The sequence below is a fragment of the Panicum virgatum genome, chromosome 1N (genome assembly GCF_016808335.1).
Source record: "Panicum virgatum strain AP13 chromosome 1N, P.virgatum_v5, whole genome shotgun sequence".
In the NCBI taxonomy this organism is placed as follows: domain Eukaryota; kingdom Viridiplantae; phylum Streptophyta; class Magnoliopsida; order Poales; family Poaceae; genus Panicum; species Panicum virgatum.
This window is the reverse complement of record NC_053145.1, coordinates 9,052,244-9,192,488: the sequence shown is the minus strand read 5'-3', so window position 1 is coordinate 9,192,488 and position 140,245 is coordinate 9,052,244. Positions and strand designations below refer to the sequence as shown.

The window sequence follows — 140,245 nt, the reverse complement described above, 5'->3', positions numbered from 1 at the left end:
ACGCACGCCGACTCTTCTCCTGGATCCGAGAGTGATTCAGAGGTAAACTCCACGATCGACCTGCTAGATACAGAGGTTAGGGAGTTGTACACCGCTCTCGACAACCAGAAAAGGCTGCTTAAGGAAGCAGCTAGAGAGCGTAGAAAGCTTAGGGCTGAGCTGGCTTGTGCTAGGGAGAAATCTAGTGAGGATGAGTGCGCTGGCTGCATATCTCGCATGAACGATCTTGTTGCTCTCCGTGCCAAGCATGATGAGAACGTCGCGAACTTAGATGTTGCTAAGACTTCGCTTTCAGACATGTCTCATGAGCTCGCTAAGGCCAAGCATGAAATAGAACTGGTTAAGGATGCTCCTATTGTTAGCGATCTGCTTGAATGTGATGAGTGTCCTATCGTTAAGTCCGATCTAGCTTCATTGCAGTCCAAGTTTGCTACTGTTGTGTGCGAGCTAGAGGAGATGAAGTCTAGGCCAGTTTTGCTTGGTGCTTGTAAGCTTTGTCCCACGCTTAGGTCGGAGCTAGATGAGAAGAACGCTTTGATCAAGTCTTTTGGGAAGACTAAGGTCTTAGAGTCTAGCCCACCTATTGACTACTCTGTTTGCCCTGGTTTGATCGCTGATCTGGATAGTCTTGCGGTAGAGAAAGCCAACTTGGAGAATGAGAATACCTATCTTAGGGCGATTCTGAGTTGGGTTTCTAGCAGTGAGCCGCAGTTGAGCATGATGATTAAGCAGTTCAAGCGTGGTGATGGGTTTGGGGTCGGTTACACATACACGAAGTCAGACTTTGACAGGTTGTATGGTAAGATTGGCAAGGTTGCTAGAAACACTGCTAGCACGAGCACGCAGCCTTTGCTTGTTGACCCTGCGGATGGTGTGCTTAAAGAACCACCGAAAGCACCTCTGCAGAAGCAGGTTTGGGTTCCAAAGCCCAATGAGCTGAGGAATCCCCTCAACACGCTCCCTGCTGCCACAGCCCAGGTTGCCCAGAAGAAGGGGGCTGCTCCTCCCCGTCTGGAGGCTAGGCCTGCACCTCCCAAGCGTGAGGTGAGGTACCACTGCGAGTTCTGTGACAGGAAAGGTCACCTGGAGGAGTTTTGCTTCAGGAGGAAGCGGGCTGTGAGGCGAGAGCAGGAGAGACGGAACGCGGACATGTACTCTGCTCAGGTGCATGGTCCTTCTCGGCATGGTTGTTGGCAAGATGCTAGGGCACGCCGTGTAGGTGGAGGTCAGGGAGACGGTGGTGGTTACCTTGCTCCCGCGGGTGGTCGCTTTGCCGGCCGTGCTCCTAGTCGTTTTCAGTACGGCTATGGACCACGGGACCGAGGCTTTGGAGGAGGTTTTGAGGCTCCACGCTTTCCTCGCGGTGGTGTTCGTCAGTCACGCGGTAGACGGGACGGGGGATACGCTTTGCCTGGTTTTGCTAACCCTTCTGTAGAGCAAATGGCTCATCACTGGTTTGCTTCTCACTTTGCTAACCCCAGTGTCGAGACGTTTGCTCCCCCTATGTCTCGTTGGTGATGCAGGTTGGTGGCTTGGAGAACAAGTGCTCCATGGGTCTTGGTCTTATGCAGGTTTGATCAAGACTTGATGGTTCTCCAAGGCTGATGGATAGCCCATGGTGGTTTTTGTATCCTATGTACATTTGAGTTTGGCCATTGAGTTCTTCGTACATTCTCTGGTTGTGTAGCTTTTGCTCCTTAGTTCTGGTGGCTAGCTCAAGTATCTCCTTCATATCGTCTTGCTACAGTGGTTCATTCTGTTTGAGTGCCTTAGGATTGTTCTAGGGGTATCTTTTGTCTTGGTATCTACCTAGATTTTCTATTGGTATCTCTATGCTTGTGTAGCCTGACTAACGCCTAACCATATGCTTGAGCTTGTTTTCTCTTGGTACTTGGCTTCCTCTTGTTGGTGTATAGCTTTGTCTTATGCTAGGTCCCAGTGTGTTGAGGGGGAGCTCTACCACAAGTTGATGATCCGGAGTTACTGCGCCGGCTGCAGGCTCCGGCCCCTTCTGCTTCGACTACCTCAGCTCAGGAGGACGATCCAGTACCACTACTTCCACTTCGATCGTTCACCTCTACAAGAACCTGTTCGAGCAGAAGGTGGACCCGCTGAGGACGCAGGGGAGGTGACCTCGAGCTTGCTATGCTCTAGGTCCAGCGGGATCTTCATCGAGGTATGTAAGTGTTTGACTTGTACGATTTCTTCCCAGGATAGACTTGTGGTTTTCTGATTGTTACCTTTTCATGGTACTCAGTTGGATCCATTTTGGTCTAGTCCTGTGTGTCTTTGAGCCTATGTATTTGCTGAGTGCTTCATTTGCTTAGCTTTTGGCTTGTCTTTGTCTTTCTCTTAGTTTTAGCTTGGTTAGTTGCATTGTGCATATGCATTGTACATGTTTGCATTTTGCATTGCCTCACTTGCACTAGCATTCTTGTATACACTGCTATGATCTTCTAGTGCCTGCTAGTGTGAGTTGATAAATTTGATCATGTATAGCTTGCTCCACTGTGTATATGACATCATCTGAGTTAAGCTATTTTGATTTGAAAATCTGAAAACATGATCACCCTGTCTTGGCTACTAGCATGTTAGGGCGTGTTGATATGCTTTGCTATCTTATTCATGCTAGTGTAGCTTTTCGTTCAGCAATTCATACTTGAAATGATCTAAATTTGATAAAATTGCTTGAACTGTTCATGAAATGGATTGAAAAGATCCAAGTGGGATTGCTTGTCGCACTGATCGAGCTTTCGGGACGACTCACTTTGCACTTGTGAGAACCCGGGCAAGGCTGTGCATGACTAAAACAAGCGTCTTAAGCTTCTGATTGTCTTTGGCATAGGCTTGGCCTTGTTGCTAAGTAAAGCATGACAAGCTTTCAACCCCTAGCTTTAAGAATTGCTTGATATAATTTGATTGAAAAATAAATGTTGTCAACTTGTCTTGGCTGAGTTTGGATCACCTGTATGAGTATGATTAGCACTGCTTTCCATTCCCTACTTGTTAGTGCTAGATCATGGGTGATGCTTTTATTTCTTCTAAACTGATCTTGCCTAGCTCTAGACTGATTTGATATACCCTGTTGAGCTAGATGCAGGTCTTGTTTATGGATGCACACGTGCTTGTGACTAGATGTTGCTCACATCTTTGTATCCCTGAATGATTTCAGTTACACCTCCTGCATTGCATTCATTGCATAGCATCTGTTCAGGGGGAGTTTCAGCTTCAGGGGGAGCTTTAGATCTTTTTAGACTTGATGTGTGCATGTGCCAACAAGGGGGAGAATTTTGGGAGAAGTGATCGAACAAGGGGGAGACTTGTTTGATTTTTGAAAAACTTGTGCACAGGGCTTTGAGAGTGCATCATTTTGGGAGAGTTACACTGGTGAGAGGGAAAAACTTTGCTTGGGGAGTTTCTGCTTTTGTTTTGGCTCCTGGTTTCCTCGTTTTCCCTTTGTTTCTTAAATGACTGCATCAAGCGTTACCTCTGTCTTTGAGGAGTCATGTGTTGGCTTTTGATTGATTGCGTCGAGCCGTTGCCCTTGTCTTAGGGGATTGATCTCTGCTTGAGTAAGTGACTGTTTCTTCTTTTCTGAGCTTTGTGTCACTTGCTTGAGTTCTTCACTTTCTTGTTTCTCTTTTTATCACTTCTCTGCTTTCAGGTGGTGTGTTGACAATGCACTCATCAAGGGGGAGATTGAGGAATGTTGAGTACTCTATCCTGCTTGTGACGAGTGAATTGTCAACCGTGCGGTGTGATCGTGTGCTTGGTCTTTGGATTGCAGGTACACAGGCGTCGAGTGTCGACGGGGAGCTGCCGTGGAGGTGCTGTGGCCGATGGACCGTGCGGTGGATGGCGGTGAAGGGCAGCCGGGACCGGAGCTCGGAAGGCGACGGAAGGCGGGTTTCTTGGTTTGCGCCACAAAACCAAGGAGGCGGACGGCGGTTGAAGACGCCAAGTCGTGGAGGCACGGGCATCGGTCTCGGGACTGACGGAGGCGACGGGCGTCGACGGCGTCTAGGGCCTCGCTGTGGGCGAGGAGGTGACGGGCGTCGGGCGGCATCTAGGGCCGTCAGAAGGCCGAGGCGGGAACGGCGTCTAGGGCCACGGCGTGGAGGCGGGAATCTTCCCGCGCATGAAGTTTTGGCGGTTTTCTCAAAACCGGCCCCCTACCCGGGTTTTGCGGACCCTCCAAAACCACGGACCGGTTCTTCGTCGACGTGGCGGCATCGCAGCAAAGACTTTGAGTCAAAGAAAGAAGCTCCGCCGTCGATCGAGTCTGTACAGTGGGCTGCTGCAGACCCGACCGGTCTGACCGGTCCCCTGGACCGGTCTGACCGGTCTGGCCGCAGCAGCTGGGTATAAAACCCCCCCACCAGCCCATGGCTGGTTGAGCCTCTTGAGCCTTTTTGTTTTCTCTTCGTTTTTCCTTCTCCCTGCCCCTGCTCTAGGTTAGGGCCAAGGTCTCCAACGCAAAGTGAGGTTAGGTTATAGCTAATCTTCAATTTAGAGGGTGGATGATGGTGTGGTCGGCTCTAGCCTTTGTATAGGTGAATTCCTCCGTGATTTATGTATGAAATTGATTTGAGATTCACCTATGTGTGCTGAGCTTTTCGTCCTCCCTTCCTCTTTTGCGTTTTGGGTTTCAATTCTCCACTTTTGGTGTGTTTTGTGTTCGAAGGAAACAAACCCTTGAATTCGTGGTTTGATGGACTCTTTGTGATGATTCTAATCCTTCTAGCTAAGTGCTAAATCTATTGGAATCGAGAGTTCTCACGAATTGGAGTCTTTGGGTTCTTGAGAAAACCCCAATCCTCCTTGATCTTCCCTCAATTTCTCACGATCTGTTAATCTTTTGGGAAGGATCTCTTGGGGATATGTTCATGGGGTAGATACGAAGCTATCCTCCAAGTTTCATCGAATTTGGACTTCGTTTACTCGAGATTTGACATTTAGAGCTTTGTTGGTGGGCTGTCTGGGAGAGACCAGTCGGACCGGTCTGAGTAACCGGTCTGACCGGTCTAGAATTTGAATTCCCAGCCCGACCGGTCTGACCGGTCTGTGCTACCGGTCTGACCGGTCTCTGCAGTCCAGTTCTGCGTTTCGAATCGGTTTGCTTCCGCGTAGTTCCCTAGGGCGCTGTTGCTTAGAGATAGCTAGTCCATAGCTATTCTCTCATTTCCTAGGTTCGAGGGCTTGTGGTGATTTTGGGATATAGGCCGATGTTTCAAATTTCGAAGAAATTTTGATCGGCTCCCATTCACCCCCCCTCTGGTCGCCAGTTTCGGTCCCACACAATTAAGCCTAATTATAAGTGATCTAGTCACCACAATATGTATTGAACGGTGGGCGGTGACTATGTGTCAGAACCGTGCGAAATATCCTTGCATTACGAGCATCTCCAACAGCTTTCTAAATTATCATTTGGAGAGCCTACATAAAAGTTGTTTTCTATATATTTTCACTCTCCAACAGCTTTTTATATCTTGTGTACACTTTAGAAAGCTATTTTTGTTATCTATTATTCGCTAGCGAGAAATGTGGAATGGAGGATGGCTACATTTGGATAACCACTTAGGGTGTGTTTGGTTCGAGAGCGGACGAGGATGGAGCTGTTCTGTCCCGCGTTTAGTTGAAGAGTGGGTGAAATGGAGCGCCTCCAATGAAGAATATAACCTCGGATACCGGAATGAGCTCGCTCAAAAAAATTGACTGAACGCGCTTGTCCCACTTGGTCGGCGTCAGCTCAATCCCAGGCGCCTTGCCCCTTCCCACGCCTCGTCGTGGCTGCCTCCCAAACAATGCCGATGCTCGGCGAAGCTGCCGCTCGTCCCCAGGCCCCTCAGCGGCATGATACCCCGTCACTACTACATTAATTTTTACAGAGGCGTGCAAAATTGATTTTCTGAGGCGGGCACAAGAAACGCCTCAGACCTAAGGTCACAGAAATTGAGCATTTTCTGAGGCATTTTAGTGCACGCCTCAGTTAATCAAATAAAAATAAAAAAAAGAAAAACACGCGACAGGCCCGCCAAGCCCATCACGGTCCCGGTGAGCCCATCGCGGATCCACGCGGCATCCGCCGTTGGCCAGGCCCTCCGCGCGTCGCCGCCCACCCCCAGCCTGGCCCTCCACGCACCGCCGTTCCTCTGAGGCCTGGCCGGTGGCGGATCTACCAGGGAGACGTGGGGATGGGGCGGATCTGTGCGCCGCCCGCTGCTGGCCTAGCCCTCCCCGGCTCCGCAGGCCTGGCCCGCCACCCCCGCCGGCGCTCCGAGGCTCAGCCTCCACGGCGCTTGGCCTGTTGCTGAGGAAGATCACGCAGGGAGAGAGGGGGTGGCCGCGCGGCCTGTTGCTGAGGAAGATCGGCCAGCTCCTGTATCCCGCCGGCCGGATCACGCGCGCGGCCGTCGGATCCCAGCTGGCGTCGTCGTATCTCGCAGGTGCACGACTGGATCCCGCCAGATCTCGTGCGCGGCCGCCGGATCCCGCCCGTCCCGGCCGCGCGCCGCCGCCTACCATTGCCGGCGCAAGGGAGAGGTGGAGAGGGAGGGGCAGAGAGGAGAGGGAGGGGAGAGGGAAGGGCTGTACTGCTGTAGATAGAGAGAGAGAGAGAGAGAGAGAGAGAGAGAGTGCTCAGGGAGGCGGCGCACGATGGGGAGGAGTGTGGGAGGAGTGGTGGGTTAGGGTTAGCTTCATGTATGGCTGGGCTATTGAGTGAGAGAGGAGTGGTGGGTTAGGGTTAGCTTCATGTATATATACTTGGAGCATCTATCGGGCCGAGATGGACTGGGCTTTTTAACTGAGGTGGTCCTTTATAATGTGACCACCTCTAAAAATACGATAATTAATAGAGGCGGTCACGTTACATTTAACCGCCTCTGTTAATCGATTTTTTGAGGCGGTTATGAAAACCGCCTCAGTTAATAAGAAGTAGCCGCCTATGTTAATGCTGGGAATTAACAGAGGCGGTTATTTTTTGTGCCCGCCTCAGAGGCATTTTTTAAGTGCCTCGCAAAATCAAGAGTTGTAGTAGTGCATGGAGCTCAGAAGTGCGGCCAGAGCGAACGGAGACACGGCCCTTTCCCAACTGCTCGGTGGCGTGGGCCCACATGGTGCTCGGCGGCACTGCCGGAGCGCACAAAGCCACCACCCGTCTCCCTGCCCCTCGGCAGTGCGGCCGGAGCGCACGGAGCCACAGCCCATCCCCCTACCCCTCGGCGGTGCAAGGCTGCATGGAGCTTGATGGCGCGACCGGAGCGCACAGAGCTATACTGTCTGTCCCCAGCCCCTCGCCAGCGCGGTCGCCTGGGCAGTAGTGGCAGGCGGAGATTCATGGCTTGCTGGCGAACCCGAGGCCGAGATCCTAGCAGTGGTGGCGCCGCAAACCAGAAGCGGAGGTCTTGGGCAACGGCGGTGAGGCAGAGGGCGACGGCGGTGCAGCGACCGGGGCTGGAGGGCCTAAGCGACGTACCGGGGCTGCCCACGGCGACGAGGATGACAGGATGACAGGATGGGAGTGGTGGGAGTTGGAGGAGCAGAAGATAGAGGAGGAAGATGACCTGACAAGTAGGACCCACTAATGGAGGATGGCAAATACAAAACTTCTGTCATTCTATCCCTTCAACCAAATCTGAAATGGTATCGTTTTGTGCCTTAAACCAAACACCTCTTATAAGAACCATTCCATCCTAAAAAATAGTGATTGAACCGCTTCATCCTATCTCGCTCTCCAACCAAATGCACCCTTAGAGAAGTTGTTGAAGGGTATTTTTTCCATCAAAATCTCTATTTCTAACAATAAGAAAACACAATAAATGTATTTTTCCATCAAAATCTCTATTCCTAATAATAAGGAAACACAATAGTTGCTCTAAGGAGGAATAATACTTTAAAAGTTTCTTTTTTGCGCAATATTCAGTAAAACGGGAATAAGCTTTTTTCACACGAACTTGGAATTGGGACGTTCTTTTTCGTAAGATAATTTAAGACTAACGTTAAAAAAACTTCCCAAAGGCATCTTGCCTAGTTTGACCCCTTGTGTTTTTCTAAGTTGAATTTGGTTATGAAATGTGTGGGCGGATGTTGGACATGCTTCCCAATCTCTATAGTAAAATTCATAAATTATTTGCAAACTTTTTGGATATAGTACCCTACTGCATCCTCTAAACCATCGATGAAAAATATCTCAACTGCGCGGAGCATGGCGCAGGCATCATGGAAGTTTTCGAGGTAGGCGAGGCCCGGGAGGGGCCGTCGGGGGTCTCGCAGCCCTCAGGGAGTCCGGCCTCGGCGACAGGAAGCGGAGAAGGGTGCGGTTACTATCAGGTGATTTTTTTAAATAAAGGCAGGAGCTTGACTGCTCAATAAAAATGAAAGAAATTAATATGTACAAGAAAACTAGCCAACGGGATGCCAAACAAAGCATCTTGGAGGCTAAACAAAGCATCTTGGATGCCAACCAAAGCATCTTGGAGGCTAACCAACACACGCGACATGATTGAGCACAACACGACACACTACTATGAGTCATTATTGCCGAGCATGGAAGCAATGCTTCCAGCAGCTCTGACTTCTCATAGCAGGCCATCCACGGATCATCCACCAGCTGCCCTAAAGCAAACGCACGCGACCGGTCATTCTTGCCAAGCTCAAGCACCCTGCGAAGAGCAGCTCCGACTTCCAAACACGAACCCACGCCTCGCCGCCAGCTGTTGCCAACCCCCAGCAAAGCCCCAGCCTTTGATGGACAGGAGTCTCACCACGTGTCATCATTGCCAAGCCACATCCCTGCGCAGCAGCTCCGACTTCACGTTGCAAGACTCGCGTCCACGTATCAACCAGGCACCAAGAAGCAAAGCGCAACCGCCGAAGGAGACTTCAAAGCCATGACGAAAATTCAAAATGTGATGCCTTCAGGAAGGGAGCGACGCCGATGGCGCCGCTGTCACAGGGTTTTCACCCTTGGATGAGAGAGCTAGAGGGGAAAATGATGCCCCCAATAGGAAAAGTGGCGCCAACCGGTGTCTCCATCATCAAGGCTTTCGTCCAAAGAAGCCCTCTAGCTGGTTGCCGGCCAAGAAGCTGGGCCTCCACCAACCAGCACCGCCATCGCTGTTGTCCCGCCACTGTACAGGAGCTCCTCAGAAGGGCATCAATGCGCCAGCTGCATCGGCCGTCACCCCCTCCAAGCGGACAACTTGTAGAGCCGGGCCTGACTCCGCCGCACGCGTAACCCCGCCGAACATCGAGTCTGTCGAAGACCAACAATGCCAGCTCCGGCACCCGCCGCCGTGGATGCCAAACCGTCAGCAGCCCACAAGGCCTGTGCCGCAAAACACCCGCAGCCACGCCGTCGCCGGGAGCTGCGCCGACGATGAAGCACCGCCCCAAAGCAAGCGCAGCCGCCGGCTCAGATCTACAACCACTATTGCCGGGTCTAGTCGCGCAGACACCGGAACCGGGTCCGCAGCAGCCCTTCGCACGGCCGCGCCCGCTAGACGAGGAGGAGGAGAAGGGGTGGCCCTGCCGACGCTGACCTCGCGAGCCGCCCAGGCTTCCGGCGGTGGCACGGCGATGGGGCGAGCCCTCAACGCCCCAGAAAGGATGGACGCACCGTGTCGGGAGCCACAGCCGCCGCTCCCCGCTGCTCACTAGCAGCGAACGGCGCCGCCACGACCGGCACCACCGCACCCGCGCCCAGCCGCGCCAGGCTGGAAGCGCCGCCACCCGTACCAATGTCCAGGCTAAATCTTTTTCCGTCCAAACTCCCAATGTCCCGAAATCTTTCCCGGTGATCCGCCGTTCCGACACTCGTACCAATCACCATCGCATCTCGATGTTCTTCCTCTTTCTGTGTGTGTCACTTCTTGTCGAAGCTGCCGCCGCTCGCGACTGTCATCGCGCTCCCGACCGACCGCCGCCGCGAATCCCGCCGGCACCTCTCTCTCTCTCTCTCTCTCTCTCTCTCTCTCTCTTTCTCTCTCTCCCCCCTTTTCTTTTTCTTTTTTCTTTTTTCCCTATTCTTTTTCTCTTTCTCCTTCTTCCTTCCTTCTCTGCGCTGAGCCTCCCCTGCACGCCGCGCCTCCCCTGGACGCCGCCTCCCCCCCCACCAGCGCCCTTGCCCTGTCCCGTCCCATCCCCGCTGCGCAACCGTACCCACTTGCCGCCTCGGCACGCGCGCACCCGCAGCGAGGGCCCCCGTGCTGCGCGGCCAAGCCGAGCACGGCCGCCGCTCGTCGACCCGCCATTGGCCGCCGCCCGTCCACTTGCGCCGCCCCTCTGCATGCCCGTCCCCTCGACGTCGCCTCGCCGGGCACCTCTGCACCACAACACCCCGCTCCGCGATGGCCGGCAAGTGGCCTCGCCAGCCTCCACCTCCATTAAGGCTCTGATGAGCCTGCTGGCCGCCGGCCATCGCGCACCCCCTCCCTCTTGCCTCACCGGCCTATAAATAGACCCCCTCCACGCAATCCCCGGCCGCCGCAACCCCCTCCACCATCGTACGCCTCCTCCCCTTGCCCACAACACCACCGCCGCGCAAGACAAAGCCGGCCGCCGCCCGCCGCCGTGGCCCAGCCCCCTCGCTCCATCTCCGCCCGAGGTGAGCAGGGGGATGGAACCCCCTCGGCCTCCTCTCCGTTTCCCCCCAACTCCCGGCCGCCGCCGTGGCCCAGGGGCCGCCGGCCAGGCGCCGCCGTACGCCCCCCCTTCCTCTGTTTCGGTCACGAGGAAGAAGAAGGGCAATTTGCCCTGAGCCCCCTCCTCCTTTTCCTATTTTCTGTAAAGAACCCCCCTCTCTTTAATCCCTTTTCCAAATAAACCCCCATGTTCTCTCTATTTAGAAAATGAACCCTTCCACTACACAAAATAATTATGGATAAGCCCCTGCCCCTTTTCAGAATATTTCGGATACTTTCCGAAATTCCAACTAAGTCCTTTTCTCTCCCACAGGATTTACAAACAAGCCCCTCCCGGATTCCGTTCCAAGAATTAGCTCGTCCACCATATAAACATAATTTCAAATAGACCCCTGCCCCTTTCCGGAGTAATGCAAATATTTTCAAAAATTATAATTAAGTCCTTCCACTCTCAAAAATAATTACAAAGAAGCCCTTGAACCCCCGTTTAATCCCTAACCACTCCTTCGACTCATTATTTCATGCGCCAAAAATCCTTCGTTTGCCCCTAAACTTTACCACACCATTTCTAACATAATTCCGGCCATGCCATTAAGAAATCTCCCAAAAATATTCTTTCTACCATCGTTTCATAAGTTATTCCTGATTCGAGCTCAACAATAAAAAGTTTATTTCTTTTTTATTTATTGTGTGCTTATTTGTGTGCGCCTTAGATCACGGTGTGAATGAGGGAGAACCCGTCGACGAGCAGTACCATGAGCAGGTGTGCGAGGACCAGTACCGTGAGCCCAAACCCGAAGACAGTACCTCGATCAGGACTTCCCGGATGGCTTTGTGAACGGCAAGTTCAATCTCATCCTTTGATTGCATATTTCGACCCAGTTTTATGAACACAACCTATTGGCCTGTTTTATAAAATTGCATATGTTTTTACTGCTGAAACATGGTTGGATAGCCACCCCTTGATTTGTTATAACCATTCCTTGACCACCTAGATTAACGTCTATATATGATTTATACTTTATGGATGTTAATCATTTCTAAAGCTCCGCTTAGGACCCGGTACTCGTTTTATTACACTCAAAATGGTTACCACATGCTTTATAAAAGGGAAAGTGCGTGAGTGTTGAGAAAAGGGAAGTTGGGTTAGAAAGAATAAAATGTTAAGATGGAATGGATGATTGGCATTCCCAGGGTGGATTGTCATGCGTTGGAGGCTCGTACCGTTTTGGTAGAGCAAAATGGTTGGGAGATATTCATCCTGTCACAATTAAGGACCGAGTTGATGTGTCATCTTGCCTAACTCAACTATCGTGCGAACCACTCGACCGTTGTGTGTGGCAACGGCTTAGCATAAACACCACTAGTTAGTCTGATAGCCATCAGGGGAGCTGAGAGCAACGGGTGACCAAGGAGAAGGGATAAGGTCGTGGTGACTTATGCCCCGGTTAAACCTCGGTGTCAGGTCAATGGCCCCTTAGTGGAGTCCGTGTTGGCTAGTCAGGTCTAGCTAAGGTGGGTAATGGCTTTGATGGGATCTGCGCCGACACTAAGGTGATCGTGCTGTGGTACCCCACTTGTGGGTAAAGTTGCACACCTCTGCAGAGTGTAAAACCTATGCGAATAGCCGTGCTCACGGTATTGAACGGGTTACGGTTTGGTCACATAACTAGCTTCTGGGATGGATGGTTCTATAGTGTGAGTTGTTTTTGGAAGGTGTCTGACAGATGTGCCGCGAGCTACTGCGGATGAGGAGTCCAGTAGCATTTAAAACTTGGATCCCTCGTGTAGGATCGACCCCACTGATTACTCGGTTTCTAATGAATTGCTTTGGGAAAAACTCTTTTCAAAAATAAACCCTTGCATGTGTAAAATCTAGCGTTACTGCAAATAAACCTCAGCCTTATCCTTGATTTATCTTGTGCATATCTGTATTACCCCCCCCCCCCCTCTCCGTGGATGGGGTTGGACTTTTTGAGTACTTTTGTACTCACTCGATATATATTTGTGGTTTTCTTCAGAGGAAGATCTGGACTTCGTTGTTGAAGACGTCGAGTAGAGGTTGCATCCGTACCCAACTTTGCCAATGGTGTTGGCCCTCTGCAAGATGCTTCTGCTGGCACAATACTCTAAGCCCGAGCTGGATCCCATGTGGGTCATGATTTGGTGTATCACCGTAGCCTTTTTACTTCTTATTATTGTTTGTATCGAGTGTCTGCCTCCTCGGAGGTTTGTACGGTGATGTACCATCTGATGTAATAAATGTGTATCAGTCTCCTGGGATCGATATTTGTATCACATTTGAGTCACCTCTCAAGAGGGGATGCTTCAAGTGGTATCAGAGCCGTAAGTTGGCCGTTGGACGTAACCCTAGGATCGAGACCCCTTTTTCGAGTCTTTCCACATTAGAACTTTTCTTGTTTAAGCCTTTTTCCCACACAAACACTCACCACTGACTCTTGCCTGTTCTAGATGGCTGACAACGGATGGAGTAACGAAATCTGCTTCGCAGAGCCTAGCCTCCATAAGTTATTGCTACTCAGCCTGGAACGCATTGGAGTTGTGGACACACCGGAGTACATCTACCGGGAGTACAACTCCAAGGGCACTCTTCGGTGTGACATGATGATCTTCGTGGGAAAAAGCACCCGCTACCCTGACGTGGACCCCTGGTTCATCTCTACCACTGGCTTTCGCTTCCTAGATACCTACCGAAAGGCCGCCCGAAAAGCCTTGCGATGCCTGTGTGTGGTCTACAAGCATCATCTTCAGCGGACTCCTATGGGATTTCTCCCGCCTACTGGAGGAAGAGGACGCTCATGGATTGCCCGGATGAGAGGACTTGGGAAAGAAGAAGAAGACCTAGAAGATACGATCTCCCACCTATCCATCTACCTCACCGGCCTGGATGAGCTCTACCGCGAACAGGTGGCACAACTGAAGCACCAAATCCACAGGGTAGAAAAGGCAACCCAAGAAATGGAGGAACAACGGACAAGAGCCGTACGAGCCGAGTATTCCCTAGCCGCTCTCCAAACCCAATGGCAAGACCACGAGGCTCACAGAGGAGTAGGTGGATGGATAGAGGAAGAACTCGAAGAAACACATTGGGATAAGGGTACCCAGACCGAAGATGAAGAGCACTGCCTTCCACCAAAGAAGCGCCGCACCTGGCTCGAGGAAGCATCCCAGTGAGTAGAGAGTAGTATGACCAGGCTAGAACCACTATCTTAATAGTGTATCCATGAACCATGTACCCAATCCTGTGTTGAAATAAAGACCGTATATCCCCTTTTGTACCCAAGTGCTTATGCAAAGTTTGTTCACCCTACCTTTGTTTTCATATGGCTAAGGAAGAATGGACCCAGGGCATTTGCCAAGCTGCACCTGGCTTCCCCAGCCTTTTGATCAATGCTCTGGAGAGCCTTGGTGTTTCAGAACGCCCAAGGTACTACATTAGGGAGTATGAGCACCATGGTACCCTTCGCTGCATGGTGATCCTGGTCATCGCCAAAAGTGACCGTTACCCCGACATCCAGCCATGGCGAGTGACCACCACCGGGTTTAGGTACCGAGATACCTATCCCTTGGTCGTCAGGAAGGTGCTCCGTTATCTGTGCCGGATTTTCGAGGAACATCTTGTCCCCACCCCAATGAGGATCTTTCCTCCGGCCATCAGAACCCTAGTTTGGGAGGCTCGCATGAGAAGCCTGGAATGGCGCCGCCATGAAGAGGCCCCCCTATACCAAGTGACTACTTACCTAGCCTCCTTGGATCAGCTCTTAGATGAGCAAGCCAGCATGCTGAGGGAGCAGACCCATCGGGCCGAGCAAGCAGAGCTCGCAATAAGGGTGCATCAAATCCGGGTGGCTCAAGCCGAGGCAAGAGCCGCAGCCGCGGTCAGTAGTGAAGCGGTTGCCCAAGAGAGCCTCAGGCAGGCCCGGGACCTGCGTATACAAGAAATGACCAGAAGTGGAACGCCAGTCCCGGCAATTGGAGAAACCCATGTCCTACTTGGTACGCCTATCATGGGATGGGGACCGGTTTTTGGGACCCCACAAGCCCCACCCGAGAACCCTAAAGGGCCTACTGCTGCCGTTGAAGAAGAAGCTGCTGAGCAACCCTTGGAAAATGGAGACCTAGAGAACGGCGAGCAAGGACTGCTCATTCCCCTGGAGGCACACTCCGCCCCAGAAGAAGGCTCGCCCTGCGAGTAGCATGTCCCGAAGTCACCCTAGAGAGAACCCACTCAAGCCAATGAGTCTGCCTAAGTGCTAGTGACCGTCAAGGGATGAAACCGTGTGGTCCGAAGTTAGAGTTGTGCCCCTCTTTTGAAGTTGTGTACCTAGGCGTGTAGTACGCATCTTGGCCTTGCCCCAGTGTTGTACCCCCCTGCAGTAATGAAGTTGTTTGTGCTTGTTGCTTGCTAGTCTGGGTGTTTGTTGTTAGTTGGTGTGCCTTCGGCAGGAGGTGGATTCTGCCTTTTCACAAAATACGAACTAAATAACTTAAACATCACTTAATTCTAATCTCAATCTCACAAAAATTCTATCAAATCTACAGATGGCTTCCCGACGCGGTTCAAGAGCCTCCCATAGTCGGAACTCTGCAGCCCCTGTCGCAGGAGGGCCGCAAAATGGGCACGGACAGGACCCCCTCAGAGAATAGGAAATGAACCAGGACGAAGGAGAAGTGCCACTGCCACCACCACCACCTCTCGGGGACCTGGCACAAATAATACACAACCAGACCCTCGTACTGGAAGCACTGGCCAATGCCCTCGTCAATAAGTGGCCAAGAGAGCAGACTATGAACGACAAGCTGACCGCGTTCCTGAGAACCAAGCCACCCACCTTTGCTGGATCCAGCAACCCCTTGGAGGCAGATGACTGGCTTCGTGTGATCAAAAGGAAGCTCGAGCCATTCGAATGCCAAGACCGAGACAAAGTTCTTCTGGCAGCTCACCAACTCACAGGAACTGCCTTAGCTTGGTGGGAGAATTATTCTGCCGCTGCTGAAGATGCCACCACCATCACTTGGAATGAATTTGTGAAAGAGTTCCGTCGCTACCATATCCCTGCAGCTACCATGAAGCGCAAGGTGGATGAATTCCACGCACTGCAGCAAGGGAGCATGTTTGTGGAAGAATACACCTGCCAGTTCATGGAACTTGCCCGCTATGCACCAGAGGAAGTCGACAAGGATGAAAAGAAGCAGGACATGTTCAAGAAGGGATTAAGCCCAGAACTCCAGACCTTGCTTACCCCTCAGATATACCCGGACTTCAATACTCTGATGAACATGGCCATTCTCACAAAAAGGGCCAAAGCTGAAGAAAGGAAAGAAAACAAGCGTAAGTTCCTGGAAAGCAAGGCCCGCCAGCAGAACTGCTTCAAGCTATACTGCACCAGGATCTCAGGCCCCAATGCAGTATAGGACCCAGTCCCAAGTGACAGGCTCCCAGGCCCCTAACACACAGTTCCGGAGCCAGAACACCATGAAAGCCCCGCAGAACAATGCCAGCCAAGTCACCACCAACAACAACAACGCTAGGGCCTGTTTCAAGTGCCGTGAGACAGGGCATTATATTGCCAACTGCCCATATGCCAAAAACAAGCCGGCTGCATCAGCCTTCTCCAACTCGGTGAATGGACCTAGGCCACCGGTGTCCGGAGCCAACCGTGTCCCCGTCGGCAGCAACAACAAGGGCAACAACAACAACAGCCAGCAGCCTTATAGACGAGCCCGCGTCAACCACACCAACGCGCAGGAGGCTCAGGGTGCACAAGGAGTGGTACTTGGTGAGTTTCTGGTCAGCTCAACTCTGGCAACAGTATTATTTGATTCTGGAGCATCACACTCATTTATATCGTCAAGCTTTGTGGATAAACATAAAATACCTACAGTACTACTAAAAACACCCCTATTAACCCGGACGCCCGGAGGTGACATCAAATGCCAACTGGGTTGTTTACGAGTAAGGATCAATTTAAGTGGGTTAGAATTTCTAGCCGATCTAGTAGTACTTAAGTCTAAAGGAATAGATGTGATCCTTGGAATGGACTGGTTGAGCCTACACAATGGTCTCATAGGATGTGCTGACAAGGTAGTACACCTAACCAACTCAGATGGGATACAAGTAACCTGCCATACTCGGGGGAGTGGACCAGACCCAATGGTTTTCAGTACGGATGGGAAATCCCTAGAAGGAGTTCCAGTTGTGAATGAGTACCCTGACATTTTTCCGGAAGAACTCCCCGGAATGCCACCATATAGAGATATAGATTTTGTCATAGAACTTATCCCCGGAACCTCTCCTATTGCCAAGAGACCCTATAGGATGGCAGCCTCAGAACTAGCAGAGCTGAAGAAGCAACTAGAAGAGTTACAACGAAGTGGTTTTATCAGGCCTAGTTCATCCCCGTGGGGAGCCCCAGTTCTATTTGTCAAGAAGAAGGATGGGAGTATGAGGATGTCTGTGGATTACCGTGCACTGAATGAGGTCACCATCAAGAATAAGTATCCTCTCCCTAGAATTGATGATCTCTTCGATCAGCTAAAATGAGCCAAGTACTTCTCCAAGATTGATCTGAGATCAGGATATCACTAGCTCAAGATTAAGGAAAGTGACATCCCAAAGATAGCTTTTGTCACCCGTTATGGGCAGTTTGAGTTTACTGTGATGTCTTTTGGACTCATCAATGCACCTACTTATTTCATGAACCTCATGAACAAGGTGTTTATGGATGAGTTAGATAAGTTTGTCGTAGTCTTTATTAACGACATACTCATCTACTCCAAAAGTGCTCAAGAGCATGAACAACACCTTAGAGTGGTTCTGAAAAAGCTAAGAGCACATAAGCTATATGCCAAGTTTAGCAAGTGTGAATTTTGGCTTGAGAAAGTAGCCTTCCTTGGTCATATTTTGACTGTAGAAGGAGTAGCAGTCGATTCTGAGAAAGTTGAGGCAGTTTCCAACTGGCAGCAACCGACCAATGTTAGTGAAATCAGAAGCTTTCTTGGATTAGCTGGGTATTATCGGAGAATCATTAAAGGATTTTTCAAGATAGCCCGGCCCATGACAAAACTGCTCAAGAAGGATAAGAAATTCACCTGCACAGAGTCATGTGAAAGAAGTTTTCAAGAATTGAAGAGTAGGTTGACGACCGCCCCAGTGCTGACCCTACTGGATATCCATCGGGACTTTGTCATCTATTGCGATGCATCCCGACAAGGTTTAGGGTGTGTCCTTATGCAAGATGAGAAAGTGGTTGCATATGCTTCCCGCCAACTCAGGCCTCATGAGCAGAATTACCCAAGACATGATTTGGAATTTGCAGCCGTAGTGCATGCCCTCAAAATCTGGAGACATTATCTGATCGGGAATAAGTGTGAGATTTACACTGACCATAAGAGCCTGAAGTACATTTTCACCCAACTAGATTTGAATTTAAGGCAGAAAAGGTGGCTGGGGTTGGTTAAGGATTATAATCTAGAAATCCATTACCACCCCGGCAAAGCTAATGTGGTAGCTGATGCCTTAAGCTGGAAACCTCACAAGTGACTTAGGCCCAAGAATGCCCATTTATAGGAAAAAATGGCACAGCTAAATGTGCATATCATTCCTCAAGGATCTCACCGCAAGTTAAGTGTTCAGCCTACCTTAGAAGAAGAAATCAGAAAGGCCCAAGGTTCAGACCAGGATTTAATAAAAATCCGTAAGCACACGGGAGAAAATAAGGCCCCAGATTTTAGGGTGGATGACAAGGAAACCTTATGGTATAAGAACAGGATTTGTGTGCCTAAGGAAGGAAAATTCCGAAATATTATCATGGACGAAGCCCATAACTCGGCATATTCCATCCACCCCGGAGCTACCAAGATGTATATGGATTTGAGGCAAAAATATTGGTGGAATGGAATGAAGGCAGACATCGCCCAGTTTGTCACGCATTGTGATATTTGCCAAAGGGTCAAAGCTGAGCATCAGAAGCCGGCTGGGTTATTGCAACCATTACCCATTCCGGTTTGGAAATGGGATGAGATTGGCATGGATTTTGTGGTTGGTTTACCCAAGACCCAGAAAGGAAATGACTCTATAAGGGTGATAGTAGATCGACTTACCAAGGTCGCACACTACTTACCCGTATGGACCAATTATGGTGGAGAAAAATTGGCCCGACTCTATATAGACCACATAGTAAAATTACATGGTGTGCCGAGCAAAATCGTTTCAGATAGAGGGACCCTTTTTACCTCTAAGTTTTGGAAAAGCCTGCATAAATCCATGGGCACAAAGTTGGATTTTAGTTCGGCCTATCACCCGCAGACTGATGGACAGACTGAGAGGGTAAACCAAATTATGGAGGATATGTTGATGGCATGTATTCTTACCTATGGTAAAGATTGGGAATAGAGTTTGCCCTATGCGGAGTTCTCATACAACAATAGTTATCAGGCAAGCCTAGGCATGTCGTCATTTGAAGCTCTCTACGGAAGAAAGTGCAGGACCCCTTTGATGTGGTCAGAAGTAGGGGAACGTACTTTAACCGGACCAACTCTCATAAAGGAGGCAGAAGACCGTGTGGCTGAGATTAGGGAGAAGCTAAAAGCAGCTCAATCACGGCAGAAGAGTTATGCAGACAAGTGAAGAAGAGAATTATGTTTTGAGGTTGGAGATTTTGTATACCTTAAGGTCTCTCCGATTCGAGGAACTCGAAGGTTTCAAGTCCAAGGAAAATTAGCCCCTCAGTATATTGGACCTTACCAAGTAGTGAAAAGAGTTGGAGCGGTAGCCTACCGTATTCAACTGTCTGAGGAAATGTCAGATATACATCCAGTATTTCATGTGTCTCAGCTCAGAAAGTGCTTGAGGGTACCTGAAGAAGAAATAGTACCAGTAGAAATCATTGATCTGCAAAAGGATCTTTGGTATCAAGAAGTGACTGTCAAAATTTTGGACACTGTCACAAAAAGAACAAGGAACTCAGAAGTACGGATTTGCAGATTGCAATGGAGCAGACACGGAGTAGGAGAAGCTACATGGGAACGCAAAGATGCGTTAAAGAAAGAATATCTCCATCTGTTCAGAACTCAGTCGAATCTCGAGGACAAGATTCATTTTAAGTGGGGTAGGAGTTCATCTTCAGTAAAAGCTACGGTCGACATGGCAACTGCGCATCGGGAGGCAATTAGGGAAGGAGAAAAGAGAAAGCAAGCACAGGTTTGATTTCTTGCCAAAAATCCCCCATCGATTTGATTTGCTGCCATCGAGGTGGAGAGGCAATTAGCTATATATCGATTTGTGTTTAGGGAAGGGGAGAGGAGGAGGTAGGTGCCGGGAAAGGGCTTATGGACAAGAGCTCAACTGCTGCCACCGCAACTGCACATCTGGACGCAATTAGGAAAAGGGAGAAGAAAAAGCAAGCACATGTAAGGATTCTTGTCAAGAATTCCCCATGGATTTTGTTTGTTGTTGGTACATGTGTTACCTGCTAGTACTAATGCCTAAAGAAATAAATATTATCTATGCGGGCTAACGAGGGAGAAGGGATTTCATCATCAGTGAAGCATAAGGTCCCCAGACCAAGGGCAGCACCTGCAAAGCGGTTCAAGTCACCACTAGCATCGAAGTCAACTGGAGTCAGGATGATGCTATCCCAGAGGGTCATTTCCCCGTCTACAACATTGGCTAGGTCTTCACAAGAATCATCAATATCTCCTTTTATCAAAAAAAGAAGTATGCTTGGTCATGGTAAGTTCAAACCATTCAGGGCTATGAACTGATAGTTACTGCATTATATTTAATTACCTGCTATCATGTAAATGCCTTGGATTTATACTCCAATTAGTGATTTTAAATTGTTCTGTACTATAGTCTTGTCTGAAAATATATTTTCCATGCCAACCACTAGGATCTTCACATAGGAATAAACGACGCAGACTTACTTCACATATATGGAAAGAATTTGATCCAATATATGATAATGGGATTCTAGTAGAGGCTCAATGTATGCATTGCAATCAATTATTCAAAACAACCAGAGACATTGGTACAAGTGCTTGTGGCAGACACTTGAAGACTTTCAAGGGAAAAGCTAGATTGGATGAAATGGTCTCCCAAATGAGTTCTGGTATGTCCAAGGCTGATGTGTCTTTGAAAGATTGGAGGTTTAATCAAGAAGTAGCCTACCTAGAGCTAGTTAAATTTATTGCCATGCATGAATTACCATTTAGCCTAGTTGAATATCCAAAATTCAGATCATTTGTGGATACCATAAACCCATGGTTCAAGCATGTGTCTAGAACCACCATAAGGTCTTATTGCATTGACTCCTATGAGGAAGCAAGAGCAAACTTAAGACAGTTGCTGAACAATCGAAATCTAGAATTTCCCTCACTGCAGACATGTGGACCTCAAACCAGACTCTAGGCTACTTGTGTGTGACTGCTCACTATATTGATGATGAGTGGGAACTTTATAAACGGATCATAAAGTTCACTCTTGTTGAGTCACCCCATGATGGTAGAACTATGTTCAATGCTTTGTTGAGAACACTTCAGGATTGGAACATTGAAAGCAATGTATTTGCAATTACATTGGACAATGCATTTGTAAATGATAACTTTTCAAAAACTTTGCAAGAGAACCTTGTTGATAAGGGTCAATTACCTCACAAAGGAAAATTGTTTCATTGTCGTTGTGCTACACATGTCTTAAATCTGATTGTTCAAGAGGGTTTCAAGTCAATCAGTAGTGCTACCAAGAACATTAGAGACAGTGTAAAGTATGTTAAGAGCTCACAAGCTCGGAAGCAAAGGTTTGAAGAAATCGTAGAGCAAGTTGGTATTTCTCCTGGGAAACGACCTCCTCTTGATGTTGTAACTCAATGGAATTCAACATTCCTAATGCTCGAGACAGCTCTGAAGTACAGGAAGGTATATGAAGCTTTAAAGCAGGGGGACCCACAATACTTACATGAGCCTTCAACCAAGGACTGGAAGGTGGCAAAGAAGCTGTGTAACATGTTACAACCTTTCTATGAAGCAACCAAGATAGTCTCGGGATCAAAATATCCTACTTCAAGTCGTTACTTTCATATGTTGTGGGAAGTGAAGAGAGAGCTGGACAAACAGTCTTCAATTGGTAACCTTGTGATTACAACTATGGTGCATGGGATGAGAGAAAAAATGAACACATATTGGGATCTGTCCTATTTGAAAATCTGCATTCCAGTTATTCTCGATCCTCGATTTAAGATGCGCTTTCTTGAGTTCCGCTTGAACCAATGGTTTGAGGAAGAAGCATTTAGATATAGTTCTAAAGTGGAGAAGACATTTCGAAAGCTATTTGCTGAATATTCCATAGAAATCAGTGACCCATTTCTTGAGAAGGCCCATATGATTGATGAGAAAGTTGATGAGAACAATCCATGGGCAGATTGGGGGCAGCATCAAAGTGCACAGCAAATGAGTAAAACAAATGAGTTAGACAAGTACTTAGAAGAAGAAACAATGTCAGTAGGAGTTGAGCTTGATATCTTGCAGTATTGGAAGATGCACTCAGGCACTTATCCAACACTTGCACGAATGGCACGCGATATTCTAGCAATGCCTGCATCAACAGTGGCCTCAAAATCTGCATTTTCTTCTGCAGAAAGAACTGTGAGTGACTACAGAAGTAGGTCGAAAAGTGAAACAATAGAAGCTCTTATTTGCTTTCAAGACTGGTTGAGATCAGAAGATAGTACACATGATCATATAGCCGGAAACATAGCTGGAGATGAGCTTGATTGCATCTAATTCATATTGCTGTAAGTATTACTAACTGAGATTCTTGCAGTTCTATTCTTTAAAAGTTCTTTGCATATGGGCCAATATTCTGATTGCTTTTGATTTAGTTTTTTTGGAAACTTGGACAGCTAATTTTGTCATTGTTTGGCTGATAGAGTGCAAATATTCTGATTGCTTTTGATTTAGTTTTTTGGAAACTTGGACAGCTAATTTAGTGGTTCTTTCGGTATATAAGGAAATTTGCCAAGGGATCCAGCTAATTACTATTTCTGCAACATTTTTGGGATAAAAGGAACTCCTTTTTTGTGCAAATATTTGGTGCAGCCAAATATGTTGGGCTAAAAGACCTGAAATATGTGAGCATTAATGATATCATGTGCATAAATATGTGACCTGAAATATGTTTAGGATGCTAACTTTTATGTTTAATGAAACCCAGCAAACTATTGCATATTCAGGAATCTGGATCCTGATCACTGTTGCATATTTAGGAATCAGGATCCTTTAATTCACTAATGACTAATGATGTGTTCTTTTTTTTAGAATGCAGGTAGATGTTTCTGGGTTGCCTGATCCCACTATTACATCACAGAAAGGCTTTTTGCTGTGGAATTGCCTGCTCCAATGCCATTCTAGTGACAAGATTGATGGTAGCATTGAATTGCCTGCTCTGTTTTAACCTGGCTACAATTTTCTGTTGCTTTTGACATTTTAGTAGTTTGTTAGACTGGAATCGAAGCTGCAGCAGCAGGATTGCTAAGCCATGTAGAGAAGTGATGGACTAGTGTGGTTCTGTAATGTATAATCCATTTTAATATTTTCAGACACCGATGTCATCATCCCATCCTGGAGTATATTTGGATTTTGATGTATGGTGTTGAAAAATCTGGAGAATATAGTTGTTATAAGCTTCTTATACATGTATGGTGTTGCAAAATCTGGATCATAGGCTTGTCATACTTAGAGCTTAAGCTTTCTAGCATGGGCGCCTGAGCGGTATTTTCTGCTAGCCTGGGTGGTCACGTCAGCAATTGGCGGCGCTATGCGGGCCACCGCAATGCCCGCAAAAACTTGTGGCCTGATGTGGGCTGCCGCAATTGCCCGCATGATAGCTTGCGGCGCATGCGGACGTGGGGAGGGCAGCCCACACCCGCCCCGCTTGCATCGTGATCTATTTGGGCTAAATTTGAGCTCACGAATGGAAATTGTGACTCAATATAGTATGTATATATGTATTACTTGATGTATATACTTATTCTCTTGCAAAAAGATTGGGTATTCCTAGGAATACCTAGAAATCCAGCTGGCTCCGCTCCTGCTGCCGAGCCAGCGTCGAAATGTACTTATGGCGAGCGTGGAGAGCATTGGCTAGCGAGCAGCCGAGGATCCAAAGGAGCGTTGGGTGACAGCGCGCTATTCGCTGTGTTTGTTTAGCTGTGGCTGATGGCTGGTGCTGATTTGTTATGAGATAACAGTACTGCTGATTGGCTGGTAGCTGGTGGCTGGTGCTGATTTTGTATGAGAGAACAGTACTGCTGGTTGGTTGGCTGACAAGCCAAGCGAACACAGCGATTGTGAGCCACTAGTGGCAGCGGCAGGTGCGGTGGCTGCCGTACTGCCAGATGGTTGATCTGCCATTGCTTGTCGATAGCCCTATACTCCTCCATTCAAGAAGTATAATTCTCAATTCACGAGGAGTCGAACAATTTCAGACTTAACACAATTTATATAAAATATTATTAAAATTTATGTTACAAAATAAGTATTATTATATTAATTATATAATATATTTTATACTAAATTTATTTGGTGATATAAATGCTAGTATTTTTTTTGATAACTTAAAATTATTTAACTTCTCGGAAGGTGAGAGTTGCAAATTACATAGGGCGACACTTCTCCATTTCAAATTACAGATCATTTTAATTTTTCTAGATATATAAATATACGTTATATCTAGATACATAAATTTTACTATACATTTAAAAAAACTTAAAATGATCTATAGTTTGGAACAAAGGGAGTATATAGAACCGTAACATGGAAGGGAAAGGAACGAGATATCGAGGGAGAAAATATTTTCTTTCCTATCGAAATTTATATGGAGCCACATCGTAGGGTGCAAGGATTATTAGATACTGGGTGCCTAGTGCTTACAGAGAGCACTCGAATGTTTATAAACATCCTCGGCGAAAGCTAAATGCCTAAATCATCCCGAGAAGATCGGTAGCTAGCTAGACGAGTTAACCTCAAGATCTACCACCAGTGCCTCGTAAAATTTCATAGAGGTAAGGTGTTGCACTAGCAGTAGCGAGTGTGCCGTGTGCAGATGCTTGTGCACGTCATGTGTGATGTGTTAAATAAGACTCTTATCTGAGCATCATGTTCTGACTAGTATTTTGCCCACGATATACTGTATGCAACAAAGGTTTCTAGAAGGATGCCTTTGTTTTAGGTTTATCCTTTTGGACCTTTTCCATCTATGCTCGCTACCCAAATATTGTCCCCCAAACAGGAAAATGCATGCAGTTCCAAAAGAAAAACAACAGGAGAATCTGCAGATACGACGAAGAAAGGTCACTGATAATTCCCGTACCACAGTTGTGCCAGCTTCTAGAAGGATGGCGACAAAGGTTGCTGGCATCAGTGGACGGTGGTCCTGACTCCTGTAGACCTCCTGCCCATGAGAAACGGCCCCGATCGACGTCTCCAACCTAAACACTTCGAGGAATGCACAGTGCATCCTAAAAAAACTTGACCAACGGGGGTGGGGGTTAGACCACCCCCACGGCATTGTATTTTTTTTTGAGCATCCCCACGGTATTGTATTAAGAAGGAGGCCTTCTCACACAGGCCAAAAAAATCTCCGAACCCCTGCCCCCACCCTTACACAGGGACCCGTTGCCTTGTGAGTTAGGCCGGTCCATCACTGTGCTTTGGAAATGGGGGCATGCGAGGGGATTTTTTTGGTGCCAGCCAGGGTCGAACCCCCGAGCTAGTGCTGCCCGCCAGGGCCTTACACCAGCCGGGCTAAGCTGAGCCAGTGCATCCTTGCTTAGTTGGTACTTCTTCCGTCTCAAAATAATTGCAATTATAGAGTTTAAAATTTATTCCAAAAAAATACTACATTTGACCTACCTACCTACCACAAAAATAAGGCAATTTTTGGAACAGTCTTACAAAAAACAACTAACACCCCATCCACTCATCACAAAAGATAGATGTATTTTTGTAATTTTATATACTAGGGAAGATGTACGTGCCACATGCACGTATTTAATTTTTCTTCCATCAAGCAATGATGTTATTTACTACCTCCGTCCCAAAATATAAGTATTTGTTGACTTCTGTTGATCATATTTGACCATTCGTGTTATTCATAAAATTTGAGAAAAATTAAAAATAATTAAGATATACTTGAAATATATGTGGTGATAAAACATGTCATAACAGAATAAATAATATTTTCTCAAATTTTTTGAATAAGACGAATGGTCAAACATGATCAGCAGAAGTCAAGAAATACTTATATTTTGGGACGGAGGGAGTATTTTCTTTCTAAAAATAATACACATCTTTATTTTCCTTCTATAAAATAATGATGTCAATTAATATCATTCCAAAACCATCAAGCAACGATGTCATTTATTTTTCTTCTTACTAATACACGTCTTTCTTTTCCTTCCATAAATAGTGATGGCAATTATTGTCCTTCTAAAAGAAAAAATGACGTGAATTATGGGGCCAATGTATGTGCAAAGGAAAATATGTGTATACTAAATGAAAGTAATACGTGAGTACAAGAGGTGGGTAAAAGAAATTGCTGGTGTAAAAAGTAATAGGATTTTGGTGGGAAATATGGACGAAACCAATCTCCCCTCCCTTTCGTCAAGTTTTTTGGCATGACAAGTGAGGCCTCCGTGAGGGGTGGTGGAACTAATCTTGGTGAGAAATATTTTCAATTGTTTCAACTTTTATAGTATAGATATTGTTGGTTCACGTGCTCGGTTCTAGAATTATATTTATTTTGCGATGAAGGAAGTTTTATTGGTCGCAATCCTGGAATGCCGGGAATTTCGACATGTTACGATCCGTCACTTCTCCGTTTGATGAAAGCTGAAATTGGAATGGCAGCAGTGGAAGAAAAAGGGAAACAGATCGATTCAGATTTCAGTAGCCAGTACTCTCTTGTCTCTTCTGAATGAAAAACGAAAATTCTGCATCTGGCAGGAAACAACCAAACCACTCGATGTGTGCATGCAGGTCTCCACTGCCATCTCGTGAATCTTGCGCGGGCGCTGCGTGGCACGAGCACCGCAACAAAGCGGCAAGCCGTCGGCCACAGCAATCATGCGGGTTGCAGGACAGGGCTAGAAACAGTGCGTCTGCTGCTTGGTCATCATGCAAGTCTCCGGTCCATCCGATGCTAGGTCTTCTAGAAGGACGTCTTTGTTGTTGTTTTCTCCTCCTCCATCTCTGTTCTTCACCATCGAGCTCTATTTTTGTCCCGAAACGCACAGCATTGATACGACGAGGCGAGATCGATGGTGCCAAGATTGCTGGCAGCGACGGCACGGCACATCGTCGACGTCTCCAATTGAAATGCAGGCCATTTTCAGCACCTTCAAATTTTCTTCAATAAATTTTATTGAAATCAAGTGGCGTTACATCGAGACGAATAACTGCAAATGAGCTTACAAAAGTTTTGGGAAAAAATTGCCGAGTTTCAGCTAAAACAGAGCCGCGGCGAGGTTCGTGAGAATAGCTATCCTTCTAGCAAAATTTAAATTTAGACTTTTTCCAACCCTATAAGAAAAATAGAGAGTTTTCTAAATGGTGGGAAACCAACACACTAGGTAAATCTTGAGAGTGTAAAATTCAAATGAGGTCACTAGTTTTTGTACTAAACATCCTACAAAAAACTTTGAGGTTCCAATGTAGTCTCCAGGCATGGCTGCGGTGGTGGGGATGAAATTCCCGGCGATGGAGGGCTTGGTCGGCAACGAGGGTAGCTTGAGAGAGCATCAGGGGCTCACATGTGATCGGTTTGATGCCAGAGCCAGGGCCGAAACTGGTCCGGAGTGGGCTGCCGGCGGTGCAGCAGATCGTGACGGTGGGGACGAGATAGGGGTCTAGGTGGCTTGGGGAGGACGAGGAGCACGCGGAGGAAGGCTGGAGGGGAGGGGTCGACGACTTCTCCCTAAACTAGCACGAGCGGAGGAGCTCCGTAGGCGGGAGGCGAAGGAGCTCCGCAACAGGGCGGTGGTGGGTGGTCGTGGCGGGCGGAGGAGCTCCACGGACGGGTGGCGGCGGGCGGAGGTGAGCTGGAAGGACCGCGTCGCGCACGGGAGGACGAGCGTGCGTAGGGCCGATGGTGAGTTGAGGGCGTTCTGGATTTTTGACGAGGGAAGGAGCAGGGATGACGAACCAGATAGCGAAGCAAGCGGGATGTGGAGGCTGTTGGATTATGTTTTTACGCCGTTTCGCTATATTTGCTGATCCATTTAGTTTTACGGAGGCTTAGTGTTGCTCTGAGCTTGTACTCTATCCAAAACAGCCTTCCCTGGCTATATAAATCTGCTCCTCGATCCTTCTTGCCAGAGGCCAGTCTGTCCCTTGCACCATTCGTGCCGGCCCAAAGGATCTTGCTTGGCACGTCCATGGCGCCCGCGGAGGAGCCCACTGCCGCCACTCTAGCGCCGCCGCCTCACTTCGTTATCGTCCCCCTCGCGGCGCAGGGCCACACTATCCCCATGGTCGACTTCGCCCGCCTCCTCGCCGAGCGCGGCGCGCGCGCGAGCATCGTCACGACGCCGGTGAACGGCGCCCGGCTGCGCGGCGTCGCTGACCAGGCCGCGCGCGCCAAGCTCGCGCTGGAGGTCGTCGAGCTCCCGTTCCCGACGGGCGTCGACGGCCTGCCGCCGGGCATCGAGAACGCGGACCAGGTCACGGACAACAACCACTTCATCCCCTTGTTCGACGCCCTGAAGAGGCTCGCCGGGCCCCTCGAGGCCTACCTGCGAGGGCTGGCGGCGCGCCCGAGCTGCGTCGTCTCCGACTGGTGCTACGGGTGGACGGCCGGCGTGGCCACAAGCCTCGGCATCCCGCGGCTCTTCTTCCACGGGCCGTCCTGCTTCTACTCGCTCTGCGACCTCAACTCCGTCGATCACGGGCTGCCCAAGCAGACCGCGGCGGCGGGCGACCAGGAGAAGTTCGTCGTGCCTGGGATGCCGGTGCACGTGGAGGTGACCAAGAACACGGCGCCGGGCTTCATGAACTCGCCTGGGTGGGAGGCGCTCTGTGCCGAGTGCGTCGAGGCCATGCGCACGGCCGACGGCGCGGTGGTGAACACGTTCCTGGACCTCGAGGACCAGTTCGTGACGTGCTACGAGGCGGCGCTCGGCAAGCCCGTCTGGACGCTCGGGCCGCTCTGCCTCGCCAACAAGGACGACGCCGAGGCCATGGCGTCGCGCGGGAACAAGGCCGACGCCGCCCAGCAGAGCGCGATCACCTCTTGGCTCGACGCCAAGGAAACCGACTCCGTCGTCTACGTCAACTTCGGCAGCCTCGTGCGGAAGCTGCCGAAGCTGCTGTTCGAGGTCGGCCACGGCCTCGAGGACTCCGGCAGGCCGTTCCTCTGGGTGGTGAAGGAGGCCGAGGTGGCCGCGCCGGAGATGCGGGAGTGGCTGGCGGCGCTGGAGGCGCGCACGGCGGGGCGCGGCCTCGTGGTGCGCGGGTGGGTGCCGCAGCTCGCCGTGCTGTCGCACCGCGCCGTCGGCGGGTTCGTCACCCACTGCGGCTGGAACTCGCTGCTGGAGTCCATCGCGCACGGCGTGCCGGTGGCGACGTGGCCGCACTTCGCCGACCAGTTCCTGAACGAGCGGCTGGTGGTGGACGTGCTCGGCGTGGGCGTGCCGATCGGCGTGACGGCGCCGGTGATGATATTCGACGACGAGAGCGTGCCGGTGGGCCGCGAGGACGTCGTGCGGGCGGTGTCGGCGTTGATGGGCGGAGGGGCGGAGGCCGACGAGAGGAGGAGGAAGGCCAAGGAGTACGGGGAGAAAGCTCACAGGGCCATGGAGAGAGGGTCCTCGTACGAGAACCTGACGCAGCTCATTGAAAGCTTCAGGCAACGTGGTGGCAAACAAGGCTAAGCTGGAACTGTGCAATGGCAGTACGGATGCCGAAGCTTCTATTGTTATTTGAACCACGTGGTGCTTCCATAATGTTGAAAATTTTGTTTCCCGTAGAGTAGAAAAAATGTCTAGCTCTTGCAGGCTAAAATTTGTACGGGATATTGTAACTAGCCTGTCTGGTTTGGTTTTTTAAGTTGTTGTCCCATTGAATGTTCGGATGTAAATTCGAAAGTTTAGATATCAATTTAATGTAAAAATAATTGCATAAGTTGCAAGCTTAACTCTAGATAAATCTATTAAATATAATTAATGCATGATTAGTGGATGGTTATTGTAGCAATTAGTAGTGGTTAAATTATGGACTAATTAGGCTGAATAGATTCGTCTCGTCAAAATTTATGAAGTCAAATTTATAATAAGTCTATGTTTAATATTTCTAATTAATATTTAAACATGGGATGTGATGGGACAAGTGAGTTAAACTTAAAAAACCAAACACACCCGCTGGAAGGCATGGACACTGAACTTGTTTCAGGCCATCAGTTCCCATTTGCGCCGGCCAGAGTGTCCTGCATTTCTCTGGGCGCCAGTCTTTTTCTTTTGTGGGGGCTGAGCACGCATGGCGGCTGTCCACTGACCACTGCTCGCCGCGCGATCACTTGGCATCGCTGATCGCTCACCAGCCACCACATCTCGTAGCCTGAAACCCTACTCGAAACAAGTGCACAGTGGCGATCCAACAAACTCATTTGGGACAAGAGCAAGCCCAGTCATTCAGTCAAACAATCAATGCAATCATGTAAGCTTTTCTGCAGCTTCATTCGCATGATGAGAATCTACCCAGAGGAAATCGACGGGCCAATAGTTTAACCTTGGAGATACCCAACTGGAGGCACATCTCTATGTGTCACTCTTTGAGTTTTTGTAGATCTTGCTCTCGTCGTTTCTCTTCTCCGGTTGGAAGAAAGAGGACGTGCAGCGACCGGCGTGATTTGGTCGTGAAGGGCAATACGGCATGTGCTTACTGGTTGAATAGTCTTGAATGGAGCTAGTAAGATCCAGTCACACTCACAGGACTTAGCAGCGACACCTCGCATCCTCAGATCTCGGCGACAAAGTGCGGCTACGCTTTCAGTTGCTGTCCGGTACGTGTGGCTGGAAAGAAAAGGCGATTGGTTGCTCTTCAGACTTTCAGTCTTCACCATTTCAAAAAAAAAACTTTCATTCGCGTACCCTTTCGCTCTTCTATATGAGTAATATGAGAACGGCACTTGAGAACTAGGTCTAACAAACTCTTTTAACCATTAGGCTCTCGGACCAAATGCAATTAATTCCGGTGGGAGATCCCCACCCCCACCTTAAAAAAATATAAGGGCAGTCCCAACGCGTCGCTTCCATAGCATTAATGACCAGGCCACGTATGTAAAAGAGCTGAGCTGGCATGAAATTAAATGAGGGAATTGAGAGAATCGAGAGAAATCATTTCTCATATGAGAAACAAAGTCGGCTCCAGCTCCAATGCACTGTGAAACGATTGATTTTGCGTTGGGGGCGAGGAGTAGTTTCCTCGGGCGGACCCTGGGCACCTTGCCAGCCCCTGCTGCTGGTGTGATTGGTTGAAGGAGCTGAGCAAATTGTGATTGGTTGAAGGAGCTGAGCAAATTGACTGATTGAACAGGATGGACCTATGTGAATAGTTTCAGGGTTGGAGAGTGCAGTTTCTTTGCACGGTTTCATGGGCTATGTGGGATCTATGGAAACTACTGGGTTGGGACTGCCCTAAGAACGCCAAAACTCTTGCCAGTTTCTTATAAAAAAGTTCCTTATTAAAAAATGTGTATACCCTTCAAATTGCAACACTACTTTATTTCAGGTGTTTATATAGATTCCTGTATCACCTCTAATACTTTTGCTTTCTAGATCTCATTTTTAGATGTTCGCCAGTGCGTTTCCACAAGAACGGCAGCTCAGGTACAATAATGGATATATAGCCAAAATTTTGCTGATATGGAAGAAGAGGAAAAAAAGAAGAGGGAGGATATAGCTTAGCTCCTATGCAAGCAATGAGCTCAGCACGAGCTCCTAGGTAGAGGTGGGTCCAAGTAGGTGTAGATGTGAGGATGAATAGAAAAGAGAAGATAAAATTATAAATTAGATAATATCTTATTGACAAATAAAAAAATATTAGTGTACAACTTAGCTCTTGCTCCAAGGATCATTTTTGCCTGTCCAGATAATTCGAGTTGATTAGGACATGTACAATAGCAATAAATACCTCGTCTATGTCCGGTTTATTGTGATAATCGAAGTGCATTTATCGCTCAACTGGGCCTTGCCGTCGTCGGCTTGGGCTCGTGGCCCGAGCAGAAATCATCCGCTCGTCGCCCGTTTTATGGGCCATCGGCGACTCAACGATGAGGAAGCTCGATCTGCTGCTCCCGGCCCGATTTGGCGGGCAAGCGCGCGCAAATCCGCCTCCCGCAGCCTGGAGACCGACGAGTCCAGCAGCGTGTTCGCCCCCTTCACCGGCGGCGACTGCTTCGGCGGCGAGTTCCCGCCCCTCTACATCGACTTCGACCTCCTTGTCAATTTCTCGGAGCCGTCGTTGGACTTCCTCGCCGACATCCCCAAGGAGTCCCTGTCCCTGCCTTGGACGGGGCGTAGCTGCCACCTCCCACCGAGGAGGAAGAAGATGCCTTGGACGGGGCGAGTTGCGAGAGAGATGTAGATGTGTGGTGGTGGGATGGGAATGGGATCTTCTGCCACGGATGGTCCTGTGTCCTGCGACTGTGACCATCATCAAGCTATCATCAGTAATTAGAGAGAAATTAAGCTATGAGTAATTAACAATTCATTTTATACTTTGATGCCATGTCGTGATTAGGTATTGTATTCACAAATGATTTTTTCATGTATGCCACAAACCAAAACACAAAGATCTATTTCACATATTTGATCACCACATTTTATGTGCATGGGTACGTATTAAATAACTTGCAAACAGTCACATAGACACAATATTGTACATGTGAGTATTCTATCGTCTACGTACGCTATTCTAGACACATACAAACGGCGGCCGTCTAACCATTGTACATGCCCTTAGTGGTTACAGCCTACGTCTGTGAGTCTGGGACCTGCACGTGTTTCAGGCACTGTCCATAGCATTGTTTCCTTGAACACGCCATGGTCCGATCCCACGCCGCACGTTTCAGTGAACGATGGCAGCTCAGGAGGAGCGGCGGCCGGCGCCGGGGACGTGGCCTCGCGCGCGTGCTCGCTCGACGTGCGCCTGGCGGCGGATGAATCCATGGCAAGTTCGGATCACATAGCAAGCAGACGACAGGGGAGGGAGACGACGAGGCGAAGGCTTGCCGTGTAAGAGTGGCGCTTCGTGTGGCACGCGGTTCGTTATGTGTTTGTCCCGGAGAAGCGAGCGGCAATGATCAGGGAGAAGCGTGCCGGCTTGGTTTCGGTTCCCTTCGACCGGAGGCAAGCCACGCGCTTCGGATCGGTTGCCGCAGCGGCGAGGAGGCGGCCTGGCCCATTTCTCTTTTTTTTTGGGTGCGTCCTGGCCCATTTCTGCCACGGGACGAAATTGTGACTATTTCATTGATAGAGAAGGAGAGTACAATCGGCTAGCCGGAAAATAAAAGAAAAAGTTTACACACGCCGTATGAGAGACTCTAGTGCCTTTGCACCCGCTGAAACCCAAGCAGCCGCCTCACTTTTTATTTTTGCAAGAAGCCCCAAAACCGAAGTCTCATGTTTTCTGAAAACTCTTGCATTTCGCTCTCGCCAGATCTCCCAAATTACAAGTAGTGATAGCGAGCGAATCGCATTCCGAGGCACGTGTTCGCTGGAAGTGATGTTGGTCCACTAGTGCCAGATATTGCCACTTGGTCGCCACAGTTGAGGGCTTAGGGTGGGCTGCGCCGTCCAGGAGGCAATGAGATTCCACAGTTGAGGGCTTAGGGTGGGCTGCGCCGTCCAAGAGGCAATGAGATTCCACACTCTTCTTGTATATCGGCACTCAGCAAGAAGGTGAATCACCGTCTCAGGGGTGTTTCTACAGAGGGGGCAGGACAGGCTGTGCGGCCATCCTCGACGCTGTAGTGTGTCCGAAGTCCACAACCAGTTTTGAGCCACAAGCCATGCAAAAAATTTGTATTTTAGTGGCGCCCAAGCTTTCCGAATCATTTGGGCTTTCGGCGCTTTTACACAACCAAGAAATTGCGCACGATAAGCTGAGGCCGCCTTGTATTCTCGGATTCTGTGAACTTCCATCTTATCCGGTCTTCAAGGTTGTGGTTATTCTTGAGCTGCTTGTGAAAACTATTTCCATTCCACATGCGCTGAAAGACAATACTGACGCGCCGCCGTGAGGCTATTTGCCCATGAAGCTGCTGCTCTCGACGGCAAGTCATACTGACGGCAACGCTGGCAGTGACCCGTGATCACTTTCTTCAGAGTCGTGCCCGTCACTGTCATTCAGATCAGTTCAGAAAGATATGACAACAGCACTAGTTGCTAATTGAAGCTGAGCATCGTCTGTGACTCTGCGACTCGTCAAATATTACAACAACCATTTCTTGTGTTAGCATCTCACGATCTGTGACTGATTAGTTGTTCGGTGATTCGGTCGCCTTCCTCTGCTCCAGTAAGTGTTGCACGAGACGCGCGACGTCAACGTTCCAGTCCGATGAGCCGCCGCGCGCCTAGCTAGCTTCCTGCCGAGCTCGGCGGCCCTCGCCCGCCGCACGGAACCCTCCTCCCCGCTACCCATCACCGCCGCCACGGCCCTCGCCACGTCCTCCCACGTCGCCACCACGGATGCCTCCGCATCCACGCCCCACGGCGCCGCGCCAGTGATGCCCGCTGGCGCCCCGACCCGCATGACGACTGACGCCTCCAGTGCGTCACGAAGTCGGCCGCCGCCAGGTGCGACAGGATCGCCCTCTGCGGCGCCCAGCCCGTAACCTGTGACCACGAGGTCCCGGACGCGGAACTCGCAGTCGACGGACAACCACCACTCGAACTCCGGGACGGTCGTGAAAAAGGAAAATATGCATAAGTCAATCACTCTGCTCGGCAGGGGCGTCCCGGCCAAATAAGAGGCCTAGTGCGAAATATTAAGATGGGCTCATACTATCATAATAAAATTAAATAATAATAATTGTTTTACTCGGCTCGATGTCTTGGCGCTGTACAGGTGCACAATAAGGACGGAGATCGGAGGACTCTGTGCGGTCGCACAGCTTGCACGCCCCTAGGGACGCCCTACAGCCGCTGCTATCTCCCACTCACACCCGTCCTTTTGCGAGCGCTGACCAAACCGATGCGCTTCAGATTCTGCCTCGCGCACTTCTCTAACCTATTCTGCTAGCCAAGCCAATGGAAGACGGGGGCTGGTTGTGTAGCTATATACGTATGGTTGGAGTGCTTGTTGAGGTTGCAGGGGATGAACAGGGGACAACAGGCAATGCATCTACCTAGAGTGGAGCCAGCTCCCGGCTTTACGATTTTGAGGGCCCTCCAACGAATTAGACGAATTAGAAATTAGGACCATTTAGACTAAATATTTTTTATTTATTATTTTATTATTTGGGCAACAAACGGAGCATCCACGTTCGCTCTCAAGGTCTAAAAATTTCCATGTTAATTCAAGAAAAATAAAAAAAATTAACCACCACTGTCATTATAATAAAAATTAGCCTAAAATATCCCTGTGCCTAACTAAAAATCACCCGCCAATGCCATTATAAAAAATTAAATATAAAATATCATTTAGCTATGTATTAGTTACAAACATATACTATTAATAAAAACTAAAGCTAACAATATCAATGAAAATAAAATGAAAATAAGAATAATTATAGGCATAATATTATTAAATCTCAATAAATCAAATTGTTATTATAGGTATATCATATTTGAATTATTTTAACAAACAATAAGATATAATTTACAATAATAAACATGGTGATGTATGGTAAAAAATAGTATAATCTTTAAGTAAGGATACAACAACATGTAAATTTTTGAATTTTCAATACTAGGCGCGCAAATGCGCGGGCTATACACCTAGTTTATAATATGATAAAAGAGAGTAGTGCTAATAATATATCCAAGAAAAATATTGATAGTACAAACTAAACGCCCGTGCCGCGAGGCCAAGCCGAGCACGGCCGCCACTCGTTGACCCGCCATTGGCCGCCACCCGTCCACTTGCGCCGCCCCACTGCACGCCCGTCCCCTCGACGTCGCCTCGCCGGGCACCTCCGCACCACAGCACCCCGCTCCGCGACGGCCGGCAAGTGTCCTCGCCCGCCACCACCTCCATTAAGGCTCTGACGAGCCTGCCGGCCGCCGGCCATCGCGCACCCCCTCCCTCTCGCCTCGCAGGCCTATAAATAGACACCCTCCGCGCACTCCCCGGCAGCCGCAACCCCCTCCACCACCGCACGCCTCCTTCCCTTGCCCACAGTGCCACCACCGCGCAAGGCAAAGCCGGCCGCCACCCGCCGCCATGGCCCGGCCCCCTCGCTCCATCTCCGCCCGAGGTGAGCAGGGGGATGGATCCCCCTCGGCCTCCTCTCCGTTTCCCCCCAACTCCCAGCCGCCGCCGTGGCCCAGGGGCCTCCGTACGCCCCCCCTCCCCCTTCCTCTGTTTCGGTCACGAGGAAGAAGAAGGGCAATTTTCCCTGAGCTCCCTCCTCCTTTTCCTATTTTCTGTAAAGAACCCGCCTCTCTTTAATCCCTTTTCCAAATAAACCCCCATGTTCTCTCTATTTAGAAAATGAACCCTTCCACTACACAAAATAATTCTGGATAAGCCCCTGCCCCTTTTCAGAATATTTCGGATATTTTCCGAAATTCCAACTAAGTTCTTTTCTCTCCTAGAGGATTTACAAAGAAGCCCCTCCCGGATTCCGTTCCAAGAATTAGCCCGTCCACCATATAAACATAATTTCAAATAGACCCCTGCCTCTTTCCGGAGTAACACAAATATTTTTAGAAATTATAATCAAGTTCTTCCACTCTCAAAAATAATTACAAAGAAGCCCATGAACCCCCTGTTATCGCCATAAATTAACAGAATTAATTTATGGGCCGAAAGCAAGATGAGCTTGAAGAAGAAGATTAAGAAGACTTATAAATCGGCTCCTGCATGAGCATCTGGGCCACATGGGCCATGTATCCTTAGATTTAGTTTAAGAATAGAGATAGAGTCCGATCGGGACAAGATTAGTTTAGATTGTTTCCCAAGTCTCCGGACTATAAATATGTATCCTTTGTTATTCGTAAAGGAGAGCGTCATCACGTCTCGCAAACAACAACTCTCGGTGCATCGCCACCCCTAATCCTAGGGTTTCATCCAAGTAAGCGCCATGCTGCCCTGATCACTTCTTGCGATCAGGGCAGCGTTGTTCTTACTTTTACCTTGGTATTACTCGTACTGAAGCGTTTTTGATGGCGAATAATGCTAGTTATCTTGATGTTCGTAGCATGGCTTTTAGTAGATCTTTTGTGCTTCGTTGCTTATCATCTACGAACATCATGTTGTCTCTGTGCAGTCACGTTTCAATCTCATACTAGTTCTTGTCGCATAGAATTAGTTGCACAGAGGCAACACCCTGCTTCTTTTGAGTTTAATAGATCTGATCTGTTATGATTTGCTCTTATCTTAAGAGTTTGCGTAATATCTGCTAGGTTAGGCCTTGCAAACGGGTTGGACGATCTGGTGGAGTAGTAGATGCTTTACCTTAGCCTTGATAGGGATTGTTCCGGGAATCGGCTCTTGCTAGTTCTTAGGCCTCTGTTTTGGGTTATGGTTTAGTTGTCTATTATGTTCATTAGGCCTAGTCACGTGTAGGATGTTCCGATCTAGCAGTGAGGCTTTTTGTCATCGTGGATTAGATTAATTAGATTTAATTGAAGCAGCTTTATAGTTATTTGCTTTATTCAACAATATCTGGATGCAACAGATCCCATCTGACACCGGGACTCGATCGGCTCTTTAAAGCCGATGCAAGAGTCGTCCCGGGGAGCCGACCACGGCTCGGACTTATGTTTACACGTGTCTTTTTATGCAGAAAACTGTTTGGAGCATGTTCGCACCCTCCAGATCGGGTATAGGTCAGGTGGCACGCCCGGCTTTCCATACATTCTCCGGGCGCGTGACGGAATTGCCGGCCGTCGACGAGGGAGCAGTGCCTGCCAGCGCCCCGGTGACCTCCCGGCTCTTCGTGTTGCCTGTCGCTGCTCGCCGGTGGGTTTCGACCGACAACACATTCTGGCACGCCCAGTGGGACGCATTCTCCGCAACAACGTCCACTGCAACAATGACTGGAGCTCAAAATCAAGAACCCGCTCCCAAGCCCATCACGTATGAAGAGCTCCCTCCTGAACACAAGAAGAAGTATGATGAGATCAAAGCTCTGCTGGAAGCCGATCTCATCAGCTCTTTTGAGTGGACCCGCAATCATGGCATCAGGTGGAAGGGGTTCTCACCAGAAGGCGCTCTCGACAATATAGATCTGTCTGTGCCATCGGAAGAGCGCAACAGAGCCCTGCGTCAGGAGATGAACTACATGGTGGCCCATGCGCTTCATCGGCACTCTCAGAGCCTGATGAACGAACTCGAGCGCATGGCGCATCGCGTCATCCAGGACATAATCAAGAACCAGTACTCTCCATCGGGGCCAACCCTGAGGAGTCACACAGAGGAAGCTGCACTGCATTCTAGACCGGTATTGCCATTCTCATTTGCGGCTCCAAAACCACAAAATTCGCCGATCTACGTCGTCCACAAGATCGGCGGCAATCCTGGAGAAGGCCAATTCCTCACCGAGCCACCCAAGGAGATTCCGCACGGCTACACGTGCGCCTACATCCCTGACAGCGTCAATCCAACACGCTCGGTGCAGATGGTAAACCCAGGAACTTCTGGAGCAGACGCGGAGAAACAAGCGTGGCTGGCAAAGTACGCTACTGGGCCGAGTGCTGAGCCATCGGCCCCAGGAGTTCTTAGTGTGGAGCAGGTCAGTGCAATACTGAGAGACCAGTTCGGCATCCTACCCAAGAGGAAAGCGATCGGCTATTCCAAACCGTATCCAAGTGACTATGACTTGATCCCAGTGCCACCCAAATATCGGCTTCCTGAGTTCACCAAGTTCAACGGGTCAGAAGGAGCTAGCTCCATCGAGCACGTGAGCCGATACTTGACGCAGCTTGGGATGATCTCAGTGTCGGATCCGTTGAGGGTCCGGTTCTTCGGCCAATCTCTTACAGGCCCAGCTTTTGGATGGTATGCATCACTGGCTCCGGATTCAATCTGAACTTGGAGGCAGCTTGAAGATCAATTCCATACCCAGTACCACTCGGAGGCTGCTGAAGCTGGAATTGCCGACCTCGCCCAAGTCAGGCAGAAGCGAGGAGAGACTGTGTCGGAATACATACAACGCTTTAGGGAAGTCAAGAACCGATGCTACTCGTCGCGCATCACAGAGAAGGAGGCAGTCGATCTGGCTGTCCTGGGACTCGCTAAGCCGATCAAGGATGCGGCTTTTCAGTTAGAGTTCACATCTTTGGCGCACCTGGTGCAAAAGCTTACAGCATACGAACGTTACTATCCTGAGCTGTACCAGGACAAGTTCAAGTGCCATGTAAACATGGCCCAGGCGGAAGAATCTGATGACTCTGGCGAGGAGCAAGAAGTAGCCGTGGCAGAGTGGACCCGGGGGGCAAACCCTGTCCCGTGCAAGTGGGTCAAACAGCAGGGACTTGTGAAGGGCTTCGACTTCGACGTGACCAAGGCAGAGCAGATATTTGATCTGCTCCTCAAAGAAAAACAGCTGAAGCTCCCAGAGAATCACAAGTTACCGACGGCACAAGAGCTGCAGGGAAGACTGTATTGCAAATGGCACCACTCGTTCACTCATTCCACGGGTGAATGCAAGGAGCTACGTTGTCAGATTCAATTGGCTATCGAGCAAGGCCGATTAATCCTGGCTCAACACACGATGAAGGTTGACACCAAGCCCTTCTCACAAGCTAATGTGGTGGAGCTGTCAGATTTCGGATTCAAGGGCCAGGATTTGGCGTTCCAGGTCAACATGGTGGGACCCATGCGCCGCCATGACAAGCAGAGGAAAGAGGCCACTTCTGTCAAACGGCCGCAGGATGAACGTGAGCTGGAACAGCGGCATGTGACTGAAGAGCAGGTGCGTCACATCCGCAATCAGCTTCCAGCTTCTAATCGGCTTCTGGAAAAGTACCAGTACCAGTAGAAGTTGCGCCGCCGATATGAATCGGAAGAAGACGAGTACGAGCACCGCTCAGGAAGGACATTAGGGAGACGCCAGGCTATACGCGACCACTGGCATTGCCCATTCTTCAGGTACTGTTGGAATTTTGGCATGAGCCGATTGCCTACTATAGATGATTGCTTGGAGTGCAGGCTCGAGGACACCAGCAGGACAAGACATCAGTGTTCCGGTGCTTAGGGCCCGGAACATGTCATGATGACTGTATGAAGAGGCCAACCAGGGGTGATTCCGAGCAAGAAGAAGAAGAAGACAGGTACCATCGCCCACGGTGGTGTCCTGATGGGCTTAATCGGTCGCAGAAGCGCAGAGTGCAGCGCTTGCGTAATCTGGAAGAGGCAGAAGCAAAGTACCTCAACGTGCTGAGGAAGGCGCGTCCGGATCTCGTGGAGCAAGTCAGGGGACCACGAAGGAAGGAAAGGCGCCCTCCCAGAAAAGAGTGGCACCCCAAGCAGACAAAAGCCGATGAGAAGCCATCGGCTGATATGAACATGGTGTTCGTGCTCCCATCGGAGTTTCGGGCACCCCAACCGGAAGAATTGGCCATCGCACAGCTGGATCTGGGCCCACGGCCGATCATCTTCAAGAAGCCCAAGGAGAAGAGCTACAAGGACCTAAAGGGATTGTATCTCAAGGGCTTCATCAATGGCAAGCCTGTGAACAGGATGTTGGTCAACACTGGTGCCGCGGTCAACCTGATGCCATACTCTGTACTGCGCCGATTGGGTCGTTCTTCTGCCGATCTGATCAAGACCAATGTGATGCTTAATGACTTCAATGGACAGCCATCAGAGGCTATGGGGGTCCTAAATGTGGAGCTGAAAGTGGGTCGCAAGACTGTGCCAACATCGTTCTTCATCGTCAACAGCAAGAGTACATACACAGTACTGCTTGGAAGGGATTGGATTCATGCCAACTATTGTATCCCTTCCACAATGCATCAGTATCTGGTCCAATAGGATGGCGATGAAGTAGAAGTGGTCCCTGCAGACGATTCCAGCGAAGTCTCGCTTGCAGATATGAATGCCTGGGACGTAGATGGACAAGAGCCGATCTCAGGGATCGCCCTGGAAGACTGTGATCGGATCGAGGCGACAAAAAATGGGCTGAGGCTGGTCTTATCCACTAGCCTCACAGAGTAGACGCATCCTGGCATGCCACGGGATGTAATAGAGATAGAGAGGCCGGTCCCAGCGACCGGCCCCAAAAAATAGAAGAATCCTGTTTGGGTTCGGAACTGTTACATCATGTACACACGATGGCCTGCTCTAGCAGTTGGCCACTCATCGACTATTTGGTTCCGAATGATAATGGAAGTGTAGAAGCGGCCAGCCCATGTGATTGGTCAAATAATTTTTCTTGTCATCTCCCTGTGTTTGCTGCTGATCTTGTGGATAACGAAGACTCGCTTGCATTCGCAGCTGGTTTCTTAGATGACAGCAAAATCGGATACGGGTTCACGTCGGCTGATGATTTGGAAGAGGTTGACATCGGTCCTGGGGATAAGCCACGGCCGACATTTATCAGCAAGAAGTTGGATTCGGTCTTGCGAGAGGAGATGATTGCACTGCTGAAAGAGTACCGGGACTGTTTTGCATGGGATTACACCGAGGTGCCCGGTCTGGATAGAAGTATCGTCGAGCATCGGCTCCCGCTTAAGAGAGGGTTTCGGCCCTTTCAGCAACGAGCACGTCAGATGAAGGCCGAAGTCCTAGAAGAAGTCAAGAAAGAGGTGGAGAAGATGTTGGATGCTGGGTTCATCAGGCCATGTCGGTATGCAGAATGGATCTCCAGTGTGGTACCGGTGCAAAAGAAGGATGGCCGATGGCGTGTCTGCGTCGATTTTAGAGATCTCAACAAAGCGACGCCAAAAGACGAATACTCAATGCCTGTTGCAGAAACATTGATCAACGCAGCTGCCGGCCACAAGATGATGAGTTTTATGGACGGTAATGCTGGTTACAACCAGATCTTCATGGCCCCAGAAGACGTGAACAAGACCGCGTTCAGAGTACCAAGCGTGGTCGGCTTGTTCGAATATTTGGTGATGACCTTTGGACTGAAAAATGCCGGTGCAACATATCAACGTGCCATGAATTACATTTTTCATGATCTCATCGGCAAATTGGTGGAGATCTATATTGATGATGTCATGGTCAAGTCCAAATCAGCTGGGGGGCATCTAGAAGATCTGCGCCAAGTTTTGGAACGGACTCGAAGGTTTGGGCTCAAAATGAACCCAAAGAAATGTGCCTTTGGAGTATCAGCCGGTCAATTTTTGGGATTCCTGGTGCATGAACAGGGAATCGAGATCGGCCTGAAAAGTCAAGAAGCTGTGAAGACGATGAAGCCACCAACTACGAAGAAAGAGTTGCAGAAGCTCATCGGTAAAATTAACTTTGTCAGGCAATTTATTTCTAATCTGTCTGGACGCATTGAGTCGTTCATGGGTTTAGTGAAGATCAAATCCGATGATGAGTTTCGCTGGGGGGCAGAACAGCAGCAAGCTTTCGATGAAATCAAGGAATATTTGTCAAAGCCTCCAGTGTTGGTTCCTCCTCAGCAAGATAGGCCGTTCCACGTGTACCTATCCGTGGGTGACACTTCCATTGCTTCGGTGTTAGTCCAGAAGCACGACGGCCAGGAGAGGGTGGTTTTCTACCTCAGCAGGCGCATGTTAGACGCCGAGACCAGGTATCCTGAAATCGAGAAGCTTTGTCTTTGCTTATACTTCACATGTACAAAGCTTCGCCATATTTTGCTCTCGTCGGAAACAATTATCATATGCAAATCGGATGTCATAAAGCACATGCTGTCGGCTCCTATCCTAAAAGGCCGGCTGGGAAAATGGATGTTTGCATTGTCAGAGTTCGATATTCGGTATCAGCCTGCGAAAGCGGTCAAAGGACAAGCACTGGCAGATCTTATTGCAGACAGGATCAGCACTGATATTGCTGCATTATTTATTCGTGCTTGGGCTATGTTTTTTGACGGATCGGCTTGTGATGATGGGTGCGGTGTGGGAATTCTGTTGGTCTTGCCGCGTGGGGCGACTTACTCCTTTTCCATCAGAATGACTGCCCCATGCACTAATAATTTGGTGGAATATGAAGCTGTTCGCAAAGGGATGGAACTGCTCCTCGAAGCTGGTGCAGAGGCAGTGGAAATTTTTGGAGATTCAAAGTTGGTGATTTCCCAGCTCACGGAGGAATATAGATGTGAGAGCGAGGCTCTATTTCCGATATGGATGCAGTGGCGTGAGTTGATGTCACAATTCAGTTACATTAATTTCCACTGGATTCGCAGAACTCTGAACAATGAACCCAATGTTTGGCACAGATGGCTTCCGGGTACAGGGAAGCAGCCGATGGAGTTGACGTGGAGGTTCAGTTTCTAGAACCCGGAGACTGGAGAGTCGATATCTTCAATTACTTGAAGGATTCGGCTCGGGGGGCACCCAAAAGGATAAGACTCAAGGCCATGAAGTATGTTCTGATAGGGGATGACATGTTCTACAGGACCTTGGAAGGACTACTACTTAAATGTCTGGGACCTTCAGAGTCAAATCGGCTCTAGCATGAGGTGCATGAAGGAGCTTGCGGTACTCATCAATCGGCTCATAAGATGAAGTGGCTGATTAGGCGATCGGGTTATTACTGGCCCACTATGCTTGAAGATTGCTTCAAGTATTACAAAAGATGTCGGGCATGTCAGAGGTTTGGCAAAATTCAGATAGTGCCAGCATCAGTGACGAATCCTATCATCAAACCGTGGCCATTCAGAGGTTGGGCCATGGACATGATTGGTCAAATCAACCCGTCGTCTAGCAAGGGTCACCAATGGGTCTTAGCTGCCACATATTATTTCACAAAGTGGGTGGAGGCAGTACCCACGAGGTCAGTAGCGTCGAAAGATGTGATCGGCTTTGTCAAAGAGCATATCATTCACAGATTTGGGATTCCTCAAACCATTACGACCGATGGAGGGTCGGTTTTTATATCAGAGGAATTCAAGAAGTTTGCCGATGACATGGGAATTAAGCTGATCAGATCATCTCCATATTATGCCCAAGCTAATGGACAGGCTGAAGCATCCAACCAGAGCCTCATCAAGCTCATAAAGAGAAAGATCGATGAATATCCTAGGCGCTGGCATGAGGTGTTATCAGAAGCTTTGTGGGCATATCGTATTTCATGTCATGGGTCCACCAAAACATCGCCGTACCATCTAGTCTACGGCCAAGATGCTGTGTTACCATGGGAGATCACGGCCGGATCAAGGCGTGTCGAATTTCAGAATGATCTATCCGCTGAACAGTATGTAGCCTTGATGAACGATAATGTGGAAGACCTGACAGAACTAAGGCTTTGGTCGCTGGAGAAGATCAAAGAAAATAAGGCTAAAGTTGCTCGTGCGTACAACAAGAAGGTCAGGCCTAAGGATTTCCAGGTTGGAGACTTGGTTTGGGAGGCAGTATTGCCATTGGGAACTAAAGATAAAAAGTTTGGTAAATGGTCTCCAACTTGGCATGGTCCGTACAAGGTTGATCAGGTCTTGCCTGGGAATGCATACATGCTCGAGGAATTGGACGGTGTCAAGTTTCCTGTTGCTGTAAATGGCCAACATCTCAAGAAGTTTTTCCCGAGCATGTGGGAAGGCGAGCAACGAAAAGCCGATGAGATCCATCAGGCTGCAGTGTAATAGGCCAACACGTTGAGTTGGCCGGTAAAAAAAATCATGATAGGCCAACACGTTGAGTTGGCCAGTAAAAAAATGAAATGATGACAGGCCAACACGTTGAATTGGACAGTAAAAAAAAGAAAAAAAGAAAGTAGCAGCCGGTGTTTAACCATCGACTTAAGGTGTTTTTAAAACAGTTACAAGTTTCAGGTTAACAGGCAGTACTAATTGTATCTTGAGCCTATCTACTGGTTCAGGAAATCTTCTATAACATGGATGGCTTCTATACGGACGGCGTCTGCTCATGCTATGATTGCTTCGTCATCCTTGTCATCGCCTGTTACTATCTGCCGACTCAAGGTGCTTATCTCTGCAAACTCTGTTTGTATCTGCTCGGTTATTTCCTGGGTCTCTTGTTCGGAGTTTGCGATGGAAGTTTCTTCGGCCTGGATGAGCTTCTTGGTGGTACGGACCTTTTCTTCGAGTTCTGCCAGTTCTTTCTTCAGGAGGTCGAGTCGCTTCTTGTTGACAGACACGTCAGCTTTGGTATCTAGAGTTGCCTTCTTCTGGTTGAGGGCCTTGCACTTTTGGGTAATGTCAGCTTTCAGAGAAGCTTGAGAGCGACATGCTTCCATCCATTGTTGTGCTTTATTCACTTCTATCCGGAAGAATGGAAGGTTGCTGGCTGGCCAGAGCTTGATTTGCAACGGCTCCGGGAGTTGGGTTTCTATTTGCTCGAAGATGTTCTTTATCTTGCTGGAATCATCAACCAGAGCAATGATCGGAGCGGATAGTAGATCCTTGATGAGTTGAAGCTGATGTGCCAAGTTAGCTGATTGCTGTAAAGATGATGTTTCTGCTCCAGGGAGAGTCAGACCCATTGATGCCGGGTCAAAGGAAAGTAAACCTGAAATGTCAAAATCCTATTGACATATCTGGAGTTAGAGCAGGATGCATCTATGAAGCTATCGGCTGATTCAGAATTGGTTTTGTAATGTTACCTGTTCTGAAGAAGTGTTGGGCGATTCAGGAGCAATCGTCCTGTTAGAGCTGGTGTTGACGTCAAGAACATCAACCGTATCGGCTTGTTCCTCGTTTACATCCATCAGTGCATCAGGAGTTGCAGCCATCTCATGTTTATCCAGGCTTTCTGCATTGGGGATTTCTTTAGCTGCGTCCTGGAAATAGAATTTCAGTCAACCAGAGTACACATGTATGAGATAAGGAAGAAGTTTCAGAGAAATGAGTTACCTGGTTGGTGTTAGACTCTGATGGGCTCGGGGAAGCTGGTGCAGGTTTCTTGATCACTCGCCTTGTGATCATCTTCCTTTTCTTGGTCAAGACTCGGGGGGCAACGCTTGCAGGAGTTTGTCTTCGTTTGGAAGCCGACTGAAGTAAGTCTGGCTGAACAGTCATTATCACTTTCTTCATTGTTGGTGATCCCTGGCAGAAGAGTACATCAGGGGCAGTTGGAAGAAAGTGGAATGGCTCCCCGTTGCTGGTTATAGGTTCTGGACCATCTTGTTGCTGCAAGTAGAGTGAGTTAGAATTAGACAAATGGAAGGATGGGTGATCTGGAAAGAGCAAAAATGTATAAATTCAATACCTCTGCTTAGGGGATTGCATATTCAGGATCAATCTGCTGCAGTCGAGGACCTAGAGCTTTCCTGAATGCATGTGTTTTCCACATGTTCCACCAAGTATCAAAGCCGATTGATGAAGAGGTAAATGACAGATCGGCTGGTATTGGGATGTGGAGGTCATCAAACATGCTGTAGCATCTTGAACTGGTGAGACCGTCAGGCAGATCGGCTCTGCTCTCCACCAAGTGGTGAATATGGAAGTGGGGAGGGACCTGTCCTAGGCCAAATTGCCGAGCTGCTATGGCTGGTTGGTAAGATTCATAACCTGGCTTGATAATTCTATTAGAGGTGCTGATGCCAACAGGGAGGAAGCCAGGTCGAATCATCAAAGAATATAGATGCCGAGTGCTGTCGTCATTGGCAAAGTTATCTAATCTGAAGGCAGTTGGGTTCTCAAAGGATTCAGATTCAGTAAATGGGAAATAGAGTGGATTATCTAGTCCTTTGTAGAAGGTTCTGAACCAATTTGCTGCATCTGCTGAATTCAGCTTGCTGCCAGGAAGACTAAATAAAGCTTGACCATAGCTGGTACATCTGATTGGTTTGCCACTTTCGTCAGGGAAAGAGTTCTTGGTCAGGCCTTGGAAGTTTGGGATATGGTGCTGAAAGTACAGTTGTGCCCACAACTGAATAAACCACCAAGGGCCTCCAGTTCTCAGTTTCTTTTGGTTAAGCAAGTTAGATGTCATCAAATGGAGATATCTGTAGGTTTCTCCAAGGAAAAGTTTACCTAGGCCGGTGCGATTGCCATGGGCCAGGTAATAGGCCAAGGGAAGATAGTTCTTGGTTGGAGCTAAAGAAGGACCACAGAAGATGAAGTGTTCTAGCCAAAGATTTAAGAAGGCTGTGTGTTCCTTCTCAGTCACTAGACCTTTTGTTTTCATGTGCTGATTCATGTAAGTACCCCAGTTTGTGCAGTTAACTTTGGAGGAAAGTTAGAAGGGGACTTCTGTCATTTTGTGAGCAGCAGTATTAGGAGAACTAATGTCTAGGCCAGTGATCATGGTGATATCCAGCAGAGTAGGAGTCATGGGTCCGTGACCAAAGAGAAAGCAGTTCAGAGCATCAGACCAGAAATAGCCGATGGTTTTTAGAAGATTTTCATCTTTGTCAAGTGGAGACAATGATAAGCTAAGTGCATCGGCTATGTTCAAATCCTGCCATAAGGCCATGTGAGCTTTTGCTACTCTGTTGTACCATGTAATCCAGCTCTCAGGGGGATTAGGCCAGGCTCTTAAGCAGTCGGCCCTGAGGTTCAGATCAATGTTTTGACTCACAAAAGGGATCCTATTTGCTTCCCAAGAGATCAGATCTATGAGATTTTCGTGGGTTCATGGGCCAAGACAGAAAGATTTTGGGTTAGAAGGATGCGGCAGAAGGATGTCTGACACCTGGAGTTCAGAAATTCAGAAGTATGCGTATGGTGTCATGTTTCAAAGTTTCAATTTCAGAAGCTTAGTAAGCTGAAGAAAACTAAAGGATTGGGCCGAATATTACCTTCAGGCCGCAGATTGCCGCATCATTGATTGCAGAGTTCGTCGTCTGAACTGCAGAATCTGCCATGATTCAGATCCGTTGACTTAGGGTTTGATTGTTGTAGGCTCTGATTCGAATTCCGGCTGTTTGGAGAGTTCTTGCTCGGATTTGTAGAGCTTGGTTTTCGAATTATGCTCGGATTCAAGAGTTCGGTTCAAGCCGGAAGTGATGTTCTACTCTTGTGCAGGTTGCTTCTAGTTTGAATTTCGTCGGCTCTTGGATATTTATGGAAGCCTGATGCGTTGCCATCGGCTTTGTTGGAAGGTAATCGAACACACAAAATTAAAGGGAATTTGATTTCATTAAAAGAAAGTTCATTATAAGGAAAGCCGATTTTACAAAGGAATCGATCATTCAGCTTTGTGATTCTACCCCTACAATGCTACCTACATCTACCAGTCGTAGGTGTCTGAATTCCTACGGCGCTTTGGGCTTCGCGACGGTGTGTCTCCGCCGTCGTCATCGTCATCATCGCCGTCGTCGCCGCTGCTGCTGCCGTCATCCTCGCCGCTGCTGCTGCTTCGCCCGCCGCAGCTGCTGCTTCCCTCTTCGCTTCCCTCCATGGGGGCTTTGAGGAACTGGTGGGGGTTTCCTCCTGCCGCCGTGTCGTCGCTGGAAGAAGAGCCGATCTCTTCGATGGAGTCGGCTCCTTCCCAGGAGAAGGCGTCGTCTTCACTACTCTCCAGTTCCTCTTGAAAGAGGAACTGGAGGTCTTCCTCTCCCTTAGTTGTGGGTTCGTCTTCCTCGGAGGCGACCCCGAAGTCGAACTCCTTTGCATCCCAGTGCAGAGGAGCCAGCGCATCGTAGGCTGCTGTTGGGTCCCATTCGGGGGTCAGCTCTCGGCTCTCTGAGATAGGATCAACGGAGGAGGCGGAAAGGGAAGAAGAGGAAGAGGGAGAAGAGGAAGAAGAGGAATCTCCAAAGGAGTTGGAGCCGGAGGAAGAAGAGATGGCCATGGCTGGTGAAGGATTGGGGTTTTCTGCGCTACTGGCTCTGGGAGGAAGAAGGAGTTTGCTGTGAAGAAGAGCCGATTCGGGTAAGATTAAATAGTGAAAAAATGGGAGTCGGATCGGCAGTTTTCACGTTCTACGAGAAGTCAGTTGCAGAGACGTTGCGTCTTCCTTGGTGGTTGCAGTATGTTTAATGAGTATTAACGGGAAGATGTAGCGACGGATTGGTTTTGGAACTATCATTGCCAAAACCAGGGGGGCATGTGTTATCGCCATAAATTAACATGATTAATTTATGGGCCGAAAGCAAGATGGGCTTGAACAAGAAGATTAAGAAGACTTGTAAATCGGCTCCTGCGTGAGCATCTGGGCCACATGGGCTATGTATCCTTAGATTTAGTTTAAGAATAGAGATAGAGTCCGATCGGGACAAGATTAGTTTAGATTGTTTCCCAAGTCTCCGGACTATAAATATGTATCCTTTGTTATTCGTAAAGGAGAGCGTCATCACGTCTCGCAAACAACAACTCTCGGCGCATCGCCACCCCTAATCCTAGGGTTTCATCCAAGTAAGCGACATGCTGCCCTGATCGCTTCTCGCGATCAGGGCAGCGTTGTTCTTGCTTTTACCTTGGTATTACTCGTACTGAAGTATTTTTGATGGAGAGTAATGCTAGTTATCTTGATGTTCGTAGCATGACTTTTAGTAGATCTTTTGTGCTTCGTTGCTTATCATCTACGAACATCATGTTGTCTCTGTGCAGTCACGTTTCAATCTCATACTAGTTCTTGTCACATAGAATTAGTTGCACAGTGGCAACACCTCTTTTGAGTTTAATAGATCTGATCTGTTATGATTTGCTCTTATCTTAAGAGTTTGCGTAATATCTGCTAGGTTAGGCCTTGCAAACGGGTTGGACGATCCGGTAGAGTAGTAGATGCTTTACCTTAGCCTTGATAGGGATTGTTCCGGGAATCGGCTCTTGCTAGTTCTTAGGCCTCTGTTTTGGGTTATGGTTTAGTTGTCTGTTATATTCATTAGGTCTAGTCACGTGTAGGATGTTCCGATCTAGCAGTGAGGCTTTTATCATCGTGGATTAGATTAATTAGATTTAATTGAAGCAGCTTTATAGTTATTTGCTTTATTCAACAATATCTGGATGCAACAGATCTCATCTGACACCGAGACTCGATCGGCTCTTTAAAGCCGATGCAAGAGTCGTCCCGGGGAGCCGACCACGGCTCGGACTTATGTTTACACGTGTCTTTTTATGCAGGAAACTGTTTGGAGCACGTTCGCACCCTCTTGATCGGGTATAGGTCAGGTGGCACGCCCGGCTTTCCATACATTCTCCGGGCGCGTGATGGAATTATGGGCCGTCGATGAGGGAGCAGTGCCTGCCAGCGCCCCGGCGACCTCCTGGCTCTTCGTGTTGCCTGTCGCTGCTCGCCGGTGGGTTTCGACCGACAACACCCCCCTTTAACCCCTAACCACTCCTTCGACTCATTATTTCATGCGCCAAAAATCCTCCGTTTGCCCCGAAACTTTACCACACTATTTCTAACATAATTCTAACCATGCCAATAAGAAATCTCCCAAAAATATTCTTTCTACCCTCGTTTCCTAAGTTATTCTTGATTTGAGGTCAACAATAAAATGTTTATGTCTTTTTATTTATTGTGTGTTTATTTGTATGCGCCGTAGATCACAGTGTGAATGAGGGAGAACCCGTCTACGAGCAGTACCACGAGCAGGTGTGCGAGAACCAGTACCGTGAGCCCGAACCCGAAGGACAGTACCTCGATCAGGACTTCCCGGAAGGCTTTGTGAACGGCAAGTTCAATCTCATCCTTTGATTGCATATTTCGACCCAGTTTTATAAACACAACCTATTGGCCTCTTTTATAAAATTCCATATGTTTTTACTGCTGAAACATGGTTGGATAGCCACCCCTTGATTTGTTATAACCATTCCTTGACCACCTAGATTAACGTCTATATATGATTTATTCTTTATGGAGTTTAATCGCTGCTAAAGCGCAGCTTAGGACCTGGTACTCGTTTTATTACACTCAAAATGGTTACAACATGCTTTATAAAAGGGAAAATGCGTGTGTTGAGAAAAGGGAAGTTGGGTTATAAAGAATAAAATGTTAAGATGGGATGGATGATTGGCATTCCCTGGGTGGATTGTCATGCGTTGGAGGCTCGTACCGTTGTGGTAGAGCAAGAAGGTTGGGAGATATTCATCCTGTCACAATTAAGGACCGAGTTGATGTGTCATCTTGCCTAACTCAACTATCGTGCGAACCACTCGACCGTTGTGTGTGGCAACGGCTTAGCATAAATCCCACTAGTTAGTCTGATTGCCATCAGGGGAGCTGAGAGCAACGGGTGACCAAGGAGAAGGGATAAGGTCGTGGTGACTTATGCCCCGGTTAAACCTTGGTGTCAGGTCAATGGCCACTTGGTGGAGTCCGTGTTGGCTAGTCAGGTCTAGCTAAGGTGGGTAATGGCTTTGATGGAATCTGCGCTGACACTAAGGTGATCGTGCTGTGGTACCCCACTTGTGGGTAAAATTGCACACCTCTGCAGAGTGTAAAACCTATTAGAATAGCCATGCTCACGGTATTGAGCGGGTTACGGTTTGGTCACATAACTAGCTTCTGGGATGGATGGTTCCATGGTGTGAGTTTTTTTTGGAAGGTGTCCGGCAGATGTGCCGTGAGCTACTGCGGATGAGGAGTCCGGTAGCATTTAAAACTTGGATCCTTCGTGTAGGATCGACCCCACTGATTACTCGGTTACTAAAGAATTGCTTTGGGAAAAACTCTTTTCAAAAATAAACCCTTGCATGTGTAAAATCTAGTTTTACTGCAAATAAACCTCAGCCTTATGCTTGATTTATCCTATGCATATCTGTGTTATCCCCCCTCCGTGGATGGGGTTGGGCTTGTTGAGTACTTTTGTACTCACCCGATATATATATATATGTGGGTTTCTTCAGAGGAAGATCCGGACTTCGTTGTTGAAGACGTCGAGTAGAGGTTGCGTCCGCACCCAACTTTGCCAGTGGTGTTGGCCCTCTGCAAGATGCTTCTGCTTGCACGATACTATGAGCCCGAGCTGGATCCCATGTGGGTCGTGTTTTGGTGTATCACCGTAGTCTTTTTACTTCTTATTATCATTTGTATCGAGTGTCCGCCTCCTCGGAGGTTTGTACGGTGATGTACCATCTGATGTAATAAATGTGTATCAGCCTCCTGTGAATGATATTTGTATCACATTTGAGTCACCTCTCATGTGGAGACGCTTCACGGCGGCACCCGAGTACGAAGACCTACTAAAATTTTAGTTGTCCTCAGGTGATGGTTTTCGAGGCGGTCTATTACTGTTTGGTGTAATGCGTGTTACTACCTGAATACATGCATGTATAATTAGACGAAAATACTGATGTCATTCACTGCATTCAAATATCGAAATTGAAAAAGCTATAACTATTAAACTAAGCATCTAGATTAAATTTAAATTGCACCATAATCTTTCTTATGATAAGATCTTCAAAACTTTGGATGATATTTTTAAAATATTTTTCTAATACTAAATAATTAATTTCAACTACTGAGCATAAATATTTTATAACATGAACAATAATTATTCTCTACAAACATAAATATTAAACATAACGAACAAATAATAATATGCAACAAACAAAATATTAGATGCAGCAATTTTACAATTATAAAATAAATAATAAAAAATGGATATCGTAAACAAAATAGATCAACATCACGGAACAATTTAATCTATAAAGTGAACAAATAATTTAGTGTTGCGAACAAATTAATAAAAAAGAAATATCTACAGGAGCATTGTAAATAAACAGTCAAAAATGGTATGAAAGAAATCAGTATAAAAGAGAAAAACCAAACAAAAAACAAACAAAAAGAAAGGTGTGTTTGTTGCATGCATGTGCATGAGCACGCAGGTGCTTACTTAAATAGATTTGTATGCTAATGGAATGAGAAAGCGTGTGATTGAAAGTAAGAAACAACATTATAAAAGAGACACTTTGTCCAAAGGGACAACCCCGAATAGCTGGTAGGCCTAATAAGAAAACAGACAGCCCAAGAGAGGGGGTGGATCATTCAGGCGATGGATCGGACATTTGCAGCCGACGTGATGCATTGTCTTGGCGAGCGGAGAAGGAGGAAGCAGATGGCGAGCGCGTCCTAGGGTATATTACTACGAAAAATGTTTGTAGGAGTGGATAAAAATCTTTTTTTAGGGCGCCGATACCGCACCTGCTCTTGTTTTTCGCCACAGCCTCACGCCACTGCCGCCGCCGTGTGTTCGCGCCCTCCGTGCGCGACAGCTCCTCGCTCTGCCGCGCGTTCGCACCCTGCCATCCCCATGCACCGTGGGGACTGAGAGAGAGAGCGTCGTAGACTGAGAGAGACGGGGGAGCTAGGAAGAAGATAAGGAAATGCTGTGAATATTTAAGAAATAGAGAGAGGGCTAGTGGGCCTGGGGATTCGGGAGCACTTGATTGAGCCAATGGCCTTGCAGTTTTGCTCATCACGCAGATTACTACCTCCGATCATGTTTTAGCTCTATTTCTAGAGGCGAATGAGGCCCCATCCACACCTGCAAATGACTTTTAGAGGTAGGTGAGCTCCACCACACTTATAAATAATTTTTTATTCTGAATTTTTGTTAATTAAAAATATATAGCAAAACACATAAAAATGAAATTTTACCATAAGGTTATTGTGACATTTAAAAATTATAAAAAATATCAAAACAACATTTCCGTGTATATAATTATTAAGAGTGTGAAACCATAATGTATAACTCATTCACTCTACTCTCTCATACAACTGAATGCTCACTTTGTGGTTTCCACACATAAATATTATATACACTAGAATATGCTTTAAATATTTTTTCTAGTTCTATAGATCACAATAGTCTCATGGTACAAATTTTTCTTTTTTTATATATTTTGCTATTTTTTGAATTAAATGAATTTCTAGAACAAATTTAAAAATTATTTGTGTCTCTCACTCGCCTCTAAAAATGGGTTCATTTTTTCGGACAGATTGGTTGCTACAATAACCTTACTCTTTTTTAGTAACGGATTACATTTTATTCGCTTCTAAAAAATTTAAACCTTCCTACGAATCGTTTGTGCAGTAATGGTAGGTTCAGCGGCGTAGGCACCTCGGGCTGCCAGGGCGCGGGACATGTCGACCATCCGGAAGGGTGGCCCGACGCCATCATCGGCACCAGCACGATGAAGTGCGGGTGCGGCGCCGAGTCGGTTCTGGGGACGGCCGCGCCAGTGCTCGGCTACTTTTTTTTTTTGAACTCAGTGCCCGGCTACTTGCCGGACCCGGGGCAGCAGAATCTTGCTTCGGAGCTGACATGGAAATTGGAACGTCGAGGTTGGATGGATATGCTGGTGTCGTGGAATCTCGACTGCCTGGGCTAGGAATTTGTACTTGCAACTTGGAGATTTGGAACTAGACCTCGGACCAATTATCTTGGGATGGCGGATGCCATGGTGATTGGCCATGGGAGCGAAGTTTCGGCCAAAAAATAAAAGACAAGAAAAGGAATAGAGTGCATCCAGCCTGAACGAGAAGCTTCTTCGTTTAGTTTTGAACTTAGGACAAGTACAACGATGAGACGACCTGGTAAACACGGCTAGTTTTTTTTTTGCGATAAAGTCTCTTGCGGGAAGCAATTAGTGAAGAGAGAGAACGGTGTTGTCGTCTCATTCGACGCCGGCTCCCTCACGTGCTCCGAGGAGAATCAACTATGTCTGCTACTGCTGTACGCAGGGCCGGCTCTAAAATTTCAAGGGCCCTAGGGCGAAGGAGCACTATGAGCCCTTTTGGCAAAATATTTTTTCCATTTTATAATGGGATAGACGATACGATTGATTAATAATATGTACTTAATTATTTTTTGAAAAAAAACAGTGTTGATCTCTCAAACTAAAAGAGCAGCAATATGAAATTAGTACAATTACCTCAAATAAGAACTAAACTCGGACAACTCCATTGACAAAATGTTTCAGTGCTTAAAGCATTTCTTTGAGTGTATCTTGCGAATCAATAAACTTATGCTCTCATGTTTAACACCTAGTAAATCATAAAAGGAAAATACTAGAATTTTATAATACTAACAAATAATGAAATTAGCAATCCCACAACTCACTATCGTGACTTGGGATGCCTGGTGCGGTGGTGCCCGAGGCGCCGAACGGTTGGTAGCATCAGCTGGGGAGTGCGTACGAGAAGCGAATGACTGTATGAGCGAAGATGTGTTGATTCTTTTCTACGAGGCAGTGAGGGCCGATCGAGGTCGACTAAGTAGCAGGCACCAGAGACGAGTTACGGACTTGTTGTGGCTAGCTCGCTCGATCGAGTGTTCGACGGACACACCGCCGCCGCTGCGTTCTTCAGTTTCCTAGCATTACGGATTTGCTGTGGGCCACCAAGATCAACACATACGAAGAGGCACATAAAAAATTGTGGGCCCCTTTCCAGCGTGGGCCCTAGGCGGTCGCCCCTCCCGCCTAGGGGTCAGAGCCGGGCCTGGCTGTACGACTCGCTGCGGCTCGTCGATGGAGTGGAGGATCCACTACGCGTGGAGGAATCATTTTGACGCTGCTGTGAGGCACAATAAATAGAGGATAGCACTGCTGTGGAGGTGCAAGAAGCACTGAGAGAAAGGCTATTAATATAGCTAACAAGCCGGCTGTAAATCTTTGCAGCCTTCTCTCAGCCCAACTATATAATAGTTAGTTTTTCACAATTAATATATGGCTCATTTGTCTCTCTCACAGATTTTTTTGGTTCTTGTGCCCAAATCAGCTGTAAGTTTACAGCCCACTTCTCCTCTCTTCTATCCTCCACCTCATTATTTAGCCAGCTTATAGCCAGCTATAATACTTGCTTTGATGATGGTGCTGCTGTGGCTGCACATGCTAATGATGGTGCTGCTATCTCAAGGTCGCTGGGTCAAGGAGAGCCAGGTGATGAAGAGGTGCTGGTGCTCTGGGGGATGAGCCAAGTGATGCAGGAACTGTGTATATGTTGATGATGGTGACTTTATTATTATATCATATCTTGTATTTTTAAAATTATTGTATATGAATATATATACATATTTATTTTAAGAATCATACGAATTGTTTGAATGTATAGCGTGTTATTTTATATATGTAACAAAATAGGTACAAAGATCAATTATGTATTAAATCACCATGAGTTTGTGTGTCAAATAATGAATTAATCACCCTGCAGACAACTAAACAGATAATTTATTATATAAGCTATCTATTCAACTATCCATTGTACTTGCCCTTAAAATGCTGCACGTCCTTATTTTTACTACATGGACCTGAGATTAGACGAGTAGAGAACAGAGCAGGCCGGTGGGTGACTCGTGGGCCATGATTTGTGGGCCGAAGCTGGCCTGGTGGGAGGAGGATTTCATTTGTGGGTTGGATCGTCTATTTGTAGGGATGCAAGCGGCGCAGGTCACGCCGCCAGCCCGCTGGGCCAACCTGCGCCGCTGGCTCCCACAAACCCACATATCAGCCCACATAACGTAAGAGGGCCAAAGCGGGTAAACCCAATTAGCCCACAAGGCACACATATGCGCCCACATCTTCTCCCCTCGAGTCTGCTCCGCCTCGCGATGTCTCGTAGTTGCGCCACCGCCTCCATGAAGAGACCTAGCTCCGCCCCGCCCCCTGCCCCGCCAGGGCTGCCCCTTGCCCCGCCGGGGCTGCCTCCTGACCCTCCCTCCGTTGCAGCACCTCGTTCTGCATCAAAAAGGACTGGTTCCAGTGGTTCATCGCCCGCACCGGTGCGTGTCCTCGTGCCCGCGCTCGCGACGAGGACATCGCCACCACCATCGCCGGCCGGTTGTCCCCCCCCCCCCCCCCGCTGAGATCTGGGCTCATGGAGAGGAGTTCATCTTCAGTAAAAGCTACGGTCGACATGGCAACTGCGCATCGGGAGGCAATTAGGGAAGGAGAAAAGAGAAAGCAAGCACAGGTTTGATTTCTTGCCAAAAATCCCCCATCGATTTGATTTGCTGCCATCGAGGTGGAGAGGCAATTAGCTATATATCGATTTGTGTTTAGGGAAGGGGAGAGGAGGAGGTAGGTGCCGGGAAAGGGCTTATGGACAAGAGCTCAACTGCTGCCACCGCAACTGCACATCTGGACGCAATTAGGAAAAGGGAGAAGAAAAAGCAAGCACATGTAAGGATTCTTGTCAAGAATTCCCCATGGATTTTGTTTGTTGTTGGTACATGTGTTACCTGCTAGTACTAATGCCTAAAGAAATAAATATTATCTATGCGGGCTAACGAGGGAGAAGGGATTTCATCATCAGTGAAGCATAAGGTCCCCAGACCAAGGGCAGCACCTGCAAAGCGGTTCAAGTCACCACTAGCATCGAAGTCAACTGGAGTCAGGATGATGCTATCCCAGAGGGTCATTTCCCCGTCTACAACATTGGCTAGGTCTTCACAAGAATCATCAATATCTCCTTTTATCAAAAAAAGAAGTATGCTTGGTCATGGTAAGTTCAAACCATTCAGGGCTATGAACTGATAGTTACTGCATTATATTTAATTACCTGCTATCATGTAAATGCCTTGGATTTATACTCCAATTAGTGATTTTAAATTGTTCTGTACTATAGTCTTGTCTGAAAATATATTTTCCATGCCAACCACTAGGATCTTCACATAGGAATAAACGACGCAGACTTACTTCACATATATGGAAAGAATTTGATCCAATATATGATAATGGGATTCTAGTAGAGGCTCAATGTATGCATTGCAATCAATTATTCAAAACAACCAGAGACATTGGTACAAGTGCTTGTGGCAGACACTTGAAGACTTTCAAGGGAAAAGCTAGATTGGATGAAATGGTCTCCCAAATGAGTTCTGGTATGTCCAAGGCTGATGTGTCTTTGAAAGATTGGAGGTTTAATCAAGAAGTAGCCTACCTAGAGCTAGTTAAATTTATTGCCATGCATGAATTACCATTTAGCCTAGTTGAATATCCAAAATTCAGATCATTTGTGGATACCATAAACCCATGGTTCAAGCATGTGTCTAGAACCACCATAAGGTCTTATTGCATTGACTCCTATGAGGAAGCAAGAGCAAACTTAAGACAGTTGCTGAACAAGTCGAAATCTAGAATTTCCCTCACTGCAGACATGTGGACCTCAAACCAGACTCTAGGCTACTTGTGTGTGACTGCTCACTATATTGATGATGAGTGGGAACTTTATAAACGGATCATAAAGTTCACTCTTGTTGAGTCACCCCATGATGGTAGAACTATGTTCAATGCTTTGTTGAGAACACTTCAGGATTGGAACATTGAAAGCAATGTATTTGCAATTACATTGGACAATGCATTTGTAAATGATAACTTTTCAAAAACTTTGCAAGAGAACCTTGTTGATAAGGGTCAATTACCTCACAAAGGAAAATTGTTTCATTGTCGTTGTGCTACACATGTCTTAAATCTGATTGTTCAAGAGGGTTTCAAGTCAATCAGTAGTGCTACCAAGAACATTAGAGACAGTGTAAAGTATGTTAAGAGCTCACAAGCTCGGAAGCAAAGGTTTGAAGAAATCGTAGAGCAAGTTGGTATTTCTCCTGGGAAACGACCTCCTCTTGATGTTGTAACTCAATGGAATTCAACATTCCTAATGCTCGAGACAGCTCTGAAGTACAGGAAGGTATATGAAGCTTTAAAGCAGGGGGACCCACAATACTTACATGAGCCTTCAACCAAGGACTGGAAGGTGGCAAAGAAGCTGTGTAACATGTTACAACCTTTCTATGAAGCAACCAAGATAGTCTCGGGATCAAAATATCCTACTTCAAGTCGTTACTTTCATATGTTGTGGGAAGTGAAGAGAGAGCTGGACAAACAGTCTTCAATTGGTAACCTTGTGATTACAACTATGGTGCATGGGATGAGAGAAAAAATGAACACATATTGGGATCTGTCCTATTTGAAAATCTGCATTCCAGTTATTCTCGATCCTCGATTTAAGATGCGCTTTCTTGAGTTCCGCTTGAACCAATGGTTTGAGGAAGAAGCATTTAGATATAGTTCTAAAGTGGAGAAGACATTTCGAAAGCTATTTGCTGAATATTCCATAGAAATCAGTGACCCATTTCTTGAGAAGGCCCATATGATTGATGAGAAAGTTGATGAGAACAATCCATGGGCAGATTGGGGGCAGCATCAAAGTGCACAGCAAATGAGTAAAACAAATGAGTTAGACAAGTACTTAGAAGAAGAAACAATGTCAGTAGGAGTTGAGCTTGATATCTTGCAGTATTGGAAGATGCACTCAGGCACTTATCCAACACTTGCACGAATGGCACGCGATATTCTAGCAATGCCTGCATCAACAGTGGCCTCAAAATCTGCATTTTCTTCTGCAGAAAGAACTGTGAGTGACTACAGAAGTAGGTCGAAAAGTGAAACAATAGAAGCTCTTATTTGCTTTCAAGACTGGTTGAGATCAGAAGATAGTACACATGATCATATAGCCGGAAACATAGCTGGAGATGAGCTTGATTGCATCTAATTCATATTGCTGTAAGTATTACTAACTGAGATTCTTGCAGTTCTATTCTTTAAAAGTTCTTTGCATATGGGCCAATATTCTGATTGCTTTTGATTTAGTTTTTTTGGAAACTTGGACAGCTAATTTTGTCATTGTTTGGCTGATAGAGTGCAAATATTCTGATTGCTTTTGATTTAGTTTTTTGGAAACTTGGACAGCTAATTTAGTGGTTCTTTCGGTATATAAGGAAATTTGCCAAGGGATCCAGCTAATTACTATTTCTGCAACATTTTTGGGATAAAAGGAACTCCTTTTTTGTGCAAATATTTGGTGCAGCCAAATATGTTGGGCTAAAAGACCTGAAATATGTGAGCATTAATGATATCATGTGCATAAATATGTGACCTGAAATATGTTTAGGATGCTAACTTTTATGTTTAATGAAACCCAGCAAACTATTGCATATTCAGGAATCTGGATCCTGATCACTGTTGCATATTTAGGAATCAGGATCCTTTAATTCACTAATGACTAATGATGTGTTCTTTTTTTTAGAATGCAGGTAGATGTTTCTGGGTTGCCTGATCCCACTATTACATCACAGAAAGGCTTTTTGCTGTGGAATTGCCTGCTCCAATGCCATTCTAGTGACAAGATTGATGGTAGCATTGAATTGCCTGCTCTGTTTTAACCTGGCTACAATTTTCTGTTGCTTTTGACATTTTAGTAGTTTGTTAGACTGGAATCGAAGCTGCAGCAGCAGGATTGCTAAGCCATGTAGAGAAGTGATGGACTAGTGTGGTTCTGTAATGTATAATCCATTTTAATATTTTCAGACACCGATGTCATCATCCCATCCTGGAGTATATTTGGATTTTGATGTATGGTGTTGAAAAATCTGGAGAATATAGTTGTTATAAGCTTCTTATACATGTATGGTGTTGCAAAATCTGGATCATAGGCTTGTCATACTTAGAGCTTAAGCTTTCTAGCATGGGCGCCTGAGCGGTATTTTCTGCTAGCCTGCTAGCCTGGGTGGTCACGTCAGCAATTGGCGGCGCTATGCGGGCCACCGCAATGCCCGCAAAAACTTGTGGCCTGATGTGGGCTGCCGCAATTGCCCGCATGATAGCTTGCGGCGCATGCGGACGTGGGGAGGGCAGCCCACACCCGCCCCGCTTGCATCGTGATCTATTTGGGCTAAATTTGAGCTCACGAATGGAAATTGTGACTCAATATAGTATGTATATATGTATTACTTGATGTATATACTTATTCTCTTGCAAAAAGATTGGGTATTCCTAGGAATACCTAGAAATCCAGCTGGCTCCGCTCCTGCTACCGAGCCAGCGTCGAAATGTACTTATGGCGAGCGTGGAGAGCATTGGCTAGCGAGCAGCCGAGGATCCAAAGGAGCGTTGGGTGACAGCGCGCTATTCGCTGTGTTTGTTTAGCTGTGGCTGATGGCTGGTGCTGATTTGTTATGAGATAACAGTACTGCTGATTGGCTGGTAGCTGGTGGCTGGTGCTGATTTTGTATGAGAGAACAGTACTGCTGGTTGGTTGGCTGACAAGCCAAGCGAACACAGCGATTGTGAGCCACTAGTGGCAGCGGCAGGTGCGGTGGCTGCCGTACTGCCAGATGGTTGATCTGCCATTGCTTGTCGATAGCCCTATACTCCTCCATTCAAGAAGTATAATTCTCAATTCACGAGGAGTCGAACAATTTCAGACTTAACACAATTTATATAAAATATTATTAAAATTTATGTTACAAAATAAGTATTATTATATTAATTATATAATATATTTTATACTAAATTTATTTGGTGATATAAATGCTAGTATTTTTTTTGATAACTTAAAATTATTTAACTTCTCGGAAGGTGAGAGTTGCAAATTACATAGGGCGACACTTCTCCATTTCAAATTACAGATCATTTTAATTTTTCTAGATATATAAATATACGTTATATCTAGATACATAAATTTTACTATACATTTAAAAAAACTTAAAATGATCTATAGTTTGGAACAAAGGGAGTATATAGAACCGTAACATGGAAGGGAAAGGAACGAGATATCGAGGGAGAAAATATTTTCTTTCCTATCGAAATTTATATGGAGCCACATCGTAGGGTGCAAGGATTATTAGATACTGGGTGCCTAGTGCTTACAGAGAGCACTCGAATGTTTATAAACATCCTCGGCGAAAGCTAAATGCCTAAATCATCCCGAGAAGATCGGTAGCTAGCTAGACGAGTTAACCTCAAGATCTACCACCAGTGCCTCGTAAAATTTCATAGAGGTAAGGTGTTGCACTAGCAGTAGCGAGTGTGCCGTGTGCAGATGCTTGTGCACGTCATGTGTGATGTGTTAAATAAGACTCTTATCTGAGCATCATGTTCTGACTAGTATTTTGCCCACGATATACTGTATGCAACAAAGGTTTCTAGAAGGATGCCTTTGTTTTAGGTTTATCCTTTTGGACCTTTTCCATCTATGCTCGCTACCCAAATATTGTCCCCCAAACAGGAAAATGCATGCAGTTCCAAAAGAAAAACAACAGGAGAATCTGCAGATACGACGAAGAAAGGTCACTGATAATTCCCGTACCACAGTTGTGCCAGCTTCTAGAAGGATGGCGACAAAGGTTGCTGGCATCAGTGGACGGTGGTCCTGACTCCTGTAGACCTCCTGCCCATGAGAAACGGCCCCGATCGACGTCTCCAACCTAAACACTTCGAGGAATGCACAGTGCATCCTAAAAAAACTTGACCAACGGGGGTGGGGGTTAGACCACCCCCACGGCATTGTATTTTTTTTTGAGCATCCCCACGGTATTGTATTAAGAAGGAGGCCTTCTCACACAGGCCAAAAAAATCTCCGAACCCCTGCCCCCACCCTTACACAGGGACCCGTTGCCTTGTGAGTTAGGCCGGTCCATCACTGTGCTTTGGAAATGGGGGCATGCGAGGGGATTTTTTTGGTGCCAGCCAGGGTCGAACCCCCGAGCTAGTGCTGCCCGCCAGGGCCTTACACCAGCCGGGCTAAGCTGAGCCAGTGCATCCTTGCTTAGTTGGTACTTCTTCCGTCTCAAAATAATTGCAATTATAGAGTTTAAAATTTATTCCAAAAAAATACTACATTTGACCTACCTACCTACCACAAAAATAAGGCAATTTTTGGAACAGTCTTACAAAAAACAACTAACACCCCATCCACTCATCACAAAAGATAGATGTATTTTTGTAATTTTATATACTAGGGAAGATGTACGTGCCACATGCACGTATTTAATTTTTCTTCCATCAAGCAATGATGTTATTTACTACCTCCGTCCCAAAATATAAGTATTTGTTGACTTCTGTTGATCATATTTGACCATTCGTGTTATTCATAAAATTTGAGAAAAATTAAAAATAATTAAGATATACTTGAAATATATGTGGTGATAAAACATGTCATAACAGAATAAATAATATTTTCTCAAATTTTTTGAATAAGACGAATGGTCAAACATGATCAGCAGAAGTCAAGAAATACTTATATTTTGGGACGGAGGGAGTATTTTCTTTCTAAAAATAATACACATCTTTATTTTCCTTCTATAAAATAATGATGTCAATTAATATCATTCCAAAACCATCAAGCAACGATGTCATTTATTTTTCTTCTTACTAATACACGTCTTTCTTTTCCTTCCATAAATAGTGATGGCAATTATTGTCCTTCTAAAAGAAAAAATGACGTGAATTATGGGGCCAATGTATGTGCAAAGGAAAATATGTGTATACTAAATGAAAGTAATACGTGAGTACAAGAGGTGGGTAAAAGAAATTGCTGGTGTAAAAAGTAATAGGATTTTGGTGGGAAATATGGACGAAACCAATCTCCCCTCCCTTTCGTCAAGTTTTTTGGCATGACAAGTGAGGCCTCCGTGAGGGGTGGTGGAACTAATCTTGGTGAGAAATATTTTCAATTGTTTCAACTTTTATAGTATAGATATTGTTGGTTCACGTGCTCGGTTCTAGAATTATATTTATTTTGCGATGAAGGAAGTTTTATTGGTCGCAATCCTGGAATGCCGGGAATTTCGACATGTTACGATCCGTCACTTCTCCGTTTGATGAAAGCTGAAATTGGAATGGCAGCAGTGGAAGAAAAAGGGAAACAGATCGATTCAGATTTCAGTAGCCAGTACTCTCTTGTCTCTTCTGAATGAAAAACGAAAATTCTGCATCTGGCAGGAAACAACCAAACCACTCGATGTGTGCATGCAGGTCTCCACTGCCATCTCGTGAATCTTGCGCGGGCGCTGCGTGGCACGAGCACCGCAACAAAGCGGCAAGCCGTCGGCCACAGCAATCATGCGGGTTGCAGGACAGGGCTAGAAACAGTGCGTCTGCTGCTTGGTCATCATGCAAGTCTCCGGTCCATCCGATGCTAGGTCTTCTAGAAGGACGTCTTTGTTGTTGTTTTCTCCTCCTCCATCTCTGTTCTTCACCATCGAGCTCTATTTTTGTCCCGAAACGCACAGCATTGATACGACGAGGCGATATCGATGGTGCCAAGATTGCTGGCAGCGACGGCACGGCACATCGTCGACGTCTCCAATTGAAATGCAGGCCATTTTCAGCACCTTCAAATTTTCTTCAATAAATTTTATTGAAATCAAGTGGCGTTACATCGAGACGAATAACTGCAAATGAGCTTACAAAAGTTTTGGGAAAAAATTGCCGAGTTTCAGCTAAAACAGAGCCGCGGCGAGGTTCGTGAGAATAGCTATCCTTCTAGCAAAATTTAAATTTAGACTTTTTCCAACCCTATAAGAAAAATAGAGAGTTTTCTAAATGGTGGGAAACCAACACACTAGGTAAATCTTGAGAGTGTAAAATTCAAATGAGGTCACTAGTTTTTGTACTAAACATCCTACAAAAAACTTTGAGGTTCCAATGTAGTCTCCAGGCATGGCTGCGGTGGTGGGGATGAAATTCCCGGCGATGGAGGGCTTGGTCGGCAACGAGGGTAGCTTGAGAGAGCATCAGGGGCTCACATGTGATCGGTTTGATGCCAGAGCCAGGGCCGAAACTGGTCCGGAGTGGGCTGCCGGCGGTGCAGCAGATCGTGACGGTGGGGACGAGATAGGGGTCTAGGTGGCTTGGGGAGGACGAGGAGCACGCGGAGGAAGGCTGGAGGGGAGGGGTCGACGACTTCTCCCTAAACTAGCACGAGCGGAGGAGCTCCGTAGGCGGGAGGCGAAGGAGCTCCGCAACAGGGCGGTGGTGGGTGGTCGTGGCGGGCGGAGGAGCTCCACGGACGGGTGGCGGCGGGCGGAGGTGAGCTGGAAGGACCGCGTCGCGCACGGGAGGACGAGCGTGCGTAGGGCCGATGGTGAGTTGAGGGCGTTCTGGATTTTTGACGAGGGAAGGAGCAGGGATGACGAACCAGATAGCGAAGCAAGCGGGATGTGGAGGCTGTTGGATTATGTTTTTACGCCGTTTCGCTATATTTGCTGATCCATTTAGTTTTACGGAGGCTTAGTGTTGCTCTGAGCTTGTACTCTATCCAAAACAGCCTTCCCTGGCTATATAAATCTGCTCCTCGATCCTTCTTGCCAGAGGCCAGTCTGTCCCTTGCACCATTCGTGCCGGCCCAAAGGATCTTGCTTGGCACGTCCATGGCGCCCGCGGAGGAGCCCACTGCCGCCACTCTAGCGCCGCCGCCTCACTTCGTTATCGTCCCCCTCGCGGCGCAGGGCCACACTATCCCCATGGTCGACTTCGCCCGCCTCCTCGCCGAGCGCGGCGCGCGCGCGAGCATCGTCACGACGCCGGTGAACGGCGCCCGGCTGCGCGGCGTCGCTGACCAGGCCGCGCGCGCCAAGCTCGCGCTGGAGGTCGTCGAGCTCCCGTTCCCGACGGGCGTCGACGGCCTGCCGCCGGGCATCGAGAACGCGGACCAGGTCACGGACAACAACCACTTCATCCCCTTGTTCGACGCCCTGAAGAGGCTCGCCGGGCCCCTCGAGGCCTACCTGCGAGGGCTGGCGGCGCGCCCGAGCTGCGTCGTCTCCGACTGGTGCTACGGGTGGACGGCCGGCGTGGCCACAAGCCTCGGCATCCCGCGGCTCTTCTTCCACGGGCCGTCCTGCTTCTACTCGCTCTGCGACCTCAACTCCGTCGATCACGGGCTGCCCAAGCAGACCGCGGCGGCGGGCGACCAGGAGAAGTTCGTCGTGCCTGGGATGCCGGTGCACGTGGAGGTGACCAAGAACACGGCGCCGGGCTTCATGAACTCGCCTGGGTGGGAGGCGCTCTGTGCCGAGTGCGTCGAGGCCATGCGCACGGCCGACGGCGCGGTGGTGAACACGTTCCTGGACCTCGAGGACCAGTTCGTGACGTGCTACGAGGCGGCGCTCGGCAAGCCCGTCTGGACGCTCGGGCCGCTCTGCCTCGCCAACAAGGACGACGCCGAGGCCATGGCGTCGCGCGGGAACAAGGCCGACGCCGCCCAGCAGAGCGCGATCACCTCTTGGCTCGACGCCAAGGAAACCGACTCCGTCGTCTACGTCAACTTCGGCAGCCTCGTGCGGAAGCTGCCGAAGCTGCTGTTCGAGGTCGGCCACGGCCTCGAGGACTCCGGCAGGCCGTTCCTCTGGGTGGTGAAGGAGGCCGAGGTGGCCGCGCCGGAGATGCGGGAGTGGCTGGCGGCGCTGGAGGCGCGCACGGCGGGGCGCGGCCTCGTGGTGCGCGGGTGGGTGCCGCAGCTCGCCGTGCTGTCGCACCGCGCCGTCGGCGGGTTCGTCACCCACTGCGGCTGGAACTCGCTGCTGGAGTCCATCGCGCACGGCGTGCCGGTGGCGACGTGGCCGCACTTCGCCGACCAGTTCCTGAACGAGCGGCTGGTGGTGGACGTGCTCGGCGTGGGCGTGCCGATCGGCGTGACGGCGCCGGTGATGATATTCGACGACGAGAGCGTGCCGGTGGGCCGCGAGGACGTCGTGCGGGCGGTGTCGGCGCTGATGGGCGGAGGGGCGGAGGCCGACGAGAGGAGGAGGAAGGCCAAGGAGTACGGGGAGAAAGCTCACAGGGCCATGGAGAGAGGGTCCTCGTACGAGAACCTGACGCAGCTCATTGAAAGCTTCAGGCAACGTGGTGGCAAACAAGGCTAAGCTGGAACTGTGCAATGGCAGTACGGATGCCGAAGCTTCTATTGTTATTTGAACCACGTGGTGCTTCCATAATGTTGAAAATTTTGTTTCCCGTAGAGTAGAAAAAATGTCTAGCTCTTGCAGGCTAAAATTTGTACGGGATATTGTAACTAGCCTGTCTGGTTTGGTTTTTTAAGTTGTTGTCCCATTGAATGTTCGGATGTAAATTCGAAAGTTTAGATATCAATTTAATGTAAAAATAATTGCATAAGTTGCAAGCTTAACTCTAGATAAATCTATTAAATATAATTAATGCATGATTAGTGGATGGTTATTGTAGCAATTAGTAGTGGTTAAATTATGGACTAATTAGGCTGAATAGATTCGTCTCGTCAAAATTTATGAAGTCAAATTTATAATAAGTCTATGTTTAATATTTCTAATTAATATTTAAACATGGGATGTGATGGGACAAGTGAGTTAAACTTAAAAAACCAAACACACCCGCTGGAAGGCATGGACACTGAACTTGTTTCAGGCCATCAGTTCCCATTTGCGCCGGCCAGAGTGTCCTGCATTTCTCTGGGCGCCAGTCTTTTTCTTTTGTGGGGGCTGAGCACGCATGGCGGCTGTCCACTGACCACTGCTCGCCGCGCGATCACTTGGCATCGCTGATCGCTCACCAGCCACCACATCTCGTAGCCTGAAACCCTACTCGAAACAAGTGCACAGTGGCGATCCAACAAACTCATTTGGGACAAGAGCAAGCCCAGTCATTCAGTCAAACAATCAATGCAATCATGTAAGCTTTTCTGCAGCTTCATTCGCATGATGAGAATCTACCCAGAGGAAATCGACGGGCCAATAGTTTAACCTTGGATATACCCAACTGGAGGCACATCTCTATGTGTCACTCTTTGAGTTTTTGTAGATCTTGCTCTCGTCGTTTCTCTTCTCCGGTTGGAAGAAAGAGGACGTGCAGCGACCGGCGTGATTTGGTCGTGAAGGGCAATACGGCATGTGCTTACTGGTTGAATAGTCTTGAATGGAGCTAGTAAGATCCAGTCACACTCACAGGACTTAGCAGCGACACCTCGCATCCTCAGATCTCGGCGACAAAGTGCGGCTACGCTTTCAGTTGCTGTCCGGTACGTGTGGCTGGAAAGAAAAGGCGATTGGTTGCTCTTCAGACTTTCAGTCTTCACCATTTCAAAAAAAAAAAACTTTCATTCGCGTACCCTTTCGCTCTTCTATATGAGTAATATGAGAACGGCACTTGAGAACTAGGTCTAACAAACTCTTTTAACCATTAGGCTCTCGGACCAAATGCAATTAATTCCGGTGGGAGATCCCCACCCCCACCTTAAAAAAATATAAGGGCAGTCCCAACGCGTCGCTTCCATAGCATTAATGACCAGGCCACGTATGTAAAAGAGCTGAGCTGGCATGAAATTAAATGAGGGAATTGAGAGAATCGAGAGAAATCATTTCTCATATGAGAAACAAAGCCGGCTCCAGCTCCAATGCACTGTGAAACGATTGATTTTGCGTTGGGGGCGAGGAGTAGTTTCCTCGGGCGGACCCTGGGCACCTTGCCAGCCCCTGCTGCTGGTGTGATTGGTTGAAGGAGCTGAGCAAATTGTGATTGGTTGAAGGAGCTGAGCAAATTGACTGATTGAACAGGATGGACCTATGTGAATAGTTTCAGGGTTGGAGAGTGCAGTTTCTTTGCACGGTTTCATGGGCTATGTGGGATCTATGGAAACTACTGGGTTGGGACTGCCCTAAGAACGCCAAAACTCTTGCCAGTTTCTTATAAAAAAGTTCCTTATTACAAAATGTGTATACCCTTCAAATTGCAACACTACTTTATTTCAGGTGTTTATATAGATTCCTGTATCACCTCTAATACTTTTGCTTTCTAGATCTCATTTTTAGATGTTCGCCAGTGCGTTTCCACAAGAACGGCAGCTCAGGTACAATAATGGATATATAGCCAAAATTTTGCTGATATGGAAGAAGAGGAAAAAAAGAAGAGGGAGGATATAGCTTAGCTCCTATGCAAGCAATGAGCTCAGCACGAGCTCCTAGGTAGAGGTGGGTCCAAGTAGGTGTAGATGTGAGGATGAATAGAAAAGAGAAGATAAAATTATAAATTAGATAATATCTTATTGACAAATAAAAAAATATTAGTGTACAACTTAGCTCTTGCTCCAAGGATCATTTTTGCCTGTCCAGATAATTCGAGTTGATTAGGACATGTACAATAGCAATAAATACCTCGTCTATGTCCGGTTTATTGTGATAATCGAAGTGCATTTATCGCTCAACTGGGCCTTGCCGTCGTCGGCTTGGGCTCGTGGCCCGAGCAGAAATCATCCGCTCGTCGCCCGTTTTATGGGCCATCGGCGACTCAACGATGAGGAAGCTCGATCTGCTGCTCCCGGCCCGATTTGGCGGGCAAGCGCGCGCAAATCCGCCTCCCGCAGCCTGGAGACCGACGAGTCCAGCAGCGTGTTCGCCCCCTTCACCGGCGGCGACTGCTTCGGCGGCGAGTTCCCGCCCCTCTACATCGACTTCGACCTCCTTGTCAATTTCTCGGAGCCGTCGTTGGACTTCCTCGCCGACATCCCCAAGGAGTCCCTGTCCCTGCCTTGGACGGGGCGTAGCTGCCACCTCCCACCGAGGAGGAAGAAGATGCCTTGGACGGGGCGAGTTGCGAGAGAGATGGAGATGTGTGGTGGTGGGATGGGAATGGGATCTTCTGCCACGGATGGTCCTGTGTCCTGCGACTGTGACCATCATCAAGCTATCATCAGTAATTAGAGAGAAATTAAGCTATGAGTAATTAACAATTCATTTTATACTTTGATGCCATGTCGTGCTTAGGTATTGGATTCACAAATGATTTTTTCATGTATGCCACAAACCAATACACAAAGATCTATTTCACATGTTTGATCACCACATTTTATGTGTATAGGTACATATTAAATAGCTTGCAGACAGTCACATAGACACAATATTGTACATGTGAGTATTCTATCATCTACGTACGCTATTCTAGACACATACAGACGGCGGCCGTCTAACCATTGTACATGCTCTTAGTGGTTACAGCCTGCGTCTGTGAGTCTGGGACCTGCACGTGTTTCAGGCACTGTCCATAGCATTGTTTCCTTGAACACGCCATGGTCTGATCCCACGCCGCACGTTTCAGTGAACGATGGCAGCTCAGGAGGAGCGGCGGCCGGCGCCGGGGACGTGGCCTCGCGCGCGTGCTCGCTTGACGTGCGCCTGGCGGCGGATGAATCCATGGCAAGTTCGGATCACATAGCAGGCAGACGACAGGGGAGGGAGACGACGAGGCGAAGGCCTGCCGTGTAAGAGTGGCGCTTCGTGTGGCACGCGGTTCGTTATGCGTTTGTCACGGAGAAGCGAGCGGCAATGATCAGGGAGAAGCGTGCCGGCTTGGTTTCGGTTCCCTTCGACCGGAGGCAAGCCACGCGCTTCGGATCGGTTGCCGCGGCGGCGAGGAGGCGGCCTGGCCCATTTCTCTCTTTTTTTTGGGTGCGTCCTGGCCCATTTCTCTCTTTTTTTTTGGGGGGGTGCGTCCTGGCCCATTTCTGCCACGGGACGAAATTGTGCCTATTTCATTGATAGAGAAGGAGAGTACAATCGGCTAGCCGGAAAATAAAAGAAAAAAGTTTACGCATGCCGTATGAGAGACTCTAGTGCCTTTGCACCTGCTGAAACCCAAGCAGCCGCCTCACTTTTTATTTTTGCAAGAAGCCTCAAAACCGAAGTCTCATGTTTTCTGAAAACTCTTGCATTTCGCTCTCGCCAGATCTCCCAAATTACAAGTAGTGATAGCGAGCGAATCGCATTCCGATGCACGTGTTCGCTGGAAGTGATGTTGGTCCACCAGTGCCAGATATTGTCACTTGGTCGCCACTGTTGAGGGCTTAGGGTGGGCTGCGCCGTCCAGGAGGCAATGAGATTCCACACTCTTCTTGTATATCGGCACTCAGCAAGAAGGTGAATCGCCGTCTCAGGGGTGTTTCTACAGAGGGGACAGGAGGGGCTGTGCGGCCATCCTCGACGCTGTAGTCTGTCCGAAGTCCACACCCAGTTTTGAGCCACAAGCCATGTAAAAAATTTGTATTTTAGTGGCGCCCAAGCTTTCCAAATCATTTGGGCTTTCGTCGCTTTTACACAACCAAGAAATTGCGCACGATAAGCTGAGCCCGCCTTGTATTCTCCGCATTCTGTGAACTTCCATCTTATCCGGTCTTCAAGGTTGTGGTTGAGCTGGATGTCGCGCAACATCCTCCATGCGATCTCATGCTAGTACGCATGGTAGGGGAGCTCCTGCGACAAAACAGAGCGCAGCCATAGTAACAGATCCCATTTCTCTCTCCAATACAATATCTAAATCTAATTTTGTAGTGTTTTATGCTACTCTTGGAGATGCTCATAGAATCTCGAGTGGCCAAGGGTCAGTACGCAGTACCTTTTTTCCATTAAACAATCCTCAGATGTTGAATTCAAGTTCCTAATTGTAAATTGTGTTAAATTCAAACAAATTTTATGAAAAATCCGAAATGTTCCACTGGATGCCCGACCTGCCGCTGAGGTGTTGATTGTTGACTAGGAGAAAAAAAATGGTCCGATCACGCATGGAGAAATGAACGTCTAGAAGTTTGGCTCAGAACTGCCCATTTGGAACACAAGGACCTGGGGTCTAGTCAAAGTCCTGCATCGTACTTCGAAAGGGATTGCACTGCGCTGTCGCTTTGTTTATTTCCCTGTTTTTGATAACGTATAGGAGACGGGCAAAAGTGATCAAAAGGAACAGTACGTTGGTTAAAATTTAGAACTTTGAGTTGTGAGAAAAAGAAGTGAATGTGTGGTAAACATTTTGTATCAGTGGTTCTTGTTTTTTTAGGGTAGTGAAGCAAAATTTGTGGACAGGCCACTGGTCTGCCCTCTGGAGCCGGTCTCCGTTGGAACATGTCGTTGCGATCCCCGTCCAGCCACCCGGTCTGAACTTGCCGTCCGCTTCCATCCGCTTGTCGGCACGGTTGGAGCTTGCTACCTACTTGCTAGAGTCGCTGGCCGAGGTCGTCGCTGCGAAGGGTTGCCTGTTTCCACTCCCATTTATTAAACCCGGTCACGACTTGTGATCTCTGCACCCCCCCCCCCCCCCCCCCCCTTCTCCGTGTTTTCTGCGAGGATCGCTAACAAGCTCCCCACCCCGGTGTTTGTGGAATAGCTAGCTTGTGCCGTTTCACCGGTAAGGATGCATGCCTTCTAACTTTGGTCAACATAAGACGTGTATTGTAGTCGTACGTAAGAGAAAAGTCTTGCGAAGTGCACACTGTCCTTTCATTCCTTTTTACAATGAATTTATCATTGGTACAAAAGTGAGACTATTGATGAAGTGGTACTCTCATCTTCTCCACCACTTGAGAAAACACGTGTTGATCCTTGTAATTGTTAGAGTTAATCTAGTTGTTTATCCTTTTGAGTCATTGGTCGTGTCGTGTTAGTGTGTTAGTAGGTGCATGCGTGCGTTAGTTTGATTAGAGAAGCCACGATCTTCATGTTAGTGACTCCATGCTGGTGCATGGTGCCTTGGAGGTGCGGCCAAGTCAACTGAGCATGCAAGTCGTGAGGCCGGACATGGTGCGTGTGTGTTCTATTTAACCAGTGTAATCAGTGATTTGTTGTGAGGTGTGTGTGGTGAAGTGAAAAAGAAATACGGTGCTGGTGTGCAGTGCCACAAAAACTCTCGTGTGTATCTGTGATTGTTAGTGTGTTAGCTTGTGTCTTTTGTCTTTTCCATCCACACCGGCCGACTGAAGCTTGATCAATTCCATCAGTAATGGCCTCTCTCTTCTACGACGAATCAAAGTTTCCATGGACATCTGATGAATGCTCCTTCCTTCCCTTCTAATTTCTAGATCGCCGAAGGTAGCAATGAATCCCGGCAAGCTGACGCATAAGGCCGACGAGGCGCTCTCGGCGGCGTACGAGATGGCGTCCGAGGCCAGCCACCAGCAGTTCGGCCCGCTGCTTCTCGCCGCGGCGCTGGCGGCGGACAGGTCCGGCATCCTCCGCCAGGCCATCGCCGACGCATCCGGCGGCAACGAGGACGCCGCCGACTCCTTCGAGCGCGTCGTGACCGCCGCCATGGAGGGGCTGCCGTCGCAGCCGGAGCGGACGGACACCGTCCCGCTGTCCCCCGCGCTCGCCAGGGTCCTCCGCCACGCCCAGTCCGCGCAGAAGGCCCGCCGGGACTTCTACCTTTCCGCCGACGTGCTGCTCGTCTGACTCCTCGAGGAGCCCTAGATCTCCGACGCGCTCACGGAGGCCGGCCTGGCGGCGTCGCGGGTGAAGGCCGAGGTCGAGAAGCTACGCGGCGGCGGCGGCCGGCGGGTGGAGTCCGCCTCCCGGGACACCAACTTCCAGCCCCTCCAGGCGTACGGCCGCGACCTCGTCGCAGTGGCGGGCAAGCTGGACCCCGTGATCGGCCGCGACGACATCCGGCGCGTGGAGGTGATCCTGTCGCGGCGCACCAAGAACAGCCCCGTCCTCATCGGCGAGCCCGGGGTGGGGAAGACGGCCATCGTGGAGGGCCTCGCGCAGCGCGTCCTCCGCGGCGACGTCCCAGGCGGCCTCCGCGACGTGCGCCTCGTGGAGCTCGACATGGGCGCGCTCGTGGCCGGCGCCACGTACCACGGCCAGTTCGAGGAGCGGCTCAAGGCCGTGCTCAGGGAGGTGGAGGAGGCCGACGGGAAGGTGATACTGTTCATCGACGAGATACACCTCGTGCTCGGCGCCGGGAGGACGCAGGGCTCCATGGACGCGGCCAACCTGCTGAAGCCGGACGCAGGGCTCCATGGACGCGGACAACCTGCTGAAGCCGATGCTGGCGAGGGGCCAGCTCCGGTGCATCGGCGCGACGGCGCTGGACGAGTACAGGAGGTACGTCGAGAAGGATGCGGCGTTCGAGAGGCGGTTCCACCAGGTGTACGTGGCCGAGCCCAGCGTCAAGGACACGGTCAGCATACTGAGAGGGCTCAAGGAGAAGCACGAGGGCCCCCACGGCGTGATGATCCAGGACCGTGCTCTTGTGGTGGCCGCCGAGCTCTCATCTAGGTACATCACAGGTAATTAAGCAAACTAGTCTGTCTCGCACGGGCTAATTAGAATCTATTATTTTATTATTTGGTCAACAAACAGAGCCTTCACGTTCGTTCTCAAAATCTAGAAATTCTCACGTTAATCCAACAAACGGAGCCTCCACGTTCACTCTCAAGGCCTAGAAATTCCCACGTTAATCGGAGAAAAATAGAAAAATAAAAATTACTCATCACTGCCATTATGATAAAAATTAGTCTAAAAATAATCATGTACCTAACACTACCGGAAACTCGCAAATTGCCGTGTGCCAGAACTTTTGCCGTGTGCTGAAACACGGCCACACGGCAAACCGGACCTTTGCCGTGTGCCGGAAGAAACAACACACGGCAAAGGTTCAACTCACGGCAATAATTTTATTTGCCGTGTGTCCACCCAAAAAACACACGGCAAAGGCACAACACACGGCAAACATGTGCGTTTGCCGTGTCCTGAAAAAGGATGCACACGGCAAACCTTTAGCACACGGCAAAGAGCCCCTGTTTGCCGTGTGCCTGCTATATTGCACACGGCAAACCTCTGGCACACGGCAAAATTGTGCAAAAAAAAAGTAGACACAACACTCCCAATTTTTTCTTCTATGCATATACAGTGTATTGTACTCTTTGTTAAAATCTGTTATATTTTTAGTTATTTTAGCTATATTTAGTCATTTAATTTTGTTAATTGAATTTTTGGGGTTTAATTTGAAGTGTTTTGAATAGTGGAGTATAATGGATAGAAAAATGATCTTCATATTATGGAGTTTAATTTGATGATGTAAGCACGAAATAGAAGTAGATTTCGAACATCTTGCTCGCGGACCATGCTTAGAACAGTTTGAATGAATTGTTTGAAAATTCTATTAATAGCAAACGAATTCAGAAAATCATGAAATTTGTCATGGTATCATGATTTCATGCATGGAGATGGTGGTAAAATTTTGGGAACGTTTGGAAAAGTTTTGATGTACGCATGTTACAAATCGAAACATGTCCAGATAAGACTCGTAGAGTTGAGAAGGAGTCATTTACATTTGAACAGAAGGTTACGAACGAATTAGCCATTGACTTTAGAACTTTTTGTGTTTGCCGAAAACAACATAAGTTCTTTAATGCCAAATTTTGGTTAATTTTCGAGTAACTGGTATATTTATTAATTTTTTTGCAATCAAATATTTGTTTCAAACACATGAAATAATAACAATATTAAAATAAAACATGAATTGTTTAATCATTTTACCAATGTAATGAGAAAATGTGATAAAGTTTGAAACATGAAATAGAATACCAAAGCGATTGAAGGAAAAAATTGAAAAGAAAATGTTTCTAAAATTGAATTCAAAAATTTGAAATTGTTTGTCGTGTGCACAGTGCAGAACACATGGCAAACGGGACCTTTGCCGTGGGCCGGATCGAGGCACACGGCAAAGTGGTCCGTCCCTACCGAGCCGCCGCTCGGGCGCCGTGGTGTGCCGCCGCCGCTCCCCACCGCGCCGTGCCGTACCGCCACCCCCACCGACCGCCGTGCTGGGCCACCGCCGCCCGCTCCGGCCCTTTGCCGTGGGCCGGATCGGGTGGCACACGGCAAAAGGGGAAACACCCCACTTAGCCGTTTTGGCCACCCGTTCCGACACACCCCGCTTAGCTCGTGTCCCCGCCCAACCCGCCGCCACCCCGCTCCCCCGCTTGCCACCAGCGCCGCCGCGCCCGCTGCGCCCCGGTCGCCGCGCCACTTGCCACGAGCCGCCGCGCCCGCTGCACCCTCCCCGCCGCCACGCCACTCCCCGCCGCATGGTCCCCGCTCCCCCGCCGCATCTTCCCCGCCACCCCGGTCCCGGCCGCCACGCCGGCGCCCCGGCCACCCGCGCCATGGCCCGGCCCGCGCGTAGGTGTGCTCAGCAGGGCCCGCTCGGCGCGCCTGCCACGTGGGTGTCCCGACCACCCGGCTCTGACCCGGTCGGCGCGCCCTCCCCGCCACCCCGCCTTCGCACCTGTCTTGGCCGCCACGCCGGCGCCCCGGCCACCCCCGCCACGCCCCGGCCCGCACGTAGGCGGGCCCGGCAGGCCCCGGTCGGCGCGCCTAGTGCGCCGGCGTCCCGGCCACCCCCGCCTCCTCTCCCTTCCCGACCGGCTCTCGTCGACACGCCCGCCGGGGCTCTGCAGGCCGACGGCGCCGGCCTCCCCCGCCCCGGCCCGTGCAGCAGGGCCGTCCACCCCGCCTCCGTACCGCTCTCTGTCGGCCCCCGTCGACGCGGCCGCCCTCCACCGGCGCTCGTCGCCCATGCCCTCCACTGGGTTGCACTACACGAGCCACCGGCGCGGCACGCCCACGCCACTGGGCTCGGCACGGCCATGGTGCCGGCCACGCCCGCCCCATCCAACGCGCCAGACATACCCTCTGCGCTCTCCACGCCTCCATGCCGGCGCATTCGGCATGCTCGCTCGCCACGCAGCCACGCTCGCCGCTGCCGGCTGGGCTTTCCACGTGGGCGCGCTCACCACGATCGCCATCGAGTCCTAGGTGAATTTGCTTAGTGGAACTTGCATGCTCAACTAATTTTTGCCATGACAATGGCAAAAATGCATTAAATCAATATAATTGACACATGTTTTTTGGCAGGAGAGGCTATTGCACCATCCTCGAGTCATTCATTGCACGTCTCTGCCTAGCTAGCTCGCCATCGAGCCCTAGGTGAGCATGTGAAAAAGGCCTTCGCTCCTTGTCATGTTCGTAATATATTACATAATTTAGTTGCCCGTGATGATATAAATTGATACCTAGATTTGTTCTGGGTAACATATGATGATCTTGAGCTTGTGGCTGTATTCAGTGTGTCATGTAGTTATATGTTTGTCATGATTGCCATCAAACCATGTGACACATCCATCCCAAAGCAACTCTCGTTTGTGATGATATAATGGTTGGGATGGATGTGTCACATGGTTCCATGTCTATCATGAACTCTTTTTGTTGAGAAGATTTCTCCTGCTGCAAGTTCAAGATCAAATGAAACGAAACATATCTGAGGCAAAACACTAGTTCAATGTTTTCTATTGAGTTGATCAAAAGTAACATGACGCTGACTATAATCTAACAAATGCTTTTTTGCAGGAGCTGAGCACCGACTCCTAGTTCCCGTCGCGGGCCTCCGCCACCGGGCCACTTGTGTCACCCACCTCAGTTTGCAGGACGTATAGCAAGGTGAGGCATACAATACTCCCCTTTTCGTACCGCATGTTTGTATATCACGTAACCTAGTTAGGCGTCTCCCGTTCGAAATAGATACGGATGGAAATATGCAGAACTTTGCATATGTACGACCGTATCTATTTCGAACTGTCCACGTTTTTTGGACAGCCCGAGGATGCGTAGATGGGGTTAGTTTCCACGGTCTACTCCCATTCGCGACAGAGTATCGGCATCATTTTCTCGTTGTTCTCCGGATACACAATCTCCCTTCCGGGACGTGTATTTGGAGAACAGCGGGGAAATGCTGCCGAAATTTTGTCCCGGATCGGAGTGGTGCATGAAAATCGACTCCAGCTATGCATCTTCGGGTGGGATTAGGACCTATCTTAACCTAGTAGAAAGTTTAGACAACGTGTAGATGCAAAAATTATCTTTTATATTATATTACTTGTTGATATGATAGAGTATGGACGACTGTGCTTTGATGTACTCTGGTTGGAAACAAAGGGGGGACTTGACCTTGGAATGGATTCAGAAGGCCGAGGCTTTCTTGGATCGAGCATTTTCAAAGGTTAAAGAAGGCTCATGCACTTGGTGTCCCTGCGCCAAATGTGGAAACACATGTCGACAGACACGGGAAGACATGACACAACATCTTTGCAATTATGGATTTACGAGAGATTATACCCGGTGGATCTACCATGGTGAAGCCAATCATATGAGAAACAAGGTCGTTAGGCAATGCATTGAAGATCATGATGCCGATGCCGACGTAGGAGATATGTTAGATGACTTCCATGAAGCACATTTTGAGGGAAAACGTAGGGAGGAGGAGCCAGAGTCAACCGCGAAGGCATACTATGACATGTTGGCTGCAGCACAAGAACCACTTCTTGGGCATACTAAGATTTCACAACTAGATGCCATTGCCCGCCTGATGGCCGTGAAGTCCCAGTTTACCCTGAGTCGAGATGCTTTTGATGTTATGTTGACCGTTATTGGCACTCTGCTTCCGGAAGGTCACATTCTTCCAAAGAGCATGTATGAGGCACAGAAATTCCTTCGTGCATTGAAGATGTCGTACGAGCAGATACATGCATGTCCCAAGGGATGCATCTTGTTTAGGAAAGAGCATGCGGAAGCAAAGTACTATCCAAAGTGTGAATCCTCTAGGTTCGTAGAGGTAGAGACTAGTGATGGTCAGAAGAGACAGCTCACGGTCCCCGTGAAAGTCCTACGATACCTTCCGTCCATACCGAGGATCCAACGGCTATTCATGACCGAGGAGTCCGCGAAACAGATGATATGGCACAAAATGGGAACTCGATACAATCCTGATAAGCTTTTACATCCATCCGATGCTGAATCATGGACCTACTTTGACGGGATTCATCAAGTCAAAGCAGATGAAGCTCGTAATGTGCGTGTTGCCCTAGCAACTGATGGCTTCAATCCATATGGAATGTCGGTTGCACCTTACACTTGTTGGCCTGTGTTCGTTATTCCCCTCAATCTCCCTCCAGGCGTGATTTTCCAACGACAGAACATATTCTTGTCGCTGATCATTCCTGGACATCCGGGAAATAATATGAGTGTCTACATGGAGCCCCTGATTGATGATTTGCTCAGTGCTTGGGAGGAAGGGGTTTGGACATACGATCGAGCTACAAAGAGAAACTTTAGAATATATGTTTGGTACTATTATTCCCTCCATGATTTGCCGGCGTATGGGATATTCTGCGGCTGGTGTGTTCACGGAAAGTTCCCTTGCCCAGTATGCAAGGCAGCTCTAATGTTCATATGGTTGCGGAAGGGTGGGAAATATTCTTCATTCGACAAACATCGACAATTTCTCCTTCTTGACCATCCATTCAGACGCGATAAGAAGAACTTTATGAAAGGTGTCGAAGTTCTGGACCCTCCGCCTCATATTATGACAGGTGCTGGTGTTCGTGCTCAGTTAGATAGTCTTGTGGCCAATGCAAAAAGTGGTTTTGTGGGATATCGTGAGCAACATGTCTGGGCGCAGAAGTCGAGATTGTGGAGGCTTCCCTACATGCAAGATCTCCTCCTTCCACATAACATTGATATGATGCACTCTGAAGTCGCCGAGGCACTGTTCGGAACTATCATGGACATTGCAGAGAAGACAAAGGATAACGTTAAGGCCAGAGTGGATCAAGCAATATTATGCGATAGACCGAAGCTAGACATGAGGCCTCCTGGGTCAGGCAAGGCATGGAAAAAGCCTAAGGCCGATTTTGTCCTGACGAGGCCCCAGAGGAGGGAAGTGCTAGAATGGTTTCAAACCTTAATGTTCCCTGATGGGTATGCAGCGAATCTGAGGAGGGGAGTCAACTTGTCTACTATGCGAATCAACGGTCTCAAGAGTCGTGACTACCACATATGGATAGAGAGGCTTCTTCCGGTGATGGTTTGAGGATACCTCCCTAATCACGTCTGGCAAGTGCTGGCAGAGTTGAGCTTTTTTTCGCCAGCTTTGTGCTAAGGAGTTATCTCTGACCGTTATTGAAGAAATGAAAAGAATGGCGCATGTGTTGCTCTGTAAGTTGGAGAAGATATTTCCACCAGGTTTCTTCAACCCGATGCAGCATATGATTTTGGGGGGGCCGGTGCAAGGTTGTTGGTGCTACTCAATTGAAAGATGTCAAAAAGTCCTTCGAACTAAATGTAAAAATAAATGCAAAAATTGAAGGTGACTTCTTTCAAGAAGATGGGCTAGAAGGGACTTTTCAGATAGACTTAACCGAAGCGATGGGAATGGAACTGGACAATGAAAGAATTGATAACGACGATGCAGGGGATGAGGTTCACAATATCAAGGACTTAGAATTACTAGAGCGATTATGCTTAGGCAATGACAGTGATGATGACAGCGTTCCTCCTATGGAGATCGACGGTGATTATATCGACACACGTAATAGCGATGATGAGACATATGATCCGGCTAATCCGGATCATAATGACTATTTCTAATACATGTAAGAACTGTACTAATTTATTTTGTTGTACTATTTTTGTTCATTTTAGTAATTGTACTTACTTTAAATGCTATTTGTGCTACTTTTTAATGACATCTACTGATTGATTTACTTATTTTAATTTCAGGAAATTGCTCGGCGATGGCGGGGCGCGGCAGAGGTCTGATGAGGTCACTCATAGACCTGTTGGGCGGCAGATCTACCGACGCAGGTGAGTCCTCCCAGAGGACTCAACGGACAGGCAGGAGAAGTCGGAGGAGTGGAGCTGGTTCGTCGACGCGCGACGCCGCTGAGGGCTCCAGCACGGTTGCAGGGAGGAGGGCTGGGAGGAGGAGCAGGAGAGGGGCTCCTCTTGTGGAGGAGGAGGCGGAGGAGGAGGAGCGGGAGGCCGGTGCTGAGGAGGAGGAGGAGGACCAGGACCAGGACCAGGACCAGGAGCAGGAGCACGAGCAGGAGGAGGAGGAGGACTTGGGCATACCTGCCGTCTGGCAGCGAGGTCCCTCGAGGCTTCCGGATTGTCCGATACCTCTAGAGCACCGACCTGTCCTCCGACCTGACGGAAACCGGTAAGTAAGTTTAGAAGATTTCAATACGTTTCCTTTTGATACATTCAAAATCACAATTGACACTAATATTATCTCTCAATAACTTGCGCAGGAACTTTGTGATAGTTGTTCCAGGTGTTGCTCACAACCGCATGGCCAATGGCATCCTGGGACTGCTATGCAAGCGACACTACCCAGGCGCCATGGATATTGCTGGGGTACGTCAGCCGGCGTCTTCGTGGGAGCACTACATTGCCAAACCGGATGCACCAGATGAGGAAGGCAGGGTACTCGACAACAAGGCGCACCGGGTGTTGAGCGAACTATGGCTAAGTCTTCATGGCACTACATTTACGAATAAATCATATTCATTAGATATTTTTGAAATAATGACTTTGTTCACTTTTTTTGCAGTATTTCTACAGATGCGAGGAGGGAATGATGCCCACGGCGATACAGGTGGCGAGCAAAGCATGTTACAAGCTGGTGGCGGATATACTTTACAAGGCGCGCATCCAGGCCGTCATCGACTACAAGGCTAAGATCAAAAGGGTGAGGATCTACAAAGGACCTGCGAGAGACCTTAGACTCACCCGGGAACAGTACTTGCGGGTAAATACTCAATCTTACTTAAATCAACTATACTCCATTTGTTCTTCTTACATGTCATAACTTGATCATGTGCAGGTGCCTCCGTGGTGGATTGCCAATGATTATCTGTGCTGGGAAATGATAGTGGACCGGTGGTGCTCGCAAAAGTGGCTGGAGATGCACGAGGCTGCCCGGCAGCAGCGTTTGATGATGCCAGGTGCATCGCACCATCAGGGCAATCGTAACCTCAAGGCGTACGCGGCTAGATATGTAAGTGAATTAATTTCTTTATTCTTATGCTCAATTCTGCATAATTTCTAATCATCTTCCTTTTTTCACAGTCGGCGTCACATGGTGGTGTGCCTTGCTCCCAAGTCCAGGCATACTATTTGGCTCACAAAGGGAAGGCGACGTCCGATGTCACCTTCAACCCGCAGGATCCGCCCGAAGCGTACAGCAACGCAAGCGTCCACAGCCGCCTCAGTGGGTACACCTCGATGGCATAAGAAGTTCATGGGCCGGAGTTTGATGCGATCAATGAGCCCATTGATGGAGAAGTCGTCATGAGGGCGGGAGGAGACAAGAAGCATGGACGGTACTGGTTTGGCGACAACTTAGTCGACACGGCGACTACTCCCACTCTCGCAGATTCGAGCCAGGAGTACCAGCTCAAGCCCTGCCATACGCCCACGGCCAGACACTACACAGGCTTAGATTGAGGCTGTCAAGGTTATTTATATTTCAACCGTCGTTCCTCCATTTTTACATATGTTTGCTTTGAATTCTAACCCTGGGATCAAATCCTTTAGGCCCAGATGGAAGAAGCCTTTCAAGCACGGTAGGAGGCGGCAGAGGAGAGGTGGCAGGCCGAGCGGGACGACATCCAGGCAAAATTGGATCAAGCTCTAACATTTACGCAAAGCCTGGACTCGGCGATGGGTGTTTCGCCTCCACAATTCCCTCCGCCCCCACTTGTTCGTCGGGCAGAAACTCCTCCTACCATAAGTGGCTTTGACTCCTATTAAGTTTCATTCGTCTTAGTGACTTAGCATTAATCTAGAATGTCTTGGAAATAATGCCTTATGTCTTAGTGCCTATTGAGTTTCATTCGTCTTATGTAACTCAATTGTTATGTCTAAGTTTGAATGCCCGTAACTTAATTCTTATGTAACACATGCAATATATATATTCGTTTATGTGCAGAATCAATCGGCGGCATCCAATGATGGGCCAGTGAATCCTGACTTCTCGCCTCCGGTGCAGCCGCCTCAGCAGTTTGTGTGGCCACTGCCTCAATGGGTGGCTTGGATTCAGCAGCAGCAACCGTCACCACCGCAGCAAGCTTGGTCGCAGACGCCTACATGGCCGCCCCCGCCGATGTGGCCGCAGCACCCGCCACCGCTGCCGCCGCCATCAGCCCCGTGAGTTACATTGTATGGACTTATTTTGTACCAACTTGTATGGATTTGTATGGACTTGATTTGTATGAACTTGTATGGACTCGACTTGTACTTGTGGTTGTCGATGAACGAAACAAGACTTTATTGGTATATGTGTATCAAATGCCTGTGATGCTCATTCGGATACATGAAATAATCATTGTGATATATATGAAATGATTGGGGTACCATATACGTAATCAACAAACAAAAAAATTGAATCTGGGACCTTTGCCGTATGCAAAAACCAGGGCACACGACAAAGGAACCATTCTTTGCCGTGTGCAAAATCTTCAGCACACGGCAAAGGTTGGGTCTTTGCCGTGTGCCACGTCGGCAGGGCACACGGCAAACCCACTTCCACGTCACCTTTGCTGGAGGCCACTTTTTTTTGCCGTGGGCCGAGATTTGCACACGGCAAAAGGTTTGCCGTGTGCCCGATATGTGGCACATGGCAAAGACCGCCTTTGCCGACGCCTGAATGCCATGTGTCGTTTGCCGTGTGCGGCACACGGCAAAGGCTTTACCGTGTGCATATCAGCCTTTGCCGTGTGCTTTGGCACATGGCAAACCAACGGTTTCCCGTAGTGTAATTAAAAAGCACCCACCAATGCCATTATGAAAAATTAAATATAAAATACCATTTAACTATGTATCAGTTACAAACATATATTATTAATAAAAACTAAAGCTAACAACAATCAATCAAAATAAAACGAAAATAAGAATAATTATATGCACAATATTATTAAAGCTTAACAAATCAAATTATTATTATAGGTAGATTGTATTTTAATTGTTTTAACTAACAATAAGATATAATTTACGATAATGAACAGGATGATGTATGGTAAAAAATAATATAATCTTTAAGTAAGAATACAATGGCATGCGAATTTTTGAATTTTTAATACTAGCCGCGCAAATGCGCGGGCTATACGCCTAGTTAATATAAAAATAAGATCAATAATTATAATTATCCATCTCACGCCTTTTCCATCTATTAAATATTTTAACACATACTCTAAAATATATATCTTCATTATTTAGTTACAATTGATTTCATTTTGTGCACCTCCATATGTATTCAATATATGTTTAGTTGAACTATTTGTTTGTGAATTGGTGTTCTTATCTCTTCTATCATACATGAATTAATGAATATATGGTGACATATATCGTGGGTAGTATTTTTATATAAATAATATATTAATAATGATAGAAATAGTAATTTTAGAATTTTATATTGGTGCACTTTAATATATTATTGTAATTATATAATTTAGATTCAGATTTATGAGTAATTTAACTTGTAATAATAATGACATAATTGGATAATTTATATGCAAATTTAGAGGGGTATTTGTATTATTTTTATAATAGCATAGGTGGGTAATTTACACAAAGATTAGCGGTTACTTTAGATTTTTTATAATGGCAGAGGTGGGTAATTTAGATACATGTTTAGGGGTTACTTTAGTCTATTTTCATAATGATAGATGTGGGTAATTTATTAGGAAAGATAACATATCCGATGGTTATTATAATTAGAGTTGTTGGATTGATGGCTGGATGTTTCTAATTTTTGTGAGAATTTATAGAATTTCTCTATTTTTTCAGAGTGTCCACCTAGGATCCTAGGTGGCTTCGCGTGAAGGCTCCAAAGGAGGCTCCAATTAGTAATAGTAAGATTCAGTTCTTCTTCTTCTTGTAGTATTTTTGGAGTTTTTATTGTGGCACAAATAGTGCCGGAACGTTCCATTATAATTGTTTCATCGAACAGTCCGTTGCAACATTGATAAATAATAGCTACAAACTCAAAAATCAACGCTTGCAACATAAAAAAATATGTATACGATTCTGATATCCGATTTGCGGATGAAAAATTCTCACCGTAACATCAACATGAACGTCCTAGTTCTAGCATTACTGTTTTTATTTCCTGCTATTGCAATGATCGTAGTCGTGTTCACGTTTCATTATTTTTACTTTGTTGCCTAACAATTTAAATTGTCACATGTTTTGTTTTTGGATTTTTTGCTTACCTCAATACATTAGGTCGCCATCTGCCTGACAAAGCAATCGACTTGGTCGACGAGGCCTGCGCAAACGTGCGGGTGCAGCTTGACAGCCAGCCGGAAGAGATCGACAAGCTCGTGAGGAAGAGAATCGAGCTTCAAGTCCACCTCCACGCGCTCGAGAAGGAGACGGACAAACAAAGGAAAGCTCAGCTAGTCAAGGTGCATGCGAGACTCTCCTGGCTGGCCCTGATCCAACTCCTTGGTCCATCTACCTTAGTTATGCAGATGCAGCACACCTGCTCTGCGCTTTCTCAGCACACCGTGTGCTTAGCAATCGCTTCGTTTCAGGTCAGGAAAGAATTGGACGATCTGAGACCCGAGCTGCAGCCGCTGCAGACGAAGTATCGCAAGGAGAAACAAAGGATAGACGAGATCAGGAAGCTAAAGCAGCGTCGAGAGGAGATGCTGTCGAACCTAGAGGAGGCCGAGCGCCGGCAGCGTCTAGACCGTGCGGCCGACATCAGATACGGTGCCCTCCCGGAGGTCGAGACCGCCATCGCCAAGCTAGAGGCTGAGGCTGGGGACAACATGATGTTAGTTGAGGCCGTCAGCCCCGAGCAAATTGCTGAGGTATGCTGGTCAGAGGCTACCGTGTCTCTGTTTTCGTTCTCTTTCATTAAAAAAAAATTCGATGACTATTCCAATGTCTTTTCTATTGCTGTGACTGTGTATACAGGTTGTGAGCCGGTGGACCGGGATTCCGGTGACTAGCCTTGGACAGAATGAAAAGGAGAGGCTGATTGGTTTGGCTGATAGTCTGCACAAGAGAGTTATTGGACAGGAAGAATCTGTCAACGCAGTTGCAGATGCTGTTTTAAGGTCCAGGGCTGGTCTTGGACGGCCACAGCAGCCTATTGGTTCATTCCTTTTCCTCGGACCCACCGGTGTAGGCAAAACCGAACTCGCCAAGGCCCTTGCTGAGCAGCTATTTTACGATGAGAAACACCTTGTCCGCATGGACATGTCTGAATACGCGGAGCAGCATTCAGTTGCCCGGCTCATTGGAGCACCACCTGGGTAAGTCGATCATGATGATGTGCCCTTTTTTCTTCTTCTTTTTTAGTGCGAAAACTGCGCGTCACTGGCTATGGATTCGGATATTTGTTTGGGCCTCTGGGATGGATGCCAACTATGCAGCTATGTTGGCCATGAGGAGGGAGGGCAACTAACTGAACTGGTGAGGAAGAGGCCGTACAGGGTTATCCTCCTTGATGAGGTCGAGAAGGCACACGTAGCAGTGTTCAACACTCTGCTCCAGGTCTTGGATGATGGGAGATTGACCGATGGTCAAGGCAGGACCGTGGACTTCAAGAATACAGTGATCATCATGACATCAAACCTTGGCGCCGAGCATCTCCAAAGCTGGATGAAGGGTAACATCTCCATGAAGGTTGCTCATGATCAGGTCATGGTGAAGGTGTGTACGACAATTTTACAGCTGCTTTATTGATTGAGGCCTATGTATACATTGTAATTCTGAAAGCCCTTTACTGATTGGGGTGGTTCCATTCATCCGCAGGTGAAAGAGCATTTCCAGCCTGAGCTACTGAACCGTCTGGATGAGATTGTTGTCTTCAATCCTCTCAAGCATGAGCAGCTGAGGAAGGTTTGCCGGCTGCAGATGGACGATGTTGAACGCCTCCTTGAAAAGCATGGTGTTGCTTTGACAGTGGATGCTGCTACCTTGGACAAGATCGTGTCCCTATCTTATGATCCGGTACGGGAAAGCATCAATTGGTTCTGATGATCTTTACCACCGCTACTGGACCATCACCATCTCACTTTTCGGTGTTTCGGTTTATTCGAGGATTTAAATAATGTAATTCTTCTGTTGTGGTTTAACAGGTATACAATGCCAGGCCAATCAGGAGATGGATTCAAAAGAGTGTAGCCACCCAACTGTCCAAGATGCTGGTCCAGGGAGAAATAGGTGAGAATTCCAGGGTGTACATAGATGCCACGGCCGACAGAGAAGACCTGACTTACAGGGTCGAGAAGAATGGAGGATTGGTGAATGGGCACAGGGGCGAAGCCAGATAAAAATGTTGTTGGAGTCTTTCCTATTTCCTGCCAGGGTCTTTACTTTTAAGAAGTAGTACAGAACAGTGATTAGCACTGATTTTGTAGAAATCCATCGGAGTCGGCCGACCCCAACGCAACCACGCAGCTCCGCCCCTGAATGGGCAGACGGGACACAACTCTGGCATCCTGGTACAGGTTTCAGGTGGAGCAACTGGTAGCCGGAAGCAACTGCAGTGAAACGATGGCGATCATGCATGGAAGACAACCAAGATGTTTATAAAGTTGAAGGATACTCATAACTATACAGCATGCTACGAGACACGGTTGATGACCTTCTCCTTTTGTTTTACTTCCCTGCACTCCATCGTGATATGATACGTGGATATGGAACAAACAACTTTGCCCATCTCGTTGATGCAAAACGCCGGATTGCCGGAACATGTAGTAGATTACAGGCGTCCAAAGGAATGCAGTGATCTTTGTCATTTCTTTCTCCGATCGAGATGATCTTTTGGCCGTCCGCTGCCCGCCCGTCTCGGGAAAATCCAAATCTCGTGCCGTCGATTGCGACCTCTGCCTCCAGATTTCCAACGAACTCTGCCTCGCTTGATCCAATCCAGACGGAACCATCGTCAGAAGGAGTAGAGACGCAGTACGCTTGATCCCAATGCGGCAGGCGGCAGCGGCGAAGCATAGCCACGTAGCCATGAATCTGCCACAGAAACCAAGTGCCAATTTGTATGGCGGAATGGCCGATGGGGACATCCGGACATGGGATCAGTCGCCTGAATGTCTCTGCCACGGAAAACCCAAAGTGAAATGCTAGCTCCTCGACAAGCAAGAAAACAAGATCAAGCCATTTTTCAGTGGCTGCAACGAGCGGCCAACATTCAGTAACACCCCAGGTGCTAATTCTCTATAATTAAATTAATCACGGTCATTAGTTTCAAACCCACGTGAGAAAATCACTAAACCAAAGTTTGTTTTTTTGTCAGCTTGCCGGACCGGTCTGACCGGTCGGAACAACCGGTCTGACCGGTCGAACCTGTATGACATGTGTGACCCACAAACATTATAACCATCTATTTCTTTCTCCCTCACGCTCACCCTCACTCTCTCACGTCACTCTCTCCCTCTCTCACGTCCACTCTCTCCCTCAAGTGCTCTCCATCTCCCTAGAGCCCTAAACCCCAAATCCTCCACCCCAACTTGAGCTCAAGGCCAAGAAGGCTTCAAGATGGCGAGGAGCACATTCTTCTCCACATGTTCCTCCCCGGGAAGCCTTGGGTTTCAAGTTCTTCGAGCAGGGAAAAGCTCGTTCAAGGTACTCCAACTTGTGCTGGCCCGATCTATCTTTCTTGGAGGTTCTAAGTGATTTCTTTTGGTCAATCATCTCCTTATGCATCCTTGAACTAGAATTCAAGAGGGTTTCAATTTTGGTGGGCTAGTTTTTCCACCATGAGAATTTCTGTTCTTGGTAGAAAAAAATACTGTCGGGCCCGGAGACTCCGGGTATAAGCCCGGATACTCCGGATTTTTAACATTCCGGGGACAACTCCGGGTATAGACCCGGAAACTCCGGACTTGGGAGTCCGGATACTCCGAGTAGGTGTCCGGATACTCCGGGTTTTTGGGTATTTTTTGGTGGACAAGAGCAATTGGGGTAGATCCTTAGTAGTTGTACTCGGTCGAGGGTTAATTGTAATTTTAAAATCGTATTTTCATTAACTCATATCATATGCATACGTGTAGCAGCCGCGGCAGAGGAGGTGGTATACGAAGTGGTTGCGGAGCCACAGGAGCCCCAGGGGCAAGCCCCGCAGCAGGAGGTTCGCGAGGAGTCGGCCCAAGGCTCAACTCACCCTAGTGCTGAGCAGCAGCCCGAAGGCAAGCCCTGGTGCATGTCCTACTATTTCAATTTATGAATCACTATGTATGCTTATTACTCGTTCATTACGTTTCAGGAGTTGTTTGAAACCTTAGTTGCATGATCCCTAGGTTTTCCTGGGCCTTATACTAGTATGTGTAGGTCGGTAGCACTGCTATGCTTAATAGGTCTCGGTAGAAGTCGAGTGATATCCTATTACTCACGAGATATAGGATATTTTAGAGTCGAGAAATTTTCTGTTACTCGCGAGATATAGGATGTCTCTATAAATTGAATATATAGAATATTTGAAGATGCAGGAAAAGAAAGGAATTGGAGACCGGGCGGGGAATGTTTAGCCCCGTCTGTGTCGGTTAAGGACCGTACCGTTGTCTGGCCCTGCTGATAAAATTTGATATTGTCCTAACCGCATGCTCGGAGTAGGAGGTAGTCGAAACCGGTAAGCCTAGTACTGCCTCGCTTCGAAAGTACAGAACTTCATCACCACCGCTTAGGGCGAGTCGAGTAGTCGCGGAGAAACGGGATGCATATGTTTACTTTTGATGGTCTCACATTGAGCTCGGCTGACTATATGTAGGTGGGGCGGTTCTGTAGTTCGAGGCGGGGAGGGGAAGGGTTGGCGTGTGGGGTCCGACGGGGCTTTTGCGTGCCGTGTTGGTTAGGTCCACCTTGCAAGGTTAAATCGAATCGATTCGCCGTCAGTCGCTCTCGGATATGAGCACCTTGATCGCAGCACCGAATCGTAGTGATACAATATGGAATATGGATTATACATTTATGATGATGGTTACATTGAATTATAGTATATTTGCTCTACCATGTGTGCTTTAGTTGGTTTAGGCAAATATTAGATTATAGTTAATCTATATAGAACCTGGAGCTAAAATATTGAAAATAAGGTTCCATCTTTTAGATGTTTTTTCTGCAAAATAAACCACCAGCCAAATACCTTGCATGTCTAGATATATGGGCTAAGTATACACAATAGTCGGGTAAGTCTTGCTGAGTATTAGTTGCTCAGGGTTTGTTGTTTACCTTATTTCAGGTCTAGGAGCTAACTAGGTGTCACATCGGTGGGCTCGATGTAGCGTCTTATTTTCACGTCTCGGTAGTTCTCGAATTATTTAGTTTGTTTTATTTGTTCTCTAGTAAAAATGCTCTGTAATTTAGATTCTCTTCTATGCTGTCAATTCTTTTGTAAATTTTAAATTTAAAGCTATTTTGTAAAAGTCTTAGTTTTAATTACTTTTTTTGTAAGATTTTATCATGCTGGTACCTTCTGCGCTCGCCTTGTGTGAGACTTCTGGTGTGTTTCGATCGTCCTATGGGTTGGAAACAGCTTATCAAGTTACACTTAATTAAGCTAATGCGTCTGATGTGTTCAAATAATGGCGGTTACGCTTAATTAAGTGCTTTAACTCGGCGGGTCTGTCACAGCTGGTATCAGAACTGAAATGCACCAGGGGGTACCAGCATTATTATTTTGGTGTTTTCAAAAACTAAAAATGAGTTTCAAGAAATGCGTTTCCTTGCACTTAAGGGACTAGGAGAGATTTGACCGTAAGCTCTATATAGAGTAGGTTATGTCGGGTGGCTAGATATATATAATAGCAACTAACTTTCTGGCAATTATCATTCTTGAATGTAAATATATATAATGACATTCTTCTGCAGGTACACTAACTCCGCTGACGTAGGGAAAAGTTAGTAGTACACGGCTAGTATATAGGGAGAGTATATATTGTGCCACCGAAGGATATCCGTATATTGCCATAGTGTGATTGGCAAAAATTTTATTTTTTGTGAGGACGTATAGGTCATGCATACATCATATCATACGCACTATTTTTGCTTTAAATGTTTATTAGCATTTCATCATAGTGATCATATTGTTTTGCTTCGGGTGTTTATTAGTAGTTTTTGTACAAAATTCCTTCACGCCATGCTTATCTCGTTTTCAGTAATTTCGAACCCCACGTGGTTAGGAAGACCTAAAAACCATTGCGTTGTATTTGAACAAAATTTATTTACGGAATTAAACAATTGAAATGCGAAGTTACGAATCTTGTAGTGATTAGTACTTCACGTTTCTGTGGATAAAAGTTCCCTAGACGGTTCAACTCTCCTAGAGAGTCAAAATAAGGATGTTACCCTTAGATGAGACCGTTAGTTGTTTATTCTGATGTATATTTCCCATCACGATTAGCTAATCTTATGATATCCATGGTTCTATGACCATTCTGTTTCATCCAAACGTGGGTGTTTTCTACTATAGGTCAAAGTTAGTTTGACATCATATATTTATACTTGTCTCTAGGCCATTCGTTCAATGCTTAAGGCTAATCTATCACGGCCATCTTGAATGAGAATAATCCTGTGGTTCTAGCGTTGTTCTTTGCTTATTTCTAATCACCTTGATTTGTTTACCTAAAATAGACCCGCTTGCATTCTTGCTCAAATAAAAATAAATAAATCAAGAACTTGATCATAGAAATTATAGTCATCTTGCATGAATAAGGTCGCACGTTTGTTGCATGGGAATCACACTATTACATTACATCGCATTGCATTGTTGGGTCATGCAGGGTTAGGGAAAGATTTGGTGGTAGTTTGGCTGACCGTGAGAATTTCATGCCTTTGAACGTATTTTCTGGCTGCTTTTTGCCTCTTTAATCTCTTTGTATTCGATCGTGTTATTCGGATTGCTATTATTGGTTCTTATATGGTGGAGATTTGTCCCACGCCCTATAGTGCCGCGACGGGACCTAGGGCCTCGTGTGTGCGGCCGCCACGCGATTGTTCTCCTGGGAGCGCGCCGGTGCTTAATTGCGTGTGGATGAAACTACACCATCATTCCTTTTGGTGCAATATTTGAAATCGATTTCTCCAGCGTTTATTCTTTAAGGGGGTAGATTCTCGGAGAGTATGATAATGGGTTGTTTGACGTTTGAGTTTCTGGGGATCATGGCCACTAACCTGCATAGCAACATATGCATTTTGCATCATGTTACTTAATTAATAAATAAAGTTGAGCAAGAATGTTCTTGATGCAAAAACGTGCCTTGATGTCCTTTCTTTAGGGATTCCAGTAGTTCCTTGAAACTCCCCATGTACAAGTAGTAGTTTTCGTTTCCACCCGAAGTCAGAAATTCCTTGAATTCTCCTTCTTCTCAGTGTTTCCTTGACTTCATTTGGATGTCTAGCACGGAGCTAGAGTAAATGTGCAAAATTTTGTGGCCAACTCTCGTTAGTCATGTATAGTTCTTAGAAGTTCATTTTCGGCCTTTTTCGTTCCCTTTTAAATCTCGGGGTGAGATTTCTTTAAGGGGTAGGATTGTAACACCCCAGGTGCTAATTCTCTGTAATTAAATTAATCATGGCCATTAGTTTCAAACCCACACGACAAAATCACTAAACCAAGGTTTGTTTTTTTTTTGTGAGCTTGGGCCGGACCGGTCTGACCAGTCGGAACAACTGGTCTGACCGGTCGAACCTGTATGACATGTGTGACCCACAAATATTATAACCACTCTATTATTCTCTCCCTCACGCTCACCCTCACTCTCTCACGTCACTCTCTCCCTCTCTCACGTCCACTCCCTCCCTCACTCTCTCCCTCAAGTGCTCTCCCTCTCCCTAGAGCCCTAAACCCCAAATCCTGCACCCAACTTGAGCTCAAGGCCAAGAAGGCTTCAAGATGGCGAGGAGCACCTTCTTCTCCACATGTTCCTCCCCTGGAAGCCTTGGGTTTCAAGTTCTTCACGCAGGGAAAGCTCGTTCAAGGTACTCCAACTTGTGCCGGCCCGATCTATCTTTCTTGGAGGTTCTAAGTGATTTCTTTTAGTCAATCATCTCCTTATGCATCCTTAAACTAGGATTCAAGCGGGTTTCAATTTTGGTGGGCTAGTTTTTCCACCATGAGAATTTCTGTTCTTGGTAGAAAAAAATGCTGTTGGGCCCGGAGACTCCGGGTATAAACCCAGATACTCCGGATTTTTAACATTCCGGGGACAACTCCGGGTATAAACCCGGAAACTCCGGACTTGAGAGTCCGGATACTCCGAGTAGGTGTCCGGATACTCCGGGTTTTTGGGTATTTTTGGGTGGACAAGAGCAATTGGGGTAGATCCTTAGTAGTTGTACTCGGTCGAAGGTTAATTGTAATTTTAAAATCGTATTTGCATTAACTCATATCATATGCATACGTGTAGCAGCCGCGGCAGAGGAGGTGGTATACGAAGTGGTTGCGGAGCCACAGGAGCCCCAGGGGCAAGCCCCGCAGCAGGAGGTTAGCGAGGAGTCGGCCCAAGGCCCAACTCATCCTAGTGCTGAGCAGCAATCCGAAGGCAAGCCCCGGTGCATGTCCTACTATTTCAATTTATGAATCACTATGTATGCTTATTACTTGTGCATTACATTTCAGGAGTTGTTTGAAACCTTAGTTGCATGATCCCTAGGTTTTCCTGGGCCTTATACTAGTATGTGTAGGTCGGTAGCACTGCTATGCTTAATAGGTCTCGGTAGAAGTCGAGTGATTTCCTGTTACTCGCGAGATATAGGATATTTTAGAGTCGAGAAATTTTCTGTTACTCGCGAGATATAGGATGTCTCTATAAATTGAATATATAGAATATTGGAAGATGCAGGAAAGGAAAGGAATTGGAGACCGGGTGGGGAATGTTTAGCCCCGTCTGTGTCGGTTAAGGACCGTACCGTTGTCTGGCCCTGCTGATAAAATTTGATATTGTCCTAACCGCATGCCGGGAGTAGGAGGTAGTCGAAACAGGTAAGCCTAGTACTGCATCGCTTCGAAAGTACAGAACTTCATCACCACCCCTTAGGGCGCGTCGAGTAGTCGCGGAGAAACGGGATACATATGTTTACTTTTGGTGGTCTCACGTTGAGCTCGACTGACTATATGTAGGTGGGGCGGTTCTGTAGTTCGAGACGGGGAGGGGAAGGGTTGGCGCGTGGGGTCCGATGGGGCTTTTGCGTGCCTTGTTGGTTAGGTCCACATTGCAAGGTTAAATCGAATTGATTCGCCGTCAGTCGCTCTCGAAAATGAGCACCTTGATCGCAGCACCGCATCGTAGTGATACAATATGGAATATGGATTATACATTTATGATGATGGTTACATTGAATTATAGTATATTTGCTCTACCAAGTGTGCTCTAGTTGGTTTAGGTAAATATTAGATTATAGTTAATCTATATAGAACCTGGAGTTAAAATATTGAAAATAAGGATCCACCTTTTAGATATTTTTTCTGCAAAATAAACCACCAGCCAAATGTCTTACATGTCTAGATATGTGGGCTAAGTATACCCAATAGACAAGTAAGTCTTCCTGAGTATTAGTAGCTCAGGATTTGTTGTTTACCCTATTTCAGGTTTAGGAGCTAACTAGGTGTCACATCGGTGGGCTCGATGTGGCGCCTTATCTTCACGTCTCGGTAGTTCTCGAATTATTTAGTTTGTTTTATTTATTTTCTAGTAAAAATGGTCTATAAGTTAGATTCTCTTCTGTGCTGTCATTTCTTTTGTAAATTTTAAATTTAAAGCTATTTTGTAAAAGTCTTAGTTTTAATTACTTTTTTTGTAAGATTTTATCATGCTGGTACCTTCTGCGCTCGCCTTGTGTGAGATTTCTGGTGTGTTTCGATCGTCCTGTGGGTTGGAAACAACCTGTCAAGTTAAACTTAATTAAGCTAATGCGCCTGATGTGTTCAAATGATGGCGTTTACGCTTAATTAAGCACTTTAACTCAGCGGGTCTGTCACACATTCTCTATCCTTCCGGCTGCTCCTGGCCTTCGTTGCCACTTGCTTGTACGGGGCACGCCGGCAATGGCGCCCGCAGCTGCTACGACCAAGGCAGCAACGATTCCGCCGCGCACTTCGTCCTCGTCCCCTTCGTGGCGCAGGGCCACATCATCCCACTGGTTGACCTCGCGCGCCTTCTCGCCGAGCGAGGCACGCGCGCGAGCGTCGTGACCACGCCGCTCAACGTCACGCGGCTGCGCGGCGACGCCGACCAGGCCGCGCGCGCCGGGCTGCCCCTCGAGCTTGTGGAGCTGCCCTTCACGCCGCCGGGCTCCGGTCTGCCCGACGACTGCTAGGACGCCGACATGGTCGCCGACAACTACCAGTTCCTCTCCTTCTTCTTCGCGCTCCCCGAGTTCGCCGGCCCGTTCGAGGCCTACGTGTGCGCGCTGTCGCCGCGCCCGAGCTGCATCATCGCCGACTGGATGAATCCGTGGACGGCCGGCGTGGCCAAGAGTCTCGGCATCCCGCGGCTGTTCTTCCACGGGACGTCGTGCTTCTTCTCCCTCTGCGACCTCCAGGCCGCCAACCACGGGCTCCACGAGCGGATAGCCGCGGGAGGTGACGACGACAAGCCCGCCGTGCCGGGAGTGCCCGTGCCGGTTACGGTGATGAAAGCCTCCGCCCCTGGTTTCTTCACCCACCCAGCGACGGAGGTGCTGCGCGACGCGGCCATGGAGGCCATGCGCACGGCCGATGGCGTCGTCGTGAACACATTCCTGGACCTCGAGGCCCAGTTCGTGGCGTGCTACGAGGTGGCACTGGGCAAGCCGGTGTGGGTGGTCTGCCCGCTCAGCCTCTGCAACAGGGACGTGGAGTCCACGGCATGGTGCGGCAGGACGGCCGCCGCTGGTTGCCAGCAGGCGATCACGGCGTGGCTGGACGGGCAGGCCCCCGGCTCCGTCGTGTTCGTCAGCTTCGGCAGCATCGCGCGCAAGCTCCCGAGGCAGCTGGTCGAGGTCGGCCACGGCCTGGAGGACTCCAGCAGGCCATTCCTCTGGGTGGTGAAGGAGACCGAGGCGTCGGCACCGGGGGTGCAGGAGTGGCTGGAGGTCCTGGAGGCGCGCACGGCGGGCCGCGGCCTCGTGGTGCGCGGGTGGGTGCCGCAGCTCGCCGTGCTTGTCGCACCGCGCTGTCGGCGGGTTCGTGACCCACTATGGGTGGAACTCGCTGCTAGAGTCCATCGCGCACGGCGTGCCAGTGGTGACGTGGCCGCACTTCACCGACCAGTTCCTGAACGAGCAGCTGGCCGTGGGCGTGCTCGGCGTGGGCGTGTCAGTCGGCGCGACAGCGGCGCCCGCGATGATATTCGAGGACGCAACCGTGGCGGTGTCTCGGGAGGGCGTCGTGCGGGCGGTGTCGGCGCTGATGGGCGGAGGGGAGGAGGCCGACGAGAGGCGGCGAAAGGCCAGGGAGTACGGGGAGAAAGCTCGCAGGGCCATGGAGGAAGGAGGGTCCTCGTACGAGAACCCGACGCAGTTGATAGAAAGCTTCATGCAAAGTGAAGTCAAAGGACACAAGGAGTGACCATTGTCCATTGGGGTGTTGCCAGCTGCCGTGCTCTCCTACATTTCCTGAATCCTTCGGCACCCATCTCTGTACGGACAGTCACAACCCTCCAACTCAGCTGGTTTCCATAGCATTAAATATGGTGCCATATAAGCAAAAAGTTGAATTGGCAGGAGAGTTAATGCGGAGAGAAGAAAAAATATGAAGAAACCAGGTCTCATGCAAGAAACCATGTCTACGCGAAAACCAAGACAAAAGAAGAGGTGATTGGAGGGAGAAAAGAGGGATGAAATATGATTGGATAGCAATTTATTTTAAAGAAACCATCCATTGAGGATGTAGTTTCTATGAGTAGTGTCTATATGACATGGTAAGTATAGAAACTACTACTAGTGTCTTGGGTTGGGATTGCCCTACTGCCAGCGAGCCCAGCTATATCATCCAACGTGGGCTATCATAACTACTGGGAAACACGATATCGGGGCCGGTTAGAGGGATAAATGTCATGACCCAAAATTTATAAATATGCTTAACAATTAATCAAGAGCATCATAAACATCATTAGTGCATAACGAAGCATCGTGTGCACATATTTGTATAAGTTTGTTTAATTGTTTTGCCTTGTTTGAAGATATGCTTGTGAAGAAAGTTCAACTTTTTCTGCGCAACTTGGCCTCCAAAAATTTTATTTAAATACTAGATTTCAAATGAGGAATTTAAAATATTTTTAGGGAATTTTAGGACCTTTTACCTGAGCCATAAAATTCTTGGAAGATTCAAAAACCCGCTGATTTGTTCTTTTTGCTGCAACCAAACTACAAAAGCTTTTTGAGTGATTCTTCTTAGAAAGTTACTTTGGAGATTTTATCTAGCTTCATTAAAAATTTCATGAATTTTTTAGCCCGGAAAGAACTTGATTTCGATTTTTGAACTTCCACCCTTCCCTTCCACCCCGGGCCCACCTGTAATCCCCTCCACCGCCCTTCTTCCTGTGCCTGCTCGCCCCTGGTTGGGCAGCAGGGGCGGCGGTGCCACGCCGGCGCCCGCTGGCTCGGCCAGCGTGGCCACACCCCAGGTCGGCCGCCGAGTCCCTCGCCTCCCTCCTCGTCCTATAAATGAGACGGCCTCCGAAACCCGGCCGCCGAGTCCCTCGCCTCCCTCCTCGTCCTATAAATGAGCCGGCCTCCAAAACCCTAGCCCCCTTCCCCATCCACCATTGCCCAGCTGCTGCCACCTCCATTGCCGCCGCCGGCCGTCGTCGATTCTCCACCCTCGATCAGCCTCCCTTCAATTCCTCGCGCAGGGAGCATCTAATTCCTCTCCTCTACTGATTCCCGAGCTCACCCGGCCGATTCCCCTCCACAGGACCTCCTCCGGCGGGCCTCTTTCGCCGGCGCAGCCCCAGCTCGCCGCGCCGCCCGTTCGCCGCCTCTCCTCGCTGTACGCCTCTGGGGTGTGCTTCTCCTCACCGTGGAACACGCCGTGCGCAAGTTGGCCCAACCCCTCCGGCCTTGCTTCGCCCGTTCCCTCGGCCGCCGTCGCCGCCGTCGCGCCATGGGCGCGCCCCTACCGTGGTCAAGGCACCCTGGCTCGCCTTGACTCAGGCCTGGTCCGCCTGGCTCCTGGGGCCCACTTGTCAGCGCCTAGGAGTGGTGGGTATGGGTGCATCTAGCCTTTTGGATAGCTTTTATTTGTGTAGCGATTTTGTAAAATGCATGTAAATTCATATATATCTCCAAAAACTATGAAACTTGTTTTGCTTGATTCTTGTGCCTCAGATCTACCATGGAAAAATATTGGTTTGCATGTTACTATGTTGTTGATTTATTTATGCTTTAATGTTGTAAAAGTGAGTAAAATGCTTAGTTAATTCTATACTACTCTAAAAATGTCAAACTAAATTTTGTTAGAATCCTTATGAAATGTTCTTTTCAGTAGTACAACTTTCTTGCTTCAGTCTCATATGTTTGTTAGGGTTTTATCTTGATTTCATACTTGCTTTCTGAAAGGTTGTTTATTACATGACTCTTTGTAGAAAAATGATCAAATGGTGAAACCAGATTTCTTAGTTTTGTATTCATGCCTAGTATCTGTGATAATTTTCTTAGATTTGTTCAGTTAAGTTTGCATGCCTTTTCTAAATTAACTTGTATAGGATAGCTGAAACTTGTAGTATTCATAAATAATACTACAAAAATATTTTCTCTTCAAATCCAACTCTCATGAGTTTGTTTAGATGTTCTCTGTGTGCTAAATTTATTTCATGATTTAATCTTGCTGTTAGAATTCGTTTGTCAATTCTTGCTTACGGTGTTCTTGTTAAGTGCTAGATGTGCATGATTGGTGTTGTTTATGTTTGTGTTGTGCATCATCACATGTGGTACTATTCTTTATTCATGACATTTCATTTCATGCATGATCATGGCATCATTCTAATACATACATTCATTCATGCATTATAGTGACTAATCGTCGGAGAACGAGCCCATTGAGCCCACCGAGTCTGTTGAGCCCGAGCCCGGTGTCGAGTTTGTGGTTGAGCCCGAAGTTAACCAAGGCAAGCAGCTATGCATGATTCCTTGTGCCTATTTAAATTGATGCAATTTAAATATCTCACTTGGGTATTATTGGGTTATCTATATTATGTTATTTATTGCATTCCTGTACCTACTTTATGCATTTATCTTCCTTGCCTTGTTATATCCATGTCCTTGCCACTTGTAGCTAGTAACTAATTAATTGCTTAAATGCTTAGCCATGCTTAGAATGGGTCTATGACTTGGAAAAACTCTTGGAATAGGATCACACTATACTCACTTGATTACCCTTGATCGCACGTGTTCGGTTTAGGCTATGTTGGAAAGGTTGGGTTGGTTACGTTGGAAAGTTGGTTTCGTGGTTTGGGCGGAATGTTAGGGCCTAGAGAAAGGAGTCTCAGAGGCATAGTCTGCTTGAACTGATTAAGGACCGTCCATGGATGACGTTGGTTTTGAGCAACTTTCCGTGCTACCAGATATCCTAAATAATGGTATGGATGAGCCAATTACCTTCTTTCACTTGGTCTTTGATGCACGGTCTTAGATACGTGGCCAAGGGGCTATGCAGGGAGGCTTAGAGGTGTCCCCAGTAGATCTATGTGTAGGGAAGTTTAGAGGTGTCCCCGGTGGACCTAAGTTACTCCACGCGTAAGCTAGGCGTGATGTTCATCGATTGAGCCTTGTTGGGAACGGTTGATGCGAGTACCCCCCTTATCCAACTTTGGCCGGTTGGGTGAGTCGCATGGTCCTTGCGTCGTGTGGGTAAAGTAGTACACCCTTGCAAGGTTTAAATCAATTCGAATTGCCGCGCTCTTGGACATGAGCACGCTCACTATCCCATGAACTCTTCGTAGAAAGTTCCGTTTATGTTGCGAATGGTTTATGACATCTCTATGTTGAATTATTTTATTCTTGTCATAATCAACTAAAATTTGTGGTGGATTGGGCAAGATTAATTAATTTTGCTAGAGAGCTAGATGTTGGTTAGAGAGCTCATGCTTGCACAATAATAACTTAACCTTAAAGCCTCTTTGAGCCTCTTGCATGATCCTTGATTATATAATTGCATAAGTCTTGCGAGTATCTTTTGTACTCATCTTGCTTTTCTATTTAAACTAAGTTGCAGGTGAGCCGGAATTTGTTCGATTGATGTGGCTACAATGGTGCCCTTGAGCAAGACGCCATTGCTTTGTTACGCTTTTATCGATTTATCCGCTGCGTAGTTTCTCTTTCGTGAGAGCATGTTGAAACACCAAATTTTAATTTCATATATTTTTTATGTCATTCGTGAGCCCAAGGCTGTAATGGAAGCTTGGAACCTTTAATTTCATATTTGAACTATCCTTGTCATGAACTTGTAATCCCAAATGTTGAATTCTTGTAATGACTAAAATTACTCTTTATGGTTCATTGGTGATGTATTTTTTATATAATGTTATGTGTGCTTAATCCTGTGCATGTGGCAAACACGTACCGGGACTACCGGATTTGATATTATTTTGGACAAATGATGTGTCAGTTATTTGTATCTTTAGATGTGAGTTAACACGTGGCATGCTCTCAGGCGAGCGCGTGTTAGCCCTCATCTTTATGATAATGACCGACGATTTGCCTAAAATAGTGTCAAATTGGGCGGTTCTTACAATAAACACCGGTTTTCCGACCGGGACTACCAAATCAACATTTGTGGGATTGTCTTGACCATACCAGTTGAAAGGACCAACCGAGGCTACCACGCTGACACAAACAGGCGAATTATTTTTCTCATTTCTTTCAAATTCAGTTTTATTTATTTTGTTTTTTTACTATTTATTTTTCAAAATAGCTATGCGTACCTGAGCTCTACACTACTATACGTCCATTGGTCTCATTCGAGTTCAAAGAATATTCGATAAAGGGTTGGAGGGGCACCTTCAGAAGAGGACTCTAGATGCTGATGTGCAGGGGTGGTAGGGGTGTTAATTAGTGATTTAGGTGCCCCTCCAATCTTTTTTAGTTCAAAATTTTATACTATTTTTTTAAATAAAATCTTATTTTACAGAATTACTATAAAATTTTAAACTAAAGAGGGTTGGAGGGGCACCCAAAGGTTACCAATTTGCACGCCCTAAGGGGCGGAGACAACCTCTGAGGTGCAGCCAGCGCTATGGGTGCAGCAAGCAGGGGTGGAGACGATATACGGCTGCGCGGCATGGCCGGCGCTCGGCGCTCGGGGGCGGCGAGAAGGCCGCCGAGGTGAGAGCGATGGAGAGCATGAGCTCCAGGTGTCCGGGTGTGCTGTGGCAGTGCGGTGGCAGTGGGTCGCGGCCGACGTTAGCGATTGGGTTTGCGATGCTTTGCGGATTCTTGTGGAATTCTCCTCTTATCCTATGGGCTTCGCGATGCGGAAAACAATGGCCCGCAAATGATTTGCAGCTCGCTGCATGTGTCGCGACCAGCGATTTTGCGGCCCGAATTTGCGGGTTCGTATAAGAACTCGCCCCGCCTGCAAGTTGATATGTGATATGATATACGCTGCAGTACGAACTTTTTGAGCTAATATGCATGCATACACTGTAATTTTTTCTGAACTTTTTTGTAGGCAGTATTTGTTTGTGCTCAATAAGGGCTATGCTACAGCAATGAGCAGACCGGAGCATGTGATTACACGCGTCCAAATGCAGTATTGTTTGTGGAGACGTCAATTAGTGATTCTTAGGTACACTCCGACCCTGTTTAGTTCAATATTTTGTATCTCGTTTTAAAAAATTAGTATAAAACTTTGAACTAAAAAAGGTTGGAGGTGCACCCTAGTTTGCCATTCCTTTGATTGGTAAAAGAACACGGAACCGCCGTGATTTGCTCCAAAGATATATGCGGAAGGTTACGACCTGCGTGTCCTGTTTCCGTAATGTTGAGCAAGACCTCTAGGAGACTAGGATTCAGCGATCCAGCTGCGTCCGGGCACCAGGAACAGGAGTCACGGAAGAACTTAGCAGCCACACTTCGCATCATCAGATTAGAAGACAAATAAAGTTGTTCTGGGCTCTCCGATCCTCTTGTCCTGTCCATTCATGCACCAATAAACACTTGAAGCATCCACGTCACCGTCCGGTCTGCACCAATAAAATTCTAGCAAGCAGCTGGCACTTGGACCTTTTGCATTGTTCTTAGCTAGTAGACATCAGCTGCCTAAACAAGGATCTTATTCAGGCGACAAAAGATTGATGACTGTTATGCCCAGAACGCTAGCCAATAATCGTAACAACTCCGGGCAAAATCATGGTACTTGGACAGCTTGAACGAGCGAGCAGGCCGGCGATCGGCGGTGACGAGCTCCCCGTCGCCGCCGTACTCAACGCGGAACGTCGTCAGGCGGAGCACGCACTTGTCCCCGTCGCCGACGCACTCCTCCCTGTCCACCCCCGGCCTCGTCAGGATCCCCACGAGGCAGAACCTGCCGCCGCCGCCCATGTCGACGAGCTTGGCGTCGACGTGCCGCCGGGGGTCCTCGAGGAACAGCTTCTCCTTGCTGAGCTTCCGGCCCGGCGCGGTCACCCCGTCGAGGCGCGGGACATCGCACGCGCAGATGTGCCCGTCCGACTCCGGCGTGAACTCCCCATGCCCGTCGCTCTGGGCGTGGAGGCCGACCCACGCGTGTAGCCCGCGGTCGTAGTGCGCTCGCCCTATGAACGGCAGCTCCCAGTCGCCATGGCGACTCCAACAGCCGCGCTCCGTGTCGTAGGAGAAGGTGCCCCGGCCGCGGTGGTCGTCGACGTAGTGGCAGTGGACTGACACGAAGAAAGCGCGGCCCGCCGGGTAAAGCGCGTGAGCCACAATGCCCTCCGGTGACAGGGGAAGCATGTAGGGGTCGTCGCCGCTCCAGAACCACCGCGTCGAAGTGTAGCCGTAGGGGCCGTAGAAGTTGAGGTCGCGCCAAGACCAAAGGTCCTCGCCCGACCGGCTCGGCTTCTTCTCGTCCTCCGGGCAGCCGTCTGCGGCGGCGTCGTCCTCCAGCTTGAGGCAGTGCAGGCCTCCCCAGCAGAACTGGTCCTCATAGTCCGTGAGCACGTAAAGCCTGTTCCCGACGGCGACGGCGAGCCGGACGCAACCCCCGATCAGACCTTTGGGGAGATCCGGGAGGACTGCAAGCTCCGCCGTCTTCGTGTCGAAGGTCAGGGTGTCACCGTTGCTGCGCCTGTCGTTGGAGCCCCTGAGCCCGGATCCGATGCCGATGACGTTGCTGCCCAGGACGGCGAACCTCTCAACGTACTGATCCTCTATCCGCACTACCGGTGGCTTGGGGAGGCGCGGGAGAGCCCCGAACTCCAAGCTGTCAGGGGCGTCGCCGTCAGGGTCGCCGGCGTCGGCGTCGTCTATGTCCACCTTGTGGATGCCGAACCCGAACTTGGCGTCGTCCATGACCAGGTACAGATGCTTCTTCTCCCCCTCCCCCGTGCCCGCCGTGGGACGGCCATTGCGGCGGCGGTCGTCCTCCAGTGCCGGTGCCTTCCGGCTCGTGTCCGACGCTTCGGTTTCTCCGCCGCCGCCGCACCTCGCGCCGGTGACCGCGGCCTGATCCTTGCCGTCGTCCGGACATCGATCTCCATCGCTTGTATCCGAGACGAGGCCCCGTTAATCGACGGCAGGAAAAACTAGCGGCAGCTCGGTGACACGCCGGCGGCGGATGGAGTTGAGGAGGCTTCTAGGCCCTCTCAGAAACGACCGGCACGCCCACATCGTGTGCCGTGCTCGGCGCGCCCCCTCTGGAAACCTGCGGCGGCGGCGAACCAAGTGCTAGATGAAGCAGCAGATCCGTGTTTTTCGTGCAGATTGATGATGATGATGATCGAATCGATGGTATATATCCATAGTGCCTGGTTTGTTAGGGTCATCTTGATTTCTTGCGCCAAGAAAGGAAGGACAGGTACACGCTGGGCTCGAATCTGCCCAAATCCAATGGTCAGGCACAAAAACGATTTCAGAGATGAACATTACGAGATCATGGCATCAACACATCATGCAGCAAAGCCGATGGATTCAAGAAATGTAGGACAACAGCAACAGCCCAATGATCACTCCTTGGGTCCTTTGACTTCACTTTGCGCGAAGCTTTGTACCAGCCGCGTCAGGTTCTCGTACGAGGACCCTCCTTCCTCCATGGCCCTGCGAGCTTTCTCCCCGTACTCCCTGGCCTTCCGCCTCCTCTCGTCGGCCTCCTCCCCTCCGCCCATCAGCGCCGACACCGCCCGCACGACGCCCTCCCGCGGCAACGCCACGGTGTCGTCGTCGAATACCATCACGGACGCCGTCGTCACGCCGACAGGCACGCCCACGCCGAGCATGTCCACCACCAGCCGCTCGTTCAGGTACTGGTCGGCGAAGTGCGGCCACGTCGCCACAGGCACGCCGTGCGCGATGGACTCCAGCAGCGAGTTCCACCCGCAGTGGGTCACGAACCCGCCGACGGCGCGGTGCGACAGCACGGCGAGCTGCGGCGCCCACCCGCGCACCACGAGGCCGCGCCCCGCCGTGCGCGCCTCCAGGGCCTCCAGCCACTCCCGCACCCCCGGCGCCGCCGCCTCGGTCTCCTTCACCACCCAGAGGAACGGCCTGCCGGAGTCCTCCAGGCCGTGGCCGACCTCGACCAGCTGCCTCGGGAGCTTGCGCGCGATGCTGCCGAAGCTGACGAACACGACGGAGCCGGGGGCCTGCCCGTCCAGCCACGCCGTGATTGCCTGCTGGCAGCCAGCGGCGGCCGTCCTGCCGCGCGACGCCGTGGACTCCACGTCCCGGTTGCAGAGGCTGAGCGGGCCGACCACCCACACCGGCTTGCCTAGCGCCGCCTCGTAGCACGCCACGAACTGGGCCTCGAGGTCCAGGAACGTGTTCACGACGAAGCCATCCGCCGTGCGCATGGCCTCCATGGCCGCGTCGCGTAGCACCTCCGTCGCGGGGTGGTTCAAGAAACCAGGGGCGGTGGCTCTCGTCACCGTTACCGGCACGGGCACACCCGGCACGGCGTGTTTGTCTTCGTCGCCGCCCGCGGCTATCCGCTCGTGGAGCCCGTGGTTGGCGGCCTGGAGGTCGCAGAGGGAGTAGAAGCACGACGGCCCGTGGAAGAACAGCCGCGGGATGCCGAGCAGTGGCGGAGGGCAGCCAAAAAATTAGGTATGGCGGGATAGATAAACGCTAAGAAATTGAGAGAGAAACGCTATAAATATGACTTTGTTTAGATTGAAAACAAGTTCGTATCCATTGAATTATTTTGGCCAAGGTATGGCAGCTGCCACTCCTTACCACATGGGGTCCTCCGCCACTGCCCTGACGCCTACCTTGTCATCACCATAGCCTGCCGGACGGCCCGGACGCCATGCTCGCCGCTGTCTCCCTCTGACATGTGGTCCCTGCTTGTCCGCTATTGCTTCACTTGCGTCTCAGTAAGGATGGCAGCGGATCGGTTTCGGGGCGGGTATCCGCGGTTTTCGGGTTTTCGGGTTTCGGGTTCGGTTTCTAGTTTTTACCCGCGGATTTGCGGTTTCGGGTACCCGAAATATTTCGGGTTTAGGGCGGATCTGTAAATAAATCCGCGGAGCTCCATCGGGCCCCCGAAAATTTGAGTCCACAGCCCACTAGCAGCCCATTTAGAACCCTAGCTATATAAACTGAGTCAGTGAGTCGTCATCCCGACCCGAACCCCCACCCCCACCCCGCCTCGGCGCCTCCGCCTGGAGTCGTCATCCGGTCATCCCTCCCCCCATCCCCAACGGCCCAACCCCTCCCGACCCGACCCCCCCCCCCCCCCCGCCTCGGCGCCTCCGCCTGGGCGCCTGGCCGCCTCGGCCTCCCCCCGACGGCCCGACCGCCCGATCCGGCGATCCCGAAGCCCCGAACCGGCGAACTCCAGCCCCCCACGCCGCCGAGATCCGGCCCTCCATGCCGCCCAGCTTCGGCCTCCCACGCCGCCGAGCTCCGGCCCTCCAACGCCGCCAAGATCCGGCCCTCCACGCCGCCCAGCTTCGGCCTCCCACGCCGCCGAGCTCCGGCCCTCCAACGTCGCCGAGCTCCGGCCCCCCACGCCGCCGAGCTTCTCAAGCTCTCCATGCACCGGAAGGCGAGCTCCAGCAGCATCTCGAGCGCGCGCTCCGCGGCGGGCGTGCGCGCGAGGTGCGGGTCGAGCACGTCGGCGGCGGCGCCGCCGATGAACCTGGCCATGGCCCAGCGCGCGGTGAGGCGCTCCTTCATCTCGCGCTTGGTCTCGATGGGGCGGCGCGCGGAGGCGAGCTCGACGAGGAGGACGCCGAAGGAGTAGACGTCGCTGCGGTCGGTGAGCTGGCGCCGCACCGCAGCCCTGCACTCATCCGGATCCGGTGGACCGGCGCCGCACCGCAGCCCTGTCGGAGTCGGACTCGCCCATCCCCTAGAGCCTAGACCCCTACCCCGCGCCGCACGCCCTGTCGCCCATCCCCTACCCCGCGCCGCGGCATGGACCTCCTGGAGAGCTCTCGGAGGAGGCAGCCGCGACCGGATTCCAGGAAGGACATGGCGCCACGAGCGGTGCCGCTTCGGGCCGCTCGCTCGCTCGCCGCAGGCTGCCGGGGGCCTGGCCACGCCGCCGGCCGCCGCCTCGCCTAGGATTCGGCGGCTGGAGCTGGGCCCTGGGGAATTGGGAGCGGGAGGGCAGAGAGCGCTCGGCTCGGCCGGTCGGATTATCCGTTCGGTTTTGGGTATCCGCGGTTTTCGGTTTTGGGTTTGAATTTGTACCCGAATAGGAGTTCGGGTCGGGTTCGGGTTTCAAGTTCGGGTTTCGGTTTTGGGTGCCCAGATACTCCACCCGAACCGAACCCGACCCGTTGCCATCCTTACGTCTCAGATGTCGAGATGGAAAGTTTAATTGCTGTTGTGCAGGTCGGTACAAGTTTTTAAATGGAATTCATTCAACTAGAAATTGAAATAGATAAGTACAGAAAACACTACTTGTGGAGAGGTTACGACATAAATGCCAAGAAACCACCCAAAGCTGCATGGGAATTGGTTTGTCTACCCAAAACAGAAGGAGGTTTAGGTGTGCTGAATCTGCAAACTCAAAATGTTCTCTCCTTTTGAAAAATCTACATAAATTTTTCAATAGACAGAATATTCCTTGGGTTGACTTGATTTGGGAATCATATTATGGCAATGGATCACTGCCCTCTCAACAAAGGAAAGGGTCTTTCTGGTGGAAAGACAATCTTAAGCCCTTGGACTCCTATAAAGGCATGGCACATGTTAATATACAAGATGGGGTTAATTGTTTACTGGGAAGATCTGTGGAATAATCATGTCCCTAAACATCACTTTTCTGAGTTATACTCATTTGCAATTTGCAAAGGACACTAGCATTTCTCTGAAAAATGCTAGAGAAGCTGTGGATCCTGCAACCCTTCTCCACTTGCCCATTTCTCAGATAGCACTGCAACAGCTGAATGAGCTAGCTCAGCTTTTAGAGTCATTGCCTAACACTGCTGAAAGTGACTCTTTGTCCTATATTTGGGGAAACCACTTTTTCTCTGCATCCAAAGCATATACACATCTTACTGGGCACAAACATACACACCCAGCTTTCAAATGGCTCTGGAAATCGGCATGTCAGAATAAACATAAAGTCTTTTTTTGGCTTTGGCTGCAAGATAGACTAAGTACCAGAGGTTTACTTCGAAGAAGAAATATGAATTTGCCTTCCTACCTATGTGTGTGCTGTAATCAGAGCATAGAAGAAAGCTTGATGCATCTTTTCCTAGAATGTCCTTTTGCAATGATTTGCTGGTCAAAATTGCAAGTTCAGATTGGGAACTCACATCCTTTCACAGAGTTGGAATCTATCAGAAATCAACTTAATGTCGCTTTTTTATGGATATTATCATCATGTTCAACTGGTGCATTTGGATGCAGCGCAATGATCTTATTTTTAAAGGGCTTCAACCACATCCAGATAATTGTTATGCTCACTTCAAGTGTGAATTTGCCTTAGTTATTCTAAGAGCAAAATCAAGACTTAAACAACCTATGACAGAATGGCTAGAAGCCTTATTGTAATCTGCCTTATTTTTTCGCCTCCTTTTTTGTTTCTTGAACATTTTATGTATGTTTCCGACTGTTTTTATTTTAATTAATATATAATCAGTAGAGGATTCATCCCCTCCTGTTTCATAAAAAAACTAGAAATTGAAATAACTTTTTTTTAGAATAGAAATCAAAATAGCTTGAATCCTGTAGACCTCTTCCGGGCTGAAACGGGGGCACCTATCTATATTCCGGAAGATGCATAAGGTATATGTCTCACGGCCTGCTTACGGCCCACTACGTCATTGCCGGCCTGCTATTTTTCCTTTAAGTGAGGAAGACACGTTGCCGGCCTGCTATTTTTCTTTACGTGTGGAAGTGGAAACCAGAAGCAGCTACCACGGACCTAGCAGGACATACAATAGCAATAGCAGCAGCGGCAAAGTAATGAAAGTATATTATGCTTGTTTTTTTGTTATTTCTTTGAATATGTGATTGTAATGTGTTATTTTGCTAAAGAATTTACGATCAGTTTGTTTAAAATATTAAAGTAATATAGTCAACATTTAAAAATACTGAATTCAACATCTAGGTAGACTTAGTTCAACATTTTAAATATACTAATTCAACATTTTATGTGAAATGTTGATGCAGTATGTCAAGAATGTTGAACACATAAACACAATTTGTTGAAATAATACATTTTGAATGTTAATTTTTGAAAAGTATTTAAAACATTTAAATATATTCATAATGGACCTTGATTTGTTGTATAAATTCTAACAAACATCATGGTTCAAACAGAATTTGAAACGTATTTATGGTTTGAAGAAAAAATGAATCTGAAATTTTGAAGTCAAAAGAAAGTTCGTCAACCACTAACCTGCTACAGCTTGATACAGCCAGCCATGCGCCACCACGTGTCCCGCTTTATGCAACCATGTGCGCTCAACTAGCCCTCTTCCATCAGCTTTTGATCTGATCCGTTCATCATATTCTGCACGGATCTCAAACAGTAGAAGATGAGTAGAATAATTTCTTGCGGAAGATATATAGGATTTCCGGGCTGAAACCACCCTTTCCAAAACACCTAACCCAACTCGGCCCACCTTCTCATCAACAAGATACAAGCCCATATATATATATAACACGAACTTATGAAGTGCTGCCGTTGCACTTGTTCTGGTTTACAGAAACCGACAGCCTTATTTTTCATATCACTAACCTTCAGGGACTCAACTGCAACCATCTAGCCTACTTTTAGGTAAAAGCGAAGCTTGAATCTGCCTATCCCTTGCAAATACCCCATTAGTGTCATCGCCATCAAAAGCGACCAGCAACCATCGACAAGAGCGGAGGAGAAACCACGGCAAAAGATGCTGAGGGTGCCACCACTGCTGCCTCCGACACTGCTGCACAAGCTTCCACTCATAAACCTAACAACAGCATAGGAGTGGAGGCAGTGGGAAGACAGTTCAGAAAATGACATAGGGCGGAGTTCTACGATAAAATTTTTGCATGACAGCTGAAGCGAGGCGCCAAGGCATCATGCTTGGCTGCAGACGCCCGCGATAGCGGCGCACAGGATCCACTGCGCGGGTGCCGAGGCAGGGCTGCAGGACAGCGATGCGCCGGCTTGAGCGCCTGAGCGAGATTGTAGGCGGGTGAACTGCCGAAGACGGCAGCGGTATTTGGTGACAAGAAGACGCAGTGCTGGGCTGAGGCATTACCCTGAATTGCTTAAGTGGCCGCAGCCCACTTGATCGGGAAGCCTATGAGGCCACGAAGTCCTATAGGCCACGCCCCAATGGTCCAATATGAGTCTCACGATTCTCAATAGCAGAGGATCATCGTCCTCGCGTTTGGAGGGCGCCGCCGCGCCGTCATGACCTCCTGCCGAAGTTGAAAATGGGGGATATTGTCAGCACCTATGAAACGGAGGAAGCATCTACTACTATAAGCCGCCGCACCAAAAAGCCTAGTGAACATTTTAGCGGCAGCAAATGGGTTCGCTAGATGTAAACACAAGAAAGTCGCTGATTAAATACTGAGTGCGTGCGAGGAGAAAGGGTATCAAATAACTTGTATGAACTTTTACTTCTCTAGAAGCCAATTCTTTGATCTTCTCTATTCTTCCTATATTCCTCAGATGTTAGATCCATCTTTCTTCTTCTTTCTTACTAACTTTGTTGTTAACATATATGCTCTGGAGCTCACCTAGAGGCAGTTAGGGTAGCTGCACTAGCTCGCCCTTGTGGCTCCGCTCCTGAGTGGAGGGGAGGGAGGGTGCTGACGGCAGAGATGATCGAGCGTGTCGTCCATGTTTCATAAGAAATGGAGGGTAATTTCCTAATTATAAATATTGAAAAATATAAAAATAAAGGTAAGATAAAACGATAAAGCCCCACAAAACAAAGAAGACGAGTAAAAGATCAAAGAATTTATAAAATGGGTGCTTTTCCATTGCCGTTCGTATTGCGCAACGAGGCGATTCGGCGACTGACTCACCGACTCTATTGACCTAGGAGAATTGGCAAAAAAAAAATTCATGCGCATTTTGAAACTTAGGCTCTGTTTAGTTCTCAAAAATTTTTGCACAATTTCCATCGCATCGAATTTTCGGACACATACATAGATCATTAAATGTAGTTGAAAAAATAACTAATTACACATCTAACTGATTAGCACGAGCTGAATCTTTTAAGCATAATTAGTCTATAATTGGACATTATTTGTCAAATAACAACGAAATATAATACAGTATCAAAATCCAAACTTTTCACCAACTAAACACACCCTTAGAACTAAAATTCAACTTTAGAGAAAGATAAATCGAAAATGATTGAACTCGTGGAGATGCTCCAACGAGGGGGACGGGCTCCTCCCGAATCTGGGTGATGCTAGATTTCTAGCACGCACAAATCCCGAAAAAAGAATTTTGCATGCATGAAGCACTAAATGAAGTCAATTTGCAAAATTTTTTTAGGGATGTGTGTAATTTTTCACGACGAAACTAATGACGGTAATTAATCGATAATTAGCTACAGTGATGTTACAGTAACCATCCTCTAATCGCGCGGTCAAAGACCTCATTAGATTCTTCAGGGTCACTAGCGCGAGAGTTTCGAAGTTGGTTTTGTAAACTGATTTTGTTTGACACCATAATTAATAGTCAAAATTTGTTACTATTCACTAGCGCTACAAACCTACAATTCTGAACCAAACCAAACAAGGCCGTAGTCGGATGTTCGGCCCCCAGCGCGTTCCCCCGCAGGCCCCGCTGCCCTCCTTTTCTCCCCTCTCCCCTCTCCCCGTCGGTCACGCTCACGCAGCCCCCACCCGCACCGGACCTGGAATCGCCGCCGAATATTCACGCCCCCCCCCCCCCCTATTTGTGTCCGTCCCTATTCACCCACCCCCACCCGTCAGACCCTCACTGGTCACGCTCCCGCCCCCGCCCCCGCCTGCCGTGCGGGAATAAGCGAGGGAAGATTCGCCTCCGACGCGACGCCCCGACCCCGATTCCATTCCATTCCCCACTCTGCCCTCTGTCCTCTCCTCTTCCTCCCTCCGACCCTCCCCCACGGCGAGCCGATCGAGCCAGCACGGCGCGGGAGGCCGGGATGGACCCGCCGCCGCGCTCGGAGCGCCGCCGCCGACGCGAGTACCTGCTCGCGCTCGAGGAGGAGCGGCGCAAGATCCAGGTGTTCCAGCGGGAGCTGCCCCTCTGCCTCGAGCTCGTCACGCAGAGTACGTCGCGTCGCGTGCCTCCCTGCCTCGGCCTCGCGGGGCGGCGGCTCAGCTCGAGCTCGCCGTCCTCCCGTTCCATGCGGCGGTTGGTCGGTCGGTCGGTCGGTCTCAGCATCGCTCAAATGTGTTTCGTTTCGTGCAGCTATTGAGGGGATGAGGAGCCAGGTGGACGGCGGCGGCGGCGGCGGCAGCGAGGAGACGGTCAGCGACCACGGCCCCGTGCTCGAGGAGCTCATGCCGCTCAAGCCCAGCCTCTCCCTCTCCTCCGAGGAGCACGAGAGCGGCGCCGGCGCCGGGAAGGGAGAGGAGGCGGCCGAGACGCCGCCGCCGCCGGAGGCCAGGAAGCAGCAGGCGACGCCGGACTGGCTCCGCTCCGTGCAGCTCTGGAGCCAGGAGCCGGAGCAGCGGCCATCGTCCCCGTCGTCCCCGCGCAAGGTATGTCACAAGCCGTGTGGTATGGTTCCTCCTTGTCTGGCACTCGAAACCGTCGTGCATCATCTCAATCCCCCCACAGGAGCCGCTGTGCAAGCCGGTGGCGCTGAGCGCCCGGAAGGCCGGCGGCGCGTTCCAGCCGTTCGAGAGGCAGAAGCGCGCCGAGGCGCCGGCCTCGTCGGCGACCACGGCGGCGGCGAGTTCGGCGGCGGCGGTCGTCGGGGACAGCAGCGACGGTGCGCCCGCCGACACGGACGCGGCGGAGAGGCGGCCGCGCAGCGACGACAAGGAGACGAGCGGAGACGCCAAGGACAAGGGGAGCGGTAAGAAGGGCAGCAAGGGCGGCGAAGAGGGCCAGTCGCAGGCGCAGGCGCCCGCCCGGAAGCCGCGCCGGTGCTGGGCGCCGGAGCTCCACCGCCGGTTCCTGCAGGCGCTTCGGCAGCTCGGCGGATCCCACGGTCGGTGTTCCACAAGAACCGAGGGATCAAATCGCATTAGCTCGCCCAAGCAGCTGAAAATGTATTGAAACTGAAGATTAATCTCGTGCCGTGCTAATGCGTGCAGTGGCGACGCCGAAGCAGATCCGGGAGCTCATGAAGGTCGACGGCCTCACCAACGACGAGGTCAAGAGCCATCTGCAGGTCAGCCGTCTTATCATCTCTGATGATCATCATGCCTTGTTAACCTTAACATCAGCTTCTGTTCTCACAAAAACGTTTGATGATGGTTCAGAAGTATCGACTGCACACGAGGCGGCCGAACGCGACGGCGACGGTCCAGAGCACCGGCATCAGCGCCAGCGCCGCGCCGGCGCCGCCCGTGCCGCAGTTCATCGTGGTGGGAGGCATCTGGGTGCCGCCGCCGGAGTACGCGGCGGCGGCGGCGGCACAGCCAGCCGGCGGCGACGCGTCAGGAATGACGACGACGACGACCGCCGGCACGGTGTACGCTCCGGTGGCGACGCTGCCGTCCGGAGTGCAGCGGGCGCCGCAGGGCCCGCCGAGGAAGTCGAGCGGGTGCTCCGACGGCCGGCGCAGCGGCGACGCCAGCTCGGGCTCGCCGGCCGTGTCGTCGTCGTCGCACACCACCTCCGCCTGAGCATGCCTCGCCGCCACCTTCCCCTTCTGATCGTGGCAAGTGTAGATCGATCGGACCTGACGGTACATACAACAGAGAGTGAGAGAGAGACGTAGTAAATCTGAGAGTGCTTTGATTTCATGGTGCTAGCTTAGCTTACTGCGGCTGCCTAGCTTGGATCGCGATCCATGCAGGCCGCACAGCTAGAGGTTTGCTGTCTCGTGTTCTAGTTATCTTGATTTGATGCAAGGCAGTGTACAGTGTTTGGAACTTCGGGTCAGTGTGAATTCAATCATCTATTGATGGCGAGCAAACGAATGAGCATGCGCGGGCGTGGATCGAGACGAAGACGACGGGGGCACATGCAGCAGGCAGGGTTCGGTTCGGCGCGCGGTGATCCTCCCGGTGAACGGGAATGTTCCCTCGGCGCCTCGAATATCCCGTGCCGCATCTCCGGCGGAAGGGGGGAGAATCTCGGGCGGCCACCTTGCTTTTGGACCCGGTGATGCTGGTGGTGATCCTGATCCAACGGATCTTTCGCCGATGGTCCGTCCCTTTCGTCGCCGAGGGGTCGTCCATTCGTCGCGGGCCGGCGGGATATTCCTCGGTCCTGCGGCTTTTCGCCGCGCCGAGGGGTCGTTTGATCCGGCCGGCCGGGCCGCGCCACGCCGGCGCCACCTGCCATGGCCCCGGCCGCTTCTGCCCACCGTACTTCCTCCAGTGAGGTCACATCCGTACTCCCTCCGGGCGGCCACCTCCGTACTGCTCCAGGCAGGCGAGGCGAGGTCGGATTCTCTTCCTCTCCCTCTCCCTAATATCTACATGCGCGTGTGCATGCATGTTCACGAAAAAAATTGGAATGGAAAACGGACTGGTCACGTATCTACTCGACTACTCCCACTATCCTAAGTTATTAGTTGTTTTGATTTTCTAGATATATAATTGTTATATCTAAGTGTATAGTAAAACTAATATATTTAAAAAGTAAAATGATTAAAATTTGAGATGGAGGGAATACATTTTTTGCAAATAATATTTATTTAATGACAGCAAAATTGATGATGTGACATTGAATTTAATGCCATGAAACTCTTTATAAAGCTTTTATTAAGATTGGCCTTAGAATGATCAATGTGTCTGAAATTCTCTAAAACAATATTTATTTTAGAACGGAGGAGGTATGTTGGTTCATTTGTTCCATTCCCCAACCCGTTAACTTTTTCATAAAATGTCAGTGTACCTTGCTTGTTGAAATGTCAATGTATCATATGCCACATCAATGGTGATAATGGGCGAGGTGGTTGTCGATGCAAGCTCCACAAAATGCCTGCCCTAAATTTTGGATCCCCAGTTAGGACGTGTTTAGTTCGCGAATTTTTTTGGGTTTGCCTACTGTAGCACTTTCGTTTTTATTTGATAATTAGTGTCCAATCATGGACTAATTAGGCTCAAAAGATTTATCTCATCATTTACAGCTAAACTGTGCAATTGGATTTTTTTTAAACTATATTTAATGCTCCATACATGTGTCTAAAAATTCGATATGACGGAGAATCTTTAAAATTTTTGAAAACTAAATATGGCCTTAGTATGCGGTCACATCTGATGACCATGTTTGTGGTTTTATTGTCTCTTAGATCTGGTCATGGGCCACCCAATCCAACACAACCAGCTTGACCTCACATCGGATGGGCTTGGGCCAAGATTATTGTCTTGCATTCACCGAGCTGGCGACGGGCCTAAACTTTCGGACAGAAAGCTGAAAAATACTATAGGCCCGATCCGACTTGAATGATTATCGGGCTAGGGTATTGTTTGGACTAATACTTCTTTTTAGGACTCAATAGAAAATCTTAAGAGTGCCATAGTTTCTTCTCTCATGATATAATATTCTAAAACTTTCTTTCCCTCTTAATTGAAAAGGTAGAGTTTCTGCCACTTAAGTTAAAGCATATTCCTTCCATCCTATTAAGAGTGCAATTCTATATTTTTTTTCAAACAGATTAGTGGTGGTGTGAAAAGACTCTCATACCCTCATTTGCTTGCTACATATAATTAGTTTTGGCATGTGATTCAAATATGACTACTTAATTAGACAAGTACACCCTTCGTCCCAAAATAATTGTAAGTATAGAGTTCAAAATTTGTCCTATAAAAAATAGTAACTTTGACCTACCTACAAAAGAAAAGATAATATCCGGAACATTCTCAAAAAAACAACTAACACCTCATCCACTCGTCACAAAGACAAATGATATTTTGGTAATTTTACATCTAGCATTAGTTTGTGTGCTTGATCCTAGAATTACATTTTGGGACGGAGGGAGTAGTTCAGATCCAATCTCTAAAATTGTAATTTTTATAGAATTTTTTCAAACTCAGGATGCACTTTCATAGGACGCAGGAAGTACGTGTATGCATGCAATTGTGCTTGTGCAAACTTAACGCGTGCTATGGGACGTCGGAGAAAAAATAACCCGCTCTGTGTTCACATCTCCAAACTCCTCCAAATTTTCCAAACTTTCCATCACATCGAAATCACATCAAAACATTAAAAATAACAAATGACTCATGCATGGAGTACTAAATGTATGTAAATAAAAAAACTAATTGTATAGTTTTGATGTACGTTGCGAGACGAATTTTTTGAGCCTAGTTAGCCTATAATAAGACAATATTTATTACAAACAAACAAAAAATGTTACAATATATTACAGTGTCCAATGTGACTTTTTCTACCAGATTTTCACGGATCTAAACACACCCCGTTATTAGACAGCTTGGTACTGTACCACCGGAACCGGATACCACACATGTGTCAAGTGTCTACTCCGCGCGCGGTCCCCGCCTGACGACGCGTCTGCCGCCGGCGACAGCTCGCCGGTCAAAGGTTCCAGTTCCAAGTACTGCACCCACTACCTGCTGCTTCTAGAACGGCGGCGACGCGGCTCCACGTGCGGCAACCGTACACTCGCCCCTCATGTACCACGGGTCGCCGAGCGCTGACTGGACGGACGTGTGGAAGCTTCCGTGGACGCGGGCCGTCCCGTCCCCGAAGGAAACGGATTAACGGACAGACAGACACCGGCCGGGCCCCCCGTGACCCCGTCACTCCCGTCACGTTTTGCTCCGCACACAGCTGTGGCTGACAGCTGGCCCCCACCCATCGCAACGGAATGAGCAGCACCGCAACGGTCACCCGCCCGCCAGCCCGCGTTCGGATGGAACGGAACGTGCCGGGAAGTAACGGGTGCACACGCACGGGGCCGCGGCGTCGGGCCACATCCGGCCGCCCGCCACCCCGATCCGGCCGTCCATCGGTCGACGCCTAGCGCACGGCTGGCGTGCGCCCGGCCGACGCTGGCGGGTGGGCCCACGAGCCGGGCGCCCCTTCCCCCCGCTCCCCCCTTCGTCTCCTCTATTAAACCCCGGCTCCGGCAGGCGGCGGCGGGGAACGGGCGGTGGCTCCTCTCCTCTCCTCTGCTCTGCGGTTCGGAACACGGGAACAGCCTGCTCCTCCCTGACTCCTCCATCTTCCTTCGCGCGAGGCCTGGTCGACCGGTTGGCTGGTTCCATATCCGGCGGGGCTTGGTGCTCGAGGCGATCGCATCGTCATCCGCCGCTCGCGCCGTTCGATTGGTACGCGTCGAGATGCCTTTCCCTCTGCTTCTGCAGTCGCGCGGCGAGTTGATCCGTCCTGCCCCTGCTGTTTTCTCTTCTCCTCTCCCTCGGGATGCCCGTGCCCGTAGCTGCGCTCGTGATTTGGTCTGGGCTCCCTAGATTCGCTGTCTTGATTGGACACAGTTCCTTGTTAATTCCCCTGCTCTTTCTCCATTTCTTCTCTGAATTGCTGCTGTTTTACCCAGAAAAGGCGGAAATTACGGCAAATTTAGTCCAGGCCTGAACCTATGAGTTTTTTGTTTCACAATTTTTGTTGAATTCTTGGCTTCTGGTAAAAAATTTAGGAGGATAGATTGCGTTTCAGTCACCCAGATTTCTGCGTTGCAAATTATTTTTGGCGTTTTTCTGACCGAAATCTGCTTCACAGGGCCATGGACAACCCAGCGCCGCCAACGAATGCCGCGGCCGGTGCGCCAGAGCCGTCGCCGTCGCCGTCGCGGCGGCTGCCGGACTTCCAGCAGTCGGTGCGGCTCAAGTACGTGAAGCTGGGGTACCACTACCTCATCTCCCACGGCATGTACCTGCTGCTCACCCCGCTGATGGTGCTCGTGGCCGTGCACCTCTCCACGCTCTCCCCGCGCGACGTCGCCGACCTGTGGGCGCACCTCCGCCTCAACCTCGTCTCCGTGCTCGCCTGCTCCGCGCTCCTCGTCTTCCTCGCCACCGCCTACTTCCTCACGCGGCCGCGGCCCGTGTACCTGGTCGACTTCGCCTGCTACAAGCCGGGGCCCGAGCGCCGGTGCTCGCGCGACACCTTCATGCGATGCTCGCGCCTCACGGGCTCCTTCACCGACGCCAGCCTCGAGTTCCAGCGCAAGATCCTGGAGCGCTCGGGGCTCGGCGAGGACACGTACCTGCCTCCCGCCGTGACGCGGGTGCCGCCCAACCCGTCCATGGACGCGGCGCGCGCCGAGGCGCGGGAGGTCATGTTCGGCGCCGTGGACGAGCTGCTCGCCAAGACGGGCGTGAGGCCCAAGGACATCGGCGTCCTGGTCGTCAACTGCAGCCTCTTCAACCCGACGCCGTCGCTGTCCGCCATGGTCGTCAACCACTACAAGCTCCGGGGCAACATCGTGAGCTACAACCTCGGCGGCATGGGCTGCAGCGCGGGGCTCATCTCCGTCGACCTCGCCAGGGACCTGCTGCAGACGCACCCGGGGTCGTACGCGCTGGTGATCAGCACGGAGAACATCACGCTCAACTGGTACCCGGGCAACGACCGCTCCAAGCTCGTGTCCAACTGCCTGTTCCGGATGGGCGGCGCGGCGGTGCTGCTCTCGAACCGGCGCGCCGACCGGCGGCGGGCCAAGTACGAGCTGGTGCACACCGTGCGCACGCACAAGGGCGCCGACGACCGGTGCTTCGGCTGCGTGACGCAGGAGGAGGACGGCGAGGGCCGGGTCGGCGTGTCGCTGTCGCGGGACCTGATGGCCGTGGCCGGGGACGCGCTCAAGACCAACATCACGACGCTGGGCCCGCTGGTGCTGCCGCTGTCGGAGCAGCTGCTGTTCATGGCGTCGCTGGCCGCCAAGAAGCTGCTCAGGGTGAAGGGGGTGCGGCCCTACATCCCGGACTTCAAGCTGGCGTTCGAGCACTTCTGCATCCACGCCGGCGGCCGCGCCGTGCTGGACGAGCTGGAGAGCAACCTGGCGCTCACGGACTGGCACATGGAGCCGTCGCGGATGACGCTGCACCGCTTCGGGAACACGTCCAGCAGCTCGCTCTGGTACGAGCTCGCCTACAGCGAGGCCAAGGGCAGGATCCGGCGGCGCGACCGGGTGTGGCAGATCGCCTTCGGCTCGGGGTTCAAGTGCAACAGCGCCGTGTGGCGGGCGCTCCGGTCGGTGAACCCGGCGGAGGAGACCAACCCGTGGATGGACGAGATCCACAGGTTCCCCGTGGATGTTCCCAAGGTCTCCAAGGTTTCCAGCGCCTGAAATGTTCTTGCCCTGCTGCCATGCCATTCCTTCAGTTCAGAGTTGGCAATTCTTTGGACCAAATTCAGGGGTCTGCAGGTGGGAATTCGTCATAGATCATCATCAGCTCTCTCTGACTCTGAGCTCGGGTTATACATACTACGTACGTGACATTTGTTGTTGTTTCTGTTCTGTATGCCACTCGTTTTATATATAGCTAGCTGATTGACAATTGTCCCCTTCTACCGTCTCTCGCGTAGATCTTGCGCTGAGCCTTTCGGCTCTTCAGTGAAAAATCTTCTGAAGGGCCTGTTTAGTTTCCAAAATTTTTTCTATAGTATCTATCATATCAAATCTTCGAATGCATGCGGAACATTAAATGCAGTTGGAAAAAAATAACTAATTACACAATTCAATTGTAAATGATAAAATAAATATTTTAAACCTAATTAGTTTATAATTAAACATTAATTGCTAAATAATAATGGAAATGTTACAGTATTCAAACTCAAAAAATTTCACAAAAACACAGCCGCTTCATTCCATCTCATTTCACCGGAACCAAAACAGTAAGGACATGCGCTTTGCCAGATGTCCCCAACTCGCCATCAAAAGGGCAGAACCAGTTACTGGCACTGTCACTGTCAGATTTCCATTCGATCGCCCGGCCAGGTTAACAATCATTGACCCTTCTGCGGTTTTGCCCTTAGGTGATGTTTAGTTCCAAAAAAAAATTTATACAGTATCCGTCACTTCGAATCTTCGAACACATGCATGGAACATTAAATACAATTAAAGAAAATAAATAATTATACAATCTAACTAATTAGCACAAGCTGAATCTTTTAAACCTAATTAGTTTATAATGGATATTATTTGTTAAGTAACAACGAAATGTGTTACAGTAACAAAATCCAAACTTTTTCACCAACTAAACACACCATCCGTTCGCACACTGCGTTGACGAGGTAAAAATGGTCAATGTCACCCTCAGGGAGGAAAAAATGGAAAAAATGGTCAATTTCAACATGCTTATATTTCAACATAATTTGTCCAGCTCTTTCAGTGGAAACTATCCAGTCTGTAGTACTGCAACTGCAGTTAGGATTCCACCATCTCGTCCCGGTGCTGTTACCAATCAAACTGGCACCGATTGAAGAAAAAAGAGAGAGAAAAAGAGAGAGAACCAGAACAAATAAACAAGAGGATGGGCTCCAAGCAGCATTACTACATTCCTAATTAAAGAGAATAGTGGACAAAAGAACTAAAGGTTTGTCATGTTGTGAAACATTAAGCATGATTCATTGCAGGTGACGATCTTATGTTGTCAAAACATGAGGCTGGAAAAAGAAAAACTCTGACAGGGTTAATGTTTTTATGCGCCATTCAAAGTCCTCTGTAACTTGAATTTGCACACCTTCTCTTAACAAAAACCACCTAGTTTCTCATAGATTGGATCTCGGACTTTTTCTCATTAGAAGCAGAATACATGGAAAATTAATAAACAATTAAATGAACAAGGCACACAATAAGAACTGTTTTACGTAGTTGAGAAATATTGGATGACCGCATGAAGATATTAACCTAGGGCTCTAAAGTATGGCACTGACTACAAGCCCCCGAACATCAAACTTCACAGTAGAGGGAACTTTTGCCACGATGTATTTTTGGATAGCTATAATGTTGGGAAGGAGACTCCACCAGGCAGCAGAGAGAGGGATAGGGCACAACTCAAGAGAGCAAAAATGCTTATGAGGGAGGAAGAGTCCCCATTTGACCCCTTGGGCCAGCTATATATATAGGAGGGGAGGGCGGCGGCAATTTAGCTCCGGCCTCCTAGTGGGTACAATATTTACAAATAGGTCCCTGTACCGCTACATGAGGCCCATCAACATTATGGGCTGGGCTATTTTCCCCAACAGTAGCCCCTCAGCTACTTTGTTTTGACCGGCACGACAAAGCATAGTAGTGAATACATAGGAAGTGGCCCAGCTCTATCTATGACCTTGGCCGTGAGGACTGTCCTCGTGACCGCCCGCTCGTCCTCCTCGCTAAAAACTCCATCCAAAAATCCAGTGGGACAAAACAGATGGAGAAAAAAGCACGCACGCCTAGCAGGCCCACATATACATGACGATACACTGCAGCTGATCATTGACTTCGGTCTCAACGATGACGGCGGGGATGAAGGTCTTCGGTGGTGGGGAAAGCGGAATCTTCGTCACTTGACTTTGGTTGGATCTCGTTGTCTCCACGAATCACTCTTTGTCACAGTCGATGCAGACGAAGTAGAGGATGCAGTGTCTTCGGCTCTCTGCCTTCGATCATCGATCAAGACTAGACGCGCAAAGCGATGCCAGTCTGCCCTGTCCCCAGCCCCTCTTGGCCGGAGTTCGTAGCGGGGGGAGCAAAGGTTCTTCAGGAGGCGAAGCCGAAACAGCCGATGTCGAGGGTCGAAGTAGTCGTCGCCGAAGTAGAAAGCGAGCCCCTCGAGCCGACCTGTGTCGGTGAGGGCGAAGGTCGAAGTAGTCACCACCGAAGTGGAGGGCGAGACCCTCAAGCTGAGCGGTGTCGGCGAGGGCGAAAGCTGAAGGAGTCACCGTCGAAGCGGAGGGCGAGCCCCTCGAGCCGAGCTGTGTCGGCGAGGGCAAAGGTTGAAGTAGTCACCGCCGAAGTGGAGGGCTCGTAGTCACCGCCGAAGTGGAGGGCGAGCCCCTCTAGCCGAGTTGTGTCGGCGCGGGCGAAGGTCGAAGTAGTCGCCGTCGAAGTGGAGGGCGAGCCCCTCGAGCCGAGTTGTGCTGTCGAGGGCGAAGGCTGTAGCAGTCGTCGCCGAAATAGAAGGCGAGCCCCTCGGGTCGAACAGTGTCGACGTGGGCAAAGGCCGAAGCCGAAGTCGTCGTCGCCGAAGTGGAGGGCGAACCCCTCTAGCTGAGCTTTGTCGGCGAGGGCGAAGGTCGTAGCAGTCGTCGCCAAAGTATAAGGCGAGGGCGAAGGCCCTAACAGTCGTCGCCGAAGTAGAAATCGAGCCCCTCGAGCCGAGCTGTGTCGGCGAGGGCAAAGACCGGAGCAGTTGTCGCCGAAGTAGAAGGCGAGCCCCTCGAGTCGAGCTGTGTCGGCGAGGGCGAGGGCCGTAGAAGTCGCCGCCGAAGTGAAGGGCGAGGCCCTCGAGCCGAGTTGTGTCAGCGAGGGCGAAGGCCGTAGTAGTCGCCGCCGAAGTGGAGGGCGAGCCCCCTCGAGCCGAGCTGTGTCGGCGAGGGCGAAGGGCGTAGGAGTCGTCGCCGAAGTCGAAGGCGAGCCCCTCGAGCCGAGCTGTGTCAGCGAGGGCGAAGGCCGTAGTCAGAGGGGCACGCTGATGCATGCCGAAGACCCCTCCAAAGTCGACTTGCGACGAAGGTCGTTGGTGTTGATAACTTATTTTTTCAATAATAATTCAAAGACCCAAGAGAGAATTTTGCTATTCCGAAGATGCCAAATTATACACATGCAATACCTGCATCATTTTTATTTGAGAGAGAAATATTTTTTAAATATACTAGGATGCCTTCGGCTTTTCACACGAAAGGACTTAACTTAGGGGACCTTCGGCTCTTTAGCTCGCATAGGTAAGCCCTAGCCTTTGGATTTCGCACGAAAGGACTTTCTATGCCTTCGGCATTTCGCTCGGAAGGACTTTCCATGCCTTCGGCATTCCACACGATAGGACTTTGAATACATTCAGCACTCTGGGCAGAAGGTCTTTTTCGATTGTGAAAAATTAAGAACTGAGACCAAAGAGTGTTGCGGGCCGTTCAGCTTCGCGAGCCCTGTACTCATTTCTCCAAGTGGTATTCACTTGCAACGCACCGATGACTCCCATCTTCGCTTGACGAAGAGGGATAGACGCTTCGGTGCACCCTTGGCAAGCACACCCATAACCGAAGGCCAAATATAATTCCGTAAGACCGAGGCATAGTCATTTCCATATATAACCGTTCTTTACTTCGAGGTGAAGACCAATAATCCGAAGAATTATCTTCCATAAAATATGGATTGATGAAGGTCCACATATCGGGAGTTATTCGCTTCGGGGTGAAAACCAATAGCCCGAAGGAGAATCTTGCACAGACTCGGATAACCGAAGCCCCATATAAAAGTTTTTTCGGGGTGAAAAACCAATAGCCCGAAGGAGAATCTTGCATCGAACTCTGATAATCGAAGCTCTATATATAATTCTCTTCGAGGTGAAAACCAATAGCCCGAAGGAGAATCTCGTATCGAACTTGGATAACCGAAGCCCCATATTTTTTTTCGGGGTGAAAACCAATAGTCCGAGCCTAATAAACGTGGAAATGCTGAAATCCAATTTTTGAAATTCCAAAGCTAAGTCAGCGACGGCTAAGAAGCTCATAGATGCTGCAGCCAAGAGTTTCACTCTGCATGGTTAGCTTTTATGTATGATAAACTTTGTTTAAGAGCAACAACACAAATTATAACTTAGCCATCTTGACCGCATGGTCAGGTACTGGTTTTTCACAACCTGAATGGCCGAAGCCTGTTTTTTATTTTGTGACTGGAGACTTGGACCAAAAGTAACTTTGATGCTGGTGTTTAATAGTAATCGTACAAGAGGGAGTAACGAAGCTCTGAAATCCCAAATTTGTAGTCTGAGCCCCTTCGGGTACATTTTTTTCTGCAATAAACAAAGACTGCAGTTTGAAATAGCAGAAACACTACCTTTGAGATGTGTCGACATCCAGTTTCTTATAACGGAAACAAAAATACAACCACACTTCGGTGGGTGTTACGAAACTTGCGCCAGCTAGCTAGTTTAAACTTGCGTTGTGGACAGATTTTCAGATTCAAAGTAATAGGATTCAAAACGATATACGCCAACAAAACGAAGTGGCAGAGATGGCAGCGCTGTACCTCCCGTAGGCTGGCGTCCAGGGATCTATCCCTCTCTGCGCGTTATGTTTTTGCAGAAATAAGTTTACCTTTGGGCCTCGCGCAACATGGGCCGGCCGCGAGCACTGGGCCGAAGATGACCCGCGCTGGACTGAAGCTAGACCAGGCAGGCCGAAGACCCGAAGCGCCTGGTGGCAGCACGTGCGCGGCTTCGCGGGCCTTGACGAAGACCGGCGGTTGCCGGCCGACGGCAGCCCTTCGTTGGCCCGACCGAAAACTTGAGGAGCCGGGCCGAAGCTGGCTGTACATCACGGGCCGATGTGCTCTTCGCCGCGGGCCGCCTAAGTGGGGGGCTATTCGTGCTGAGGCCATGGCGAATTTTCTTTTTTTTGGAGACCGAAAAGGCCCTTGGGAAGCTGTAGGAAACGAAACCCAATAATCAATGAAGGCAAAGAAACCTCATAATAGCGGAAATGCCGGAGCCCAATAATTTGAGAGATGCCGAAGCCCACAGTCAGCGAAGAGACACCAAAAAATTTTCATCTACATGATTAGTCAAATAGTAAAATATTTATCACAGATCGAAGCCAAAAATGAATCCGCACTGAAGCGAAGACCATAACTCGTCCATTTTGACGAATAAATAATGATTAGAGAATCTTTATATCACCGAACGGGGAGGTGCAGGGATCGAGTTCCCACTCCGCCGCCCTGCGCTTCGGCACTTTTTGTCGATCTTGAATTGCTCGTGCTTGTCTCGCCGCGAGCTGAAACAGAAACTGGGCCTTCGCTGTCGTGCGTGGCCTCTCTGCGGGCTGAAACCGCGACCTGGGCCTTCGTCGCGGGCTGAAACCGCGACCTGCTGGGCCGGCCGAATTTCATACTTTTTTCTTTTTTATATTTTTAAAAAATAAAAATTTCAAAAATATATGTCCGATTTGAAATATTTCAAAAATACCCCCGGTCGCCCCCCATAGAGCGACAGGCCTTAAGTGTAACTTTTTTCTTCAAATTCGCAACGAGGTCCCTGAAAAAAAAGGCATGTCGCCCCCAACGGGCGACAGGGGCGACAGGGTCTCCTCCCTCTATATAAGCCCTGGCCGCCATATGTCGCCATTCTCTTTGTCATTTGAGCCAAAAAAATCAGAAAAAAAGAGAGGGGTGAGGAGAAGAAAAACGGCGAAGCTCTACCGAATTGCGTACTTGTGATCTACCGGTAATTTCCGTATGAATCCATTGATATTGTATAACAATTAAATTTAATTAGCGGATTAGCTGAATTAGATTTGGTGCTTTAGAACACTCGTTTAGTATTACAATTTCAGTACTATTACATACTTGTTTTTAAATTAATTATGAATTAGAATAGAATTATAAAAGTACCTTATTGATATTGCAGCATAAGGCAATGGCTGCCTCCAATTGTGGAGGATTTTCATGGACCGAAGAAAAATCTAGTATAATACTTGATATCATTACCCATCTTGTTATCAGTAAGAAGTTGGATCCGTTAGCGGATGGTAAGATAGAGATAGTGTTGTCCAAAATAGTAGAGTTTAAAGATTTCACATTATTTCGAGGTATTACGACGCAAGATGTAAAGAGACATATGCTAGAACGTCGGAAGATATACATGACCCCTGTCGCCCGTGGGGGGCGACAGGACTTTTTTTTCCAGGGACATCGTTGCAAATTTGAAGAAAAAAATTACACTTAGGGCCTGTCGCCCTATGGGGGGCGACCGGAGAATATTTTTGAAATATTTCAAAACGGACATATATTTTTGAAATTTTTATTTTTTAAAAATATAAAAAAGAAAAAAGTTCCCGAAGCTGCCTTCGAGTGATCGAAGCTGGCTGACTCCGGGTCAAAGGCCGAAGGCCATTCTTGATATGTGACCAAACCCATTTTTACCAATAAATAGATATTAAAGATAAACTTATCTGCAAAAGTTTGTGGTTAGTTGTACATGTATAAACTTCGGCGCTAAAATATATAATCTAGCAGTTGCAAGGCCGTCGGTTAATACGGAAGCGGTACACTGCACGTGTCAACTTGAGTGCTGAGCTTGCCTTCGACATATAGGCCTTTGAATCATTATAAATAAATCGTCAGCGAAGGATAACGATCGTCTTGAGCGAAGGGTAGCAGCATGATTTATAATTGGTGTTAGTATTCGTGCAACGAAGAGTAAATGATGTTGAAAAGTAAGACAAGATAGCACGGTTTGACCGAAGGGTGTATAAGCATTTTTTAATGAGTAAAATGCACTAGGGTCCTTAAACTAGTGAGGGTGTGTCAAGTAGGTCCACGAACTCCGAAAATGCAGATTCGGCCCCCCAATCTAATTAAGTGTGTCACTGGAGGTCCAAAACCCCTTTGACCGGGTCTGACCGCCTACGTGGCCTGTCACGTCGGTCCTACCTGGACCAGTTGGCGAGGGCGGAGCTCGGCCCGGCGGCGGCCTCTCTCTCCCTCTTGCTCCCACCTCTCCCCCTCCCGGCCACGACGGCACCGGCGGCCGGATCCGCGTAGGTCCGGCGGCGATGGCGGCGCTCCGAGCTCGGGCCCGTGGCCATGGCGCCCGTGCGCGCCCCGTGGGGCTCCCTCCCCCTCCCTCGCCGGCGGGGCGCGGGGCCATGGCGGCGGCGCTCCGAGCTCGAGCCCGGGGCCATGGCGCTCGCGCGCGCCCCGCGGAGCTCCCTCCCCCTCCCTCACCCGAGGTGCATGGCTGCGCGTAGGGAGGTGCATGGCCGCCGGACCAAAGAGAGAGAGGAGGGGCGGATTTCGGCGGCCCCCGTCGGCACCGGAGCTCAGAGCGCCGCCGCCGTCGCCGTCGCGTCCAGCAGGCCACCCTGCCGCGCCGGCCGGCCCTCCCCACCTCCGTTGCGTCCAGCTGGCCACCCTGCCGCGCCGGCCGGCCCCGCCGAGCAGTCCGCCGCACCGCGCAGGCCGGACCCGCCGAGGAGGGAGGAGGCAGGCCGGAGCTACTGCCGGGTGTAAGGATCACCGGGGTGTCCGACCCTAGAGGGGGAGGGGGTGAATAGGGTCGCTAATCGCTTTTCTATCCTAGGGCTCAATCTAATTGCATAAGATAAACCTAACACGTCATACACATGCTAGTTATGACTAAGGTTTATCTATGCTACCTTCTACTTACCCCAAAAGACTTGCAACCTATAGTCAATCCTAATCAAACTAACTAGGAAAGTAAAAGTAAGCAAGAAAGAGTAAATGCGGAAACGTAATGCGGTAAGTAAAGCGGTAAGGGAGAGGATATGCAAACTCCCGTGAAGACACCAAGACACACGATTTAACGTGGTTCGGTTAGGACATCAAAGTCCCTTCCTACGTCCACGGCCACTTGCTCACAAAGAACAAGTGTGATACCGAGTCTCTTCGCTTGATCACCGTCTTGCCACGCCTCCAAGGCTCCCGACAAGCAAAGGCTAAGTGACACCAAGTCACAAAGACGAGGTCACCGCCACCGTCTATCTCGAAGCGTCACCACGGCACCGTCTTCACTATCTTGGAGCTTTAACACCAAGTAGGGGACTCCTTCCCCGCACAAAGTGTCGTTGCCACTCCACACCAAGTCGGAGGGTCACACGACGAGTACAAGTGTTTGCTTGCCGCAGCAAGACTTCTCTCAAGGGAGCTCTCGCAAGAACTAATCCCTAATCAAGCACTAAGCACTCTAACAAGTGTGCTTAAGCCTATATGATGTACAATGAAGCTCTATGGTGGTTGGAGATGATCTTTAGCTCTAGTATACTTCTTTGAACTCCAGCACTCTCAAATGGTGCGGCCTTGGGGGTATATATAGGCAGCACAAGCAAATATAGCCGTTGGAGAAAAGCTGCCAGAAATGTGCTTAACACCGGTTAATCCGATGCTCCCCAAATCGCCATCGTCGGTTTAACCGGTGATACTAAACTGCCCACTGAAAACTAGCTGTTACGTGTACGGGCAATCAACCGACGCAATCGACCGGTGTATGTAATGTTAGCGTCGGTTTAACCGGTGAGTGCAACTGTCCTCTGATCCTTGAAAAACAAACTCTCTGGACAACTGCACCGACGCCATTAACCGGTGCATCATCGGTTCATCCGATGTATGCATTTTCCTTGGTCTGCTTCTGCCATTGCACCGACGTATTCAAACTTCCTATCGTCGGTTCATCCGGTGCCAAACCCTAGCCCGCAGGCCATCTCTGTCATTGCACCGATGAGTACATTTTGCCTTACGTCGGTTCATCCGGTGATACTAAAACTCCCAGACGTGCTCAAGTCAATGCACCGACGTGTGTAATTTGCTTGGCGTCGGTTCAACCGGTGACTTGATTTCTAAGCCTGAGTATATCATCTAAGCAAACACATTAGTTCAAGTGTTGCGTGTGTCATCAATCGCCAAAACATTATATTGAAATATGGCATGAGAGGCCATTTTCGCTACACCGGGCCTCCCGCGCGCCGCCGTCGCGAAGCGCCATCGCCAGTCTCCGCCATGGCCGCCGCCGAGGAGGTAGGAGCGTTGGATACCGCCGGGTCCCGTCCGTGCCGCCGGCCTCGTCGCACCTCCCTCCCCTGCGCCGGGCCAAGTGCGGCGGCCGGAGGCAGGGCCGCGCGCGTGCCCCTCCTCCCTCCCTACCTCGACGCGGGAGCGGGAGCGGGCGCGGCGGCCTCGGCGCCTCCCCGCGCCGGCCATCCTCCTCCCCGGCGGCCATCCCCACCAACGCGGGCTTCCCTGAGCTCCGCCCGCCCCCATGGCGGGCCTCCCCGAGCCCCGCGTGGCGGCCGGATCCTGCGGCGGATGTGGAGGTGGAGCCGCGCGCACGCCTCCCGCGGCTCGCCGGCTGGGCTCACCGGGGCACCAACATGCGGCGCGCGCGTGGCCCTGCCCCCTTCGCCGGGGTTCCCGCCTGGTCGAGCTCGGTGCAGCGCGTCCACCACGCGTGTGGGGCCAGAGCCGCGGGTTACCATGGCGAGGCGGAGTCCGCGACGCCGTCGCCCCCACGCACGACGGAGCAGGGGCGGAGGAGGCGAGCAGGGGCCGCGCGCGTCAACTGTTGTGTCCAGGTAGGACCAACGTGGTTGGCCACGTAGGCGGTCAGACCCGGTCAAAGGGGTTTTGGACCTCAGTGACACACTTAATTAGATTAGGGGGCCAAATCTGTATTTTCGGAGTTCGTGGACCTACTTGACACACCCTCACTAGTTTAAGGACCCCAGTGCATTTTACTCTTTTTTAATCCTGCAAATAGAAAATTTTGCATGCACGCCCAAGGCTTCACACCGAATCGGTGTTCGGCAGATATTAATTTGGAGGGAACCTTTGCATGCGGAGAACAAAGTCTGAAAAGCTGTGTAAAAATGCTGATTTACATAAATGCGGAGATTAATTAATGGCCCTGTTTGAAGAAATAACCAAGGTTATTTTTTAGTTATTCTTTAGCTCATACAAATAACCCTCCACCAAAATAACATTTGAGTTGTTTGGATCCAAAAGTTATTTGGTATTTAATGCACCTTTTCAATCATTGAAATCCCAATATCTCTCTCTTGTTGTAGTGGACCCCACTCAAAATAACCAAAATAGCATCTCTTGGAAGGGATAGTTTTTTGAGGTGGGCTATTTTCAAATAGCCACAAAATAACCCACCTATTTGGCTCCCTATATGATTATTTGAGCTATTTGAGTTATTTGAGGTAGGGATAAAAAATAACGCATGATCCAAACAGAGCCAATATATATGTACGACCAAGCTATTCTAAGAAAAGGCTCTTATGTTGCTAAGCCTGTATGGATGCGTCCACCGAAGTGAAGAAACTCCACCGATGGGCACGTGCCGAAGCACTGGTGACAACGCATGCATGTGTCATCTCCGGTGTTTGCTGGCACGTGGCCGAAGTACTAGATTTTATTACGCAGAGCGAGGAAGCATGCATCAATTAAACAAAGCGGTTGAACTGGTTGGCGAAGCTACCTTGGAAGGCCAGGGTTCGATCCCAAGACCCTGGCTCTTTTATATTTCGTTTTTTACAAAAATATATTTTCGTTCTCGAAATTTACATAAATATATCCCGGCTGTCAGACGGCCGGCACCTGGTCAGGCCGCCCGGCAGCGGGGCGACCAGCTCCCACAAGTTATATATAAGGGTTGGCTGGTCCCCCCACCTCTCATTTGTATCACTAAAATTCTAGAAAAAAAAAGAAAAGAGATGGGGGAGGGAGAGAGGCGAAGCCCTGCCGGATTTTTAAGCCGGCGACTGCAGGTAACCAAAATTCTTCTACGTTTTACAAACAGTTTATGTTGTAATTATTTTTATTGACACGGTAGATTAACAATTTGTTTAATATCATTATTGTGTGGCCAGGTATGTCGAGTAAGCTTCGTTTTCAAGTTCATTATGGTGACTACTATATTTCTCATGATGCGTATGGAGTAGATCTATCAGCTTTTGAACGCAGAGAGTGTGGAATAGATAAACGCTTAGAGAGTAGTTTTGGTTCCATACGCAAATGACTTCACGAGATATTCAATGTGAATCCAAAGACCTATTTCCTAACCGTTCAGACTGTGACGAATTGGGCAACTGACGGGGATTTCTAGGAGTTGATGCTTATAACAAACACCGAAGAATGGCGGACCTACATGCAAGCAGCTCTTGACCATGGGTGGCCTCTTGCAATGCTAATTCAGATTCACTAGAAGGCAGGTCATTTCGGTGAAGGGTCCACAAGTACATCATCTCATATGAACCAATCAATGGAGCAAGAAAATGAAGATCAGAACATGCATGTCATAGAATCTGAGCCGCAAGGTATAACTGATCAGGTAGGAGAAAAAGAAGATCAGAACGTGCAACACGATAACCTCGTGTTGTGAGTAAACCTAACATGCCTTAGGAAATGTAAAATACCGGGATTACATGGTGGTGCTTTACTGAGTGCACCGGGGATATTTTCCCTTCCTAATAGTTTCAGGCCCTGCTTCCTTAGCACGGCGGGCCCTCTCTTGCTTCCTCTCCCTATCAGCTTCACGTTCCTCTGCCTTCTGACGTTCCAATTCTGCAATCCTCTTTTGAATCTCTTCCTGGTCTTTCTTGCGCTTCTCCTCCATCTGTTCTTCATGCAGCATTCGTTGCCACCTTTGTGCAGCCCACCTTACTTGACGCTCAACGTGGTCCTTATCCTGCTGAGATTGCTCGGTGTCTAACCACTGCACGAAATCACATAGAGGCGGTGGAGTCTTTCCCCAAATCATGTTAGAAGTCATTACCAAATCTGAAAGTGGCAAACTCTGATAGTGTTTTGTTGTACCTTTGCTCGATCCTTGCCGTAATGCTTGGGCGGGTCATACTCGTAATTCTCGCACATGAAGAACCTCATGCCAAAGTCGTCCCCCAAAACCCTTGATTTCATTAGCTTGCACAAGGATCCGCAAAAGCACATAGGCACCTGGACTCCTTGGGGGACTGTTGCCGTCACCTTACTCCTTGGAATGTAGGCAGATTCTGAGGACGCCATGTACTGTATCAACGCTTGTATTAAACTGATTGCTAATCTACTGTGTCAACAAAAATAATTACAACATAAATTGTTTGTAAAGCGTAGAAGAATTTTGATTACCTGCAGTCGCCGGCTTAAAAATCCGGCAGGGTTTCGCCTCTCTCCCTCCCTCCCTCTCTTTTCTTTTTTTCTGAATTTTTTGTGAGGCAAATAAGGTGGTGGGGGGCAGCCAACCCCTTATAAAGGACCGGGGAGGCGGTCGCCCCGCTGCCGGGCGGCCTGGGGGGCCGGCCGCCCCGCTGTCGGGCGACCGGTTTTCCAGTGGCTTCAGCGCAAATTCTCCGCGAAATTTTTTGCAGAAAAGCCCCTGCTGCCCCGCAGCGGGGCGACCAGGTCCCGGCCGCCCGGCAGCGGGGCGGCCAGGGTATATTTTTGTAAATTTTGAAAACAAAAATATATTTTTGTGAAAAACAAAAAAATAAAAAAAAACCGCCCTTGCTTGTCTTCGCCATGGCTCGAAGCTGCGAGCGTGTCGTGCTGGGCCTTCGCTTGGGCCGAAGGGGCGCACGGGTATGCGGCGGCGGGCCTGGCGAGGTCGGCTTCGCCGCAGGACGAGACTTGTGCCGCGCTGTGGGCGAAAACGGAGCCAAAGCCCGCCGGTGCTGAAGTCGAAGCCCGGTGGAGCCGGAGCCGAAGTCGCTGAAGCGAAGCCTGAGATAAGCTGGAGCCGAAGTCAAAGCCGTTGGAACGAAGCCAGTGGAGCTTCAACCGAAGCCATTGGGCCGAAGGTAGAGCCGCGAATCCGCGCAGGTCTAAGGAGAGCCGCGCGAAGCCGACGCGAGGCAATCCGAAGCCGCGCGAAGCCGAGCTGAAGGGGTGCCGCGCGAGATTGCGCGAAGCTAAGCCGAACCGCTCGATCCGAAGCCAGAGCGGCAGAGCCGAAGCCGTGCGAAGCCTTCGGAGCCGAACGAAGCCAAGCTGGCTTTGGCTTCGCCTTGAGGCTGACGTGCTTCTTGTCAGAATGAAGGTGGTGGAGCCGAAGCCGCTTTGATTCCTGTGGTGGAACCGCTCGATCCGAAGCCAGAGTGGCAGAGCCGAAGCCGAGCGAAGCCTTCGGAGCCGAACGAAGCCAAGCTGGCTTTGGCTTCGCCTTGAGGGTGACGTGCTTCTTGTCAAAACGAAGGTGGTGGAGCCGAAGCCGCTTTGATTCCTGTGGTGCTCGTGGGCTTTTATTTCGTGCCAAACGTGCTTCTTGTCAGAACAAAGGTGGTGGAGCCGAAGCCGCTTTGATTTCTGTGGTGCTCGTGGGCTTTTATTTCGTGCCAAACACGCGGTGGGCGCCAAACTGTTGGGGAGAAGACTCCACCAAGCGGTGGGCGCCAAACTGTTGAGGAGAAGACTCCACCAAGCAGCAGAGAGAGGGATAGGGCACAACTCAAGAGAGCAAAAATGCTCATGAAGGAGGGAGAGCCCCCATTTGACCCCTTGGGCCAGCTATATATAGGAGGGGAGGGAGGTAGCAATTTAGTTCCGGCCCCCTGGTGGGTACAATATTTACAAATAGGTCCCTGGACCGCTACATGAGGCCCATCAACCTCATGGGCTGGACTATTTCCCCCAACACATAAGTCTCTTATTGGCTTCTAGGATCAGATAGATAGGAGCATTCCGGTTTTGTGGGAAGGAACCACAGAACACCTGCCAAGATCATCTTTGTCATCCTCATCATTTATGGTGTCCAAGGTCATACCACTACTACAGAAACGATTTTTAAGGATGCCTTTTTTTTTTCAGGGGCGGGTGCAAATGTACCCCGTTTTTACAAAAAGAGTTGTGTATTGTAGCATTTCGCCCGTGCCTTGGAAATACATCTTCAGTAGCAGGTGACGGCACTACCCGCCTCTGAAAATAGATGCCCATTTTTAGAGGCGGGTGACGGCAACGGCCCTCGGAAAAATTGAAAACCAGTGGCGCGGACTGGCGCGGGTCTGCACATGTTTCTATGCACCGTACTCACCTCTCTCTCTCTTCCTCCCCGCACTCCCCATCTGAATCTTGGCGCTGTCTCCCCAGTCTTCTTCCTCTTGCAAGCGTGGCCCGAAGCGGCGGCGGTGGCACGGGACAGCGGCGGTCCGGAGCAGCGGCCGCGGGGCTGGGCCGCGGTGCCCGGCGGCGCGGAGCAGCCATGGCTCGATGTGGGGCTGCGGCACCTGGCAGCCACTCGATGCCGCGCAGAGGAGGTCTGCAGCAGTCTCCAGGAGGAGCCACGCCGGACCACCTCACCCGCGTGGAGCAGGCGCTGCTGCAGTTGGCACATGGAGATGGGTCACATGCACTCGGAGACAGGTAACATCCCTCTGTTAATTTACTTTCCTTTACGGCCATGCATGCTCCCACCACTCTCTTTGCTAATTTCCTTTCGTCCGGTGGTTAGGCGTGGCTCCGGCGGCCAGGCATGGTGCGCACCTGCAGATCCGGCGGCCTAGCTCGGCGCGGGCGCTGCTCCGGCGGCCAGGCGCAGCGCGGGCGCGGCGACGTGGGCCCGGTGGTCTGGCTCGGCGTGGCCGCGGCGCGGACGCGGACGTGCGGCGGCGGCGTGGATGTGCAGCGGCGGTTTTTTTATTTTTTTAATTGATTTCTAGGAGCGGGTGATGAGGGGACCCGCCCCTAGAAATCGATTTCCAGAGACGGGTGACGGGGTGACCCGCCCCTAGAAATCGATTTCTAGGAATGAGTAACGTACCCGTCCCTGCAAACAATTATTTTTAGCTTCGGAAAGCAAGGGCGGGTGCGACGTCCGCCCCTAAAAATGCTATTTCACCCGCTCCTAGAAACCTTTTATGCGGTAGTGTACTTTCCAGTGATGTTGCATTCTCAAGAATATTGCGTGTTAGCTCAACCATGCTCTTTGCAGAGCCAAAGCCAAAGATCATCACATCCTTAAGGCTTTCGTACTTGCGTTCAAGCCTCTGTCTCATGTTTGAGGCAGCCCCCAAAACCAGAACAATAACCTCTATGTGCACTCTTCATGACCTGCACAGGATCAAAACCAAATGTCATTTAAACAATCAGTTCACCACAGATATTAGATACTCATAGATAACTTTAATAAGGTAACTTTCAAGAACAGAGATTTACACTAAGAGTGAAAGTCTACAAAACAGGAGAAGCATCAAGAAATGAACCCACAGACCACAAATCATATTCTGGAGAAAGACCTCCATCAAGATAGATTTCCAATTACTTGAGGTGATGGAATTTGGCAGCTACTGTTGGCGTGCTAACCATGTGCATAAAGATATATGTCATATCAATCCACTCTCAGGGCATGAGTGCATAACTGCTGATAAGTGTCAACACACAGGCACCAAGAAAAATTGATTTTCAGATACCTCAAATCAAGAAAATAAGGTTAGTCTCGAGATTTGGCACCAGATATGGAAGCTTTGTAATAGCATAGTTGAGAAAGTTAATCTCATATGAACAGTCCATATCGAGGTTCTTGACACATGCAATGATTCGAGGGAGAGTTGTACTAGGTTGTCACCAGTGAAGTTGAAGGTGGAGAGGTTTGGCGCTTTGCTTTCTATAATTTGCAGCATACTGCAATGAGAAACAGTCAGGCAGCTGTGTTGCTCCAGAATGTGTGGTGCAGCTTTGTCAGGCTCCTCAAACAACCAGTGCCAACCGTGGGAAGGAAGGCGCAATAAGTGAGGTGAAGATGATGAATCAAGTTTCCATTCACACCAAATAAAAGTGAGCATGGGAAGTTGTATTCTTCCTCGTATTTTGAAGGTAGCTGTAGGATGAGACTTTCAATGCTTGGTGTAATAGCAATTTGAAGCCAGTCATTGAGATAACAAGCATTGAGATCATGACTGAGGAATGTTGAGTACCTTCTCCTAGCTGTGATGAGTGAATTGTCAACCCTGCGGTGTGATCGTGTGCTTGGTCTTTGGTTGCAGGTACACGGGCGTCGAGTGTCGACGGAGAGCTGCCGTGGAGATGTTGTGGCCGATGGACCGTGCGGTGGACGGCGGTGAAGGGCAGCCGGGACCGGAGCTCGGGCCGGGCGGCAGTTGTGGCGTCCACTCCTGGATCGAGGGCGCAAGCAACGGTGGATGGCGGGTTTCTTGGTTTGCGCCACAAAACCAAGTTGGCGGACGGCGGTTGAAGACGCCAAGTCGTGGAGGCACGGGCGTCGGTCTCGGGACTGACGGAGGAACGGGCGTCGACGGCGTCTAGGGCCTCGCTGCGGGCGAGGAGGTGACGGGCGTCGGGCGGCGTCTAGGGCCGTCAGAAGGCCGAGGCGGGAACGGCGTCCAGGGCCACGGCGTGGAGGCGGGAATCTTCCCGCGCGTGGAGTTTTGGCGGTTTTCTCAAAACCGGCCACCTACCCGGGTTTCGCGGACTCTCCAAAAACCGCGGACCGGATCCTCATCCCCACGGCGGCATCGCGGAGAAGACTTCGACTCGAAGAAAGAACCTTAGCCGTCGGATGAGTCCTTGTATCTTTTTCCGGTTTTGCCCCTACGGGCCTTCTAGTTTAATTTCAGCTCTTAGGGGTAGTTTAATCTTTAGCCAGGGAGGTTAGGAGATTAAAAGGGAGAGGAGGGCAGAAGCAAGGGTAATGCGCTTTTCTTTCCTGGAGACCTCTCCTCCGTGCGCCTCCTCCCTCTCTCTGTTCTTCCTCCCTCTCTTCTCTAGGGTAGGATTTGAACCATGGATTATTGAGACCTTGTGTTGAATTTGATTGGGAAAGGAGGCCCTATCCTCCTTGTGCCCTCCAGGGTTTCGATCTTGTGTCAAATTCAATAGGTCGTTTTCCTCTCGTGTGATGACTTTCGTTTTTGGTTTGACGAGTTTTGGAGCACGAGATTTTGGTGGCTTTCCGAGCTCTTTGTGATGGATCCAAACCATTTTTATTAGTGCAAGATCACTAGGATTTACGAGCTCCCTCGAATTGACGTTCTTGCATTTTTGAGAAAACCCCGTTCTTGCTCGGGAATTCCTCGATTCCTCCCAAACCATGGAGTGATTCGTCGATTCTTTTTGGTGGGTATGTTCACAAGGTCTTTGTGATCGTGTCTGCAAAATTTGAGCCCCTTTGGACTTGTTTTGATCCTCCAATCATCAAGTTTTCCAAAGGGTGCGGACTGTGAAACTCCAGTTCTGCTCGGGCTGGGTTTTTAGGTATCGCCGGTGAACCGACGCTTGAGATCAAGATCGTCGGATCAACTGGTGCATAGAAGTTTTGGCTTTTAGGGTTTTTGGCCTTTCTGCTTGGTTGCACCGGTGCATTGGTTCCACATGCATCGGTTCAACTGGTGAAGCTTCACCAGCAGTCCCTGCATGCTGTTTCGCTCGTTGCACCGGCGTATAGAAGTTTGTCAACGTCGGTTCAACCGGTGCTCAGTGCGATTCGTTTTGCAGTCTCTCTGGACAACTGCACCGACGCTAGGGTTTTGTTTTCATCGGTTTAACCGGTGCTAAGCACATCTCGTTTTGGTGTTCCTCTGGACAACTACACCGGCGCTCGTGAACAATTTTGTCGGATCATCCGGTGTAGTATCGTCGGTTGAACCGACGCTTTGTTACTCTATACGTCGGATCAACCGGTGCTCGCTTTTCTCTGCTGCCGGCTTTGTTTCATCGGTTGAACCGACGTTGTTCGAATCCGTACGTCGGATCAACCGGTGAGTTATACCGTGCATTCTCTATCGCTGCTTCTGCGTGTTTGATTCCGCATTTTGTCTCGCTTTTCCTAAGGTTGTTTTTGTGTCGGTGTACCTTCTCTATGGCTGCTCCGCACTTCACCTAGGACGTTAGGGTTGGGTGCCTACTTGGGATATTAAGCTGTATTTCCGAGTTGAGAAAAATTTCAATCGGCTCCTATTCACCCCCTTCTGGTCGTCTTTTTGGTCCCTCAATGACAGTCAAAGATGTCAAGTGCGAGCCTCTTCACGCCAGTGTATGAGTGATTTTTCAAAATTTGGTCAATTTTGCTAGTGAAAGCCCATGCATCGCCCTTCCCACGTGCATTTTGTTTCAAGCCCAGCGTTTCCTTAGTGAGGATGAGGTACGGGTGCTGTCTCCATGAATGTAGAAATGCGCGCGATACGCAAGCAGCACGAGCAGAATCTTCCATTGGCATTAGTGAATGTATGTATTTGTCTCTGTAGAGTTTAGACCTAGAAAGTAGAAAAACCCACATCCATCTCTTTCATTTGTCTCGGTAGAGTTTAGACACAGGACTAATGCAGTAATGCCCTCATCAGTCTCGGGTCCAAATTTTGCGGACGGGACTAAAAGATACCGCCACGGTTGGTAACAGCAACCCAGACTATAGGGAGACCCTTTAGTCTCGGTTGGAGTTATGAACCAGGACTAAAGGGTTCTTCGCAGGTTAGTTTAAATGGAAACCTTTCCATCTAGAGTCACATGTGCTATATAGGTGAGATGGTAAGGAAGCTACATAAGATGCAAGGTCTTAGGTTCGAGTCTCGCAGAACTCAGTGGTGCTCGCCAATTATTTTTCTTTAGTCCCGGATTAGTTGTCCCGATTGGAAAACTGAGACTAAAAGGATTTTCCAACCGGGACAAAAGGTAGTTTCTGCACTAGTGACACACAAGGAGAAAATCTATCTAGTGAGGAGGCGGAAGGAAGCTTACTACTTATCTAGTGAGGGGGGAAAATCTATCTAGTGAGGAGGCGGAAGGAAGCTCACTACAACCAAGTTGTAAAGGGTTTTCCAACCAGGATAAAAGGCAGTTTCCGGGGGGGGGGGGGGGAAATCTATCTCGGACTCATAAAACTGTTCACATAACCTTCTTGAGCGGTTTGAGGCTGAGCTGGCAGCTGTTTTTCTCATTTTCGTTTACGTTTATTTTGACTGAATTTTTCAAAAATCATAGTAAATCACAAAAAATAGAAAATCCAATTTTTTTGAACTCCACATGAGTAGATCTGCGCAATGATCATATTATATGATATACTTTGATATAAATTTTTTGCTGTAGTTTTAGATATATGCTTTTCTGTATTTAATTTATAGCAACAGTTTTTGCCGTCCAATTATGGTAAAATTTTTATGGTGGGCTAATCATTATATGATTGAGCTATAGTAAAAAATTTATAATTATTGGATCATGTTTGAATAAACTATAGATTTATCTATATAAACCTAGATAAATTTATATATAAATCTTGACGAATCTATAGATAAACATAGACAAATCAATAACTCAGTCATAAATGATCCAATAATCATAAAATTTTTATTACATCTCAATAATATAATAATTAGACCACCATAAAAATTTCATCATAATTGGACGACGGAGACTGCGACTATAAGTTAATTACAGAAAAGTATATATCTATAGCTACAACAAAATATTTGTACTAAAATATACATATAATATGTTAACTGTATAAATCTACTTACGTGGAGTTTAACAAAATTAAATTTTCCATTTTATGATTTACCATGATTTTTCGAAGATTTAGACAAAATAAAAAGAAAAGTAGAAAAACCGCTGCCACCTTAGCCTCAAACCGTTCATGGAGGTTATATGATCGATTTCATGAGTCTAACAAGGCTAGATGGACGGTTTCATTATCTAGAAAAAGCAAATTTGGTCCAAAATTGAGGAAGACAAAAAGAACTTTTTCATGTGTTCATGTACTATCAGCACGTAACCTCCCCAAGCACGCGTCTCTCGCATCCATACCTCCAATTTTTTATTTTTCTCCTCAATCTGTTGTGGGCTAAGATACTTATTGGGCCAATCCAGCAATCAACCTTTTGTTGAGGTCGGGCTTCAAGGCAATCCAGCAATCAGACTACACGAACTGGGCCACCGAACAGGTGAGTGGGCTGAGCGCGGGGGGGGGGGGGGGGGGGGGGGGGGCTTACTCGGGCCTGTTTGGGTCCGCCGTCCCTGTATCTTCCAGAACAAGAGCCAGACAGCCAGTGCCTCTGCGGCTCTGCCTTCTTCCCCCTCGCTCCCGGTCACCGACCCAAAAATACCCGACCACATTCCTCGCGGTTGTGAACCACCCAACGGATTGAGCAAAGCCACCCGCCCAACCGGATTTACCACGCTCGAATCACCAGGGAGGGCGCATGAAGAGAAGAGAGGAGGGAGGGGCGCCGATATGGCTCGGAAGGATTGTAAGCGCGCGAGGACGAACAAGACGCCCAAGGTTAGATCAATCCGCGACGTGCAGAAGTTGGTGGAGATGCATGGCGAGAAGGCCAAGGACAAGACCCGCATCATCGCCCTCCACGGCCTCCTCCATGCTAGCAGCGTCCACAACATCCTGATGAAGCGGGTCAAGCAGAAGGACTGGACGGTGGAGGGGATGGAGCACCTCGAGCTGCTCGTCGAGACACATTGCGCCATTGCGGCTTCCTCCCGCATCATCGACATGATGATCTACGAGATGTCTTCCGACGCGGCGATCTACGAGATGTCTTCCGACGCGGCGCCCGACGCCGCAGGCCTCGCCGACCCCGCCACTGCACCCGGTGCGGCTCCCGCCGACCCCGTCCCTATGCCCGACGCCCCCGTCCTCGCGCCTGGAGCGGCCTGCGCCGACTCCATCTCCACGCTCCGCGCTACAGCTCTTGCCGACCCCGCCAACCCACTCAGCGCAGGCCTTGCCAATCCCGTCCGTGTGCGTGGTGTGCCCCCCGCCGACTCCGTCCCCACGCCCGACGCGCCAGCCCTCGCCGACCCCGCCGCGAGCCCCGCCGACCCGGTTTGCGCGTGTGGCGTGGCCCCCGCCGACTTCGTCCCCGTGCCCGGCGCCCAAGGCCTCGTCGACCCCGCCGCCGCACCCGGCGCGGGCCTCGCTGACCTCGTCCTCACGCGTGTCACCTCAGGCCTTGCCGACCCCACCACCGCAGCACACGGCGCGGGCCTCGACGACCCCATCCTCGCAGGCCTCGCCGACGCCATCGCACCCCGCATGCTCGTCCACGCCACCCGGCTCGTGGAGGCGGGAGCTGCCTTCGGCCACATCCAAATCGGCAACGAGTTCGTGAGTATTTTGGTGCACGGACTGGGCGCAAAAATAGTGGAGGCCGACCAAGCTATACTGACGGGGCGCCACATGCTAGCGGCCGCGCTCGCCAACCTCCATCAGGTCAAGTACACCCTAGGTCAGGTCAGGAATATGAGGGTTGCGGCTAAGGATTTCAAGCTCCTATGAGTTGTTGATTGGAGTTGTGCAGTTAACTAAGGATTTCGCTCTTCTGAGTTGTGCAGTTTTTTATTCTTTTTGAAAACATTGAGTTGTGCAGTTGATTCGGGGTTTTGAGCCTTAGTGTTGGGTATTATCGGCTGTTGGGGTTTGATCTTGAGTATTTGGTATTAGCGGCTGTTCGGCAATGTGCATGGAGTTTAGATGGATTGACTGAATTGAAGCGAATAGTTACTGAAAAGAATAATCTGAACATCTCAAGTTTTGTTCCTGTTTGCTCTGAAACATATAAGAGCTCTGCAATTTGTGATGTATATGCTTGATGTTGGAGTTGCGGTCCTATTCTGTACAATTGATGGAGCTAGCTCTTATTATTTTGAAGTTGATTGAGTTATCACATGGTGGAATTTATGTTCTTGGTTCTGACATTTGCCTAAAGCCTGATATTG

At 49.1% G+C, this 140,245-nt stretch overlaps 11 protein-coding genes, 1 long non-coding RNA gene and 1 pseudogene across 12 annotated transcripts; 11 read left to right on the top strand and 2 right to left on the bottom strand.

Moving 5' to 3' along the window:
* Window positions 1–21,050: 21,050 nt before the first annotated feature.
* On the top strand, window positions 21,051–23,115 carry LOC120653271 (zinc finger BED domain-containing protein RICESLEEPER 2-like). The gene is made up of 3 exons (XM_039931045.1): window positions 21,051–21,789; window positions 21,880–22,307; window positions 22,987–23,115. The coding sequence occupies exons 1-3, from the start codon at window positions 21,051–21,053 to the stop codon at window positions 23,113–23,115; spliced, it is 1,296 nt and encodes a 431-aa protein (XP_039786979.1).
* Window positions 23,116–27,874: 4,759 nt separating this feature from the next.
* Window positions 27,875–29,853, top strand: LOC120655054 (UDP-glycosyltransferase 73C3-like). The gene has a single exon (XM_039932777.1). The coding sequence runs from the start codon at window positions 28,097–28,099 to the stop codon at window positions 29,588–29,590; it is 1,494 nt and encodes a 497-aa protein (XP_039788711.1). The 5' UTR covers window positions 27,875–28,096; the 3' UTR covers window positions 29,591–29,853.
* Window positions 29,854–57,970: 28,117 nt separating this feature from the next.
* LOC120653270 (zinc finger BED domain-containing protein RICESLEEPER 2-like) lies at window positions 57,971–60,035 on the top strand. The gene is made up of 3 exons (XM_039931044.1): window positions 57,971–58,709; window positions 58,800–59,227; window positions 59,907–60,035. The coding sequence occupies exons 1-3, from the start codon at window positions 57,971–57,973 to the stop codon at window positions 60,033–60,035; spliced, it is 1,296 nt and encodes a 431-aa protein (XP_039786978.1).
* Window positions 60,036–64,805: 4,770 nt separating this feature from the next.
* On the top strand, window positions 64,806–66,781 carry LOC120655053 (UDP-glycosyltransferase 73C3-like). The gene has a single exon (XM_039932776.1). The coding sequence runs from the start codon at window positions 65,025–65,027 to the stop codon at window positions 66,516–66,518; it is 1,494 nt and encodes a 497-aa protein (XP_039788710.1). The 5' UTR covers window positions 64,806–65,024; the 3' UTR covers window positions 66,519–66,781.
* Window positions 66,782–71,718: 4,937 nt separating this feature from the next.
* On the top strand, window positions 71,719–72,873 carry LOC120655052 (chaperone protein ClpB1-like). The gene is made up of 2 exons (XM_039932775.1): window positions 71,719–71,793; window positions 72,464–72,873. Exon 2 carries the CDS (start codon window positions 72,480–72,482, stop codon window positions 72,831–72,833), a length of 354 nt encoding a protein of 117 aa, XP_039788709.1. The 5' UTR covers window positions 71,719–71,793; window positions 72,464–72,479; the 3' UTR covers window positions 72,834–72,873.
* Window positions 72,874–75,325: 2,452 nt separating this feature from the next.
* LOC120653269 (spidroin-1-like) lies at window positions 75,326–75,967 on the bottom strand. Its single transcript, XM_039931043.1, has one exon. It carries the CDS (start codon window positions 75,965–75,967, stop codon window positions 75,326–75,328), a length of 642 nt encoding a protein of 213 aa, XP_039786977.1.
* A 4,311-nt stretch (window positions 75,968–80,278) lies between these two features.
* LOC120655051 lies at window positions 80,279–82,525 on the top strand. The gene is made up of 5 exons (XM_039932774.1): window positions 80,279–80,442; window positions 80,534–81,033; window positions 81,109–81,282; window positions 81,354–81,741; window positions 81,822–82,525. The coding sequence occupies exons 2-4, from the start codon at window positions 80,860–80,862 to the stop codon at window positions 81,516–81,518; spliced, it is 513 nt and encodes a 170-aa protein (XP_039788708.1). The 5' UTR covers window positions 80,279–80,442; window positions 80,534–80,859; the 3' UTR covers window positions 81,519–81,741; window positions 81,822–82,525.
* LOC120653268 (chaperone protein ClpB1-like) lies at window positions 82,308–86,572 on the top strand. The gene is made up of 7 exons (XM_039931042.1): window positions 82,308–82,470; window positions 84,510–84,691; window positions 84,821–85,102; window positions 85,209–85,549; window positions 85,670–85,949; window positions 86,052–86,249; window positions 86,378–86,572. The coding sequence occupies exons 1-7, from the start codon at window positions 82,308–82,310 to the stop codon at window positions 86,570–86,572; spliced, it is 1,641 nt and encodes a 546-aa protein (XP_039786976.1).
* Window positions 86,573–87,302: 730 nt separating this feature from the next.
* On the top strand, window positions 87,303–95,793 carry LOC120653267 (annotated as a pseudogene).
* A 7,477-nt stretch (window positions 95,794–103,270) lies between these two features.
* Window positions 103,271–106,783, bottom strand: LOC120653266 (UDP-glycosyltransferase 73C4-like). Its single transcript, XM_039931040.1, has 3 exons — window positions 106,723–106,783; window positions 105,400–105,685; window positions 103,271–104,438 (listed from the first exon to the last, which is right to left on the bottom strand). Exons 1-3 carry the CDS (start codon window positions 106,781–106,783, stop codon window positions 103,367–103,369), a joined length of 1,419 nt encoding a protein of 472 aa, XP_039786974.1. The 3' UTR covers window positions 103,271–103,366.
* A 3,979-nt stretch (window positions 106,784–110,762) lies between these two features.
* LOC120655050 (transcription factor NIGT1-like) lies at window positions 110,763–112,906 on the top strand. Its single transcript, XM_039932772.1, has 5 exons — window positions 110,763–111,083; window positions 111,226–111,518; window positions 111,598–111,973; window positions 112,080–112,156; window positions 112,248–112,906. The coding sequence occupies exons 1-5, from the start codon at window positions 110,957–110,959 to the stop codon at window positions 112,611–112,613; spliced, it is 1,239 nt and encodes a 412-aa protein (XP_039788706.1). The 5' UTR covers window positions 110,763–110,956; the 3' UTR covers window positions 112,614–112,906.
* A 3,121-nt stretch (window positions 112,907–116,027) lies between these two features.
* LOC120655049 (3-ketoacyl-CoA synthase 11-like) lies at window positions 116,028–118,434 on the top strand. The gene is made up of 2 exons (XM_039932771.1): window positions 116,028–116,231; window positions 116,641–118,434. Exon 2 carries the CDS (start codon window positions 116,645–116,647, stop codon window positions 118,208–118,210), a length of 1,566 nt encoding a protein of 521 aa, XP_039788705.1. The 5' UTR covers window positions 116,028–116,231; window positions 116,641–116,644; the 3' UTR covers window positions 118,211–118,434.
* A 14,190-nt stretch (window positions 118,435–132,624) lies between these two features.
* Window positions 132,625–133,484, top strand: LOC120653934. The gene is made up of 2 exons (XR_005666901.1): window positions 132,625–132,931; window positions 133,020–133,484. It is a non-coding gene; the product is annotated as an uncharacterized LOC120653934 (long non-coding RNA).
* The last annotated feature ends 6,761 nt before the right edge of the window (window positions 133,485–140,245 follow it).

Excerpts from the sequence above, each read along its gene's own strand:
- LOC120653271 (XM_039931045.1), top strand. The coding sequence starts at position 21,051 with ATGTGGACCTCAAACCAGACTCTAGGCTACTTGTGTGTGACTGCTCAC. Across the intron at positions 21,790-21,879 it reads GGACAAACAGTCTTCAATTG|TTATTCTCGATCCTCGATTT; the intron begins GTAACCTTGTGA and ends TCTGCATTCCAG. Across the intron at positions 22,308-22,986 it reads TTTCTTCTGCAGAAAGAACT|GTAGATGTTTCTGGGTTGCC; the intron begins GTGAGTGACTAC and ends TTTAGAATGCAG.
- LOC120655054 (XM_039932777.1), top strand. The coding sequence starts at position 28,097 with ATGGCGCCCGCGGAGGAGCCCACTGCCGCCACTCTAGCGCCGCCGCCT.
- LOC120653270 (XM_039931044.1), top strand. The coding sequence starts at position 57,971 with ATGTGGACCTCAAACCAGACTCTAGGCTACTTGTGTGTGACTGCTCAC. Across the intron at positions 58,710-58,799 it reads GGACAAACAGTCTTCAATTG|TTATTCTCGATCCTCGATTT; the intron begins GTAACCTTGTGA and ends TCTGCATTCCAG. Across the intron at positions 59,228-59,906 it reads TTTCTTCTGCAGAAAGAACT|GTAGATGTTTCTGGGTTGCC; the intron begins GTGAGTGACTAC and ends TTTAGAATGCAG.
- LOC120655053 (XM_039932776.1), top strand. The coding sequence starts at position 65,025 with ATGGCGCCCGCGGAGGAGCCCACTGCCGCCACTCTAGCGCCGCCGCCT.
- LOC120655052 (XM_039932775.1), top strand. The coding sequence starts at position 72,480 with ATGAATCCCGGCAAGCTGACGCATAAGGCCGACGAGGCGCTCTCGGCG.
- LOC120653269 (XM_039931043.1), bottom strand. The coding sequence starts at position 75,967 with ATGGGCGACGAGCGCCGGTGGAGGGCGGCCGCGTCGACGGGGGCCGAC.
- LOC120655051 (XM_039932774.1), top strand. The coding sequence starts at position 80,860 with ATGATGCCCACGGCGATACAGGTGGCGAGCAAAGCATGTTACAAGCTG. Across the intron at positions 81,034-81,108 it reads CCCGGGAACAGTACTTGCGG|GTGCCTCCGTGGTGGATTGC; the intron begins GTAAATACTCAA and ends GATCATGTGCAG. Across the intron at positions 81,283-81,353 it reads AGGCGTACGCGGCTAGATAT|TCGGCGTCACATGGTGGTGT; the intron begins GTAAGTGAATTA and ends CTTTTTTCACAG.
- LOC120653268 (XM_039931042.1), top strand. The coding sequence starts at position 82,308 with ATGGGTGGCTTGGATTCAGCAGCAGCAACCGTCACCACCGCAGCAAGC. Across the intron at positions 85,103-85,208 it reads GCCCCGAGCAAATTGCTGAG|GTTGTGAGCCGGTGGACCGG; the intron begins GTATGCTGGTCA and ends CTGTGTATACAG. Across the intron at positions 86,250-86,377 it reads TGTCCCTATCTTATGATCCG|GTATACAATGCCAGGCCAAT; the intron begins GTACGGGAAAGC and ends GTGGTTTAACAG.
- LOC120653266 (XM_039931040.1), bottom strand. The coding sequence starts at position 106,783 with ATGACTCTAAAAGCTGAGCTAGCTCATTCAGCTGTTGCAGTGCTATCT. Across the intron at positions 105,686-106,722 it reads GCTATCTGAGAAATGGGCAA|GGCTGCGGTGCGGCGCCGGT; the intron begins GTGGAGAAGGGT and ends CGACTCCGACAG. Across the intron at positions 104,439-105,399 it reads CTGCTGGAGCTCGCCTTCCG|ACTGCTCGGCATCCCGCGGC; the intron begins GTGCATGGAGAG and ends CTGCCCTCCGCC.
- LOC120655050 (XM_039932772.1), top strand. The coding sequence starts at position 110,957 with ATGGACCCGCCGCCGCGCTCGGAGCGCCGCCGCCGACGCGAGTACCTG. Across the intron at positions 111,084-111,225 it reads CCTCGAGCTCGTCACGCAGA|CTATTGAGGGGATGAGGAGC; the intron begins GTACGTCGCGTC and ends CGTTTCGTGCAG. Across the intron at positions 111,974-112,079 it reads GCAGCTCGGCGGATCCCACG|TGGCGACGCCGAAGCAGATC; the intron begins GTCGGTGTTCCA and ends TAATGCGTGCAG.
- LOC120655049 (XM_039932771.1), top strand. The coding sequence starts at position 116,645 with ATGGACAACCCAGCGCCGCCAACGAATGCCGCGGCCGGTGCGCCAGAG.